The sequence below is a fragment of the Bacillus rossius genome, chromosome 10 (assembly GCF_032445375.1).
Source record: "Bacillus rossius redtenbacheri isolate Brsri chromosome 10, Brsri_v3, whole genome shotgun sequence".
In the NCBI taxonomy this organism is placed as follows: Eukaryota; Metazoa; Arthropoda; class Insecta; order Phasmatodea; family Bacillidae; genus Bacillus; species Bacillus rossius.
In genome coordinates, this window is record NC_086337.1 from 38,362,906 (window position 1) to 38,507,084 (window position 144,179).

The following is a 144,179-nucleotide window of genomic DNA, read 5'->3' on the forward strand; positions in this document are numbered from 1 at the left end:
GCGAACTATGGTGGACTGATGCAATCACACAGTTTCTGCACCCGCCACTAAACTTTGTTGCCGGAGCAGCTATGTAGACTATCGAATCATTGCACTTGCAGACCGAAAGTTTAAACTATAAAATGAAACGGCTCCAATAAAAGGAAAATACACTTAAAAAATTTGGACCTGATTTACATCAAGGAAAATGCTTCCTGTTCAGCCAAACAGACTGTCTGAAATGGTTCGCAAGTGTGCAACATGGTTATACAAAACTTTCTCATTACTGAAACAAAAAAATTTATTTAAAAGAATTAAAATAAAATATAATTTCATTTTAAGCTGCAATCATTATTATTTGTAGGTATGTCCAGGGAATGGGCTCTAATCCAGTACTCTATGGTGCGGCACATTCTCTTATCTGGCACCAATAGCGATGCTCGCACTCTTATTTTTTTTTTGGTGTATTCTGGATTTTGACTTTGGCAGCCAGATTGCATTACTGCATTGCCTGCATTTTTTAGTTTGCTAGATATTCATAGTTACTGTCGGTTTGAATTCCAGTACACCGTTTCCTATTTTCTGGTGGGTTACATTTTTCACATTTTCACACTTGGTATTCCCCACACTGAATTTCGATAATCCAGCATGGTAGCGGTCCTGAACATTGCCACTGTATTTATTCGACACAAAATAGCACGTAAAATTTACATGCAGTGCCACATTTTCCATATATGGGAATTACTGATGATGACTGAAATAGGACTCATCGCCTTGTCGCCATCGTGGCGATTAGAGACGATGAGGGGTGATGAGACAAGAATTGAGCATTGGTGGAACGAATGAGGGAGAAATGGGAGTATCACGAGAAAGCCAACCAGCTCACTGCAACGTTGACCGCTGGTAATTTGATTCTGGTGGCATGATATTGGGGGAAACTTGGGAGTGAGAAACAACCTTGACATATGCAATAATTGATGTTTTTTGACATTTGAAAACAAGTAAATATTGATGCAACATCATTACAATTGCTGCATTATCAATGTTACCGTAATTTTAATAATTTTTAGATTAATATATTTTTTATTTTTAATAACTTTTACGACACAATTTCTCTCGACTTCATGGCATATCGAGTTCCTCAGAATTCAGTAAGAATTTCAAAACCCTGTTATCTAGGTGAATACGGGTCTGTAGTGCTCAAAAACACAACTTTGGGATTTTTTTTTTATCTGAAAAATTTACCAAAGGATTATTCATTCAAAAATATTTCATTGTTTAAAACTCTGTTCCTTGTGTACAGTATCAATAGCTGTGTGTTGTGAATGCAACCATTGTCATTTTGCTGTAACATTAACATTTCGTTCCTGTGTACTAAAAATGATAAATTTATAATGTTGAGGCTTTCCTGTAAAAAAATAAAATCCCAAATTTAGTTTTTTGAACATTAGACATTCATCTATTCATCCTCAAACGGGCATTTCAAAATTCCTACCGGTTTCTGAGAAATTACCTTTTATTGGTTACAGTAGGTAGCCTAAGAAATGACATGGCTATCACCATTTTGTGCTTTAATTTCCAAGACTGTTTTTAAGGTGATATTGGCTCGATTGTTGTCGCCACCCTACTGTGTACCTGTGGTTCTACAGAGATCCTTACGAACACAGCATAGTCGAGAATTTTTTCCAAAACACAGGGATGTTTAATGTCAGTACATTATAACTGGGGACAAAATTTTTTCCACCATAATTACCTCGTTGTATTCTAAGTATTTCTGGAAAACAACAGGATCATGTTGCAGCTAGTATCAAGAGCACAGTAGAGCCACAACAGGATCAGGTATATCTCTAGTTGAAAACAGTCTTAGCTACACTATTAAGGCACAAAAAAAAAATGAACGTCACTGTAGAAAGCACACACAATCATGTTAATTTCCGTGGAAAACAGTAACCGTAACACTAATAACAAATGAACCACAACATAGAGACAGCAGCGTCACTGTACTGGCTCCTTACCTAATGCAACCTAAAAATGATACTTTCTCAGAAACCAGTAGGAATTTTGAAAAGGCTCTTCTCATGATAAATAGAGGAATGCCTTTAGTGTTATATAAAAAAAAATATCTGAAATTTCGAAACTATTTGTTTAAACTATTTTAACTGTGGAAGCTGCATTAGAAATTTACTACCTTAGAATTCAATTTTGAACACATGCAACATGCAAAGATAGCTGACTAGTTACACTCACTGCGGAGACAATGGCATGATATGTCCAATATATCTGTGAAACTTGTACACAAAATCATTATCAAATTAATGCTAAAATAAAAATGTACTAGTACATGCACATATGGGACATAACTTGCATCTAGCATGAAAAAAATCACAAAAGAAAGATGTGGTGAAGGTAAAAGTGACTTTCCTACAAATCCGAACAAATGAAGTGCATTTCTACCCTAATTTTTGAACGAATTAAATAGTACATAACCTACGCCTACGCATTGCCCAAGCTGCGCCTACAAAAAAAAATGATTTTCTAAGTAATTATGTTTTACGTTACACAAAAAGTAAAATGTAGGTTGAACGAGCAATCGCAATTCACTCTACTAATTTTAAACAAAATTTACATTCACATGTCAATTGCAAAGCACAATTAGTTCACCACTACGTAATTTCTTTTGTGATCACCTACACTTACGATGTCTAGCCCCAGCCGTTGCGTTGTAATTCATTTTAAAATACAGAAAAAAACTTCACCGTAAACTATAATTTAAATGTAGAGCCGAAATCAGGCATTAACTATCAACATTTTCGTTCATTGCCACATCTGCTGCCGACATTCCCATCATTATGACATGGCTGAAACAAAGCACGATCGTAATTCAAAGTTTTAAAACAGAATTTGTTGCACGGTTATCCATGTATTAGAGTTTTCGATAGACTTAAAAAAACTATCATCCTCAGATTTAAAAAAAAAATGTGATAATCAATGACTCCTTGCTTTTGTGGTTTTGAGATGAAGCTGGAACAAATTAACGCAAATGTTTTGGTTTCAAAATGTCCTAACTCCCAACATTCATCGTTCATACAAATTGTGGTTTTTAGTTACACAGAATGTTTAAAGAGTCAAAATAGGTCAGCAATATAGAAACCCGTAATTTTTCCATTAGGACATAATATAGTCGCAAACGCAAAGGGCAGCCGCTCTTTCCAAACGAGTTTGTTGGGTTTTTGCATTAAAAGGATCCTTCGAAAATTTGCCGATGGAACGTGTAAAGCTACAATCATTAGATGGCTGAGATGCATATCATTTTCTTAAATTTTAAGAACGCTAAAGGAATTGGCAGCGCAGCAGGGCGTTTTGACAACGCTGAACAAATCGGCCCAGCCGCACTATCAGACGATTACGTTTGTGTGTAAAAATATTTTAATATTTTATTATTTTTAGAGTTAATGAGCTGTCAGTACATTTTCCCCCCCAGCTCTCATTATACGGCTTTTGGTGCGAGTACTGAAGGATTACCTCACATTATTTGATCATTCTCTTTAAAATTATATAAAAAAACAATTTTTATAATGACTTTTCAAGACGTATAAAATGCGTTGAAATAGGCGTCCATTTAAAGTTATATTTTTTACATAAGAATTCTGACCCTCCATTTAATTGTTAACTCTTCGGTCATTCTCTCTTCTCGAAACTCAATCTGTGTGTGCGAAAACGAGCTTGTTATTCGAATATAATATTCCAGACTACATTTAATTTAATTATTTAGCATAGGATTCCTTCTTTGCTCTATGTAAAGAATGTAAGTTCCATACACATCAAACACTTAATTTAATGTTTGGACAGGCTGTAAAAAAATTCCTTGAAACATTTTAAAAATACTGTAACTTAATTACAACGATGTTGTTCAAATATGGCAATTGTTAACAATTTCTCGACCAAAAACTAATTATTAAGGCTAAGATCCCGAGTTTATCCCGAGCGCGCAAAGAAAGAACACAACACGCGTAGTTCCTTAAGTCCTCGATAGAGAGCACAAGCTGTACGAATGAGCGATGGAGACTTTTTTTTTGCTGGAATGTAGCGGTTTCTTTTGTAGTGGTGGTGGTGGTGGAGGAGGAGGAGGAGGAGGAGGAGGAGGAGGAAGAAAGAAAGTATGTTTATCAAAAATTACTTTTATCAGCGGGATGTCATGTTTACGACTGGCCTGAAATTGTCACGTGGAGGGGGGAAGGATGCCGATTGCCTGGTTCGGAGACCAGTTAGCTCTTTCCTGTCAATTCTCCCCATAGAAAACGGAGATTCTCCCCAAACGCCAGACTACGACCGTTTGATCCTCAGGGCGCGTAACAGAATAAATATTACTATTTCCGATTCATTTTAGTTCCAAACCCGTAAGTAACCGTGTGCAACCCAGCAGAATTATAATAAATATTAATTTTGTGCACATGTATATGTAAACAAATATTAAAAAACACTTCACATTTAAAATAAAAATATTGTACGTTTTACCGCGGTGGGTTGGTGGCGAAAACTCTCAGATTTTGTCTCCTTTGCTAGTTACGCAAAATCAAGTTTTTAGTTATTTATTATAACATATTCGACTAGTATGGCACGCTAATCCTGAATAAGCTCGTACATGAGCTGACACAATAACTCTCGTTCACAGCTGACAACTACAGTCAGTGACGTTGATAGGTATGCAGTTTTCCTGCCCGTAGAAAAAAGTGTTTTATTACTTACTGTACAATGAAGGTTTTGCGCTTCTACTAGTTTTCTCGCTTTACACATTTTGTCACCCCTATACAATTGAATGTCTAATTACCTGTCATTCGGTTATAAAGCGGTATTTTTTGATATACGATTATAATTTATAGTGTCCTGTACAACTAAATAGAAAGGTCGCCTCTTTATAAAATCAATATACTTTTCTACCTGAATATACGTTCGCAAAATATTACAGCTTCTTGCACTAATTTTAGTTGTTTGAATGTATTATGCATGTAAGTATGTATGTATACACGATGATAGAGCTGAATAATTTTTTGTTTTGCTATTTTAGCCGACCTGAAGCTTGTGGCTTTCGATGACACTTTTTTTAAAAATCAATATCGAAATCTTTGTTATTAGTTGCTTAAAGTCCCTGGCATTCGTCAAAATTGTTCTTGTAGAAATACGTAGTTAAAATTTACAAAATAAGCTAATGTGTAGTAATTTATTATTTCAACATTAATACTGGCATAAGTATAACTTATGGCGGTTGCGTCTGGCGAAATAGAGAGCGCCTTAATGCTATCCCTATTAGTGACGTCAAGCATAAAAGGTAGTTCTTCTTGCAGGTATTTTTGTACTGCAAGTCTGACAGGCACGAAATAACATGTGTTGAAATAAACTTGCCTATGAACTGCAAAACATATAAACAAGATCTTTTTAATTATTGTTCGTTTTATCAGACAGAGAGCTCAGATTGTAATTGTGTTCAGAGCTAGTTGAGTGCAAATAAGATTAAGAACGGATTTTTGGTCAGTCATTAGAAGATTTGTTTACCTTTTGGTTCATGGTTTCACAATACCACAACTTTATTTTTTTATTCTTAGGTAACAAAAGATAATTTATGTTATAAGCTTGCTCTAAGAAAAGAAAATCAGGTTCAACAGGCAATAAAAATTCTTAAACATTGCAAAGTAAAAACCACTAAATGAGTACCGTCAGTTGGGGTAACATTGACCCTTTGAGGGTAACTTTGGCCCAAGACAAAAAAAAATGTTAAACCATGTTACAACTCTTCCAAATATTTATTAGATGTGATGATACATATGTTTTACCCCAACTGACGGTACTTGCTGTAAATTTAAGAACTTTAACCTTAAAATTATTTTAGAAAATTTTTAAGTCATAAAGAAATCCTAAAATGTGATTTTCAAAGTGAAGACAACAGTTGTCGCAAACGAAATTAATCCATGCTAGGCATTTCGGTGCAACTCTCCAACTCTACCGGTACAGAACGGTAGGAATATTGACCGAAAGAATAATGGTGTTGTGGACAGATTTTCGTCTTCCGTGCATGATACTGACTTAGGATTCGCCAACGGAAATTTCAAAATCAGCTGATGTAAACAATGACATGTACAGGAAGTATATATATTTATTATGTACGACACTTAAGAACTTGAAAACACATTTTGCAATGAAACATTGATACGTTATAAGATTCGACATCTCATGACCTTAAATATGTGCCTACTGCGTGCGCAACGACACACGAGTTCGACAGTTCTTTTGGTAGGTAATATTATAAACCGTTGTTTCTCGAGCCGAATTATCTGTTATTACGCAGCTTTGAGTCTGACGCTACATAGAGTTATTAGACATATACGAGTTACTGACAGGTAGGCTACATTTCTGTCAGCCAATTGCTCGCGTATGCGGTACCATTTTGGGAAGCAACGAATAAATTTTCAGTGGGCTGGTTTGGCTAGGAGACTAACATATAAATTATTGTTTTCATAAACCATGATAATAATAAATGTTAATTTTTAGTTCTAATTTGACTGACCTTAAAAAATATTAATTGTTAATTTTTGCTGTTTATTGTTATTGTTTAAACATTTTCATATATATATAATTATATATAATTATACATATAGTCATTTGCTGCAAAAAAATGCACAATTTAAAAGTCATAAATGATTTATTTACACTTTTCATGAATCAAGTGACTATCGATTGCTTGAACAACTTCAACTCTCTGCGGTCGCTATTGGTCGACTTGTCGCCATGGCAACCCCGACTCGTTATAATGAGACGTCGTATGGCGGTAGACCACAATCTAGAGGGGTGGGAAATTTTTCACAGTGGCCGGGGTGAGCGATCTGGAAAACACCAGGGTGAACCAGTTCGTTTCATCTGCTGTTTGCATACCGCACCACGACCTTGTATGGATAGGCATGAACGCATAAACCTGCGTTTGTACCGAGTTTACTGTCAAAGATACGTTCTTTCTATCTGCGCCACGTGCATTTGAAATGTGACGCCGCGTTTGAACGATGTCGAAAGATCAACGCCGTATTCCTCATCGCCGCAGAATTTATGAAAGGGGCGTTAACTGAACTGTACAGCAACAGTAGTTCTCCGTCGACGAAAACACAGTAGGCGCGAAAGAGTTATAAATGAAAATGATCCCTAAGGCTGACATGACGGATGAAAGGTGATCAACTAGGCGTCGCTTTTGAGAAAAGAAAATGATCAGGTAAGTAAAAAAAAATTAATACATTTCATATACATCCAGCTGATCAATTTATATCCTATTGTAGTATACCAATAGGGCTGTTGTTTTTTAGTCTAATGTATGATGAAGGTAAGTGTACATTAATTTCGTCACGTATGCCAGAAAAATTGTATTTTAGTTTATTAAAACATTACTCGAGGATTCTGTTAACATAATTAAATAAAACACTGTTGACGTGTTTTTGTAGTGAAACGATATTTACAGCTGTTTACAAGTGACAGTATTCATCAAATAAAAGCATGCAATATTCAATATAGTTTTGCAAAATTGTACACAAAAGAGATAGTTGATGCAATAAAATAAACTAAGCTAGGTCATTATATTGGCTCTCTAATGTTACGTTTTGAATTTAAGCTGTGCGCAGAATTGGTTTTGAAGATGTAACGTGTTTAAAAAAAAGGTATTTTTTTTATAATAAGTTCCTAATGTTTCTTTGACATGACATGAGTGAACTGTCGAACAAGCAAAACATTTTCAAACAGTAACTTAAGTGAATTATAGTTTTATGGCACATTTTGGAGAAAGCCCTACCAGATTATGAAACAGCAAGGAACACATTTCAGGCTGCATGGAAAACACAGGCTGCAATGTAGTTTACTCTTACCTAAAATTTTATTTGTTATAGAAAGTTGAGTTGAATTTACTTCATATCAGAACAAATCGTAAAATAACCACATAGTATTTAATGTACTACATATTTTTTTTCGGAGAATGATTTTTTAGTACATTATGATAATTTAAATTAATAACAAATACTTTTTAGTAATCAGTTTTCTTAAAATTATATCATAGCTATGACTGCGATGATAACCAATTTACTAATGACTTCTTGAAGGGATCTTACGTATCTTTGATACACATTTTAATTGACTGTGTGACACTCTTCAAAGCAGAGGAAATAGTTAAAGCAAAATAAATTCAGAACGTCAATTTTATATATATATATATATATATATATACACACACACAAACACACATACACACTATTGAACTATTAGTTGCACCTCGTAACTGTTTAACACATTCCATGCAACCACTTCATTGATTATTTCTGAGAATTGATCACATGCAGATAAAAACTCAAAACATTCAAATCGAGCCAGACAAGGGAACGCTGAAAAACTTTCTAGGTCTCGCATCCAGCTAAAGTTAACAGGCATTTGGCAATTCCCCCCCCCCCCCCAATTGATAATCCTTGTCGTTGAACCTTATACACTATTAACCATGCTACCGGGAGTACTGCCCTTCCCTTCTCCTTCTCCTTCCCCCTTCATCCACTCGGTACACTTCCTTTTCTTTCTCTCCAGTTCATTGATCCCACTGTCGTCACGCACGCAGGGCATTAATTAAAGATAATCCCTTCTTTCAAGTCGCCTACTTATCTCGAATTCTGAAACCCTGTGTAATAAGTCTCCGCGTTCAAAAACCCAGGAAAGTAGAGGGAGGGGGGGGGGAATGTTTTACATAGCGTTAGTTCAGTTCTCCGCAAAACTAAGAAAACTTTCTTCAAGCTGCAAAAAAAAAAATACTGTTAACAGACGGCAGAATAATCTAGTGGGCACATTAGAATTCCCTCCACAATGACAGAACTGTAACTAAATGGGGCGACGGAAGATTACCATACTGGAAAACTACCATAATGACAGTATTCCGCCTGGCCTCTTCGAAAAAGGCGGAAAAGTACTATAACTTAAAACTGCCATAATTTCAAAGGGCGAGGCGGAATTCTGCCATATTTTCTTATACACTCCATGGAATGAGTACAGCTGCTTTTTTCTCGAAGTAGTGTAAAGAATACATAATGGAACAGAAGTATTCATATAAACTTAGATATTTGTTAATTTGTACATTTACATGAAAATAACTGTATCACTACAAAATAGAGTTACCATTTTTGTTTTGTGTTTAAATATTAAATATTTAAAACCCTTGTTTAAATAGCTTTCCAGTATTAACTGTGTATATTAAGCAAGGTAAAACAAAAGAAAGACAAATTGTTGAATATTTGATCGATTATCTTTTCCATGTTTAAAAAAAATTGCCGAATGTACACGTCAATTGAAGTATAAAATTATTAGCCAATTTTTGTAAGAAATATTCAGTTATACCTTGATAAACCGTATTTCAGATGTGCAAAAATAACCAAATCTATGTGGTGTATAAAGTTATAATATCTTTCTTTTAGAATTGCAAACTATTCCTTGTCAAATGGTTTCCAATAGAATCTTTTGTAAAAGTACTGAAAAATCAAATTTTCGTCTTAATTAAAGTATGCATTTGATATTTGAATTCCGTAAATTAAAAAAAGTATTAAGAAAATTATATATTATTTCGTAATAATCTCAAAATATCAAGTTTAGTATGTATGCAGAATTTAATTTCATAATATACTTAAATTTTTGAACTGAAGGAAAGGTTCGAACATAATAAATTAAAAGAACAAAATTATAAGAAAAGTGAAATCTTTTGTTGTAGGATATTTTTTTGCACAAAAAAAAATTTTTTTTGGACGAAATTAAACATACACAACTTTAAATAAACTGTTGATACTGTAACAGTTAAAACATAATACCCTTTTAATAGGTACTATTACACATAGAAATATTACACATCCAAAATAAAAACACGGAATTCCAATTTTTGTAACAATTAAAATGACAAATAATTAAATAGCGATGTCATTGCGATGTGCACCAATATTAAATTAAAACTTTCTGTAGTTGTATACTCAAAGAAGTTCATGTTTAATAATCCCGATAGTTTAATTAAGTTTCTGAGGGATTAGTTGTATGAAAAAAAAACATTTATGCTCCTGCTTAACCCTGATGTAAGCTATTACCAAGAATTCTGCACTCAGGAGTACTGTAAGTTCCAATGAAATATAGTTGTATTCAAATAATGTGAATATTTCTCAATAAGTAAGCAAATCTCACAAAACTAGTGTCATCTAAATTCTTAGCCATCAGAAATTGATAGATTTAAGGTCAATACTATCATTAACTAAAATTCCGGCGATGTCAGTATGAAATGTATCTTTTAATTTGACATCTCCAACACTATCATTGTTTATAGAACTTAATTTAAGATTTTGAAAATGCCTATTTGCAAACAGTTGTTTGAATAGCTTTCCAGTATTAGCTGCGCATATTAAGCATAGTAAAAAAAATTGAAATAACAGGGTTAACTTTTCTGTGGCTTTAAAACCAATTAAATAAAATGTTATAAAATAACTTCATGCTTGCATGCACACATATATTTTAACTAAACACACTCTTTTAATATCTAAAATTTATTTCAAAATAACTTTACCATCGACAGTGCAAGATCTTTACATATTTTTTGACGTGACAACGTCTAATAAATCGATGAACGCTGGCTGCGCGCACGAAAAAGTGTCCCGTAACGCACATTGTCCCACTACGATGTGTCCCGTTACGATCATTGTACGCTTGCGCCACATCTCTCTTCCACTCGATTGGAACAACCATCGATTTGACTTTTCAATCATGTTTTCGTCGTTTGAATTATTAATATTATGTAATTTAACGATCGTCCACCGATTTTCAGCACAATCAGTAGGAACGGTTATTTAAAAGTAATGTTGAATTTTCAAATACGTTTTTGTACGAACAATGGTGTTTTACAGTTACACATAATAATTCAAATTACACCCGGGATCTTTTGCACAATGTTTTGAAAAATATTGTAACACTTTATAAATGAGTTTGGTGTATTTGGGATGCGTATTTGTTATAAAATCGTATTATAAAAACTAAATAATATTATTCCCCTACGGTGCTGCCTTCTACGGTGACGGACGCGAACCGAACGAATCTCGTTATCTATACCCTTTTCGACGAATTTTAATCTCGGCCCCAGCGCACCAAGAGCGTCTGGGTTGGAGATTAAAACCGAAATTCTTTCTTAAACTTACTAATACTTATTTTATTAACTGCAAGGGCATTTTTATTAGATTCTACGTTTAATTTCACGACGAACAAACTTCGTCGTTAAATGTGTAATTGCGAGAAAGCGTAAAACATTCTCGACGATCTTGAAGTTAAATAGCAAACATGTATAAAAGTTATAGTTAAAATAATCTCTTCGTTAAAGTAATAAAAATAATTGAATTAATGAGTGCAAATCAAAAATAATTTATCAATTAAATTGTAGATTTCATTTCACTCCTTCTTTGTATCCATACAAAATAGTGATAATACAATAAAAATGATTCAATTTTATTCATAAAAGTATGCAATCATTTAATAAATGTTTTGATATGACGTTGTCACGTTAAACTATCGTCCGTAAACCGACTTTACAGACAATCAATTTTTTATTATTCTATAATTATTGTTCAGCAGGACTGTAAGTTTGTTTGCAGAAAATCAACTAATAAATTGCCAGACTAGTTATACAAATTACGCAATTCATGTTGAACGAAGAACATAAGAATGCATAAATTTGTTCTTTACCGAGGTTAGATCTTATTGACACACGAAACTACAGTAAACTCGTAGAATAACATCATGTCAGTGTTAAGACGACTGCAAGTATCCGCTCTACCACTCTGGTTCTGGGGTAGAGCGCCTGCCTTGTGACTTGTAGGACCCGGGTTCGCGCCCCGGCTCCTCCAAGGCGGATTGCCCAGACAAAATGTTGGCATTTTCTCTGGTAGGAATTCAATCCCTTGTAACAAGTCAGGCTACCAAAGAAACGGTGGGTGGAACAGAAAAAAACCTTCCAGGTGGCTTCCAAATGGGGAGCCCGTTTCTTTTCTTGGCTCCCCAAATGGTGGCCATTCCGGGGGTTTCTCCGGGGGAACGGAGTTTTGCAAAATTTTTTTTTTTAAAGTTATACTTCTTTAGGTGCGTTATGAAAAAAATAATGAGATTGAAATTTTAAGATGCGCGCGCATCACTGTAACATAAATTTAACAGGTTGAAGCTGCCCGCTAAACCGCCCATTAAGTTTTAAAAAAAGCTACCCACAAAATATAAATATAACCTCTATTAGTCGCGCATGTTGGCACGCTCGTCGCCTCTGATCACTGTTTTCATATTTATAATATTTATCCACATGTTTCTAGTTTTTACATTCACAACACGTGTTTTAGTTTCATACAAGTGCGAATTATATATGTGCTAATAAATTTTGATTAATATTATTTACTTTTAGTAAAAAAAATTGTGCCTTTATACTTTTTCAAGTGCTCTTTATAATTGAGGTTAACTATCCGTATGTATTATTTATTGATATAAATTAGAATTTTATTATTAATAATATTAATACTAAATATTATTAATGTTAAATATTTATTATTGGTTATTTTATATTTACGAAATAAATTTAATAAAAAAATTGTGATGAAAATTAAAATCGATCATAAAATTAAAATATTAATTTTATTATTTATTATTAAACTGAATTAATAATAAATATTTTTAAAAATAAATGAACTAATTTAATGAAAACTTTTTGATAAAAATTAAAAGTGAATATTAAATTAAGAAAACAATAAATATTAAAAAATGAATAAACTGAAATTAAATTTTTGAATTTATTATTAAATTTATTTATTTTCTTTTAAAATATTAAATAATCAATTTTTAATATTTAAAATTAAGAATCTTATAATATTTAGTACAAATTATTCATATATATTTATTATTCTCTAAATTTTATTTATTTAATTTTTCAAATTCAAACTGAATTTTATTGACTGTGTTGAATATCTTTTTCCGGCTCTTTTATTATTTTATTGTAATTAATTATTTGCATGCAATTAAAAGCTATTTTTTAATGATGCCAAAAAAGTATAACTTCTCACGCACTCTTTTTTTTAGTTTTGTAGCGTTTTAGTTTTTAGTAACTGTAGCATTATCATTCCAATATGTTATAAATAAAGCTCAAACAAACATTTAAAACATTTAAAAAAATTTGCTTTGGAACATAAAATATTTAAATTAAGCGAATGGTGGTATACCTGTGTGTTCAACCATTTATCGGTATATATTTTCTTGAAGTATTAATGACAGTTGAATTTTATGAATTATATTCCTAAAAATTTTATTTCTGAAAAAACCACGTAGTTTTCAATCATGATGATCGTCTTTGACACACACAGAATTATATATATATATATATATATATATATATATAAATGTTTTAATTATCTTACAAACAGACGCTTTGCAGTCAAATTTGCAAATGAAAATTCATGGTATTAGATGTTCCGCAAAGTAGTAGTTGATCTCAACTACTCTTTAATATTTAAGAAATGATATTCGAAATTTAATCGAGATTGATCAAGAAAAGATGCTGAAGGAAAAAAAAAAAGAAATATGTTTGTGAAACTATTCAGCAAGATATTTCAGTTCTCCAGGTCTAGTTTTCAAGTTTCTGGTTTTCTGAATTACGATAGCATTTATTGTATAAAATTTAGTAAAAAAAACTAATTCAATTAATTAGAAATTTCACATAGTAAGGAATGACATTAAACATGGTGTCCACTTTTAATACCTTCGAGTTATAGTGGATGGCAAGTTTTATTTTTCACCAACAAGTAGATCTTAGGTCTTATTAAATTTATAACTTTCTCTGCATCAATACCTGATTGTATCCGTTTTTCTTAAAATTGATTAGATATTAAGTAGAATATTGTGTCGTAATTTGGAATTAAATAACGAATTTGATTGTAATAGAATTAAAAGTATGCATAAAAATTCTTATATTAATATTTTAAAATTCAGGCTTTTAAATATGCTACATTCTTATATAAATTTAATTTGCATGTTATATTTACTAGACGTTCAATCAGTGATACACATTTTATTATATATACGTTTTATAACCATTTTTGATACTTCTTTTTTCGTCTTTTCTCACCTTAACTTAGAGATAAGGTTACCCTAAAAAGTAGCGAATAGACCCCCTGAGAGGCATCCGTCCTTACCCCGTTCTAACTACTAACAGTTTTTCGAGTGGCTTTCAGAACTTTTCAGGGGTACATGCTGGCGTCGTAGAATTTGGTTTTTCGTCAATAAATAAAGGCTTTAGGTAATTTATTTTATTTATTACATCCAATGGCAGGTTTTCACCAAATATCTGACTTTCATTCATTTACACCTAACATTTTCTATCGTAATAATTAATCTATTACGTAATATTAATAACAAAATTTAAAATAAATGTAATTACATTACTGTTTCATGGTAACTTAACGTTCTCTCCCAACAACCTGAAAGTATTTAGAGCACTTATTTTTAAGTAAGCTCGTGACGTCAACTTCATTTTACGTGTGGTAAGTGGTTTTTCCTAAATAAACGGATTTATATTTGCTGAAAAATAAAGATCTACTGTACATTTAAAAGGAAAGTCTCGAAGAATAATATATTTATAGTTAATATTAGAGCATAGTGTGAAAATCAGAATTCATAGAAATCTCAAAATCATATTAATTAGTTAATGCAATCAATCGTCATTTACTTTCTTTGTAAAAATGTTATTCGCGCGTTTTTAATAAATAAGAGGATATTTTATAATAAGTATGTATTTTGAACGTAAATATATATATATATATATATATATATATATATATATATATATTTGCAATTCTTTTAGTGAACTTTATTTTTTTTGATGATGTATTCTGTCCTTTAATGAAGGTTAATATACATTTACATTGTTCGCATGCTATTTTTGGTAATTGATATATTTTTCAACCTGTACATTGTATAGCTTTTAATGTTTTTTTTCTAATATAAATAAAATTGTATTAAAATTGTATGAAAATTAAGTTCTAAAACTGTTTGTTTAAAACTAAATAACTAAACTTTCATAATGACAAGTTTAAAATTAAAATCCATTTTTATTCTCGTAAATAATATTTTAAAATTTTATATTATATCCATTGGTGAAGGTTGTGATAAGTTTTAAGCTCTTAGACGGGCTAAATAAGTACAATGAATGCACAGTAAATGCAACACGCTAAGTAATGAGACAAATTATCAAGCGGCCAACACAAGGCAAATGGTTTTAATACGATATATATATATATTTTTTTAAATAATGTATTTTACTCGGCCAGAATGCTGGTTTGGTCGCAGACAAAGCTGGACGAAGAAAATCAACGAGGGTGTTAAGTTTCCGCTGAGATTAACTGAGTAAGGAACGGACCCTCGGTCTGTGATAAGGAACTGGTTGGTTATAGCCGTCGCACCACCGAGGATTCGAACCAACGTCTTTTTCTTTTCTCCCTCGCCCGCCCCCGTCGGGGATCGATGCGGGGGAAGTGTGCCGACCGGAAGTCACGTGGCGCCGACCTTGCTCCCCGGCTAGGGGCGGGGTGGGAGGGGGGGGGTTGATGGAGGGGGAGGGTGAACCGCCAACACAACCCCTTCCTTCTCCCCCTCCTCCTTGAGTGGACGCGGCTAGTGGGTCGTCCTGCAAAGCAGAACGATCTCGCGCCTCAGTCTCGCCGACCGAGTCCTTCGCGCCCGGAGGTCCTTACCTCTCCTCCTCCGGCTCCACGGATGTACGCGCGACTGCAGGCGGGACCCCCCCGGAGACACTTCCTGCAGCACAGCCTGCTGTCCGCCGGCCCCGACTGGACCAAGTTCAACTCCTGCCTGCGCCGCAAGAAGGAGGTACCTCGCCCGCTCTTGGCGGCCGGAGACTCGCCTCTGTCCGTTTCATTGGGGCTTTAAGGGTGCATGCGCACCGTTCCAGGTCGAGGTTTTGAATTTACCTTACCCACGGCTGGCTAACTTGCCGACTTTCTGAGTGGCTGAACTTCCACTATATATATATATCACATACTGAGGAGAATTAAATGGAATAAAAAAACTGGAAATTTTTAGGTATAAATTCTACTTTACTAATTGCTATGTGATATGGTTTAATTTGTACCAGAATAAAATTATTTAAATTTACCTGGCTATTAAAATCATCATATAAAAGGCAAAATAAAATAAAATATTTTTTTTTCTAGAAAGAATTTTAAACCATACCACGCAGTAGTTACCAACATTGCCTTGCTGCACCTGCACCTGATTGGCAAGACGATCCTCCAATCAGAGACAACCTCAGGGACCAATCACAGCCTGCTTAAAGCTTGCAGTGTTTAACCCCGCATGATTGAGCCCAGCAGGGTTTTCACCTGGGCCCATCTTAACTAGTTATAGTCTAGAGTTTAAAATAGGAGAGTTAAGTCATGGCATCAATGCTGCCATGGCTGGCCAATCCCCGAACAAAGCACACGTTGCATGCCACCCTTTCTGCATAGTTGAAACCCGGCATGACTAGGCGTAAAGGCTTCGACCTGGGTCGCACTTAGAGGCTTCCACGTAATTTTAGTTAGGTTAGGGAAAAATAGGTCTCAGTTGTTATACACCCTTGAAAATGATGTAACATCAATTCAGAAGCCAAGAATTTCTCCTAATTGGTTTCGATCAATGGTATAGATTATTGGAAAAACTGGCACGGTACAGACAAAAAAAAACACTAAAACGTATTTGTGGTGTGATGATGATGGTTAGGTGATTATCCCGGAGGCTGGGCTTGACCTCCAGTCATCGCCAAGTGGAGATTACCATAGCGTGACCCGGGCGAACTAGGCGAGAAATTATTCTGCAATGGTTGTCACTGCCTTCCGCATTACAGAGGCAAAATGACAACACAACACCCGAGTCCTGAATGCGGGAAAGTGAAATTTTTCACGTGTGAAAATTACCTGTTCTGATCGGGAATCGAACCCGAAAGTATCAGGATGGCGTCCATTTTTGGATGTAACAGTAAAAGTTAACGTTACGGTTTGGGCTCATACGCCATGTCGTTTATTTATATTTATTTTTTCGTACTTTTATTTAAAAGCTATTTTTATAATTTTAAAACGATGCCTCCTTTTGCAGTTGTTATTAGTCACAAATATTTTAAACAGATATAACGTAGTGTAATATAGTGGAAGTAAAAATTCGCTTAAGTCTTCGTAAATATTATCACTTTCGCTACGTTTTACGCCCATGATGTTACAAAATTTTCTGTACTTTTACAAAATATTCTTTTGGAAACCTGTTGCAAATAAATAGTGTATAATACTTCAATAAAGATATTGTAACTTTGTACATCATGGCTGTGAAATACGTTTGTCGAGATAATTCTGAGTAGGCCTTTTTAATATGAAAATTGGTGCATAATTTTATATTTTAATTTATGTTTCATTCAAGCATAATTTTTTTAAACCATAGAAATGATAATAGAATATTCAATCATTGGACCTTTTTTATTGTGTTTATAAATGTGTGAAGTTAATACTGGAAAGTTATTCCAGAAATGATTTACAAATAACTTCAACTATTGGAGGTACATGGGACAACACACAGCACAAACGTCCGGGAAAGAATCTAAACTCAGTTTGATTGCAAACTCAATTTTTTAGTACACCAGTTGTTTTTATGTAAATTAACAAATTTACAAATATCTGTAGTTTTACTTTAATATTTACGTTCCATTTAAAAAAAAAAAAGAACAATTACAGTGTTAGTGAATATCTGTTGACATTATTTGTGACAGAACAACACATTTGAAGAAGGTTTTGATTTGAAATCAAAGAAATATGCCTTAAAAATATATAAATGAAGAACAAATCAACTGGTGTGTCAGACCGAGCCTTAAGGGTCATATTGGCGCTGCCAGAAGCCACTGGCTTGCGATGTGGAAGACTAGCAGCGCAGTGAATCCCACGATCTAGTTTTAGGTGGATATCGTTTAAAAGTACGTCTACAAGAAAATAATAAATGACTTCAAGTAAGGGGTCTTGTTTAATTCAAGGCTCCTGGTTCTATGCAGTATTCAGCGGTCAAGATCACAAACAAAAAATAATAATCACAGGGAAACAAACGAGTCACTTCGAAATAATTGATTCAGGTTAAAAATAAGAACTTTCTTGGCTTAGATGCTTCATCATTCACGATGAAGTTAGCACAGAATACAGAGACGTAGCTAGTATACTTGATAACAATAATATTTAGGTAAAAATTAAATACTTAGAAATCTTAGGCTATATTCTCTTTATTTTGCTCATAATTAAGAAGAAGAAGAAGAAGAAGAAAGTGTGTGTGGAGTCCAAGCGCGACAGAAGTGAAACTTCTTGCTTATTATGTGTAGACAGAGATAAATTATTAGCATTTTTTTTACTGAACAAGAGAAAATAATTGAGGATAGTAAGGATGCGGGTGTGATCATAAATGAAAAAAAAAAGCCTTTTTTTCCAGCGGCCTGTACTTTCGAATCCCTTCGCTGGCACTTGTTGGCGCCTCTTTTGATGGTTTATTCCCACGTTGCCTTTGATAATACCGCTTATCTGCTTCCGCCTTTTTTTATATTTTTAGACACGATTTTAAAACACGATCTCCAGGTGAATAAAATGCTAGACAAAAAAGTTAGCATGGTAATATTTTTTTACAGTATGGATATTCAAAGTTATCCAATTACAATAGTTTGTCATGTATGTCTTGCAAAGAATTTGTTTTACAAAAAGTATAGTATGTATGATTTTATTTTGAATTGTTATAAATCGTAGGGTTATTCATGATTGCGTAACAAACATGTGTGGTCACACTATTGAATAAAATGGTGTAGAATGGGTTTTTAAAACTTTTGAAAAAAAAAATGCGTATTACTAAAAAATTACAACTTTTTTTTTAAATTTTGGTTGTTTCATTCAGGACTTTAATTAATAGGCTAATAAACTCTTCTAGGCTTGACGTTTGAGTTCTGGGATAACATGCATAAGCATTTGATTTTGTGTTTAGTAGAATTTTTGTCGCCAGCTACGAACTACATGTTCTACTTAAACTACCTGCCAAACTGATTTTTTTTATCGCTGGCTATAATTTAATTTTTGAGTTTCCGCACAGCTGGATAATCCTTGGGCACTAAGCATATTTTATTTTCTCATTTCTGAATTTCTTTTTTAATGAAATTTTAAAAAATTAGCTACAAAAAAAATGTGTATGAAGATGAGCCCTAATGAAGACAAATAATGGCACAATACAAAGTAAGCGAGGGAGATCGAGAAATTAGTTTTCGTTGATGTTATCTGTGAGAGTTGGTGCTCCTGATCTGAACGGGTCAGAGATGGGAAGCCTACGATTCACACATCCTTCTGGACATACCCGAATACTCACGTTGGCAAGCCTTCTTTTCTTAAAATTAGCAAGAAGTAATTATAAATACTTTAAAACATTGTGGATGGTTGGTTATATTAGGTAAGTATAGCTACATTAAAAAAACTGTAAAATCATTTTATGGTTGCTTAGCAAATAACTTTTTAATATGTAGCTATCCAGCGCTAGGAAACCGTTTTCATGATTTCACAGTATTTTTAATGTAGCTATCCTAACCAAATCAACCATACACAATGTTTTGAAGTATTTATAATGTAGCTAACATAACCTAATTGACCATTAGTTTTCATTAGTTGCATATTTATTTACAATAAACAAAAAAAAACGAAGATGCACGATCGGGCGTTTGCCTCTCGTCTGTTGAAAGAAGGCTTGCCAACGTGAGTATTCGGGTATGTCCAGAAGGATGAGTGAATCGTAGGCTTCCCGTCAGAGATCGGGCACCTGCGACACGTGTTCCCAGGCCCCGCCCACTTGGACGGAACGAGGGCAAGCCACACGGCAGCGAAGAAAACAAGCTAGGGGCGCGGTGGGTGTTATCACGAGGGCATAACGGGGTCACGCCGCTTCATCGCAGGGTGCAGAAAGAGAGGGAGCTCGAAAAGGAAAAGGCCGGTGGGGGAAGCAGACAAATTACGATACCAAATCCTTACCTTGCCCCCTTAAACACGGCGCGTTCATCGGGGAACGCCGAAGACGCTCGTGAATTATTCATCCGCCGTCCTTTATGGCCGCAACAAAGCTTCAATTCCTAGACAAATTTAGCGTTCTAACATCGGCGCGGGCTGGTCCGTATTCGAGCCTCGCTCCAAGGTCCTCGAAGCCGAACAGTAAAATTCAAACGTGTCCGTAGTTCCGAGAGAACAGGGTCGATCTCTTTTATGACTCGGAAATTCTTCTCAACAAAACACGCGGAACGTGGCATACGGTGATACTCGCATTCTATTCGGAAAAAATATATAATTATTTTAAATTTAATATATTAGCAAGTTACTTGAAAATAAGGCACTTTTCAGCAAACAACTTGCTAAGTGAGAATTATTTTTTTACAGTATGAATATTCAAAGCTACCCGATTAATTTTTTTTGCCATGTATGTCTTGCAAAGAATTGGTGCCTTCCCCCCCCCCCCCCAAAAAAAAAGTACGGTATGATTTAATTTTGAATTATTATCATTAGTATGGTTATTCATGATTGCGCTTACCAAAAATGTGTAGTCACACTATTGAAAGTGTAGGGTGGGTATTTTAAAACTTCTGAAAAAAAAAATGCCTATTACTCAAAACCTACGACTTTTTTTGGTTATTTCATTTAGGACCGTTTAATATGCAAATCCACTGTTCTAGGATTAACTTTGAATTGTGGGGTATCATGTATGAGCATTTCAATTTGAATTTTGTAGAATTTTATTTTCGCCAAATGTGAAATTTACTATTTAAAAAAAATATTGGCAAATGTTAATGTCTTAAATTACCTGACAAATTGAGTCATCATTATGGGTCATTAGATACGGTTTTCTCGAAGTGACACATTGCAGGGATGCTGGAAATAAATCGGCTATTGCATATAGTGAGGAGCCATCCCAGCAGTGGCCTGGATTTATTTTCGGAAATCCTGGTGAACCTAAGTAGGACTCAAACAGGGGTAGTCTACTCTGTAATGTGAATATTTTTTAAAAACTATAATTTTTTGTTATTAAATGTTAGTCTGGCTGGTGATTTTCATCACCAAGCAGCCACTTATTCTCCTTATTATTGTATTTGTTATTTGACAGTTTAGTTCGGCAGTTTTAATTTAGACGATTACAAATTTACGTCCATGTCTTACCCGAGACTCGAACCCAGAAACCTTCACATCGTAGCCCGACATGCAACCAGTTACGCTTCGGAGGACGGCTCCATTAAATTAAAGGAGAAACGGGAATTGTGTTTGTAATTCTCAAATTTCCTCTGTGTTTGTTTACAGATGGTGCGAGTACTGACGATCGAAAGCCAAAATTTAAATATCGCATGTTTTCTATGATCTACCTCTAGTTACTTTTAAAATCGCGCATCAAATCAATAACGGTATAATGAAGAAATAAAACATGGCAAAGAATTGCAGTGAGTACCGAAAAGTATTGTCGTCAAAGCAACATACACTTTGTCACCCAGTTTACCAACGGGTCAGCCAAAGATTTTTTAAGCCTATAAGTGTACAAATATTGCAGGTAGATAGACAGAAGATCAATGTGGGTTTATCAAACTAGGTTTTTTCTCCTAAGTTTTGACCTAACGGCCCATTAAATCATTTAGTTTTGTGATAATTATAAAACCAAGGAAAAAAAATTAAAAATTAATTATTTAAGTGTTATAAAGCATTTTACTAGCCCAGCTTCTAAATTGTTCCCCCTTAATTGCACTAGACTTCATAGTGTCTCAGCAGTCTTTATGCCGTGTCTTGCCACGTGGGAATTAAGGCTATTGTGCGAATGAGGCGTGTGCCCGTGTTTGGGTGACGAATGAGTCGGTGGCATGAGGAGTCATTTAAGAGGAGGGGGAGGGGAGGACGCATATGCAGAGGGAGGGGCTAGCATAATCCGCGCCATGCCGTGCGGAATAGAACCTTTGCGTCCTCCCCCCCTCCTTTTTAACCCTAATTCTCTCTCTCTCCCAACCCTTCCCCCATCAGTCCCGGGCTTATTTAGGGCAGGCGATAAACAGTCCGTGCCCCTTCGAGGGATCGATATGCGACCTGGCGAGAGACGGCACCTCTTCACACGACCCGCGACAACAGTTGGCAGCAATGGCAGCATGAGCCGGTTACTCGTGCACCTAGTATATCGCCTACGAGAGAGAGCTTTTTTTTCTCTGACAGGTAACATTATCAAAAAAAAAATTATTTTGACAGATGCATACATTTATGAGGAAATAAAGCGTTAAATGGTTAGCTAACGTCGTTGTTAGGAAAATGAAGTTATGTAATAGAATAGTTTGTGAGGAATGACAGCTTAGTGCCTCCCATGAATTGGTCTAAAAAGAGCATTCGTTCGTGGGATATAGATTCCACTATACCTTTAGACCTGATCATTCGCACCATGCCAAAATATACGTCACTGTTTAGGAGTACAATTATTTGTTTTTACCTGGTTGCGGAGAATTTTGAGCCCTTGTGTGGGAAGTTGAGGTTTGTGACTCTTACTTTTTTTTATGTGTGTAAACATATTTTATGATGATATAATCGTAACATACGATGAAATAACGAGTTTTTTTTTTAAAAAGGTTAATTGTACGGTTGAGTTGTGTCGTGCTGGCTATGTTTACATGAACAAAAAATACCATATTACCACCGTATACAGAGTGTTTTATCTACAGCATGTTTCAGAATTCGTGGTAATGACATAACGCAACTGGACAAGCGGATGGACTAATCACGCGCCGCATTGGCTCCCGCGTCAAGGCTTACGCAAGATTTCCGAACAGTGGGAAAGAATGCGCCGCACTATTAGTTCACCCGCCTCACAGCGGCGTCGTGAGGGAGAGGGAGACCCAGGCGCTGGCCCTGTATCTCTATTCACTGGCGGCTAACTTCTTCGAAGAAGGCATCGAGAAGCTTGTGTTACGATATGAAAAATGCCTCGATAGTTTTGGCGATTATGTAGAAAAATAAGTAGGACCCTGCTGAACTGTTGGTAGTAAAATTATTATGTTATGTAAATTTGTATTTTTATATAGCCCATCGGAGGTTAAAAAAAAAAAAAGCCCTCGTATAAGCAATATTTTTGTGGCCGTTGTTGAAACGGTGGCCATTCCGCAGCCCGCGGGGAAAGCGAAGGAATTAAGTCTTCTCGCCTTTCACTATCTGCTGTTACCATCAGGCGCCAGTTCCATTAACACTTCCCTCCCCCCTACTCCCCCACACCTTAGCCACGTCGGCAGCCCAGACCAACGCGAGCTAGTCGGGAAACAGCACTGCGTAATCTTCCGAGTTGCTCTGTTGCCAAACTTTCATTAAACGGCCTTTTATCGTGTCCAGAATACTTGGAGTAACTGCGAGCACGGAAGTATTTAATCAAATCAGCGCAATTATAAAAAAAAATAATTAAAGTTCGTATGCAATTACTTTGAAACACCTCAGGCGTCATTTTGTGATTCATTTTGATTTACTTTCACCCCAGGTGTCATTATTTGGTGAGAGGGACACGAATGATACTATACACTTGAAATGCGTTCTCTTTGGGCTATAAGGCTGTGTTAAAATTAAAAAAAAAAAAACACATACAAGTGAGCGCACAGAAGGCAATTCGCACGTCTGTGCACACGATCTGTGCGAAGTCGATTCACAATTGAATCGTACTGTTAATTTCAGCCAATGAGATTTCGCAATGTATCCTAAATCTGTTGGCAGTGTTAGTAATTGTTTATATTAAATACTATATTAACTACGAAATGATTATCCCGTGACATTTGACCAGCAATTTGTGAGCACATTTTTTTTAAAAATATAAATAAATAAAGGATTACATAACATTTTTAGTTAACCATTCTATCCACGACACATTTTTTATTTACAATTTTTGATAGTAATTTATAAGTAATATCATTAATAAATTTTTAATGCAGGAGTTACACCTCAGAATAGTACCTAATATCTCAAATATTTTCTCGATTTATCGACAATATGATTGATAAATAATAAACGGTTCTCTAATCCCGCCAAAATGGCTTCATACTCTACTCTCATTGGTTGTTGCGCCATGCGTCCGTAACGGAAATACAATACATTAATTTTCCTGCTATGCGTACGACCTGCCTCTCATGCACATGACCGTCCTATGCGCTATTGTAAAATCAGTAGGTTCAAAAACCTACTGTTACGGTTTTCTTAAATTTCCCGCCTAGCTTAAGAACATTTGATTATTCTCGAAGGACAAGAAAACAGTAATGACGTTAAAAAAAATTTAAGTTTCTCAATCACATGGAATCCGGCTGTAAGGTAAAATGTATCAGCAACCGGTGGACAACAGACACACCGACTTATTTGCGTGCAAGTTTGTGGAATTCATCCTGGTGTCAGATTATAATGCGAAATTAGCAGGTGTATAAAAAAATATGCAGAGTTATATTTACGGTTATTTCACGTATTCTGTTAACTCAAGGCTAGACTCAATAATTGTATTGCATATACAACCTCAAGCAACTTAAGAGTGCTTCTTGGAAGTTACCCTGGTTTGTGTCCTTTCATACTTTGAACTCGACATTATATCTGTATTTATGGTAAATAATCCCAGAATTGAAAAAAAAGGGAATCAATGTTGCCAACATTTTCTTTTGAAAAGTTAAAGGCTTCTAGGTTGTTAGGTTGGCGATGAATACAGCACAGTTCGCCGATCGCCAAAGGAAATAAGAGCGTCAGTTGAAGCACTGAGTTGCGACACTGTGTGTTTCTGAGCGGCGCGGTGCGGTGTGCCCCGCAGGACGGCGGCGGGCTCGGGGGCGGCGGAGGCGGCGGCGGCGGCGGCATGACGAGCGTCGCGACGGAGCGGCAGGAGCCGGCGGCCGACAGCATCGGCGAGGGCGCCACGGCGCTCATGTACGCCTGCCAGCAGAGCCGCGAACAGGAGGCGCGCGCCATCTTGCTCAAGAAGGTTGGTCTCGCACCTGCCCTCACCTTCATTATTTCCCTAAATTACTTACGTGGTTTTGGTTTCATTTTTTTTAAATTAATTCATAAATAAACATCGTTGATAATGGAAAATTGAAGTAAAATTGAATTAACAGTAGTAGTAGTATTTTTGCGTAGGTCCGGGCACAGGCTTAAGGCTGTGGAGATACACCTGTCATTTCAAATTGTGTTGACGTGGCGGCCATTTTGGATTACATTTACCGTTACCTTTGACCTTGACATTGACCGCGGATGCCATATTAGGAAATTTTGACCCAGATCGCCATCTTGGAATTGGCTATCTTGGAATATGACATCACCGACACCATACTGTTTCTAATAATTTTCCGCCATTTTATTTTCTAGAACCAGGAGGCGCGCGCCATCTTGCTCAAGAAGGTGGGTCTCGCACCTGATCTCGCCTTAATTATTTTTCTTACATTACTTAGGTGGTTTTGGTTTCATTATTTTTAATTAATTCATAAATAACCATCGTTAATAATGTAATTTTTTTTTGAAGTTATACTTGGTGAGGGTGAATTTTTATGATGCGCGCGCACAGTGCAACGAAATTTTCACAGGAAGATGGCGGACCCACGTATATGAACATAAACCAATATATGGTCACTTTCATAAAAATTAGGGGAGATACCAAACGTAAAGAGTATTTTCATGTTTTAAAAAACCTAAGGATTGGTATCACAACAATTATAATATATATTTTCCTAGCAATCATTTGTCAGTCTTGTAGTTCAGTTGGTTTTAGTGCACGAATAACTAGGTTTAGGATCGTGGTTCAAAACTCGGGAGACGAAATGTTTTTTTTTTTTTTTTTTTACTTAATATAAATGACATTATTGGATTATACAAGTTTTGCTTTAAGCAAATATATGTGAATACTTTCTAATTGTTTATAGTATTGTTGTAATATTATTTTTGCACAAGTTTATAATAATATTTAATACTGGTACCTAATTAATTTTTGCAGCAAAAAAATTTAAAATAGTTCAGTGTGTATAAATCATAAGCCTTCAAATGATATTCCATCTCAATGACTGTTACTATTTAGGTAAAAATTGCAATAGAAGTGATTTTATTGCCAATTTTTTATAACTTGAAATTTTTTTTGCAAAGTGCTAACTGTAGTTTTGATGCATTTAATATTTTTTTACATTAAATGATCAAATATCCCCAATATAATTAAAGAGTAATATTCATAAAATTCCTTTCCATCAATAATTTTCTCTAAAATATAGAGTAGGTGTTATCATCATAACTATAATAACAGCTTACCTAAAATTAATATAACATTTAATCCTAGACCAGAGGTCGGCATGATTTCGAGTGAAATGAGCCAAATATTAAGTGAAACGTTTCTCCAATCTTTTTTTAAAGCGCCGCAACATGTATTTTATTTGTATCTACATGGAATTTTAAGACTATAAAAAAGAGATAAAATCAAAATATTTTATTCACGAATTCAACATAGTCTTAAAAATAATGGCTACTTAAGGGGAAAAAACATGTAAATGTAAAAAAAAAAAATACGGTAGGTGTTAGTACAGCTCTACTGATAAAAAATAAACTCTAATTATTTTAATTAATTATTACAATAAAAAGCACCTGGGCGAGTGCTGGGCGGTGCGATGTAGGTGCGAGCGCAGGTTGAGGACGTGCGCTGTGATTGGGCCGTTTGATTTCGTAAGGCATATGTTTTTCTGTGCTGTGGCAGCGCAGTGAGTTGGAGAGCCGTAAAATTCTGCGGAAAGAGCCGCATTTATGCGACAAGTGACCGTGGTTATTTTTGCATGTATTAAATTCTTTTTTTTTTTAGAGATAATACTGAGCAGTTCTTACGAAATTGGCGCATGATTTTATATTTCAATTGATGCTTCATTCAAACATATATTTTTTAAACCATGGAAAAGATAATCGAATAGTCAATAATTTGACTTTATTTTGTTCGTTGTGCTTATTGAAGTGCGCAGATCATTTAAAGGCTCACAAATAATAAATGCAACTATAGGAGGTGTTGGGACAACACAAAGCATGATTGACCGGTTAAGAGCCCGAACCAATTATTACTGCGAAAATTATTTATTTTTAGTGATGTAGTTGTTTTCATGTAACTGTACAAATGTAGAAATATTTATAATCTTACAAAAATTTTTTTGTTCAATTTACAAAAAAAAAAAAAAAAGTACAGCCAGATGCTCCAACTCCTAAGTCAATATGATACTGATAATACATAATGATATGTTTTTAAACTGAGCAGATATTTTTTAACTCGGTATATTGTTAGGAAGATAATAAATAACCTGATTGGGCCATTTAGCTGAATGTACGAGTTCTAGGAGCACGGAACCGCTCGTGTGAAGGAAAATGATACTTAATTTTAAAAACTTACCTATTTTCTTTTGGGTTGGGTGAAGTGTGATCAATCTGAGGACATTCGAATGCCGACTTCTTTCATTTATCAGAGTATTCGTAACGTCACATATTTTATAGTGCGGTGACCTCCGTGGTGAAAGTAATTGTGCTATCAAATATTAATTATTAAAAATATTGGATACCGTACTTTGAATATTCGTGAAAAATTCACGTTAGATTAACGTTGATGAAAATATTTTAAAATTGGTATTGAATTATATATGTACCTATATAAAAAAACCTTTGCCAGAGAAATGGATGAATTCATCGATAAAGCTCAACCTTTCTTTACCGACATTTGTAATGCGAATGTCTTCTGTACACAACACTGGTTCACACTTGAATACACATCATTAATCTCCACCACAAAAGGCTATCAATAACTGGTGTTATAAAAACAGTTGTCTATATACGTCAGTGTGTCAGCATTTTGGCAGAAATAATTTAATCTTCTTTACGATCGTGTAGCCTTTTTTTGTTGCTAATTTGTGCTTCTAAATCGGTTCCATTCAAAGAGTTCACTCTATTTATACGACTTTTTATTTGTTTAAAAAAATACTAAGATACAACACTCTTCATTTCTGTGAGATTATCCTGATATTTTGTACTGATGAATCTCACCATATAATTCGTGTTAAAAAAATTCACGAAGAGAGATTTATTTACCCTTTGGGCGTAACGTCTCGTAGACAGATAGTCATTAGAGACGAAAGTGAGAAATTGCGTTCTTTATAACAGTAGCTACTGAACCAAGAAACTTTTGAAGTAACAACTCGGAGGAAGCAGTGATAGGGAGTAGGGAAGGGGAAATAGTAAAAAGAAACAATAAATAGACTGCAATGAAAAACAAAAAAGTAAGAATAAACTGACCTTTTATCCACAACAACAGGAGTATGAAGCACAGTTATAAGTGGCTAAAATATATCGTGAGAGGAAAAAAAAACGCGCCAAAGCTATTAAATAGCATTTTAAGGCTTAATTTTATGGCATTGAAGTAAAAACTTTGGTTATGAAATAGTTAAATATTTAAAATTTTTGAAAACGTTTCAAAGTTTCGAGTCGCATGAATGTTTATGTTCGTCCTAGCACGCATTCTGGCCATGCCAGGTTGGACATATTGCAGTAAACTTCGAGGAGTTCTTAGAGTATTTAAATACAAGTACCAGCCAATTAATGTCTCAGGAACCTAGATATAGTATCCAAAGTACTACAATAGTATTGAAGATTAAGAGAGAGTGAGAGAGAGTGAGAGAGAAAGAGAGAGTGAGAGAGAGAGTGAGAGAGAAAGAGAGAGTGAGAGAGAAAGAGAGAGTGAGAGAGAGAGAGATATGAGGGACAACACGATTATGCTGAAATCACAAGAGCGCAACAGACGCGACGGAAGTTCGCGGGCGCCACGTCACTGTGGCGTGTGTCAGAATTTTGTTTTATTTATTACGAAAATAGGCGCGTAGTTCTATATTTCACCTGATGTTTCATTCAAGCGTAAATCACTTAAACAATGGGAAAGTTAATCGAATATTCAATTTTCTGCACTTTAATTTTGTTTCAATGTGCTTATTAATGTGCGCAGTGTTTCTGACATTACTATAATAAGGCCCCCACACACAATCAGTCCCAGGGTGACGGAAGTGAGTAGGTAACGGAGTCAACGTGCACTGTAACTTTTTTTTTAGTAAACGGAACAGAAATATTCATGTAAAATTACACATATAGTTTTTTTTTTTTAATTTGTACATCTTCCAAATGTTACGATGAAACGATACACCCAACCGCCATCACATATCACGTTCAGTGATCGCTTTTCTTGGGTGAGCCGGCGCTGTTGGGCGCTAGCCTTACAGCCCCGGGATGGGGTCCTCTGTGGGCGCGGATATGCGCTATCGGGGAGAGGCGTCAGGACCCAGCTGCGACCAGAGGCTGAGGCTACCCGTCCCAGCCCAACAGACAGTCGGCTGAGTCCTCAGCCCTGTGGGCGCTGTCGAGCACAGAGGTGCTGCACCGCGGCCCGCGGGTGTGTGCTGCCTGGGGGGAGGGGGAGGGTTGCTGTCACAACTTAGAAACACACAACATGGAAACACACAAGACAGAATATTCTAAGTTATGACAGTAACTAAGTTGTGCGTTTCTAAGTTACGATAGTTCTAAGTTATGTGGTTCGGCGTTGTGAGTTTCTGAGTTACGTGTTTCTAAGTGATGACAGTTATAAGTTGTGCGTTTCTAAATTGTGATAGTTTTAAGTTACGAAGTTTCTAAGCTGTGTGATTCGGCGTTGTGTGTTTCTATGTTACGTGTTACTAAGTTATTATCGTCCTAGCTTATGCCAGTTCTAAGTTACGTGGTTTTTCTGTAGGTTTCTAAGATATGACTGTTCTAATTTATGTGTTTCTAAGTTATGACAGTTCTAATTGTGGGTTTATGAGTTATGACCGTCCTAACTAAAGCCAGTTCTAAGTTACGTGGACTCTCGCTCTCTCTCGAGGTTTCTGAGTTATGATTGTTTGTAATGCCGGACAGCCCGGCGCGGCGCGCGAGCGGGACCGCACGCTGAAGACGGCGCTGCACTACTGCGCCGAGGCGGCGGACACGGCCTGCGCCGAGCTGCTGCTGGCGCGCGCCCCGGACCTGGCGGCCGCCGCGGACGAGGACGGCTACACGCCGCTGCACCTGGCCGTCATCGCCGGCAACTCGGCGCTGCTGCGCCTGCTGCTGGCGCGCGGCGCAGACGTCAACTCGCTGGACGGCGAGCGGCACTCCGTCGTGCACTGGGCCACGGGTGAGTCCCTCCACGTAGCGATGCCTCGCCCGCGTAGTTCAGTTCTCTTTCATCTGTAACTATACTTCAGCTCGGCACATCCGACCACCGACACCGTGGCTAGTCTCCACCATAAAAGAACAGAAATGTTCACGTAAACTTACAGATATTTCTAGATTTACATACAAGAGAACAACTGCATCGCTAGAAAATATTGTTCGCATTGGTAGGTACTGGGTTCGGATTCTTATCCGGAGCATTTATGCTTTGTATTGTCCCAGCATCTCCAATAGTTGAAGTTATTTGCAAACCGTTCTCCGAATAGCTTTCCAGTATTAAGGGCTCCGCCTACCCCGGGCACACACACACGGTGCGCAGAGCTTCAGGAAAAAAACAACGCGATTATAAAAACTACTCGAGATATCCGAGTGGGAGTCTGCTTACGAAAAAAACATTTAAGAGTTCGCTGAGGACGGAAAAGTACTTTTGATTTCGGATTAAGTTTTTAAAATGTGTTTTTAGAAGAGTTAAAATGGCTAAAAACGCGTGTTTTCAGAGTAACTTTTAGGCGTAAAACCACCAGTACCGATTATTGAAAGCACTTAAAGGGACTTGCATTATACCTATATCTTCATTTCTCGGCTACATAATGTTACGGTCACCGCTAAAATTTCACAGTTATTCTGTGACGACGAGAAGACTGCGCGCCAGTTCAGAGTCTTGCGCTTAGAGGCGACACCGCGCCAGAAGCACCAGCGAGCGTCGCGCTTATCATCCCGCCTCACTAACACACATACACCCCTGACGAGGCGGGCCCCTTAAGTTGGCCCTAGATATCAAGCGGCTGGATCGAATGCTCGAGGCACCGATTGATGGGCGCTTCAAGCGTACTTCAATCGACACTTCAATCTTTTGATCAAAACTCTCAGTCGAAGCTGAGAAGTGTGGAGGAGTGTGGAGCGTATAATGGTGTCAAACGTAGATTTGGGCTTCCTGGCCTTAACATTGGTTGCTGTGAAGGGGAGAAACCACAACAAGAAAAAAAAGACGGTGGTCTAAGGACTGGTGTAAAATGAGGAACCGCTTCACTCATCAACATCTCCTTAACTTTCTGAGTGGTTCGGAACCAGAGGATTATAGGAACTTTCTACGCATGGACCAAGACAGTTTTCGCCTTCTGTGGCGGGCATCGACAACCACGCTTCACACGGCCGATATTACCAAGATGGCCAGTATTTCAGTCAAATATACATACACACATTTTCTCTTGGCTTATGGGTGTAGGCCGTGTCTAGCGACGTTTCGGCAGTTATCATCAGGTAGAATACACCCGGAAGCCAAGAAAATGCAGACGATGGCCGTGAATTGTCTACAATCTTTATTTAAAAAAATATACGTAGTTTAAATTTTCTGTCTGCATTTTGAATGAATTCGATGGTCGACGTAGCTGCTCCGGCAGCGAATTTCAGCGGCGCGGCGGGTTGCGGAAAAATTCGCGTGATTCGCGTCCAGGAACGTAGTTGAAAACACAATATTTGCGTAGCTATATTTAAAACGCCCGGCATTATTTTTTAAAATGGATTCTCCGTTAGATTTTAGAATCCCAGTTTCTTATTGCAAGTGTGTTTGCGACGTGAGAACACGTGACTTTGGCTCGCTACCGAGGCTAGATGTTACACATCTGGCGAGTGCTGAAAGACTCACTCTCAATGTTTTTTTTTTGCTTGCGTTGGTTGATTTTTTTTTGACGTGACAACGTTTAATAAATCGATTAACGCCGGCTGCACGCACAAAAAATGTCCCGTTACGTCCATTGTCCCGTTACGCTTTGTACCGTTACGCTCATTGTACGCTTGCGCCGCATCTATCTCTCTTCCACTCGATTGGAACAACCATCGATTTAACTTTTTCGAGGCACATTAAACTTGAAACACTCCCATTCGTTTCCTACTTTTCCTATCATCGTCCTACCCTTAACAGAATAATACAGGTCGGAAGAAGTTAAATAGCAAACATGTATAAAAGTTATGGATAAAATAACCTCTTCGTTAAAGTAATAAACATATTTGAATTAATGTGTGCAAATAAAAGTAAATTTATCAATTAAATTGTAGATTTCAGTTCACTCCTTCTTTGTATCCATACAAAATAGTGATAATTCAATAAAAATGATTCAATTTTATTCATAAAAGTATGCAATCATTTCATCAATGTTTTGTTATGACGTTGTCAAGTTAAACTATCGTCCGTAAACCGACTTTACAGACAACCAATTTTTTTTTTTTTGCGTCCTAGCGCTGCTGCGTTTCCTGCGCAGTCTGTGAAACTGGCGTGGAACCCGATGGCCGCGACTTGTACTCCAGGCTCGCTGGGTGGAGTGAGCGTCTCGCACGCGAGTCTGTCGGCTGGAGTGATATCGCGAGGGTCCCGGCCAGATTACACCTCCAAGAAGTAGGTAGTAAGACGAAGGGGGCAGAGAGAGACCGTGGCACATGCACGAGCTCCGGGGAGAGAGGAAAAGAGAGAAAGTGAGAGAAAGAGAGAGATATATGGAATGATAGGAAGCACGCAAGGAAATCAACTCGAGGGTAAGGAAAATGGGGGACCATTGGGCGCGAAAGCGTCTCAAGTCGCAAAATTATGTACCTACGTGGTTAAATGTTTGTTTTGACGTAATAAAAAATCAGACCGAAACAGCGTTCGTGCCAAGTATCGTATCGCCTTGATGATTTTTTTGGCGTAACTGTAAGTAATTCCATGTCGTTTAATTGCATAGACAGAATGTCCCAGAACTCAACAACAAACCAAGAACAGTTGAAAGGCCAATTAATAACGGTTATGAAAAAAAAAACAATAAAACAGAAATTAAAAATATCTAGTAGTTTTGAAGTTAAAGGCTATTTTTCTCAAAAGTCTAAAAATTCCTATCCTTCACTAAATTATTAGATACAGGACTTTGACTACAAACTTCTGAATAACCCTAATATTGATAATACTAGGGGAATAAAATCAAAACATTCTATACTTTGGGGGAAAAAGGAAAAAAAAAAGGGGGGGGGGGAATTTCTTGTACGACCTGTGTTGTTTATTTCTAGAATTTTGCCGTAACAATAATTGTATCGATGGTTGCGAAACTTCCGCTAGAATGCGTTGAAACCAGTTGCTAGCCTCGTGCAGGGCACCGTTCATTAAAACGGTTGCCGATCGGTTTCCTTACTGGGATTCGGTTTGGACACGTCTTGGAACACGGCCCGCGAGTTAGGTTACGGTTGTGTCCCAACAAGGCAGTGCCTATTCGCTACCTTCATCCAAACGTCTTGGAATTACCGCCCTGTGTCCATTACGTCACAACGTTCAGCTGTCGAAGAATCCGCAACCTCGTGGGGAAGCCTTCATTTCACAGACGAGAGATCCCACACCCGAAGTTCCCCGAAGTTCATGCTCGTCTGATTTCACAGTATCTTTAATGTAGCTATCCTAACTAAATCAACCGTCCACGATGTTTTAAAGTATTTATAATGTAGCTAACCTAACTTAATTGACCATTAGTTATCATGAGTTACAACATGGGCGTCGCAAGGATATATTTTTTTGGGGGGACTTCAATTGATTTAGTTGTTTGAGGAATATCCATCCCCTGAAAAAAAAAAAAAAAAAAAAGCGGGGGATCCGGGGGTCCTCCCCCGGGAAAATTTGGGGTTTGAAGGTGCAAAAAGGTAGTTTTTAGGCATTTTTCTTTCCTAAATTTTCTAATTATAGTTAATTGCAATATGTAATTTATTTTTTATAAAAAAATATTTTCAGAGAACAAATTTGTAAGAACACAGTTAACATATCTGCTGGTGCTATATCCACACAAAATCATTAATTTAAACATCAGGAGAAACTACGAAACTACGAAACTAAAAATATTATTGGAGGGGACGAAATTGAAGACATTTATTATTGGGGGGGACGTGTCCCCCCCGACCCTCCCGGTTGCGACGCCCATGGTTACAATGAACAAAAAAAAAAAAAAAAAACCCCGAAGCTGCACGATCGGGTGTTTGGCTCTCTCGTCTGTGAAAAGAAGGCTTCCGCACCTCGTGCTGGTAGGAGCGCATAACCTCAACTTCGTCAGCGATGTTCCGACCTCGCGGTCCGCGCACAGTACCGGCCTGACCACCGTCGACGCCTCTTTCGGCCATCCCCCGGCGCCGACCTTGGACTGACCACCCCGTGACGTCAGCCACATCGACCCGGCTAAACTCTCCTGACCTCTCGTTGCTTCGGAGAAATTACGGGGGAAGAGAAAAAAAGGGGGGGGGGGATTTTCGACGTCCGCTCTACCTACCGCCTGACGCGCGGTATTTATACCGTGTTAGCGCAAGCGGTGATCGACCTCCCTAAACAGCAGTTAGCCGCGTTTAAGACCTGGCCAGTACTGGCTGCGGGTCGCGTGCTAGGGCTGCTGTTCGATAGATCGGTACAACAAAGATATATATATAAAAAATGGGTTGCCTGTAAAGTCGGTTTACGGACGATATCCAATCTGTGTTATTCTGTTAAGGATATGACGATGATAGGAAAAGTAGGAAACGAATGGGAGTGTTTCCAAGTTTAATGTGCCTCGAAAAAGTCAAATCGATGGTTGTTCCAATCGAGTGGATGAGAGATAGATGCGGCGCAAGCGTACAATGAGCGTAACGGGACACAGCGTAATGGGACAATGTGCGTAACGGGATACTTTTTCGTGCGTGCAGCCGGCGTTCATCGATTTATTAGACGTTGTCACGTCAATAAAAGATTCATCAGTTATGCATGAGAAATATCAACGCAAATTACATCACAACATTGCGAAGTGTAAGTTTATTTTCGTTGAATTAAAATTTAAATTTCATACTTAATTTAAAACGTTTAGGGCCTATATGTAAATTTACACATAGTACTTAATTAGCGCAAAATGACAATGCGTATTTAAAGTGACTATTGATAAACGCCAACAGTGTAGGTTTATAACATACGTGATGTCAAAACTTGGCTAAAGTAGCCACAGAAGAAAAAAAAGGTATACGGAGAAAACTTAATTTTTTGTTAATTGTTCTCCGGTTAATACGATTTTTTTGAGAAGTGATGCAAATACAGGCCTGGCTTGCGGACCTCGGGTTGAGAAACATCCTTGACATCTGTATGTTGTGGGGCAGAACAGAGAAACCAAATACGACAGAGAAATAGAAACCATCATTGCATTGGGATATCTGTTTCTGAGCCGTTGTCATTACTTTATGGTGTGATTTTAAACATTTTAGTACAGATCCAGCTGACAAGATAAGGAACATATTGTCTTAGCTCACTGTCGTTACAAGAGGTTGTTTACTGGACCGATGAACGTGCTCATATAATCTGGGATTTGAAATCAAAGATTATTTTTTGAAATTTTGATTTAAAAGCTGTTCAGGTTACAGTAAATTCGCAATAGTGATATTTTCGCTTATCTGGTGTTAAAAATCACGTAAAACTGCAGCGAAATTTAGAATTCACGTTTTTTTAAAAAGCTAATATTTTAGCAGCTACAATTTAATGGTTATCAAATAAAATAACAGTTTGTAACGAATCTCAGACCAGTCGCCTGAAAAAAAAGAGGATGAGAAGTTGATTCTGCTATTAAATATTTCAAAATATAAAAAAAGGCAACAAAGTAGACTACTGACGGGAAATAACTGCGCGGAATCTCAAGAAATTGCCCACAAAACACTTCTCCAAAGAACTTCCGTAAAATAACAAAAAAAAAAAAACAGCTTTAGAAAGTTTCCGTTGGTTCCATAGAGTTTGAGAAAATTTGCCTTAAGTTTCTAAATCACCGCAGGAATCATCATCTGAAATCACAACACGGAGAGTTTTTTTTCACACAGCAAATATCTTGTTCGCGCAAAAAAAAAAAAAAAGTTTCTGGCCTTGAAGGGAAGCACCCTAAATCGTTTCCCTTTAGAGTCTTTAACGGCGGTCGGCTCCGATATAAAAGTGTAATGCACCTTTTGTGTGAACAGCGGGTCGATATATCCAGTCGCCTGACGTGTAACCGGTCGGCGAAGGAGTCAGTTCGAACGCTGGGGGCATGAAGCGACCAACACCAGTTTTTCGCCACCGAGATCTGAGCAGTGGCGTAGCCAGGATTTGTGTATGGTGGGTGTTAAGGAGCATGTCGTGTCCCCCCCCCCCCCCTGGTATTTTCCCCGGGAAAATTTGGATTTTAAGGTGTAAAATAGTGCTATTTTAGCAGTTTTCGGTACTTAAATTTAAATATTGTAATGGTAAATTTTTTTATTAATTTTAATATGAAATTTGTTTGAGTGATGAATAAGAAATTAATTAAAGATTTGGTTCTAAGGGGGGGGGGGGGGGGTTAACCCCTAAAACCTCCCCTGGCTACGCCCCTGGATCTGAGCTGGCGTTTCGGCCATTCCTAACGCGCCTTAGGGCGTGGGTACAAGCAACGCCGAACTACTTCAGGTGAACCGGTTTAAGTGAACATGTTTACTAATCTTGTAGCTAACGGTTACGCGGCAGTTGGTAGAGTGTGCGATCCACTCCAAAATCGATTGTCTGCTGTCATCGATGTCGACGATGTCAGTATGAAATGTATCTTTTAATTTGACATCTCCAACACTATCATTGATTTATACTTGATTTAAAATTTTGAAAATTCATATTTGCAAACAGTTATTTGAATAGCTTTCCAGTATTAGCTGCGCATATTAAACGGTAAAACAAAATAAAAAGCCAAAAGTGATATAACAAGGTTAACTTTTCTGTGGCTTTAAAACCAAATAAATAAAATGTTATACAATAACTTAATGCTTGTAAGCACACTAATATTTTAAATAAACACACATTTTAATATCTAACATTTATTTCAAAACAACTTTATCATCGACAGTGCAAGCTTTTTACATATTTTCTTTTACTAGTCTATAGTTCTATATAATTATTGTACAGCGAGACTGTAAGTTTGTTTGCAGAAAATCAACTAAAAAATTGCCTGACTAGTTATACAAATTATATTTCACTATTATAAAATTACACAATTCATGTTGAACGAAGAACATTAGAATACATAAATTTGAACGTTACCGATGTTAGATGTTATTGAACCACAAAACTACAGTAAACTCGTGGAATAACCACAGGTCAGCTCTACCACTCTGGTTCTGGGGTAGAGCGCCTGCCTTGTGACTTGAAGGACCCGGGTTCGCGCCCCGGCTACTCCAAGGCGGATTGCCCAGATTAAATGGTGGCATTTTCTCTGGTAGGAATACAATCCCTTGTAACAAGTCAGGCTACCAAAGAAACGGTGGGTGGAACAGAATAAAACCTTCCAGGTGGTTTCCAAAGGGGGAGCCCGTTTCTTTTCTTGGGCTCCCCATGCGGTGGCCATTCCGGGGGTTTCTCCGGGGGAACGGAGTTTTACAAAAATATTTTTTTTTTTTTTTTTTAGTTTTGTAGCGTTTTAGTTTTTAGCAACTGTAGCATTATCATTCCAACATGTTATACATAAAGCTCAAACAAACATTTAAAACATTTTAAAATTTTTTGCTTTTGAACATAAAATATTTGAATTAAGTGTGTATCAGTCAGTGAGTGGTTTTATACCGATGTTGTGTGCTCAACCATTTATCTTATCTTGAAGTATTATTGACGGTTAAATTTTTTTCAGAAACCTTTCTCTTGTAGTATTTTATAAGTTTTTGACGAAAAAATATTTATAGGCACATTAATTTTATTCCTAAAAATATTATTTCTGTAAAACCACGTAGTTTTCAATCAGGAAAATCGTCTTTAACACACGCTTTATATATATATGTATATGTATATATGTATATGTATATATGTATATGTATGTGTGTGTGTGTGTACCAGTAAATAAAATATTCTATTTATTTCAATATGAGCAAAGCCTTTGATACTTTCCAACATAATCTTATGATTCAAAAATTATCAATTTTAGGCCTCGTCAAGCAATGCGTGGTTTATATGTGTTAATCATCTTACAAATAGACGCTTTTCAGTCAAATTTGCAAATGCAATTTCATGGTATTATGTGTTCCGCAAAGTAGTAGTTTATCTTAACTACTCTTTAATATTTAAGAAATTATATTCCAACTGTAATCAGAATTGATCAAGAAAAGATGCTGAAAGAAAAATAAAAGGAAATATGTTTGTGAAACTATTCAGCAAGATATTTCAGCTGTCCAGATCTGGTTTTCAGTTAACAAACGTCTCTGAATTACGATAGCATTTATTGTATAACACAGAGTAAAAAAAAACATAGTAAGAAATAACATTAAACGTGGTGTCCACCTTTAATACCTTCGAGTTATAGTGAATGCCAAGTTTTTAATTTTTCATCATATAGATTATACTATTAGTTGCACTTGAAGGTCTTATTAAATTTATAACTTATTCTGCATCAATACCTGATTATATACTTTCTTCTTCAATTTGATTAGCTATGAAGTAGAATATTGTGTCGTAATTTGGAATTTGATTAATTCTGATTGAAATAAAATATAAGTATGCAGAAAAAAATTCTTAAATTAATGTTTTAAAATTTCAGGCTTTTAAATTCCTTTTAAAAATGCTACATTCCTATATAATTTTAATTTGCATGTTCTATTTACTAGACGTTCAATCAGTGATAAACATTTATTATATACGTTATATTACCATTTTTGATGCTTCAGACATAATATCTCGGTTTGAATTAAGAATTTCAACTTGCAATTATGGAATAAGTGATACTTTTAAAACCATTAGTTAATTAAAACTTTTATAATCTACATATTTATTTTGTATACTCCATTTTAGTTTCTGTTATAACCCTTTAGTTAATATGAACTTTATCAATCTTTAATTATCTGTGTGCTGTGTTGTTTCGTGTAATGTCGTAAAGTTATTGATATGTATCAGTGTATGTCTTGTGTTAATGTGTTTTTGGTTGTTATTCTATGTGCTCATATGGTACCTTCTTTAAATGTATGAGTCATAATTCGTTTATAAGTGTTGTAAGGCACGTAAATTTCAGTTTAATCTGACAGTTTTAGAGAAGCAGAATAATATGCTACGCATAGTAACATTTTTTATTTCCTAATAGAAAAAATACTAAAATTTCAGCACAGTTTATTTTTGAAAGACTGCATGCTGTGCAAAGCCCACCAACATTCAATGTACGAGCCTATGTCTCCCCTAGAGCGCCTGTACTGCTTGCCCTGTACCAACAAACTACACTACACATCTTAAAAACACATTTTGTAGACTTGAAATAATTTAATATGGTCATTAAAAATCTTAATATCTGAGTTTTTTGTGTTCTGTCACCCTAAAAATGAAAACATTACATAAAAAGACCCAAGAATATTTGCGTTGAATTTGTACTAATTAAAAAATGATCTACAATTACTTCAAGTATTCCAGTGTGCAAAAATGTAAATTCTATGAAGCTAGTTACATAACGATTTTACGAGTAAGGCCGTTTTCCTCATTCCGTAGAATGTATAAGAAATTTTGGCATAATTCTCCTTCGTGCATGAAAAATTACCATATGTAGTTTTTTTCATTTCTTCCACTGCCATGTCACATAGGTCCTTTTCTGTTTAAATGCGCAGAAACACCATAAAAACAGTCACCTACTGTCAGTGTTGGTCCTGTCCATTGTTTTGTGGTGACAACCAAATAATTTTTGTAGGGACATAAAACCTGTTTTCTCAATGGACTACAAAATTGTTTTTTAAATTGAAATGAAATGAAAAATACGTAACCCTAAGGGTGAACAAAAATTATTTCTTGAAAGGCCCAAAACATTTATTTTTGTGACCAGGCATGAATACTAAACCCTAAGTTGTCCCAGTCCGCATTTTTTATCAGTTTGTAATGTACAAAAAAAATTATGAATGTTTACTGCAAAGCCAACTAAAATACTGATTGATGATATGCGCCATAGTGTCAGACTCATTAGAGTAAGTAAAAACCTCATATGCCAAATTTCTAATTCACACCACCAATAGCATATATTGATGCTGAAACAATTAATTGTAATTAATTGTATTATTGAAGCTTTGACATTGTTAAAAATTCTACAAATAAAATAAAACTAATGTGTATCCAACAAATTATCAGAGAACCTGTTGTGTAGAAAATTTTGTAGGCCCACAATAAATGAGATTTCAGATCTTTGCTTAACGCCAAAATTCAAATGAAGCCAAACCCTGAATTTTGTCACGTGAGTCTTCCCGATGTTTTCCCGTTTCCCTCGCCTTGTCATAGTTTCACTCCTTATCCGCCTCAAATGACGTGGCTGTAGATGGGACGCTTGATTTGGCTCAACGTTATACTTACTGCAACCTGCTGGCCAGCACGGCCATTTTGGTGGCGATGAGATCGATTTTGCATGCTTCAATGTTGGCTGCAGTGTGGCGTGATGCGTGATTTGACGTGTGTTGCCTGCAGCATGAACTGACTGAGGTGTCGTGTTGGCGGTAATGTGGCGTGAGGCCTGGTTTATAGGTAAAACTACGGTCCACAAATCCCTTCGTACACGACCCGGTACTTGCCTTCGTGTGAATTTGGGGATTTTGTTTTTGAACTTCCAGTGCAGTAACGCGGGGTACTTACAGCTTCCCTCAATAGTGACCAGGGCCTTAATATTTGGAACCATTCGAGTAGCGACAGGTATCAAGTGAGACGACAAAGATACCTGTTGCAATTTTGAAATCAATATATTTCTCGAACTTGATGCATTTATGTGTGCCAAAAGCAAAACTTTATAGTATTAACGGTTTGATGGATTTTTAAAAGTTGGGCAGTATTTTAATAAAATTCCTTGTCGAAAATCAGGTTTAAAGCCGGAGTAAAGTATTTTTTTTTCAAATCTTTTTTTCTCTTTTATCGGAGCCTTTTCACTATACAGTTTAATATATCGCTCTGCAAATCGAATGATCCCATAGTCTACTTGGCTGCTCCGGCAGCGATTGCGGAAACTACGTGTACTTTACATCCAGACATGTAGTTGAACACAATTTGCGTTTATTTATCACGCTCGGCATTGTTTTAAAGAGGCCCGAGTTTCTTATTGTAAGTGTAATTGCTCGTTGCCGAGGATAGGTAGGTGGCGAGTACCGGCGCTATGTGAGCTGTGACGAGGCGCAGGTGTTGGCGGCAAGGTTACCTGCAAGGAGCTGTGACAAGGCGCAGGTGTTGGCGGCAGTGTGGCCTGCGGGGAGCTGTGACGAGGCGCAGGTGTTGGCGGCAGTGTGGCCTGTAGTGGGCTGTGACGAGGCGCAGGTGTTGGCGGCAGTGTTGCCTGCAAGGAGCTGTGACGAGGCGCAGGTGTTGGCGGCAGTGTGGCCTGCGGGGAGCTGTGACGAGGCGCAGGTGCTGGCGGCTGTGTGGCCTGCAGGGAGCTGTGACGAGGCGCAGGTGCTGGCGGCAGTGCGGCCTGCAGGGAGCTGTGACGAGGCGCAGGTGTTGGCGGCAGTGTGGCCTGTAGTGGGCTGTGACGAGACGCAGGTGTTGGCGGCAGTGTTGCCTGCAAGGAGCTGTGACGAGGCGCAGGTGCTGGCGGCAGTGCGGCCTGCAGGGAGCTGTGACGAGGCGCAGGTGTTGGCGGCAGTGTGGCCTGTAGTGGGCTGTGACGAGGCGCAGGTGTTGGCGGCAGTGTTGCCTGCAAGGAGCTGTGACGAGGCGCAGGTGCTGGCGGCAGTGTGGCCTGCAGGGAGCTGTGACGAGGCGCAGGTGTTGGAGCAGTGCGGCCTGCAGGGAGCTGTGACGAGGCGCAGGTGTTGGCGGCAGTGTGGCCTGCAGGGAGCTGTGACGAGGCGCAGGTGCTGGCGGCAGTGCGGCCTGCAGGAAGCTGTGACGAGGCGCAGGTGTTGGCGGCAGTGTGGCCTGTAGTGGGGTGGGACGAGGCGCAGGTGTTGGCGGCAGTGTTGCCTGCAAGGAGCTGTGACGAGGCGCAGGTGTTGGCGGCAGTGTGGCCTGTAGTGGGCTGTGACGAGGCGCAGGTGTTGGTGGCAGTGTTGCCTGCAAGGAGCTGTGACGAGGCGCAGGTGTTGGCGGCAGTGTAGCCTGCAGGGAGCTGTGACGAGGCGCAGGTGCTGGCGGCAGTGCGGCCTGCAGGGAGCTGTGACGAGGCGCAGGTGTTGGAGGCAGTGCGGCCTGCAGGGAGCTGTGACGAGGCGCAGGTGCTGGCGGCAGTGCGGCATGCAGGGAGCTGTGACGAGGCGCAGGTGTTGGCGGCAGTGTGGCCTGTAGTGGGCTGTGACGAGGCGCAGGTATTGGCGGCAGTGTGGCCTGCAGGGAGCTGTGACGAGGCGCAGGTGTTGGCGGCAGTGTGGCCTGCAGGGAGCTGTGACGAGGCGCAGGTGCTGGTGGCAGTGCGGCCTGCAGGGAGCTGTGACGAGGCGCAGGTGTTGGCGGCAGTGTGACCTGTAGTGGGCTGTGACGAGGCGCAGGTGCTGGCGGCAGTGTGGCCTGTAGTGGGCTGTAACGAGGCGCAGGTGTTGGCGGCAGTGTTGCCTGCAAGGAGCTGTGACGAGGCGCAGGTGTTGGCGGCAGTGCGGCCTGCAGGGAGCTGTGACGAGGCGCAGGTGTTGGCGGCAGTGCGGCCTGCAAGGAGCTGTTACGAGGCGCAGGTGTTGGCGGCAGTGCGGCCTGCAGGGAGCTGTGACGAGGCGCAGGTGTTGGCGGCAGTGCGGCCTGCGGGGAGCTGTGACGAGACGCAGGTGTTGGCGGCAGTGTGGCCTGCAGGGAACTGTGACGAGGCGCAGGTGTTGGCGGCAGTGTGGCCTGCAGGGAACTGTGACGAGGCGCAGGTGTTGGCGGCAGTGTGGCCTGCAGTGAGCTGTACCGAGGCGCAGGTGTTGGCGGCAGTGTGGCCTGCAGGGAGCTGTGACGAGGCGCAGGTGTTGGCGGCAGTGTGGCCTGCAGGGAACTGTGAAGAGGCGCAGGTGTTGGCGGCAGTGTGGCTTGCAGGGAACTGTGACGAGGCGCAGGTGTTGGCGGCAGTGTGGCCTGTAGTGAGCTGTACCGAGGCGCAGGTGTTGGCGGCAGTGTGGCCTGCAGGGAGCTGTGACGAGGCGCAGGTGTTAGCGGCAGTGTGGCCTGCGGGGAGCTGTGACGAGGCGCAGGTGCTGGTGGCAGTGCGGCCTGCAGGGAGCTGTGACTAGGCGCTGGTTGTGGCGGCAGTGCGGCCTGCAGGGAGCTGTGACGAGGCGCAGGTGTTGGCGGCAGTGTGACCTGCGGGGAGCTGTGACGAGGCGCAGGTGTTGGCGGCAGTGCGGCCTGCAGGGAGCTGTGACGAGGCGCAGGTGTTGGCGGCAGTGTTGCCTGCAGGGAGCTGTGACGAGGCGCAGGTGTTGGCGGCAGTGTGGCCTGCGGGGAGCTGTGACGAGGCGCAGGTGTTGGCGGCAGTGCGGCCTGCAGGGAGCTGTGACGAGGCGCAGGTGTTAGCGGCAGTGCGGCCTGCAGGGAGCTGTGACGAGGCGCAGGTGTTGGCGGCAGTGTGGCCTGCAGGGAGCTGTGACGAGGCGCAGGTGCTGGCGGCAGTGTGGCCTGTAGTGGGCTGTGACGAGGCGCAGGTGTTGGCGGCAGTGTTGCCTGCAAGGAGCTGTGACGAGGCGCAGGTGTTGGCGGCAGTGCGGCCTGCAGGGAGCTGTGACGAGGCGCAGGTGTTGGCGGCAGTGCGGCCTGCAGGGAGCTGTGACGAGGCGCAGGTGTTGGCGGCAGTGCGGCCTGCAAGGAGCTGTGACGAGGCGCAGGTGTTGGAGGCAGTGCGGCCTGCAAGGAGCTGTGACGAGGCGCAGGTGTTGGCGGCAGTGCGGCCTGCAGGGAGCTGTGACGAGGCGCAGGTGTTGGCGGCAGTGTGGCCTGCAGGGAGCTGTGACGAGGCGCAGGTGTTGGCGGCAGTGTTGCCTGCAGGGAGCTGTGACGAGGCGCAGGTGTTGGCGGCAGTGTGGCCTGCAGGGAGCTGTGACGAGGCGCAGGTGCTGGCGGCAGTGCGGCCTGCAGGGAGCTGTGACGAGGCGCAGGTGCTGGCGGCAGTGCGGCCTGCAGGGAGCTGTGACGAGGCGCAGGTGCTGGCGGCAGTGTGGCCTGCAGGAAGCTGTGACGAGGCGCAGGTGCTGGCGGCAGTGTGGCCTGCAGGGAGCTGTGACGAGGCGCAGGTGTTGGCGGCAGTGTTGCCTGCAGGGAGCTGTGACGAGGCGCAGGTGTTGGCGGCAGTGTGGCCTGCAGGGAGCTGTGACGAGGCGCAGGTGCTGGCGGCAGTGTGGCCTGCAGGGAGCTGTGACGAGGCGCAGGTGCTGGCGGCAGTGTGGCCTGCAGGGAGCTGTGACGAGGCGCAGGTGCTGGCGGCAGTGTGGCCTGCAGGGAGCTGTGACGAGGCGCAGGTGTTGGCGGCAGTGCGGCCTGCAGGAAGCTGTGACGAGGCGCAGGTGTTGGCGGCAGTGTAGCTTGCAGTGCGCTGTGACGAGGCGCATGTGTTGGCGGCAGTGCGGCCTGCAGGGAGCTGTGACGAGGCGCAGGTGTTGGCGGCAGTGTGGCCTGCAGGGAGCTGTGACGAGGCGCAGGTGTTGGCGGCAGTGTGGCCTGCAGGGAGCTGTGACGAGGCGCAGGTGTTGGCGGCAGTGTTGCCTGCAGGGAGCTGTGACGAGGCGCAGGTGTTGGCGGCAGTGTGGCCTGCAGGGAGCTGTGACGAGGCGCAGGTGCTGGCGGCAGTGTGGCCTGCAGGGAACTGTGACGAGGCGCAGGTGTTGGCGGCAGTGTGGCCTGCAGGGAGCTGTGACGAGGCGCAGGTGTTGGCGGCAGTGTGGCCTGCAGGGAGCTGTGACGAGGCGCAGGTGTTGGCGGCAGTGTGGCCTGCAGGGAGCTGTGACGAGGCGCAGGTGTTGGCGGCAGTGTGGCCTGCAGGGAGCTGTGACGAGGCGCAGGTGTTGGCGGCAGTGTTGCCTGCAGGGAGCTGTGACGAGGCGCAGGTGTTGGCGGCAGTGTGGCCTGCAGGGAGCTGTGACGAGGCGCAGGTACTGGCGGCAGTGTGGCCTGCAGGGAGCTGTGACGAGGCGCAGGTGTTGGCGGCAGTGTGGCCTGCAGGGAGCTGTGACGAGGCGCAGGTGTTGGCGGCAGTGTGCGGTGAGGTGGAGGCGCTGGAGCTGGTGCTGGAGGCGGGGGCGGCGCCCTCCACGCCGGACATCCACGGCGGCTACCCGGTGCATTACGCGGCGCAGATGTGCGGGCCTAACTCGGAGATGGGCAACGACGCGCGCTTCGGCCTGCTGGTGCTTCGCGCGCTCCTGGCCCGCGGCGTCGACGTGTCGGTGAGGGACCGCGACGGGCGGCAGCCCATCCTGTGGGCGGCGAGCGCAGGTCAGTGCCCCGCTTCGCCCCGTCTGTGATGTCGAGCAACTGGAAGCCTACCTTTCACAGACGAGAGAGCCAAACTCCCGATCGTGCATCTTCGGTTTTTTTTTGGTTCATCGTAACTCATGATAACGAATGGTCAATTAGGTTAGGTTACCTACATTGTAAATACTTTAAAATATTGTGGACGGTTGATTTGGTTAGGATAGCTACATTAAAGGTACTGTGAAATCATGTAAACGGTTTCCTAGCCCTGGATAGCTACATATTAAAAAAGTTATTTGCTAAGCAACCATAAAATGATTTTACAGTATTTTTAATGTAGCTATACTTGCCTAATATAACCAACCATCCACAAGGTTTTAAAGTATTTATAATGTAGCTAACGTATCCTTATCGACCGCAAAATTTAATGCCACACCGGTTTATACAATGAGGCAGAACGGAAATAAAAAATGCGAGCATGAACTTCGGGTGTGGCTCTTTCGTCTGTGAAAAGAAGGCTTCGCGTCGAGTAAATGGGTGACCGAGGGGTCCTAGGGATGTGATAGTTATGGGTCCGTGTCGGTACATACCAGGCCCACAGTGGGGGGCAAGCACTGGTGGTAACCTGGGGCATTCGGCGGCTGGTGGCTGTTGGGATGGTTCTCTTCAACCTCTCTGCGTAGCTGGATAATCCCCAGAACCATGCCGCGCCCGAATGGCGTAACCATTCCAGGCTCTAGGAGCCCATGCCTGTGATGGGGGTAACCCTGCCCCTGACATGTAAAAGATCCCCATTCCCTCTATGGATTATACCTTTGAGGTTCATGCACCGTATGGAATGGGCCGCTCGGCATATAGATCCGTGAAAAGATGTCTGTGATGTGGGAGATCAGGGTAGGCGCCAGCAGTGCTACGGACACAGCCAACTGTCTGGTTAGCTGAGTGAGGCTAAGGTGACGACTATGCTGGGTTGTCCTAGTCTGGTCTAGCTGAGGCTCTAACACCTTCCCGATCAAAACGGGGGGAGTTATCCCACGACAGTTTGGTCTAAACTTTACTTGCTCTGGAAGGTTTTAAACGGTTCTGTAAGCCGTCTCCCAACCTACCCTTAAGGTTGGCTGTACGTCACCACGTGGAGTTACGAACTGTCAGGTTGTGACCAAAGGCGTAATTTCAGTTTTTTAACTGGGGTAGCTAGACGTGTCGGTAAGTCTGGGCAAAATAAGTACAGTATATTCATAAAAGAATATTAATAGTATCAACTGTAAGTGTTGTAGTGTGTTGGCCCAAGGTCACAGTTAAAGAGTAACGCAAATATTTTTAGGCAAGCGCATGCGCAAACACTGCTCTTTTTTTTTTTTTTTTTAAGCTTGCAGCAATGTTTTGTGTTCTGCAATTTGGTAAGATTGAATCTGTAATCTCTTCGTACGAGAGTGTTGAACGTCGAAGTCCCTGATCGTTGGATTGGTCGTAATGGTCGAGACGACAGAGCTCGTTTTCGCTGGCCTCCACGTTTAAGAGGGGTCAGGGAGTCCTTCCCTGGGAAACTTTTAAAAACTAGCATTATATTTTTTTTAAGCTGTTTCAGACTATATTAACTAATTAAAATTATAATATACATGTTCCAATAAACATGTTATTTTTCTGTGATACAAAAGTCTTGATTAATAATGAATCAAGAAAGTGCCCTGCTTGTAATATTTTATTTTACTATTGTTTATAAATTATTGGTGTTTTCAGTTCAAAATGGTGTGAATAAATACTGGGCTGGATAATTCTGGGGGGGGGGGGGGGCAACTGCCACCCCCGAATTATGCCTGTGGCTGTTACGTAAAAACAATATTTTTTTAAAAACAATATTGTTCCGACCAAAAACATTGTGGAAATGGTGCTTTTCCACGCCTGATAATGGTAAGTATGAAATATAGTCTCCGTCGTAAAACAAAGTAAATTCCATAAATTGCAGTTATTCAAAACTGTTTCTTAAATGCACACACTACACTTAAGCGAATGTTTTGGGCGTCTAACCAACATCGTGCAGACAAATTTTCCGGATTCAACCGGTTACCATGTGAGACATACAGACGTGGCTACCCCCTGTATCACCATCACTTACTTCACATCGGTATTAGAATGGCGTGACTTGTAACTTGGTTAACCTTGAGGGCTATTTACCAGGTGTGTCATGTCTAGAAAAATAATTATTAAAAAAAAAAAGCATTTCAGCCATTTGCTTCTTTGTAAAAATAAATTTAAGAAAATGAAATACGGAAACACAACTACTTAGCCAGTCCTTGACATAAGAAACTTGGTTCTCTTCAGAAAGATGAACCATGGCGAATATTATTCATGTTGACTTCCAGAAGGTTTTCTCGGTAAACATGTAGGCGCGAACAAATTTGTTTCATGTACGTAAGAAATCGATTCGTTTTTTGAATAATGTAATTTCTTTTTTTTTTCTTCTTTTTTTTTCCCCTCTCTCCCTCACTTCTGGAAGTTCGTGCTGCCACTCCTCCGTCACTCGGCGGGGCGGCAAAAGGGCAAGGACGGAGGTCGCAAGGCACTGACTGGGCGGTCCAGTCGGCCCGTCGCGTCGGTCACGCCACGCGGGGAGGCCCTCCGTGGTCGAAATACCACCGCCGTCGTCGGGCTCTGCTGACATTTGAAAGCGGGCGGCGCCTCGCACCTCCTCTTTCCCTCCCCCCCCCCCCCAACAAACACCCCACTGTGCTGCGATGCCTGCATGATTCACGGCTGGCCCAAGGTCAGCGACTTCCCGTCGGTACGTGGTCACCGCCCGAACAATCGATCACGGGCGGGCAGACTAGCGCCCTGTTCGCTGACCGCCCGTCGGATCGACACGCGGCGAGCGCTCCACAAGGCCGGCCGCATATAGCATACAATCAGTTCATCTCGGAAAAACTTAACAGTTAATCAAAAATAAGTCAAAAAATGTTTCCCCCCCCCCCCCTGGAAGCTACGCGTCTCACACAAAAATGTATTCCTCCAAAAACGTTAAAGCATTGAATCACTAAAGACGTGAACTTCGCAACGAAATTTTTCAAAAGAGAGAATATAAATGTCGAAAATGACAGTGGTGCTACTTCATGACATGTCCATGCACTGTGCTAAAAACGATGGCATAAAGCTGGACTCCAAATCTAGCGGACACCGACTCGGCTGCTCATAAATCATGAACCCGTACGAAGTTTGGGTACGAACCATCACCGGCATGGGCTCCACACCACGTTAGAATGTGCGTTCGTCGATGGGCCCTATGCAAATTTGGTTTCATTTTCTAAACGCCGGTCACGCAATCAACCGAAAGATGTAAAGATGGGGTCTCGTAGAACGCTAATAAAATTAATTTGCCATCGATTTTTCGACTAACTAAAAATTAGTTTCATGTTGGTTAGCGCCATTTACTAGCCAATCAGGATACTGAAAATATGTAAACTCGTTATACCTGAAATGACTTACACCATTAATTAAGGCAATATGCTTTTCAATAGAATAAAAAAAAATTAAAGGGAATATAATATATTTTTATATTACTGTACTATCATTTCTTAATTTTTCCTAAAACTTGAAAAGTGAAATATACTTGCCAGTTGGTTGTTTTTTTTTTTAAAAAAATTCTTAAAATATAATATAAACTATGTTATTTGTTTATTCTTTCATCAAGTAGCTTGTGTTGTGTTCAATTTTTAATCGCTATTCGTTGTTTCCCAAGTATTGCACGATATGGACACTCAATGTGGTAGAATGTATCTATGTATTGTATTATAGATGGAAGAAAGTTAAGTGTTCAAGCACCCGAAAGCATGCAGCTTATTAGCGTGTGAATAGACATACCACTGGAATGTTTGGAGCACATAAGTGTCTAAGTGTGCATCACCACCTGCGCTTCATAAACAGCTAGGCAGGGCCGTTTTTAACAAATGTAAGGCTTGAAAAAAAAACTCCTCTATTTCTGAATTATTTTATATCAAACACACCCCAGAAAATGTTACAATTTCGGTTAATATATTTACAACTCTAAATATTTTCTTCTTAACTATTTAATAAAAAAAGTGACCCGTATCTTAAATTGAGAGGGTGCCAATGTTCTGTGCAAACTGATTTGTTAAAGTTTAGTCTTTACTTGCCCAAATAAAGTATGGAGGTTATTATACTTAATTTTAACGGAAATAAGGGTGAAATATCAGCATTGTTCCCACTCACTTTGCCGGGAGATGGGGGACAGTGCCCACTTGTATCCACTTGTCTCCAACACTCATGGCTGCCCTTCCACTAAAAACCCTACCTTAATGCTGGGAGCACATTGGGACGAAGGACTTATACGCAGTGCAGAGTAGTGCAGACTGCAGACCCATCACGAACATAAGCGCGCATCGAAGAGCAGTATTCTCGGAAATGTATTTGCGGTCGGCATGATGAACGCATGCCCGTTGCTCTTAGATCTCCGTCTTGAATGTTATTCTGATTCGAAAATGTAAGTGTAAGGCCGCAACCGTACGCAATCGGCCAAAGAAGTAACGGTCCCAAGTTTCATCCTTTAAACCCCATGAGGCCGCTCAGCTTTGGTCAGTGTTTCAGTCGTATTGGGCGCTCTCAAACATAGAGTAGGTACCGTGATCTTTTTCAATTTTTACGACTCTTTACCAGCATTTTTAATTCTCCTTCGCTGATGATGCGCTGCGTCGAATTACGCAACTACGTCCACCGCCGACCAGAAACTGAGATTCCTGTAACTCTTTCAAATGATCATTTGGTCCGAATGGCGGTGCACAATGAAGCGTATGGTTCTTCTGGTGCTTGTAGGGTTTGCATCACACGGTTTTGCACGTGGGCCTTGGGAGGCGAGACATTGAAGACTGTCATGGTGTCCTAATGACCTCGGGCTTTGCCGGGGTGCTGGAGTGCAATCTGCGACACTCGCCAGATGCCTCACCGAAGAGGACCACCGAGGACCTAGTGTGTGTGATGGGTCCAACCTAATACATTAGAAACCAATACAAGACACCTTCACGAATTTTATGTGACAAATCTGCAGTTGTTGTCCCGCCAGTCCGATATATGGCAGGAGATAATTGCAAAAGAGTTAACTTATTTAAAATTTAGAATGTCAAAAATATTATAGTAAATTAAAAAAATATTTTCGCTTATAAAATTCGCGTATTGCCAAGTGAAACCTCTGGGTGCTTTAAATTTTCTAATAGAAGTGAAAAATGTTTGTCGCCAGATAATAAAATTAATTATTTAACTCTACCTGGGAGGTATAAGACACTATGTAAACTTTTGGGCTAAATGCCGTTTTAACCATAAAATTGACCACCGTTTGACGTTCTTTCCGGTGGCATACAACACTAAGATCTACGATATGTAAAAAAAAAATCACATTTTTTTTGGGCAGAAAATAGTTGAGTAAATAAACGAGGCACTATTTAAAATTATTTAAAACTACTCTCATGAAAAAATATGGTTTTTGTGACATATGTAGTGTGTTATGCTTCCGAGGTACAGAACTGTAAACTGATAAAAACTAATTACAGTAGTGTCACCCCATGCCACTGTGTAGGTTATTCGTCGCACGGTCGCCTGTGCTGATGGTACAGAGCTGTCCGGTCTCTGTCCGGTCTTCTGGTTCCTAGTGTGTTTTGGCAGGAAGACCGCCGTCCCAGTGTGCGCCTGGCTTTGAAAAAAAAAAAAAAACGGCCTTGCGCGTAGAGACGTAAAAGGGGGGGGGAAGCATAGACGGGGCTGTAGCACGTGAGTGTCGGGGGGGAGCATAGACGGGGCTGTAGCACGTGAGTGTCGGGGGGGATGCCGCCGCGCGCAGCTGAGGTGCTGTACCCGGGTGTTGTGCGTGCACGCAGAATCACCCTCCAGTGCTTCCTGTCCTTCAGGGAGCGCCGACGCCATCCTGGCCCTCGTCAACGCCGGCGCCGACGTCGAGGCGGACGACAAGGACGGACTGACAGGTGAGCGACGACTGCTTCCTCAGCACACACACACACACACACACACACACACACACACACACACTCCCAACCCACGAGCAGGGAGACAGAGTGAGGTCCATAAACAATTCTGTAATAGTTGCACGATGCAGCAGAAAAGACACACTTCAGTGCCAGCAACAGAATTACATGTCGAGGGCATCATACCAAAAGGGCGTATCAACGAAAATGCAAGTTTACAAGGGAGTCATTTAAAGTTTGGCTGTTTTTCCCTTTCTTTGTCTACATAACATGGTAATATCATTCGATTCATGGTTATGTCTTTCAGAAGCTCTGAATAAGTGTATATGAACCTAATTGGGTTATATTACATTTATCTCGATATTGCAAAAAAGTGTTGATACGCCCTTCTGGTATGATGCCCTCGTGTGTAAAATAACGCGCACTCCAGCTGATTTGAACTTTCGAATTCCTGCCAAAGTGTTTTATTTTTTTGGATACGAAAACATTAAAACGTGAAAATACTTGGCATAGTGCGTTGCCAATCTGGATTTCATGCAATAGTTGATAAGAATTGATGGACAAGTTCATTTCCAAGATGTTCAAATTACCTGGAATGCGCTATGATGTTCTACACAAAAGTCGGTTAACAAATGGAAGGTAGGTTTTTTTCCCACACAGTCTGTATTTCTGTACTTCTTAGGCTCAACTACGTTCGAGCCGAAAATATGATGCCTTTGTGGAGTCAAATTCTCACATTGGCGCAAAACATGCATCCCTTCTAAAGCGAGGTTGAGTTCTGCAACGAAACCATAATGTTTAGTTGCCTTCTGAAAGTGTTGTGACAGCGACAAGATCCGTTAACCGCACTTGAATTGTTTTGTACTCAACTAGATGAATCTTCGTTGATTAAAAAGATCTAGTCCCTCAAAAGTCATTTGGCTGACGTTTGGGGAACCAATGATACTCTTACAGCATATAAAATGCTGGTTCCTCAGGTGGTTGGTGACCACTAGACCTGTACTCTGAATGTCCAGAAACTTACTTGGGCATTTAAACCTAAATAGGCAACTGGCCCCTTCCAGAGCCAGAATTTCCGCCATTTCATTTCTCTTAACGCCTTCATGTCCCGGTACCCACGCCAATGAGATTTTTCGGCACGCAAACAATTTATAATTTATTTATTGTTTTCAGGCCCTAGCAAATAATTCGCGAGTCAACCTTGACCACCACTAGCGTCTTCAAAGCTACCTGGTTTTCGGTACAGATTATCTTGTAGCTTTATAGAAAAATAATCATATTATAGATTATGTATGTTTACTTAAAGACTACTCTGGATATAATCCTTTTTATAAGGTTTGCAAGAGTAGTTTATTTATATTTATTGCACACATGATTATATTTTTAACACACATATATATATATTATATAATATAATACAGTTTATATTATATAATAATTCATATCCTTTTAGCTTGCTTATACAGGTTTCCAGGGCGTTATTCTGTCATAATTCTTATTCTTATTTTCAAAGAGAGATCTGGTGTATATTTTTAATTCTCTTATTCTTAATTAATTCTTTTCAGTTCATTTATCTAATTTGATATAATATTCCGGCTGTTCGATTACACTATACACAAGAAGAACAGCCAAAGAAACTTGTGTAGGAGATTCAAAGAGTTATTTTATTTTTCTGTAGTAAGTTATTCCGTATCGGAAAGCAGATCTTCCATCAGAGATTGTTCGTGCATCCAACTATCGAAACGCTCCAGTCTCTTGGATACTTCAAAGGTGTAATTTCTCCATATGTCATAAGTCTTCTTATCTCTCACAATTTGATTAATATCCTTAATATCAACATCCTCCATAGCCATCTTCCTTGTGTACTTGTTTCGTATGTCTTCTATTTTAACGCAATCATTTAGAACATGCTCTACTGTGTCTTCTTCCATGCACACAGGGCACATAGGGCTTTCCACTAAGTTAAAAGAGTTTAATTTGTGTTTAAAATTCCCGTGACCTGTTAGGAATTGTGAAGTGTAGTGGTCAGTACTTATCCATGAAAATTTCATCCGTTCTTCTATTGAAGGGAATATATTGTGTGTATGCCTTCCCTTGTCAGAGTTTCGCCACCTTTCTTGCCAGATTTCAATATTTTCTATGTGAATTCTGCGATATTTTGAAGCAGTGTATTCCTTGTTCATCTTTAATATCACAACTTTTGCTCTTTCTTGTATTAGTAGGTCTATAGGTAAGGCTCCAGCGATAACCTGCAGTGCTTCTAAAGACGTAGTTCTGTAGCTTTTTGTTACAGCAATTAGAGCTGTTCGTTGGGATGAGTTTAACCTTCTTCTTACATGTGAATTGCGTAGTAGTTCATACCAGACTGAGCAAGCATAGGTAAGTATGCCCAGGTATACTCCATTGTACAGTGTTGTCATAGTATTAGTGCTCAATCCTACATTTGTAGGTTTATGACTCCTTATTTTTTGCATTAACAGTAGGGCCTTTTGTGATGCTTCTTGTATGTGTTCTTGGTATCCTGTTCCCGTTGTGATTTGTACCCCTAGATACTTAACTTTTTGTTTTATCTTCACTATTCGTTCTTGAAATCTTATTAAAGGTGGTCTGTCTTTATGTAATTTTCCCTTTAGTAATACGCCTTCAGTTTTTTCAGATGATATAAGAAGTCGGACACTGCTTGCCCAGGTGTTGATAGAGCGTAGAATAATTTCTGCTGTCTGCTCTAATTCGTAGCGTGAAGTAGCGGGTATAATGAGCAAGCCATCATCTGCATAGCCATATATAATGTTATTTACTGGTAACTCAATTTTCAGAAGCTCATCAAATATTATATTCCATAGTAGCGGACCAAGGACTGAACCCTGAGGACAGCCCATGGAGAGCTTCTTTTCCACAACTATGTGGCCCAATCGACATTCACACTTTCTATCTTGCAGAAAGCCCCTTATGGCGGCATACAGGTTCTTAGGTGTGTTAAGATTCTTTAAGCGCCATAATACTTGAGGCCACCAAGCGTGGTCGAATGCTCCTGCTATATCTATCGTCACTCCAAGCACATATTTTTCTTGTAGGTTTTTAATATATTGATTTACATCGTATAGCGCTTTTTCTGTACTATACCCTCTTCTGAAGCCATACTGCTGTTTATCTATTCCCTGTATTACTTCCAAATAAGCTGTTAGTCTTGCATTAATGAGCCGCTCATAAATTTTTCCCATGTTAGGCAGCATAGTTAAAGGCCGGTATGACTTAGTTAATTTCGGGTCCTTAGCATTTCCCTTGTATATGATTTTGAGAACTCCTTCCTTCCATATTTTTGGAAATGTTCCTGAAGATAAGCATAAATTATACAGATGTAACAGTACTTCCTTGATTCGAGGGTAAGCTCGCCAAATTAACTCAGTTGTTATATTATCTTTACCTGGTGCTTTTCGTGGTTTTAACTCTTTAATGATCTTGTCAAGCTCTTGGATGGTGAAAGAAACTGTGTCTTCTGTATCAGGCAGTTCTTTCATCGCTTCTCTCTTCATCTTTTGAATATTCGTATCTTCATCTGGGTTGTCATTAGGTAGTAAATCATGTAGAATAGTTTCCAAATTTTCTGTAATGTCAGTAATTTGTCTATTTGCCATCATCATCCCAGGGATTTCAAAAGAACTTCGTACTTTGCCAGCCATCACCTTGTACACATATCCCCAAGGGTCCATATTCCCCTTGTTAAGGACAAGTTTTTCCCAGTATACCTTCTTCTTTAATAAAATATCTTTCTTATATTTCTTTCTCCTTATTCTGTACTGTTGTAAAATTAAAAGTTTATAAAATCCATTTGCCGCTCTCTTCATGATTCTTCTTAGTCTTTCCAGATCTCTTCTAGTTTCTTCTAATTCAACATCCCACCAGGGATTTCCAGGAATAATTTTCGTTTGTTTCCTAAAGCATTTCTCACAGATATTCTGTAATATAATTGTTAATCTCATGGCGAGTGCTTCTGCGGAGTTATATACATCTTCTTCATGTGATAATTCATTTATTTTGCTTGTTATTAATTCATCAAACTTCTTCCAATCCGCGTTCTTATGTATGTACCGTGGACTTATTATTATGGGAGGCATCTCAGTTCTTTGCAATTGGATTTCATAAGTCATCAATCTGTGGTCACTTGAACTGTCCAGATGAATCTTCCATTCATTGACTCTTTCTTTCATGTTGTTATCAGTCAATGTCACATCAATGAAAGTCTCAGTATTAGTTGCTGGTGATAGATATGTTCCTGTTAATGGATCATCATTAATAACATATAGATCTCTTTCCATGATAAAATCGTTCATGATCTCACCTTTTTCGTCATTCACTGGTGAATTCCAAAAAGAAGATTTTGCATTTGTGTCTGCACCAATTATTATATTTTCATGTCCAATTGTATCCAATATTGAATTAAGCTTATCAATATGTACTTCAATAGGATCTGAGAATTGAAAATAGGATGAGATAACGTATATTTTCATCATCCTCATCTGCATGATCATGCAAACATGATGTTCATTAGAAATGCCGGAGAGTAACATCGTAGTTAGAGTTTCATTTCTAATCCAAATTGCCGATTTCGGATTATCTCCTATTGCATATATTAAACCATGGATTCCTGCAACTTGCCCACGTAATACATAGGGTTCTTGTAATAAGATCACATCAAGCTTCATTTTTTCTGCAATCTTATTTAATTCAGCACTGACAACAGCTGAACGTTGTGCGTTTAGTTGCCCTATTTTTATGTTATTTTCATATTTCACCATAATTAGTTCTTTCTATTTCTCTTTCGTAAGCTCTCTTATAGGCAGGGCAATCAGTGCTATCTACCCTATGCTCGTGTGGTTTATTCTCTCGTCTGCAATTTGCACACTTATTTCCTTCATTTTTCTTACTACATTCTGTATACTTATGCCCATCAAGTCCACATATAGAGCAGATAGTTTTGCTTTTACATTTATGTGCGGGGTGTCCGTAATTCTGACAGTTGAAACATCTAGTTATTGACACAAAATCCCTAATTTTACATGCAGAAAAACCAATATACATATGTGTTCTGCTTAGCAAGATATTCCTTATTTTAGGTGTGCATTCAATGACAAGGTGCACTGTTTCTTTATTATCCTTTCTGCCGCGTCTTGTTCGCACCATGAAACCAGCTCTGAACTCCTCCAGTGAGACTTCATCTGCGCTCAGATTCTGAGCAAATATTGTGCCAGCTATATCAGGGTTATCGAACTCCCTAGGCACGTCGTACATAATAACTTTCGGGCCCTGCTTTGTAGGGCGCTCAGTACGTAGTCCTAGTTTAGATATTTTCTCATCTTTTTGCAGTTTTTCAATCGTGCTGGAGTCTTGTGCTTCGATTATAATTCCTCCTTTCGAAATTTTCCTTATTCCTTTGAATTTCAGCCCATTCTTTATTGGATCAATGTTCTTTAAGATCTCTCTTTTGGTGGTGTCACTTGTTTGAGTTTCGTCACTTGGCAGGACAATCAGCAACTCCTTCTTCTGTTTAGGTATGATCTGTTGACGAGTAGTCCCTCCAATTTCAGCTGCACTTGTTACTTCCGCATACGTCTTCCTTATCACAGGGCCTTTACTTAATTCTATCCCCTTTATCACTCCGTTAAGCCGGGAATTGTCTATCAGAACCTTATCTAATAGGCCTTTTAGCTGTGTTACTCTGGGCAGAATATAGTTTGTAGATGCTTTGTTAACCTTAGATATCTCTGTGGTACAGATACAAACACCTATATTGACCGAGTGACCGTCAGTTTCTCTTCAGCCTGGAGTACAGTTGTTTTAAATCCTAGCGACAGTGCTAGCCGAATCTCTAATTAAAATACACCAGTTCCTGCACCTTGAACCAATCGATGTACGGGGTTTTCGTGATAAAAATATGAATTATCAAAAAAATCCCGGGACAAAAAAAAGGTTTCGTACTGTTTTACATTTTTAAGTAATAGTGTAGGTGACTTCTTGCGATTTGCGTGCTTTGTAAACGACTATGACTGTCTTGCTATGGTTGCGTGTAGCACTGTTTCGTGGCTTACAAACCTAGTCTGTGTATTTTTTATATTATTTTTACAAATAAGCACTTTAACGTTCATCCCTTTCGTTTATTTTAATTCATGTTATGTGTAATAACACATTATAATGAAAGCTTAAATGTACACACACACATACAGAATTTTCGTAAATGATCTTATGACGGAAGACAAAAAAAAAATTCTGCTAAGTTGCAGGTGCAAACAGTAGCACGTAAAAATTCCACCTTGGAAGGCTTCAGGTTCCACTCCACTGGCTGGGAGGACGAGCGATCGCTCACACTTGTTATCCGTCCGCGCACGTGTTCAGACATTCACTGTCTTAGTTCCCGTGGTTAGCTGAGCGAGGTACGGGACTGAGGCGGTGACTATGCTGGGTTTGTGGCCCTGGTCACTGGTCATTGCCGATGCTCTAATACCTTCCCGATCAAACATCAGGGAGTGATACCTAGCAGTTCTGTTTAAATTTATTGCTCTGGGATGTACAAACGAACTGGAAATGTCTCCCACCCTACCCTGATGGGGCGCATATGAGGGAGGGGATCGTGAGAATGCCGGCCGTAGGTCGGAACAATCTGTACAGTTCCCCGTGTGATGTGGGAGATCGGGGTAGGCGCCGGCAGTGCTGACAAAGGTCTACAGGGCTAATGACACAGCCAACTGTCTGGTCGGCCGAGCGAGGCAGGGGGCAGAGGTCTCTGGTCATAGCCGAAGCTGATGAAAATGGGGGAGTGATACCCCACACGCGGGAGGGGACTGGCACGAAGCTCGCCCCCTGCAGCCCTGCACTGCGCGGCGTCGCGCGGCCACACGGACTGCGTGGAGACGCTGGTGTCGCTGTGCGGTGCAGAGACGGACGTCATCGACAGCAACGGCTGCACGGCGCTCTTCTACGCCGCCACGCTCGGCCACGCCGACTGCACCCAGCTGCTGCTGGCGTACGGCGCCGAGCCCAACCGCCAGGACCGCAAAGGGCGCACGTGAGTCGCGGACAATCTTACAACTTACGACCGATCCAAGTTACGACATGTCTATGTTTTGACATCTCTAAATTATGACGATTCCAAGTTATGCTATTTCTTAGTTATGTCATTTATAAGTTACGGCATTTATAAGTTATGCCCTCTATAAGTTATGGCATTTCTACGTTACGGAATTTCTAAGTTATGGCAGTTATAAATTATAACTTTATGAATTATAAAAGTTCTAAGTTGTGATAGTTCTAAGTTACGACTTTATAGTTTATGTGGTTCAGCGTTGTTCTTCTAAAGGCGGAATTACAATAGCCCGTCGCCTCCGTCCGTCAGTCCGTCACCGCCACTCATCTGGCCAAGCGATTTACAACTTGTCTCCATCCGTTCGTCAGAATATTTCCCCAAATAAGTGCTGCCATTAATCCATGTTTCTCTCTCGGAGATTTATAAAGATGTTGTTTGCTATTTATGTCATGTTTATGTAGGCGTTGTATTGGAATTAACTCGGAAAAATTCAAAATCGTGATTAAATTGTTTGTATATTAGTTTTAAGAACCACAATTTTAACACCCAAAACATCTGAACGACCAACAAAAACACTAACAGGCTGAATTATGATAACAATTAACTGCCGCGGTCAAAACCACAGATAGCTATAATCCATCCATCCGCCCGTCCGTCAAAATATAAGAACTTTCCAAGCTTTTGACGGACGGACGGATAGAATTTTTCGGGCCATCCGATTGGCTGCAGGTCATGTGAACTATAGACGAACGGAGGCGACGGGCTATTGCAATTCCGCCTTGAGTTAATGTGTTACTAAGTTATGATCGATCTAACAAATGAAAGTTATAATTTATGTGGATTTTTACCAAGAATTATAAGTCACGAATGTTTAAATCCGAGTTGGTCAGTTCTGTTTCTAATTCCAAGCCGATGTTAGCTCATGCGCAGAGGAGAAGAATCGGTCTCTGTCGTACGTTGTCTTTCGTCGGACTCAACCTTAAATAGCTGGACTGTTCTTATGCTGCACGGTTGGCAGGACCGTCTAAGATTCGCCAGACGCTCGCAACTCACTCGTGCAACTTCGCAGTGAGAATGAAAAAAAAAAAAAACACTATTTTGCAAGAATTAAAAAAAAAAATTAGTGATACACTAAAATTTCTCGAACCACTGTGTTGTGTGCGAATGTAGCTTCAAATTCTGCGCTGAGTATGTGCGAACGTGCTATTTTCATGCTGTTCGAATGCTATCGCGAATGTAGCCTAGGCTTTACGGCCTCCTTGGCACTTACATATTGTGAAAGTAAATGTCCACAGGATTTTCAAAAAATAAAAATATAAAAAAAGTTATTTACTTTATTGTGGGTGACATTTTAAATTCAGAATTTATTCTTTGCTTTTATATGTGTGGAAACATTTAAAAGCAAATGATCAAACATTTTGAAATGTAGCATCAGCGAAGACTCCAAAGGTTCCTTCCAGTACGCAAGTTTTTATCGCTAGCAGTTCTCTTGCGCACAGACGGAGATGTGTATGGCCGGTGCTGGGGAATGTCGTGTGTTCGCTCGGTCGGGTCGGCAGGCCCGCGCACTGCGGCGCCGCCAAGGGCCAGCTGGAGACGCTGCGCATCCTGGGCGCGCACGGCGCCGACCTGTGGCTGCGCAACGCGCGCGGCGACTACCCGCTGCACGAGGCCGTGGCGTCGGGACGCAAGGAGCTGGTGCGCTGGCTCCTGGCGCAACGACCCGACGCCGTCAACGCGCCCAACAACGACGGCCGCTGCCCGCTGCACGTCGCCGCCGTCAACAACAACGTCGAGATGTGCAAGGTGCGCCGTCCGCCTCTCCCGACTCCATCGTCTCTTTCTGCATCTACGGCACCGTCTCTCTCTCTCTCTCTCTCTCTCTTCCTCCAACTCCATCGTCTCTTTCTGCATCTACGGCACCGTCTCTCTCTCTCTTTTCCTCCAACTCCATCGTCTCTTTCTGCAGCTACGGCACCGTCTCTCTCTCTCTCTCTCTCTCTTCCTCCAACTCCATCGTCTCTTTCTGCATCTACGGCACCGTCTCTCTCTTTTCCTCCAACTCCATCGTCTCTTTCTGCAGCTACGGCACCGTCTCTCTCTCTCTTTTCCTCCAACTCCATCGTCTCTTTCTGCATCTACGGCACCGTCTCTCTCTCTCTTTTCCTCCAACTCCATCGTCTCTTTCTGCAGCTACGGCACCGTCTCTCTCTCTCTTTTCCTCCAACTCCATCGTCTCTTTCTGCAGCTACGGCACCGTCTCTCTCTCTCTTTTCCTCCAACTCCATCGTCTCTTTCTGCAGCTACGGCACCGTCTCTCTCTCTCTTTTCCTCCAACTCCATCGTCTCTTTCTGCATCTACGGCACCGTCTCTCTCTCTTTTCCTCCAACTCCATCGTCTTATTCTGCAGCTACGGCACCGTCTCTCTCTCTCTTTTCCTCCAACTCCATCGTCTCTTTCTGCATCTACGGCACCGTCTCTCTCTTTCTTTTCCTCCAACTCCATCGTCTCTTTCTGCAGCTACGGCACCGTCTCTCTCTCTTCCTCCAACTCCATCGTCTCTTTCTGCATCTACGGCACCGTCTCTCTCTCTCTCTCTCTCTCTCTTCCTCCAACTCCATCGTCTCTTTCTGCATCTACGGCACCGTCTCTCTCTCTCTTTTCCTCCAACTCGATCGTCTCTTTCTGCAGCTACGGCACCGTCTCTCTCTCTCTTCCTCCAACTCCATCGTCTCTTTCTGCATCTACGGCACCGTCTCTCTCTCTCTTTTCCTCCAACTCCATCGTCTCTTTCTGCAGCTACGGCACCGTCTCTCTCTCTCTTCCTCCAACTCCATCGTCTCTTTCTGCAGCTACGGCACCGTCTCTCTCTCTTTTCCTCCAACTCCATCGTCTCTTTCTGCAGCTACGGCACCGTCTCTCTCTCTTTTCCTCCAACTCTATCGTCTCTTTCTGCAGCTACGGCACCGTCTCTCTCTCTCTTTTCCTCCAATTCCATCGTCTCTTTCTGCATCTACGGCACCGTCTCTCTCTCTTCCTCCAACTCCATCGTCTCTTTCTGCATCTACGGCACCGTCTCTCTCTCTCTCTCTCTCTCTCTCTTCCTCCAACTCCATCGTCTCTTTCTGCATCTACGGCACCGTCTCTCTCTCTCTTTTCCTCCAACTCCATCGTCTCTTTCTGCAGCTACGGCACCGTCTCTCTCTCTCTTCCTCCAACTCCATCGTCTCTTTCTGCATCTACGGCACCGTCTCTCTCTCTCTTTTCCTCCAACTCCATCGTCTCTTTCTGCAGCTACGGCACCGTCTCTCTCTCTCTTCCTCCAACTCCATCGTCTCTTTCTGCAGCTACGGCACCGTCTCTCTCTTTTCCTCCAACTCCATCGTCTCTTTCTGCAGCTACGGCACCGTCTCTCTCTCTCTTTTCCTCCAACTCCATCGTCTCTTTCTGCAGCTACGGCACCGTCTCTCTCTCTTTTCCTCCAACTCCATCGTCTCTTTCTGCAGCTACGGCACCGTCTCTCTCTCTCTTTTCCTCCAACTCCATCGTCTCTTTCTGCAGCTACGGCACCGTCTCTCTCTCTCTTTTCCTCCAACTCCATCGTCTCTTTCTGCATCTACGGCACCGTCTCTCTCTCTCTCTTTTCCTCCAACTCCATCGTCTCTTTCTGCATCTACGGCACCGTCTCTCTCTCTTTTCCTCCAACTCCATCGTCTCATTCTGCAGCTACGGCACCATCTCTCTCTCTCTTTTCCTCCAACTCCATCGTCTCTTTCTGCATCTACGGCACCGTCTCTCTCTTTCTTTTCCTCCAACTCCATCGTCTCTTTCTGCAGCTACGGCACCGTCTCTCTCTCTCTTCCTCCAACTCCATCGTCTCTTTCTGCATCTACGGCACCGTCTCTCTCTCTTTTCCTCCAACTCCATCGTCTCTTTCTGCAGCTACGGCACCGTCTCTCTCTCTTCCTCCAACTCCATCGTCTCTTTCTGCATCTACGGCACCGTCTCTCTCTCTCTCTCTTTTCCTCCAACTCCATCGTCTCTTTCTGCAGCTACGGCACCGTCTCTCTCTCTCTTTTCCTCCAACTCCATCGTCTCTTTCTGCATCTACGGCACCGTCTCTCTCTCTCTTTTCCTCCAACTCCATCGTCTCTTTCTGCAGCTACGGCACCGTCTCTCTCTCTCTTCCTCCAACTCCATCGTCTCTTTCTGCATCTACGGCACCGTCTCTCTCTCTCTCTCTCTTCCTCCAACTCCATCGTCTCTTTCTGCATCTGCGGCACCGTCTCTCTCTCTCTCTCTCTTTCTAGCAATATCATCTTCTCCTCTTTCTCTCCAGTAAAACTTTCTCCTTCTTACTCTGGGTCCAGCACAATAATCTCCTTCTTTATCTCTCCCTCCATCACCATCATCTCTTCTCCTCTCTCCAGCAACATGATCTTCTCCTCTCTCTCCAGCACCATAATCTCAGCTATCTCTTTCCAGCATCATTCCCCCCCCTTCTTCCTCTAACTCTCTCCAGCACCTCCAACACCCTAGTCCTCAACCACCACTCCGGGGGTTGAACGGCCAGATCGCTTCTTGCTTGCCAAAGCAATAAATGTTCTATTTTCTGGGCTGTAAATATTTTCCTGCTTCTGGAAAAAAAAATGGCTCCGGGAAGACAAAGACGGAGGTGGTCTAAGGATAATAACCAACTTTACATATCAGCAAATGTTAATAAATGGTTCTCTTATTTTGGACAAGATTTCGAAAGAAACACCTTTCTGACACTTGGGAATAACAAGTTTTAACTTGTCAATCGGAAATAGTTTCAAAATAACTGTCACAAATTTTAGTCCTACGGAAAATAATCCTATTTCCAGAAAAAAATATAATTCATTTATAAAAATAAATAAAAAATATCCAGTTATTCAAAGAAAATTAACTAACTCCGTATCAGGTAAAAGTTTATGCCCCATGGTATCCTGGAAATTCTGTTGCCATCTTGTAGGTTGAAGACGCAGCTTGCGGTGATCCAGAAGCTTGTTAAAGAAGGTTTGTTTTCTATGCACCGTTGAAGTCTCCAAGTCGATGTCACAGAGTCTGGCATCGATCAGTGGTCCCAAAAACAATGTGTTATAAATTTTTATGGACATTAGTTTTCAGGGGTTTACGAATCAGTATTATTAAAAAAAATTGAGGCCATAAAATGATGCGAAAATTATTTAAACGTGACGAATATAGCATATATATATTTATATATATATAATATCCTGCATATAGATTTACGAGGTCGCTATTGCGAGACAGAATTTTTTTTAAAAAAAGCTGACTCAATATGAACGTCTTTCTTGAGAAAAGTTCATTTTATTTGCACAGAATTCAGTATTTAGGAGTTTTCAAGGTTGATAGTGATGGGAAAAAATTAATTAATAATTTTTAGTAAAATGAGTTAAAAATAATGATTATAAAGAAATTAAAAAAAAAATGATCATGTTTTACTTATAAAGGTTGCTTGACAAGAGAATTGGAGGGACTTCTGGGCATCGGGAGTCTCTTGTTCTATCTATTACACACGAAAAAAAAATAAACCTCCAGTTTTGTGGCTGCCACAGAATTTTTTTTTGTCAAATTGGAGCCCATTAAATGTTTTGCGTTGAAACTATAACGATTTAGTACCGTCTCCCGAAGTGGATTAGTATTTTGAGAATAAATTTGCTGTCACTAATAAATTGGTTTGTTGAGGTCACCATATAATTTAATTCATTACTAAAAAAAAAAAAATTGGTTTGATGATGGGTAAGTGGGACGGGGGTAACAGTGTTTGAGTATAATAATTTGCACATCCTTTGTTGATTCAGTTCTCCTACGCTTCGCCTACTATAGAGCATAGAGAATACCAAGTTATGGACTCTGTTGTCCGAAATCCTCCCTTCTAGGATTAAAAAACAAAAAAAAAAAACAAAGACAGAATAAGAAAATCGTATCAACCTAGATACACAAGAAAGGATTACCGTAATCCTTAGAGGACTACAGTAATTTAGTTTCTCCCCATTATAGCCCGACTTGTCTCATACACAAAAGCGTCAGGAATTATTGTAATGCCGGTTTGCACGCGTGTTTTTGTAAGCATGTATTTAACACAACCTTTTTATTCATGTATTAATAACATTTTGTATTTATGAGATGTTTTAAGGAAATCATCGAACAATTCACTTAAGAACATAGTATTAAAAAAATTGGTTTGTCTGTAAAGTCGGTTTACGGACGATAGTTTATAGTGACAGCGTCATAACAAAACATTGATGAAATGATTGCATACTTTTATGAATAAAATTGAATAATTTTATTCAATTATCACTATTTTGTATGGATACAAAGAAGGAGTGAAATGAAATCTACAATTTAATTGAAAAATTTACTTTTATTTGCACTCATTAATTCAAATATGTTTATTACTTTAACGAAGAGATTATTTTAACTATAACTTTTATACATGTTTGCAATTTAACTTCTTCCAATCTGTGTTATTCTGTTAAAGGATAGGACGATGATAGGAAAAGTAGGACACGAATGGGAGTGTTTCAAAGTTTAATGTGCCTCGAAAAAGTCAAATCGATGGTTGTTCCAATCGAGTGGAAGAGAGAGATAGATGCGGCGCAAGCGTACAATGAGCGTAACGGGACAATGAGTCATCCTTTTTCGTGCGTGCAGCCGGCGTTCATCGATTTATTAGACGTTGTCACGTCAAAAAATAAAAATCAAGTTAACTTTTCTCAAAGCCAAAATCATAACGTGCGGCGTTCTTTAAAGTCCACCACTCCACGAGATTTTAATGTGGCCATTAATTATATATATATATATTTTTTTAATTCGGTTACACCGGATAAGGTTCTCCTGAAATGTGAGATGATGGTCGAGACCAGTAGCGGATCCAGAGGGTGGGTGGCGGGGGGGGGGGGGGGTGGCTAAGGGGCTCAGCATCTTGGTCCACTATTGTTTTAGTGTTTGCCTTGATGAAGCCTAGCCTCAGCTGGGTCAAGCCCCTCCCAAACCAAAATCCTGGATTCGCCACTGGCCGGGACGGACGGATGGCTCGGCCGCAGATCATCCTGGACGGGCAGGCGCTGCTGAACCCGGTGATGCGCACGGCCAAGGGCCACCTGATGACGCCGCTGGACGCGGCCCTGTACCGGGGAAACCGCGGCTGCGCCAAGTACCTGCAGCTGCACGGCGGGGTGCCCGCCAACAAGCTCACCGACAGGACTGCCTCGGTCCGCGGCGGCGCGCACAGGTGAGCCCCTCCTCCTTCCCCCTCCTCCCCCCTGTGAGCGGTTCAGTAACGCCGGGAGTTGCCTGTCAAGTCTGTGATGTGTGGGAGATCGGGGTATGGCGCCACCAGTGCTGAGGACACAGCCGACTGTCTGGTCAGCTGAGTGAGGCGGCGACTATGCTGGGTTGGTGGCCCCAGCCTCTGGTCGGCGCCGAAGCTCCAACACCCTCCCGATCAACAACAGGGAGCGATCCCTAACAGTTCTGTATATTAAAAAGCTCTGGAATGTTTTAAAAAAAGGGAACTGGAAGATACTCCCACACTACCCTTCAAGGGCGCATATTGGGAGGGGAACGTTGAGAAATGCCGGCCGCAAGGTCGTAATATATTAACTGTCTGTAAAGTATGTTTACGGACGATAATTTTAAGTGATAACGTCATAACAAAACATTGACGAAAAATTGCATACTTTTTTTTAATTTTAAAATATTATTTACAGTTTTTTTCAAAATTTAATTCAAATAATTTGTTTAAATATATAATCACGAACGATTAGTTAAAAAGCCCGCCTTAACCTGTTTGATATTATAGAAAATTTTCTCGCACGGTGGTTGGCCGGTTCTTGCACGCTCGGCTCAGGCGAAACGTGACAATTTTTTCGTGCATGCAGCCAGCGTTCATCGATTTATAAGACGTTAAAAGGTCAAAAAAAAAAAGTGGAAACTACAGTTTGTGCCAATGTTGTCGGGCGCATGTGTCCGCAGGGAGAGGGCTGCGGCGTCGGAATCGCGCTCCGAGCAGTTCACGACGCCCGAGTGCGGCGCCCCTGGAAGGATCTCCGCCGTCAGCTCGCCGCTTGCGGACCGCCGGCTGCTGGCGGAGGCGCTGGACCGCTCGCACGCCCTGCAGGTCTGCCCTCCGCGCACCCCGCCCGTGACAGAGTGTGCTGGTTCAAGGTCACAGTTAAAGAGTAACTCAGGATGGTGATGAACCTGTAAACCTATGTTTGGCCACAGGATGTCTCTTCTCCCCCGCCGGAATATCTCTTTGCAAACGTTGCAGAGTGCTGGTTCTAGGTCACAAAGAGTAACTCGGGAGGACGATTAACCTGTAAACCTATGTTTGGCCACAGTATGTTGCTCCTCCCCCGCCGGAATATCTCTTTGCAAGCGTTGCAGAGTGCTGGTTCAAGGTCGCAGTTAAAGAGTAGCTTAGGAGGATGATTAACCGGTAAACTTACATTTGGCCACAGGATGTCGCTTCTCCCCCGCCGGAATATCTCTTTGCAAACGTTGCAGAGTGCTGGTTCATGGTCACAAAGAGTAACTCGGGAGGACGATTAACCTGTAAACCTATGTTTGGCCACAGTATGTTGCTCCTCCCCCGCCGGAATATCTCTTTGCAAGCGTTGCAGAGTGCTGGTTCAAGGTCGCAGTTAAAGAGTAGCTTAGGAGGATGATTAACCGGTAAACTTACATTTGGCCACAGGATGTCGCTTCTCCCCCGCCAAAATATCTCTTTGCAAGCGTTGCAGAGTGCTGGTTCAAGGTCGCAGTTAAAGAGTAGCTTAGGAGGATGATTAACCGGTAAACTTACATTTGGCCACAGGATGTCGCTTCTCCCCCGCCAAAATATCTCTTTGCAAGCGTTGCAGAGTGCTGGTTCAAGGTCGCAGTTAAAGAGTAGCTTAGGAGGATGATTAACCGGTAAACTTACATTTGGCCACAGGATGTCGCTTCTCCCCCGCCGGAATATCTCTTTGCAAGCGTTGCAGAGTGCTGGTTCAAGGTCGCAGTTAAAGAGTAGCTTAGGAGGATGATTAACCGGTAAACTTACATTTGGCCACAGGATGTCGCTTCTCCCCCGCCAAAATATCTCTTTGCAAGCGTTGCAGAGTGCTGGTTCAAGGTCGCAGTTAAAGAGTAGCTTAGGAGGATGATTAACCGGTAAACTTACATTTGGCCACAGGATGTCGCTTCTCCCCCGCCGGAATATCTCTTTGCAAGCGTCGCAGAGAGCTGGTTCAAGGTCACAGTTAAAGAATAACTCAGGAGCATGATGAACCTGTAAACCTATATTTGGCCACAGGATGTAGCCCCTCACCCGCCGGAATATTTCTTTGCAAGCGTTGCAGAGTGCTGGTTCTAGGTCACAAAGAGTAACTCTATAGCGTGACGAACCTGTAAACTTATATTTGGCCACAGATTGTAGCCCCTCACCCGCCGGAATATCTCTTTGCAAACGTTGCAGAGTGCTGGTTCAAGGTCACAAAGAGTAACTCAATAGCGTGACGAACCTGTAAACTTACATTTGGCCACAGTATGTTGCTCCTCCCCCGCCGGAATATCTCTTTGCAAGCGTTGCAGAGTGCTGGTTCAAGGTCGCAGTTAAAGAATAACTCAGGAGCGTGATGAACCTGTAAACCTATATTTGGCCACAGGATGTAGCCTCTCACCCGCCGGAATATCTCTTTGCAAGCGTTTCAGAGTGCTGGTTCAAGGTCACAAAGAGTAACTCAATAGGGTGACGAACCTGTAAACTTATATTTGGCCACAGATTGTAGCCCCTCACCCGCCGGAATATCTCTTTGCAAACGTTGCAGAGTGCTGGTTCAAGGTCACAAAGAGTAACTCAATAGCGTGACGAACCTGTAAACTTACATTTGGCCACAGTATGTTGCTCCTCCCCCGCCGGAATATCTCTTTGCAAGCGTTGCAGAGTGCTGGTTCAAGGTCGCAGTTAAAGAATAACTCAGGAGCGTGATGAACCTGTAAACCTATATTTGGCCACAGGATGTAGTCTCTCACCCGCTGGAATATCTCTTTGCAAACGTTTCAGAGTGCTGGTTCAAGGTCACAAAGAGTAACTCAATAGCGTGACGAACCTGTAAACTTACATTTGGCCACAGTATGTTGCTCCTCCCCCGCCGGAATATCTCTTTGCAAGCGTTGCAGAGTGCTGGTTCAAGGTCGCAGTTAAAGAATAACTCAGGAGCGTGATGAACCTGTAAACCTATATTTGGCCACAGGATGTAGCCTCTCACCCGCCGGAATATCTCTTTGCAAGCGTTTCAGAGTGCTGGTTCAAGGTCACAAAGAGTAACTCTATAGCGTGACGAACCTGTAAACTTATATTTGGCCACAGATTGTAGCCCCTCACCCGCCGGAATATCTCTTTGCAAACGTTGCAGAGTGCTGGTTCAAGGTCACAAAGAGTAACTCAATAGCGTGACGAACCTGTAAACTTACATTTGGCCACAGTATGTTGCTCCTCCCCCGCCGGAATATCTCTTTGCAAGCGTTGCAGAGTGCTGGTTCAAGGTCGCAGTTAAAGAATAACTCAGGAGCGTGATGAACCTGTAAACCTATATTTGGCCACAGGATGTAGCCTCTCACCCGCCGGAATATCTCTTTGCAAGCGTTTCAGAGTGCTGGTTCAAGGTCACAAAGAGTAACTCTATAGCGTGACGAACCTGTAAACTTATATTTGGCCACAGATTGTAGCCCCTCACCCGCCGGAATATCTCTTTGCAAACGTTGCAGAGTGCTGGTTCAAGGTCACAAAGAGTAACTCAATAGCGTGACGAACCTGTAAACTTACATTTGGCCACAGGATGTCGCTCCTCCCCCGCCGGAATATCTCTTTGCAAGCGTTGCAGAGTGATGGTTCAAGGTCGCAGTTAAAGAATAACTCAGGAGCGTGATGAACCTGTAAACCTATATTTGGCCACAGGATGTAGCCTCTCACCCGCCGGAATATCTCTTTGCAAGCGTTTCAGAGTGCTGGTTCAAGGTCACAAAGAGTAACTCAATAGGGTGACGAACCTGTAAACTTATATTTGGCCACAGGATGTAGCTCCTCACCCGCCGGAATATCTCTTTGCAAGTGTTGCAGAGTGCTGGTTCAAGGTCACAAAGAGTAACTCAGGAGCGTGACGAACCTGTAAACTTATATTTGGCCATAGGATATAGCCCCACACCCGCTTGTAATATCTCTTTGTACGAGAGTGACCATTGAATTAGTCGTTAATGGTCGAGACGTCAGAGCTCAATTTTCGCTGGCCTCCACGTTCACCTGACATAACACCATGCGAATTCCCACCCCCCACCCTTTTTGGGGCTCTATAAGAGATCGTGTCTACGTTTGCCTTGACTGTGTTATTCCGTATAGCTAAAGGTTCCCTTATTGAACACATGTAAAAGAAACTATGTAATTTTACCTTCAATTTGATGTAAATAGTCTAAATATACCGTTGAATCTGGGACATTCTTCTGTACGTACATCCTGTACGGCGGAAGTAGAATCAACCTTACAAAATCCCTCAGAAAAATCATTTTAACATTCGTTTCTTTTACAAATAAATCAGTACGTTATTTTGGGCGATGCAAGGTGAGCTGTTACACCACCTGAAATTTATACTTAGTGAGAAACTGCGTCATCTACGGCTACTACTTTAGGGCCATACGTCACTGCGTTTTTGTTAATAATCATTAAAAAAATTTAAATAAAATTTTTCAAATTTTATTTATTTTCCTATCCTTTAAAATACTCATCCACCCACCGGAAAAATATTCATGAATCCACCACTGTCAAGGGCATATCCAGTTCAAAAGATAAATAAAGGGAGGGGGAGGGATTTTTTAAAATCAACATCTTTCGTGAAGAAGAGTATCCTGCTGCCATACAATTGTAAGTAATAAAATAACGAATATAACTTATAAAACAATCTTGTCAAAATTTGTTTAAATATTTTTGCAACTACAGCTCATTGCTCATTGGTTTATTTTCTTTCCACTTCGGAAGGGGTAGGGGCACGCTACCTCCAATTGTCCTCCCCACCTTCCCATCATGGAAACGCTCTTGGTAGTCACCAAGTAAGTTAATAGTGTAAGTTATGTTACTGAACCTGAATGAAAGTGGTTTAAGTTATCTTACTATTCGGGATTCGTGTAAACGTATCGCCTCACGAACTGTGGCGCAGATCTGGCTCGTGGCTGACGCAGGTCCGTCTGAACGAGGACGTGGCCATCCGCCACATCGAGCGGCTGGACGGCCCCATAGTGTGCCACCACTACTGCGGCGACTCCAGCGAGGAGGACCGGCGGCGCTGGAGGCGGCGGCGCCGGCGGCGGAGGCGGCGCGGCGACGCCGTCGAGGACGAGGAGGCGCCGAGGAGGCGGCGCCGCGACGAGACGGGCGACGGCCGCAGACGGCGACGGCGGCGCCTCAAGAGCGGCAGCTCGTCCAGCGACCGCAAGACGCGCGACAGCGAGTGCTCGTCCGGCGAGGAGGAAGAGCGCGCCGCGGCGGACAGCGACTCGGCCGGGGACAGCGGCGGGACCGGGAGACGCCGCGGGAGGGCTCAGCGGGAGGAGCAGGGCAGCGACGTCGAGTACGTGACGGTGAAGAAGACCACGATCAAGACTAAGAAAACGACATTGAAGAGCAAAACCGACGAGGAGGAGGCGAAAGAAGCTCTCGAAGCCGGATCAAGAGCTGACGTGGAGAACGAAAAGCTCGGGCTGGAAGTAGAGGATTCGCTGGTAGAGAGAAGCGAAAGCCGTGAAAGGGAAGTAATAAAGAAGACAGTAAAATCCAGCACTGTGAAAGAGAAGAAAGATAAAGGAAAGCCGAAGGAAACTGTGACGAAGGGGAAGGAGAAGCGCGAGATGGCAGTAAAGGAAGAGCAAAAAGGCACTGTTAGGGGGAAAAGAGAAACAGCAATAGGAAGTGCAAGTAAGAAAGTTAAGGATAAAGGAAGCACAAAGCAGACACCTAAAGGAGACTCTGTTAAACAAATTGCGGATGAGAAAGTAGTAAAAAAGAATGCCGAAGTTGCATCAGCCGAACTACCAACACTGGCCCATAGTTCGGCCGAAGAACTCACATCCAGGACCCACACGCCGTATTTAAACGACCAGGAGGGTGGTCAGATCACACACACGGTTGTCACAGCTATTGTTCATCAACACGATGTGATGGAAGTGGCAGTACAGCAGCAAGTAGGTGAAAACCACCCATCAGAGGAGAAAGATGAAGACGATTACCAAGGAGAAGAAGAGCAGCCATCGGAGGTGAAAGAAGATGATGATTGTCAAGGAGAAGAAGAGCAGGCATCGGAGGTGAAAGAAGATGACGATTGTCAAGGAGAAGAAGAGCAGCCATCGGAAGTGAAAGAAGATGACAAACACCAAGGAGACGAAAAAAAATTATCGAATGAGAAAGAATACATTGACGAAAACGCTGTAGAATATGTGAAAAGTGCAAAAGAAGAGTCAGATTTTGAGAAAGATGTCGACGCACCAGATCATGCTGTAAGACGAGGCGAAGATGCCACACCAGAAGCTTCTGAAATGGAAATCCTCGAAAAAGACGCAAAGCCCGCGAAAATCGAAGTTGAAGAGCCAGCATCTTCTCAGGCTGCCGTGGAAGAGGGAGAACCTTCCCGTGCACCGGCAGATGTTTCCGTAGAAACTGGAGAACCCTCGGGCGATGCGACGTCAGGAGGAGACGCTAAGCCTGCATGCGAACAAGTAAGTGGAAAGAACGAGACGGAGGTAAGCGACGATCACGGAGGGCAAGAAAACGAAGAGGTGTTGGAAGAAAGGGGCAAATTCACGCCAGAAAGAGAGGCGGGCACCCCAGACGTGTCGGGACCGGCGGAGGCTGCCGCGTGTGAGCCGGAGGACAGATCAGTGGCCGAGGAAGTGAGCATCCAGGAGGAGGACAGGACGCAGGTGTCGGTGAAGGCCGGGGAAGTGCACACAGACGACGAGGCCCAGGAGCTGGAGAGGGACGAGGAGGAGGAGGCGACCGCCAGCCTCGCGGACCGGGAGAAGGCGGCGAGCGTCGAGACGACCACTAGGACCACCGTCACCTCGTCGCCGACGAGCCGTGGCGAGGACTCGTCCATGCTGATGGACTCGGGCTTCGAGCCGTCGCCGCGGCGCGAGAAGGACCAGAGGAGAGGTCGCGTGCCGCGGCTCTGCAGGACCGGCAAGGACGAGCAAGGACCCCCCATCACCGCCACGTCCGTCACCAGGGCTGTCCAGAACAGCATGCGCAAGTGAGTCTTCTTCGGCCGGTGCTCGAACATTTTCTGACCACGAGTCGCAAGGTAGTACTGAACCGGGGATTGCTCGCTTCACAATTATTAGGGTTGACATTTAAAAACACACCGACAAGTGATGCCAAACGTGAAAATGAATTTTGAAGTTGTACATTAAAAATAAAGCTAATTATATGTGTAATTTTATGAACATTAAAATTAATTTTGATTAAATTTTAATCCCTTGAAAACAGTAGAGTAACATAGTGCAGGTTGAAAAAGAGTAGAAAGTAGAATTAACTAACTGCTTCTCTGTAAAATAAAGCAGATACGTTTTATATGTAACCTGTCACAAGGTGCAACAGCATAACTTAATCTTCCCTCACTACTTGCTGCTGTAAAGTTATCCCGCGGGATCATCACTATCTCTACACAGTGGGCTTGCTACCATGAGACAATCTGCTTGTGCCTGATCACGGGAACAGATGCAATTTCTCGAAACTTGCAACTGTTTTTTTTTGTCATAGGAAACCTACTTGTGTTCGTCGGTGTTGTCGTCGTGTTGTCTAAAATATCCGTGTATCTTCATCGTTGTGTTCGTATATTTGCTGCATGTCCAGACGTTGCTGTCTGTCTGCATTTATTGTTGAAACTGTCTCATCGTTGTTAGTCGACTGTGTTCGTCTGTGCTGTTTTTTTTTCTTGACTAAATCCCTTTCACGGAAGTCTTGTGCTGTTTGATATATAAGTTTGAATGTGTTCGTCTGTGCTATTACCGTTGTGTTGTCCATAATACCTTTTTAGGTTCTTCCTTCGGTTTATCTGTTTGACATCAGCTGATTTAGACTTGTTTTCTGTGGGGTTTATGTTTTAGTTTTTTATTTCTTATTTTGAATTTTTCCCCATGACAAACAGTGCAAAGAAATGGTATTAAATGAAAATTCCCAATAGCATGAACCATTTTAAGAACGTGGGTTATTTGTATCATCAGTCACCTTTTTTTTAAAGTTACTGTTGGATACCGGGTGGAGTGTTAGGCGGCAGGAGGGGCAAGCAATGCTCGCCCTTGTTGCCTCTTCCATAGGACTGTCACTGGATGAAGATGCACGGAGCAGGAAGCAAGTGGTAACTGTTGTCTTTGAAAGATTTGTGCAATAGGAGTGCTTGACTTGATGTAAGCTTTTGGACGTACGCCATTGCTAAGCACATGTATGTCTGTAGAAGAAAACTACAAAAACCCAAAAGACAAAAACACAAATTAAGCAAAAAAAATTGCTGTTGTCAACAGGATATAAACACCACATAATTAATATTCCATAACAGGAATATGGTCAAAAAACAAAGAAAAATGGACCAAGAAAACGAAAAAAACCCCACAAATGATGACAGCACAAAAATATTGAACCCAAAAAAAATTCAGCACAACAGTTGAAACGAGACAAAAACACGACAAAACCAAAAGACGAAACAAACACAATAGTTTTCCAAAACAGAAGAGAACGAAAAAAAACCCTCACAAATGATGACAGCACAAAAATATTGAACCAAAAAAAAAATTCAGCACAACAGTTGAAACGAGACAAAAACACGACAAAACGAAAAGACGAAACAAACAAAATGGTTTTGGTTTTTTTTTGTAGTTTTCTTGTACAGACATACATGTGCTTAGCAATGGCGTATGTCCAAAAGCTTACATCAAGTCAGGTGGTAACTAGGTCTTGCTCATTCGTCAGGAAAATGTGAGTTGCCCACGCCAGCGGATGAGGAGGGATCTCTTCCTTCCCGCAGGTACCACCTGGAGCGGCAGATCTTCCAGGAGCTGCTGGAGCTGAAGAGGCTCCAGATCAGAGCCGGCCGAGCCAACGAGCAGGTGCTGGTGAAGAGGCTGGCCGACGAGTTCGCGAAGACGGGAGTCGACTTCGGCCCCAAGCCGTACGAGGGACCGTACAACTTCAGAACCTTCGAGAAGTACTTGTACGGTAACTACCATATCCACTGCTCCACTCTTTTCCATTTAATCCCGAGCAGGTCTTATTTGGGTTGGATGAAAGCTGATTTCTATTTCCACACAATAAAAAATACTTTTATAAAATGACACCATAGAATATTAAAACTTTTGGAGCTTTTCTCCTGTTAATGATGAAAAATTAAATTTATTTTTAATTTTACACCCCTTCCAAACCATCAGTTTTGTTTGTATGTCTTTAGAATAATAAATTCACATATGCGAGGTTTTCTCGATAGTTATCTTTGGAACTTACAAGTACAATTTTTTCATATTGTGGCAAGAAATGGTCTGGATATTACAATGCTCATGCATAATTCCTGCTTTAAAAATTAATTAATACTGTTTCTTATAAGTCACTAGCAAAAAAAAAAATTAAATAAAAATGTGTTGTGTTTAGAATGGTTAGCTAAAATTTTTTATGTAACCCTTATTTATTTATATGTTGAAAAGTGGTGCTCACAAATCACTGGTGAGATGTCACGGGATGATCATTTTTGGTAGTCAATACAGTTGCTCACTAACGCTGCCAACATATGTCGGAAGTAGTATGTTTCGGTTCCTTCTGGCACTGGGTTCTGGGTGTGGTGCCTGTGGTGACGACCGTCATCTTGGATTGTGACGTCACGGCGGCCATCTTGGATGGTCGTGACCTTGACCCCCGATGGCCATTTTGGATCCGCCGGGGTCAAGGTCAAAGATGGCAGTCGGCACCACACCCAGAACCCAGTGCCAGGAGGAACCAAAACATACTACCGTACTACCGTCGGATGCATCGCGAAATCTCACTGGCTCTGTAGGAGGTCTGGGGGTTTTACGGTGGAGCTTGGGGGCGGGTCGGTGGGGCGCGAAGTTGGGACGGGTCTCCTCAACAACCTCTCGGACCTGGCCGGGCGCTCTCCGGTAACATGCCGCGATTGGAATTGGGCGAATCTATTTCCCCGGTTCTCGGAACCCATGTTAAGGCACTGTTTAACAGTTGTCTGGCATGATAAAAAAAAAAAAGACCCATCTTTCTCCTAACCGGGACCACGCCCTGACGGGATCACATGCCTGGGTGAGTTTCCGATGTTTAATTTGAGGCGTGAACCTAATGTACATGGCTGAGATTAACGGTTGAGATTTGAACTGTGAACCGATTGTCTAACACAGGGGCGCAACAACTAAATTTCCAAAGGGGGTCAATATACCTTTTTATAAAGAATCATTGATCCCCCCCTATTTAAGCGGGGGGTAGGGGGTCCTCCCCCGGGAAAATTTGTATTTCAAGGTGGAAAATGGTGCTATTTAAGCAGTTTTATTATCTAAAAATTGATTACACAGCACTTTCTTTGCCCCCGTTTGCCCCCACTTCAAGGTTTCAGAGGGGGGAAAAATACCCTTGGCCTCCCCCCCCCCCCCCGTTGTTGCGTCCATGGTCTAACGTGTCCGTTGTGTGGCGGCCGGCCCCGCAGACCAGCTCCGGCTGCTGCAGACCGCGGACCGCGGCCTCGTGCCGCGCCTGCGCTCCTCCGACGACCTGGAGAAGCTGAGCTCGGTGCTGCGCAAGGCGCGCTTCACCAACCGCCTGCGAGGGGACCCGCCGGACGACCCGGCGCTCTGCACGCACGGCACGCACCGCTGCCACCACGCGGCTCACGCCTACACGGGCGTGCCCTGCGCCGCCTACAGTGAGTGCGCGGGGACACCTGGAGATGCACGTCGAGTTCTGCCGTTCCCGATTACAACCCGAACTCACCTTCGGCCAACTTCGGGATCTGTTTTTTTTTTTTGCAGGAAAAAATGAATTCAAATATTAAAAGTGTTCGGTTAGGTTAGCTACATTCAGGGGGGAAAAAACTAAATTTCAAAAAAAAGGGGGGGGGGCAATATACCTTTTTATAAAGAATCATCGATACCCCCTATTGAAGCGGGTGGTCCGGGGGCCCTCCCCCGGGAAAATTTGTATTTCAAGGTGGAAAATGGTGCTATTTAAGCAGTTTTACTATCTAAAAATTGATTACACAGCACATTCTTTGCCCCCATTTGCCCCCACTTCAAGGTTTCAGAGGGGGGGGGGGGGGGCAAAATACCCTTCCCCCCCCTGTTGTTGCGCCCCTGGCTACATTAAAACACTTTAAAACACTTTAAAACACTATGGGTGGTTAGTTAGGTTAGTATAGCTACATTAAAATAAACAGAGAAATATAAATATATAAATATAAATAAATAAATATATATATATATATATATATATATATATATATATATATATATATATATATATATATATAAATAAACCCGAGGTTGGCCGAAGGTGAATTGTTCGGGGGTCATCGGGCAGGGACAGAACTTGATGGACATCTTAATAGGCTTCCCCAATGAGTGCAGCCCTTCCCCACCTCCCCCCCTCCATCACACCCTCCCCCGGACCCTCAGTCCAAAGTTACGTACTTTACCAAACTAAACTTTTAGGTTAGGTCAATAATGCTAAATTTTTGTTCCAGGAGGATACGTTAGGTTAGGTAATTGTTACTAATAACTAAACCTTGGTTAGGTTAACATTATTAAAAATAATGAACGACTTTAAAAAATATACAAATCCTTGCAATATACATATAGGCCCCTATATATTTTTCCCACGAGCTATCAGAAAACTTTGGATGACTTCGGAACTGTTCGGGTTTGACTTTATTTCCTACTTCCCTAATGACCTTGTTAGACTGTCAAATATTTGTTTCAAATATGTTAGAGTTGCAGCGGAAGTATTGGAAGTTAAATGGCTTCCGATTTTTTTCCATCAAATATACTTGGATAGACTGGCAAAGTTATAGGTAATGGCTAGAGCCGATTATTTCTTGACTTAACTTGAAGCGCGGTTACATATGTCTCACATTGAAGATTGGACTACGGTTTTTCTGACACCCATTGGCAGCCCTGAGACAGTTATTAATAATAAGTGGTTACCGTATCACGCAAAAAACCCGCCAAAGGATCATATGCACTATAATTTTTTTTTAAAAATATAAAGCAAGTTGAGTCTTATGTGGAGTGAAAATAATCCCTGAAATAATAACTAATGTAATAATGGCACACAGTTGCATTCCACCCGAAAGTTCAGCGAGAGAAACAAAGGACTCGGGGGCAGATAATTTTGACGGTATCCCTCATTTTTGACTGTACAACTTTTCAAACACCACAATTAAAAAAAAATAATAATTTGCGAGAGTCTTTCAGAACTCGCCAGAGATGTGTAACATCTAACCTCGGAAACGTGCAATTTTACGTATTCTCATATTGCAAACACACTTAAAATACGAAACTCAAGACACAAAATTTAAGGTAAATTTTCTTTTAAAACAATACCGAGCATCATAATTATACGGGAAATTGCTTACTACTACATTTCTAGGCGTGACTCGCATGTAGTTACAGCACCCGCTGCTAGAATTCGCTGTCGGAGCAGCTACGTCGACTATATATCATTCGATTTGCAGAGCGGGATTTTAAAACCATAATATACTGAAACGGCTCCAATACAAGAGGAAAATAACAAAATAAAACCCCTTGAAAAATTACTAAACGCCAACTTTTGGACAAGAACAAGGAATTATTATTATTTTTAACTACCTCCCATCTTGTTAAAATTCGTTAAGTGAACTTTGGCTCGCGCCGTACGCCACACAGATGGCAGCATCGTGGTTGATACACATTTCCATATTGACTTCCGTCGCATTCACGAAATTACTCCTAACCAATGGCGTATCCAGGGGGGGGTGGGGGGGGGGGTGTCTGCTACATTAATATTTCCGACAAAAATGATTGTTTCTGAAACCAATAAAATATTTTAATATAATTAATGAATTTTTTGTAGAATCATAAAATCTGGTGTTTGGATGTTATGTGTAGTGTGAGTAGATTAAATACAAAGTTAGTAATTTTAAGACTTTTTTTCTCTGGCTATTCTGAAATCCTAGGTGAACCTCTGGATCCGCCACTGCTCCTAACAGATGCCGAATACCGAGAGCTAACGAACACCTGAGAGCGTGTGCAGAGCTGGCGGGACGGGCTCGCGCCGATGCAGTTGACGCGGGCGGTCGCCGTGTGTTGCAGTCACTAAACTGAACCACCATCATGTTGCCAAGGGCCCGGCGGCGGCGCGGGGCGGCTTCCTGCCGCGCATCGACCCGGGCCTGCCGCGGGGGCTGCGCTACGTGGACCCGTCGCGGCCCGTCACGCTGGAGCTGAGCCGCGGCGCCGACAGGCAGGTGGTGTCGCTGCCCACGGAGCGCCTGGACCGCAACAAGCGCTACTACGTCACCTTCACCATCAAGGGCGGCGGCAAGGAGGAGGCGGCGGCGCGCGACGGGGACGGCGGCCGCCACCGGCACGCCGAGAGCCTCTGATGGCCGACCCCCCAGCTCGCACTCCTCGCCCCGCGCAGACGTGACGCGCGGTTCGGGAAAAAAAAAACACTGCCCAAGATATGCCCAAGAGGTGTCTGTTGACCAAGACCATTTAAGAATATGTTAAAACATGTATTTTCAGGCATGAAACATCCGGTGGAGATTCTTTAAACACTCGAGGGACTTCTGCATTACGCGTTTATATTCATTTCCCCGCCATATACGTATTATGGTTACCACTCAGAGAGGGCATGAATCAACCCAACTCTAATTTGTTCTCAAGAAAGGTCGATCGGAAAACGAGGCACAACTATCTATTTCTCTCTCTCTCTCTCTCTCTCTATATATATATATATATATATATATATATATATATATATATATAGAGAGAGAGAGAGAGAGAGAGAGAGAGAGAGAGAGAGAGAGAGCGAGAGAGAGAGAGCAAAGGCGTGGCATCTGGGGTCCCTGAGACAGCGTGACCCAGCTGTTGGAGTGTTTAACTCCCAAGCTGGCGAGGTTCAAACCCACTTCATTGTTGTTGTTTTTTTACTACAAGTGTGAAGGTTAAATGAGAACAGGCAAAACACTGTTATGAAATGCACAACATAATTTATTTTTCAAAAAACATCTCAAAAGTGTGAAAATGTTTACGCATTGATGCTGTCACAGTCATTTCCTACACATTTGGTGCACACTTGCAGGTGATACTTACCATAAAAAAAACACATAAAACGTATGTTCTGTTCGCACCACGTGCATTGTATGAATGTGACAAGTGTTACATGACTTTTTTTCCCCATTTAACAAAGACAGAGGGAAGCAGAGTTCGTTAACATTTTTCGATGTGACTTGTGGTTCTGTCAGTTTTGCAGCATACCAAGCATATTTCAACATTTTAGTAAACTTTGGAGCATTCAGTTGGTGAAGATCTAAAGAAGTACTATTTTGATGGCATCTTCGTGGGATGCTATTTCCCGTTGTCCTTGTTATAAAATAGGGGCATTTTGCAATATTTTTATGAAACGTTTAACCTGGTGGTAAAAATACACATTGCATGGTTAACAAAGAGGCGTATGCTTTGGTGGAGGGTGCAAGTCACTTCGTCATTATCACTGTAGAAAATCTCATTGTGAAAAATGCAATCAGTTTGCCTGCCCCATGAATCAACAATGACCAATGAGCATAGGGGACGAGAATCGTTCCAAATAGTCTTTCATGTTATCAATAAAAAAACTGTAAAATTTTTTTTTTAAAAGTGGGATTGAACAGAGTCACCAGCATGTTTGTCAAAACACACTAACCACTGGGCTAGGTTGAATTAACAATTTTGGTTGCAGACTTAGGGGTGTCTAGATTTTGCTTAGTTTTTTAACCGGCTATTCGTCGAGAAACAATCAAGAGTTGGAATTTGTCCTTGACAGGGTGGGTTACAGAGGGAAGTACTTTACTCTCACAAAGGAATGTCAAAATCAGTCACCTGAAGTTCGTGCCTTCCCCTTGTTAGAGGAGATATCGTGCGAGAAACACCAGCGAGCATCCCACTTTTCACCAAACACCAACAGGTGGCACTTCAAAAACGTGGCTTCACCAAAATAAAACACCAGGGCAAAGTTACTAAAAATGCCCCCCCCCCCCCCCTCCCAATATATATATTTATTTATATAAACCCTTGCGCATAAGACAACTAAGTGTTTAGGGGACAATCTCATGAAAATCTTTGTACATTAAAAATAAACACTTACACGTGCAACATCACAAGTTTATAATCTCGTCTGGCCACACATGCAAAGCTACATTTGATGGAAAATTATAAATACTACAATTATGTTTAAAGCGAGCTCAAGTAATTTTTTTTACGTATTTAATATCTATAGATTTCAACTGTAAGCAACCAGTTATCCTGTGGACAGTGGGATGGATCGACTTTGAAGAAAATAGTAACACTGAAAAACCCAACAAAAATCAAAAATTACATTTTGTTTAAAAATATCACGAAAACATTAATCACGATCGAAATTTTTATAATTATTTACGTAGTTAAAATACTGAACCTTTTTTAAGCCCGAGTGATAAAACAGATGCTGTAACAGGTTTTTCCATGAACTATTTGCAAGATACCAAACTAGGAGACACTATTGAAGGATAACATGTTACAAAAAAAATTAGCAATATAATTTACCCCTCCAAATTATACCAAGAACAAGTTATAAAAGAAGTGTTGGATATATTGTCTTCCGCTGGATTGTTCTTCCTTATTGTAACACAGCAGATGATGCTGCATAAAGTATATTTTTTGCAGCTGTTACAGGATATCAAATAATTGTTGTGATTATCAAGCATGATTCTAAACTTACAATGTGGTATTCACAAATTTATCCTCACCGTTTGGAAACTTCGCATATTTTAAAAATTTGACTGGATTAGTTTTCAGGCCAAAAAGTGTGCATAAACACTCGACTCATAATGGACAATTGACAGAAACTGTGAACAAGTTCTAAAACTCTTTACTCACAAAAAAATAGCTTTTTTTTAATTATTATTCCTCTTGACATGTCAAAATATGTGTGCAATTGTGCCTTGCGAAAATACACTATGCCCATTGAAATAAATAGGTAACTGTTGGGACTGTTGTGATGTTAGCGGTAACCTGATGTTGTCAACAATTGTATTAAGTGTCCTTATGTTTGAAGGAAAACCCTTCGTCATTGCTGTAAAGTGTTTTTAAAATAAAATTTTACTGAAATTTAGACTATGCTATTAAGTTCTGAGTACATACTTACATCCATCATTGCTAGGGGCAAGATTATATGGTGAAGTGAGATAAAACTGAAATAACACCAAAAAATATATCAATACACAATAAAGTAATAAAATGCAGTAAAGAAAAGAGATTAATTAGTGTATTTAATCAAAACTCAACTCAAATTAAAAAATGTCATTTTTAGTACATTAAATTCAATGAATGTAAACTATTTAGCATGGAGTTAGTACCAAAAATATGTAAGTACTAAATAGATTGTAAAAAATTTTTTTTATTGCAACCATTATTAGTAAAAAAAATTTTCAACTAAATTATTACATTTTTCAAACACACATATACTTGCTAATTAATTTGTATTGTTCCCAGTAGTTAAACATGCTTAACAAAAATTATTTGTACAAGTGTGTCATGTATCTGTCAACATGACACTGTTTTGGTAAAGTAAGTTAAAACATTAACATTAAAATCTTCTGTTTTAAAAACTACCGTAATTTGATCTAAAAATAAAACCATAAAATCTTGTCTCTAATCATTCATTTCAAAGGGTCACAACAAAGATTCATGTTAATTCGGTTTACATAGGATGCAATCAATATTTTAAGACACTATGTTAAAAGCTCAGACAAAAAAAATATAATAATAGTGTTAGTGTCAAATTGTATCCTGGGATACAGTTTCACACAGTCCGCTTAAAGAATCTTTCAACAATAGAATATTATTAGGAATGGTGTCATGTGTTTATTGAACCCTCAAAAAGTACGAAGTTAACCATCACTTATGTATAGGGCCACGATTATATGGTGAATCGCGAAATCGCGAAATTTTCCGCGAATTTATATGGAAAATGCGAAAAAAAGCGATTTTTAAGAAAAACCGCTAAATAACACCGAAATTATACAATACAAGTCTCATATTTTAATGTGAAAAGCTTGATAGTCAAGACTTGCCCGGGTCCTGGTTGATAAGCTGGAAGAATTTCCTGCCTTGCATTTCTACGTGCTTCCTCTAATCAGCTTTAGGGCGCCGTCTGGTCAGCGTGTGTGTTAGTGAAGCGGGATGATAAGAGCGACGCTTAATGGTAGTTCTAGCGCGGTAAAACCTGCAAGTGCAAGGCTCTGAACTGGCGCGCAGTCATCTCGTTCCCGTCAGATAACTGTGAAATTTGATCGGTGACCGTAACATTATATGGCGGAAAAATAAAGATAAAGGTGTAATGCATTTCCCTCTGATACTTTCCAGAAATTTGTAACGGGTTTTTTACACCTAAAACTTCGAAAACATGCCGTTTAGCCATTTTATCTCCTCTAAATCCTCTTGATCCGATATCAAAAGAACCAGTTGGGCATTAACAAATTCTTAAATGCTTTTCGTAAACAGACTCCAGTCGGATATCTAGTGTAGTTTGGAAATCGCGTAGGTTTTTCGTGGCTGTGCGCGGCACACGACTGTAGTTGCCATGCGTCACGCGCCGAGAATGTTGTCCGGCAGGAAGGGCGAGTATAGTTCATTTGCGGTAAAAATGAATACTTTTACGGCCCTGCTAATTTTTTCCATTAAAGAAATTTTGAAGTTTCAGTGATTTTCCAGCGGAAATAATGTTGTGTAACTAACAAACAAATTGTATCAAAACAATTAACGGTAAATGGCTGTCACGGGGGCCCTTAAAAATTTTTCATTTTACCAGAAATGGACTATACAAACCTGGCTTTCGTCGCAGCACGCAGTATTGTGAAGGGGAGGAAGGATGTTGACAGTTTCACATGCCAAAGGACGTTGTGGGCGGAGGGGTAGAGAGACACGATGGTTTGTATGCCTGGGAGGGATGAACCTTGAAGTATGTCCAGGGGAAGGAGAGGTAAGCCGTATGACGTCATGCGCCCGCCGCCTGTGCTGCCGCCAGCCTGTCTAGAGATTCCCGCGCTCCCACAAGCTACTGCTGCCGTATTTTTAAGCAGAATGTCCGATTTTTTTCTCTCTTCTTATACGAACATTAGTACGATTATTATAAACCCACACAAAATATATGCTGCGTGTTAATTAATAGCTTTTTATAAGCTTTTATTGTGAGTTTTACCATTTTTTACCCTATTATTTTATTTTTGTTTTGGTGCCAAAATATCAGATTTTTTTTTTTGACGGTTCCTGAGAATGTATGGTACTTTTTAAAAGAAAATGTTTAACCAGAACATTAAAATGTTGATTACATGTGATTCTAAACAACACCACAGGCCCAACTGCTATTTTTTATGTCACAATCGTGAAATATATTGTGTAAGTACCATGAATAGCTTAAAAAACCCATATTTTTTTAAAAGACGAAATAACGACGAAATGTGTGGTTTTAAATGACAAAATCAGGTTCAAAATAAAACCATATAATCTTGGCTCTACTTATGTACAATAAGACTAGAGTAGATTTGGAAGTTTTAGCCCTTGGTGTTGATTGAAGGGAAATAAAGAATATAACATTTTTTTAGTTAGTGATAGGATTATCTTTTAAACTCATTCACTCTGCGTGTTTAAATGTCCAAAGAAAAGTAACTGATAATTGCATGTAAAACTAGAACTGAAGATTTATGAAAAATATTGAGAGACTGCAAATGTTTTCAGCTAAAAGACTTTTAGAATAGTTATGGAATGTGCAAATGCAAGATTTAGTTCCTAGCCGACCTGAAGATGACAGAGATGAATTCGACATGCAGCAGGCATCTATCTTGAAATGTTGGAAGTATCAAGAGTACCCCAATACAAAACCCACACAAGAAAGCATCTTGCACACTTCCAACATGAAAATACCACCCCCCCCCCCCCCCCACCCTACCAACCCCACCCAATCAGGTTTCATCCTCCACAGTGTGACACTAGCGAATGTGTATTTCATTAGCATAGCGAGTTGCTAAATAATGGAATGTTAACAGCAAACTACTTATACTAAATTACAGTGGATGGAAAAATGATTCTCAATATTTTTTTTTTGCACAAACCATTTATTCACATATTATTTTAAAATGACATTCAAAAATATGTAACAGTATAAAAAACTTAATGTAGAAACAGAACACAACCCAGGTATATAAATGCAAACAATGTGGAATGTTCAAGTTCTATGCATTATCAAAAATAAATGCAACCAATTCATACAAAAACTAAAACTACACTCAAAAACTCAAATATATATGACTAAATTAAGCTAAAGTAGTGTTTCATTAGTTTTAAAACAATGTGGATCCTCTTAAAAACAAAGGAACCATTGGAATGTTATAGTTTAAATTAGAGTCTGTTGAAAAAATTACATACTGTGATCATTTTGATTCTGTAAGTGAACTATTCTTCCAAACAAGTACCATATACTAACAATACTATTAAAATATAGTTATAAAAAAATATTTTTTTGAGCACCAGTATGACTGGGTTTTGTTAACCTAATCATCATAATTCCATTCTATTTTGTAGGATCACTCTCATTAAGATGTGTAATTAGTCAAAAAAAAAAAAAAATGAATTCCAGTACAAGTTTTTTTTTCTGTTTTTGAAAGGTCCTTAGGTATTATGATGGAAATTAAAGAATTTTTTGGAAGAGTCCAGACAGATCATGTGCTAGATAAAAGTAAAGCCAAATAATCAGATCACTAAACAATGACCAGAATATTTTAGTTTATCTAATTGTAAGAGATTTTATACAGGCCCTTTAAAACTTTATAAGACATTAGAGCCTTTCAATAAACAATTATTTACCTAACTTTGAGAACAGAACAACAATTCAAGAAAATGAACATGACTATTTTCCAAGTCAAAAATCCCTGTTCACTTTAAAAAGGACACCACTAATAAATTTACACAATAAAAATAGAATGTTCATCATAATATCAACATCACAACACTTATTAAGATAATTTTCTTTGCATTCCCTAAAAAATTCATTTTTCAGACTTATAACTGATAAATGAAAAACTAGGCAGTACATATGATTCTAAACTAATGATTCTAAACAGTGTAAAAGTCTGAAATTATAAGTGCCAGTAAATAAAAATAAATGTAATACAATGTAACGCTGAAACTTATGAAGCGTTGTGATTATTAGGAAGTAGGAACTGCATGTAGTTACTTAGTTCTGAACCATTGTAATCAAGTTAATTATTGAATTAACATTTTATATACTTAAAAAACACAATTACTTACATGGAAAAGAAGAAAAATAAAAATAAAGTGGGGACAAAAAATATGGCTGCACATACAAGCTGCCACTTCCAGTGAAAATTACCGAGTGATTATACAATACTGCACTGTCCTATTTGAAGCTTGATAGGTGCAGCATACAACTTTATCAAAATGTCACTAAAGACCACATTTTTATAATAAAGGTCATGGTGCACGAATAGAAAAAAAATCTCGGTTGGTACATTTGCAAAGAAAACACATTTTGTTCCAAGAAACAATTAAGTTTTAAGAGTTGATAGACAGAATTATGTCAGTAACAAAAAAATAAACTTAAACAGATTTACTCAAAAAGTTATTATAATTTGAGGTTTACGCCAGTTAAAAAGAACGGTGTCTTCATTTAACGGACAGGTTACGTTACCAAAAACTGTCCAGCAAGCATCAGTTAATTAAATAACATTTCTCCACAAGAAACAATGTTAATGTCCCAAGTTACATTCCTAGAACTTCCAAAAATGGCAGCTTTTATTATTTGACTATCTATCAATATATAATAAAATTGTATCTATAAATTGGACGTTTATGTAATGAATGGTAGAAAATCTTATTAACATGCAATGTAAAAACTTTACTGTCGGCTTGTGACTTGCCCGGGCGGCATGGTGGGATAATGTGTCGCAGCACAACCAACAAATCGAAACATTGTCATCTTGGATAAAGCAAGCGTAAAGGTTGTGAACAGATTATTCTGGTGATCTTGTCAAGAGCGAGTGTCAGAGAAAGAACAGTGAGCGTAACACGTGGCTGTTTCCCCTCAAATGCCTTTGATGGGGGCCATTATCGCACAACATATAACTGACGCCTAAATCTGACAAACAATAAGCTACGTTGAATTAAACGCATAAATGATAAGATTTCACTGAATGCAACACGCTTAGTCTTAGGCTGTTGCTTTCTTTATCACGCGTATCGTAAATATTAGTGCTGCGTTTTGCCCACACTTATTAGAGGGGCGGGAAAAAAAGATAAGCAAACGCTCTTCAAAATCCATTGTTATCAAAATCCATTGTTATCTTTTGATAACCATTATGCATGTGTGCAAGAATTATTCACGTGTGTACACAGTGAAGCACTTGGATATGAGTGCACAGACAGGCTATTCAAGAAGTACCAACCCCGCCCATACATAATCTACGACACGGAAATGTTTGCAGTCACGAGTTTGAAAGCTATATTAACAAAATTGAAGGTATGGAAATATAGTGTCTGTCTTAACAATTGTCCATTAAATGAGAAACTGATGCATATGATTAAGAATTCTTGTTTGCCAAAAATAAACAGTAAAACCCTCTTTAGGAAAATCTCAGCTAAGAAAATTTCTTGCAGCATAGGTAAGTTTGAAAAATTAAGCACTTGACCTAACAATACATACAATTTTAAACTTTTAATAAGTTTACCCTGTTAATAGGTCAGTCTAAATATTCTATATACTCGAGAAACCTTTTAAAATAGGATTTACTGCAAGTTTATTTTCAGCACATTCTACGGTCTCAGACTTTGAAAACTTGTTCCCGACTAGAGCTGGCAGCAGCAGCAGCTGTTCAAACTGACTTGGCAGTCCCTCCGGAATGGTTTGACGATGTGTGCGAAGCCTCTTTCTCGGCGATAAGGCTGAGAAGGTCGACTGGTGTCACAATGCAATCCACCACCTCGTGAGATTCCATCACTCCACCTGAATCAGCTGGCAACAAACAACAATTAACTGAAGAGGCTTGCTCGCTGTTTACAGGCCTACAAAACCATGCAACAGGTACAGGACTTTAATAAAAAAAAAAGGTACCTCGCTTTAATACTTTTTCAATTCCCTAAAAGATCATGCCGTAATTTATAGGTGTTGTTACATGAACATCAGGATTCAAAACCCGGGTCCTCTGAAGTACGATCACACGCTGCTAGCAGCCGAGTAAATAAATGAGACTGCACAACGGACATAACACAAACAGCATACGTGGATGCTTGGCGGTACTCACACATGCGTTCTGCGTGGACGCAGACAACAAAGTCCTCCTTGCAGAGCATGTGGGACACTCGGCCAACGGACGTGTCAGGTGTTACCCGGAGGAACTGTCGGAACAACGCCTTCTCCACCGGGTCGGAGGGCTTCACTCTGTCTCCAACCAGCTGAGACAACAGGTACTTCAGCATGACCATGCCTTTGAAGTGCCTGCACCGTAGACACACAACTATGTACACCAGATATCTAGGCGCTAATACATGGTCGTATAAAAATTTGCTTTGGACTAAGGTTTCAGATACTATTAAGATGGTTTTGAATTATTCAAAATTTGATGGTAAGTAAGTTTTGAATTAGTTTTTATTTTAACCCATTTTTACAGCAATAATTCGTCTCATCAAAAATTGATCCAGCCAAAGGTTTTAGACATTTATATGTATCAGTAAAAACCTGTGAGCCAGTTTTCAGTACTCGCCAGATATGTGGAACATGTAACCTCGTTAACAAGCAAATTTATGTGCTCTCATGTTACAAATGCCATGTTTTATCGCAGTCACACATTTGATACTAAAACGAAGTTTGAAAATTAAGGTGTGAATTTTATGCAAAAAAAGCATTTTTGTTGAGGTAAATAAAGTTGTTCATAAAAACCAAACCTATTAATGGAAAATATGTTTATTTAAAAAGTAGAGTACATATTGTTATTACTGTATTTTCCTATATAACTACTATACTACCTGATGGCAAATTAAAAACCGATTGCTGTTGCACAGTGCTTTATCATGTCATGCTTACTATCTACACAAAGCGCTTGGACTTACAGTCGGACCAAAAACAAATGCAAGATTTTTTTCTTCAAATTTTGACACCCTAAAATAACAGTGTGATGATTATGCGAGGGCGACGATTATGCGATAAAACCCAGTACACTTACAATATGAAACTTGGACACAAACTAGACTTCTTAAAAATAATGCCAAACGTGATAAGCATAAACGAGAATCTTTTATTCACCCACATGTCTTAACACAAACAACATGTAATTTCTGCACCCGCCACGAGAATTCATTGCCGGGGCAGCTATGTTGACTATTGAATCATTTGATTTGGCAGAGCGAAATTAAAAAAAAAAAAAGCAGCTTCTATAAAAGTGAAAAGGACTTGGGAACAAATAATACTAAACCCCATCTTTGGACCTGTTAAAGCTAAGTTTAACACTATGAAAATTTTTCCTTTGGCTTTGTGAAATTTGGTTCACGCCATCCCCATCGATGGCAGCACATTCTCATTCCATTCACAAAATTACCCCCCACCAAATGCCGTGCTCTTTCTGTTCGCCAAGGGCTTAAAGCGAGGCAGCTCAACCATGATTGGAAAGCAGCGCACAAAGCGAATAACGAGCCGGAGGTGTGCACTCACCCTGTCTCGCTGACGGCCGGAAGCTGGGCGCACCCTTCCTTCTTCATGACCCGGACGGCCTCTTGGCACGCGATGCCGGGCAGCAGGCTCCGCGGTGCCTTGAGCCCCAGGCGGGAAACTTTCAGGTCCCGCCACCTGCACACGGCACGGCTCTCACAGTCCTCCGCACACTAGTGACGCCACAAATATTCCCATTCCCAAACATTCACACCTTTCTTGACATTCGCATTCAAAAAAATTCACGCGAATACGAATACCAGAAGAAAATAAATAAAGACAAAAAAAATGATTTCTTAGCATTTTTATTAGATGATTTTTTCTTACTACTGTTTTAAAATATTACTTAAGTTTTTTCATGAAGGTAACCTTGCAATTTTATATTTTACTAGCTGCCCGACCCGGCTTCGCACGGTTGTATTAATGGGGGGGAAAAAAAAATTTAGATTAAATCTCTTATTTACAGTTATAATAAATGAAATAAAATGAAAATTAATTAATTTTGACAAAAACTTAATACAATGCTTTGTAATGTACCGAAGAAAAAACGAATATCAGCGATGGTTTACCGACTCTCGAGCACGCAACGTTGTCATGGAGACGAAGTACCCACTGTTTCCCGGGCTTAAACACCAATCAACATTGGTAATCAGTTTATTATTAATTATAAATTATTAAGACCATTAATCGAAATAAAAACTATCCTACATCTCAAGTTGGAAAAAATTACACATAAATGCCAATTTTCATCGAAATCGGTTGACTTGGTGAAGAGTTCACTGGAAACAAACATCAGGACACTGGATTTATATATATTAAGATTAACCCCTGAATTTAATATTAAGTAATAGGTAATAAAGCTTAGAAAAAATGCATAAAGAAATTTAAACAAACAAAAACATATTCTTCTCTTAAACTTTTATCTGTCTTTACTCACACATCATTTCTCTCGACGGCCCAGCCAATGCTTATGTTAACAAGAATAAAAAATATCCATTTCCTGGCAGTTTCCTCTTTTAGTGTCTACACTTAACGCTGGTCGGACATGTGAATGCACCGCCACACAGCCCCGCCACGCTGGGCCACCTCGCTCGGCAGCTCACCAGTTGCGCTGGCACGGGTCGTCTGGAAGCAAGCACCGAGCGTGCATCCACTGGTCGCTCACGAGCTTGCTCATGTAGTTGCGGATCGAGTCCGGCAGGACCACCACGCATCGCTGGCCTTCCTTCAGGTCCGCCGCGGCTCGCAACGCCACGGACAGGGCGGACCCACTGCTGCCACCTGTATGCAAACAACAAGGCTGGAGCACAAGCTCGTCTGCTGCCCAGAGGCCAAACATCACGATACAAGTGTCTTTCCCGACACCTACAGCACCTACAGGATAACCCTCTAAGAAAACTTTCTACATAATAAGTAGGGAAAAGATATGATGATTCACGAAAAAACCAGAAACCATGTCAATACGCTGTAAAACATATACATAGCACCAAAATGCAAGTTAAATCATGAAATCAAGCAGCATGTTACCAGAACTTCATTCCAATCACAAAAAAAAAAAAAGTTACATTTCAATGCCTGAATTTAAGGAATGTCATTATTTCCATAATAAGTTTGTACCAAAGCACATAGATCAGAAAAATATATTTAATTCGTTTGATCAATAATCTCTTATAGAATCACTTTTGATCTATAAATGCTCACTGATTTATTTTTACTGTTCTAAATGTAATTTGCCAATAATTTTGTCATGAAATTGCAGCATGACAATATTACACTATTTTGGTGGAATAAGTACTACAAAACAGAATTTATGAAAATAAAAACAACAACAGTGAATCTTCTGTTATAAAAATCAAAATTAGACTAAAATAACAAACCATAAATTAATTTAGAAAATTTATTAATACTAATCATCTTACTCCTTTTAATAAATTTTCCCTGTTAATAAATCTAAAATTCTAAGTACCTTGAGAAAATTCTTACTATAGATCCACTATATTTATTTGCCCAATATACTCTTTAAACACATTTTTCTGGGTGATTAATAATGCTACTGAAGCTTAACGTCTCAACAGTTTAGTAATGAATTATGTATATACAGTACTCAAAATTTAAGTTCAAGTGGAAAAGGAATACGCCCAGGCGTTTAGTAAGGAAACATTCTGGCATTTGCCTCGAAAATCATAGAAAACTGAAATTGGAATGGCCAGATCAGGATTCAAACCAAGGTTGCCTTATTCAGAACGTTGGACAAACTCACCACAAAGAAGTCCTTCTTCTCGAATTAACCTCCTTGCCAAAGGCAAAGATTCCTTGTCGTTAGACTTGTACCATTTGTCGACCACAGAACGATCTGAAATTGTCCACATAGAGCTCACTGTAGTCTCACGTTAATGTTTTACATAAATAATGCCACAATACTTCTTAGATTTTAAATTTTCACAGCAAAATCTTATTATGAAGTTTGTCAACTATGATTATAAACATGTACTTATTCATCTCTTTCTGAAATACTTCTTAAACTTCTAACAAAAGATTTACATTTATATAAACAATTGTATCTAGCATTCTATAAAGAAGTATATGCATAGGTACAAAAACTGAAGACTCGTTAAATATAGTATCCAAGATCATTACAAGGATAGTTAGTTAAAAATGTAGTCCATTTTATAAAACAAAAACTAATCCATATGAGATAACAAATGATAAGTAAAAGAGAACAATGAAAGTCATCACATTAAACATGTACAAAAAAATCTCATTTTGTGATGAAATAATAATAATAATGATAATAATTTATAAGTATAATTAACTAAAAAATAATGTGAAGTTTCTGCAGAACATTCTAAACATTTAAAACTTTTAACATAAGTTGCAGACAAGAATATCACCATGTCTCAGCCTTCATGGATGTAATGTTTGTCTGTAAAGTTAAAGCAATCATTACATGAAAAAAAGTGTGATACCGGAAATAATACACAAAAAGGCCATATATGATTGGGCAGAAATAGCAAGAAAAAAATGATTTAATACCAATTTGAAGGGGAACAAAACCAAGGTGTCTATGGGTCTATATAAGAAAATAAAAGTGACCTTGTTCTACACTTTTAAATGTATTTTTGTAATCTTATGTATAAACTGACATATGCCTTGTAAATATCTGTCATTGATTTCATATTCTCTCGGTGGCCAAATTTATTTTCTCCCCTTCTAGAGTTAATTTTTAAATGGGGAGTGTAGCAAAAACTGCACTCTCGTTGAAACATCACTATTTTTCCATCCTAAGGAGATCAAGATTTTGAAATCTAGAGCTGGACATTTTCAGGCCTACCACTCTCTTACTGAAGTTTGTTTTCCTAGAGTTTTCCCTGTACAGCCAAATATTGTTCCCATTTCTCATCAATCAATCTCGCAAGATAACAAATATATGAACAAATATTTACCAAAACCATACATAAAATGTTAAATTGACCACAAAACCTTTTTTCTGCACAATGCAGTTTGTAATTTTATCTACTTCAATGCAATGCAACCAATGCTACCAAGTCTGCAATGTAAAACCACAATGTCTTAACAAAAATTTAAGCCATTAATCAATAAAGAGTTAACTCATCAAATTTTTCTCTCTCATTTCATTAATGATGAAAACAGATTTTTACTTCATATGAATTTGCGATTAAAATACATACCAGTTTTAGGAGATTAAAAATTACTGATCCAGCTGGGTAACTAATATTTTGTAATTTTTTTTTTTTAAATGATTTTCCTTGTCTGCGAGATCCCTGATTTCAGATACTTTTATCACCCTCTCCACAGTTGAAGACTTTGCAGGGACTTTCTTCATAGCAGACACGCTGTAAGCACGACCAGACAATACTTGAGCCCATCGGTGAGAAACCACGCACCCAGAACAGTCGGTATGAAGTCGTAGCCGATCCCCTCCACCTCGTAGAACGTGACGTCCGTGTCGTTGAGCTCGGCCGGCTCCGACAGGACAGAGCCCTCGGGGTCCGCCCCCACGACGATGCACGAGGGGCAGACCTCCTTCAGCTTGCGGGCGACGCCCGTGATGGTCCCGCCGGTGCCGGCGCCCATCACCACCATGTCCACCCGGCCCCCGCACTGCTGCCAGATCTCCTCCCCCGTCCGGTCGTAGTGCGCCAGGGGGTTGCCCGCGTTGCGGTACTGCACACACCCCGGCGGGCACTCGTTACAGCAACATGCCCGGTCAGGGGTGTACTCGTGTTGGTGAGGCGGGATGATAAGTGCGACCTTCGCTGGTGCTTCTAGCGAGGTATCGCCTCTAAGCGCAAGGTTGTGGCGCCCAGTCTTCTCGTCATGCATAGGACAACCATGAGATCTGAGTGGTGACCATTACATTATCCGGTTGAGAAACGAGGATAAATGTTTAATACAAGTCTATACTAGAGTGCTTTCAGGAATCTCTACCAGGTGTTTCATGCCTGAACACCATCCTGCAAACATTCGTATTTAGCCATTTCCGCTCTTCTAAAAATACATTTTTCAAAAACGAAATACGGACACGTAACTCTACTCATCCGCCCTCAGCGTATTCTTGAATGTTTTTCGTCACTCTGACATCTTAGGCAAGACTTTTCAAATATTATCTTTTCAAATCGCACAGTTTTTTTTCTGAAGCTCTGCACACCGCATGTACGCCCGGGTAGGTGGGGGGCCTAAGTATGCTGACAGAGATTCACAGTATAAATTCATACAAATGTTAGCACAGAATGCAAACTTAGGTCAAAATTTGCAAAAAAACTTGAAAACCATTTATTACTACAGTAGCAGCACAACTGGACAACAGAAGGTGAGTGTATTAACACAAGATGTAGGCAAGAGAGAGTGAGTGCACCAAATATCTTAAATCTGTTAGGAGTTTGTTATGCTGATTTTGCTGATTTACTAAAAAAAAAATATTCTATTGGGGGCTACACAGATTCAGTAACCAAGATTGGATAAAATTTTTGAGATGGAAAATTTGAAGTTCAAATCTACACAAACATGCAAACCCAGACCTGCCAACATTCAAATTTAAAAAATCATGAGGTCCTCGATAAAAATTGTCAGGCCCATAAATACAGGTTAGATATAAAAAACAACAAATGAGAATCTTTAAATTTAAGTGACATACCTGTACATATGTTACATGGTCTCTGCTTCAAAATTTATTTCAACAAATTATAGGTTGCAGATTTAATTTAGTTGAACATAATTTAGCGCTGTCGTGTAGTGATCATGCAGGGCCGCAACTAAAAAAGATGTAAAATAACATTCTGCTCGTGTAACACTATTATCACTGTTCACAGCAAAATTAATTTTTTTATTGGAAGCAATACACTTCACGTGTTAGTTGTGTTTTTTTGTAGCAACATGTTTCACAATGTCTCCTCTTCCACTATGCGAGATAGAAAAATCAGCACGGCACACGCTACAAAACACAAAATTGCTTCCTTTACGTGACTCGAGTATTGATGGAAACTCGTTACTGTAAGCTTTCGTAAAACTTGTTTTGTAACTTTTACAAACAAAATCTTGGGGCCCCAAAAAATCGTGAGGAAACACTATTTTGGCGTGAGGGCGTGAGATGGACCTTAAAATCGTGAGCCTCACACCAAAATCGTGAGAGTTGGCAGGTCTGCAAACCGTTTACAACCCTACCATAAAAAAAATATTAATAACTGTAATTAACTTTATGAATACTTAAGCAACTAAGGTTACATAAGAAGCGGTTACAGTCTTCACTACAGGCCTAAATTCTTTGTGAGTTTCTATTAGGGCATACTACTAGCGATTAAAATTTTTCCTCACGACACTGGTATTTCACATGAATCTAGTTCGCTCGTTCACACACACTTATCTACAGCTGCACCACACAAGGCTCACTTAAGGCCTTTCAAGGACCTGAGATAATGTGAAAATGACCATGCAATTGCTAGGGGACTTGTGCAAGAGTTGACTCCACCAGCAATTGGTACACAGCTGATTCATTTCTGTAGATAGCCATGGCCCAATTAGGAGAGACCAAAGGTCTGATCCAGTATTCAACCTTGGCCAGTACGATCCACCACATTCTATGGAAATAATTTGTTATTGCTCTGCTTAGCTGGTATTGAAATTCTAAGTTTCATGCATTACATTGTGAGTGATTTTCCCACAATATTATTCTTAATATAGTCTTGCAGATTATGAACTATGGAAATTAGAAAGAAAAAAAAAAAAGGAAAAAAAAAACATTAGTTACAAAAAATTAGGTTCATAAATATATATAATAGTGAATAGAAATAAACACTATTGTTACTGTAAGAAACACCAACAAATTATTTTGGAGAATTATTAGTGAAAGTTAAATATTAAGTGAAGTACTTTTACTTTTGTTTCATTTGCCTTACAAAATTTTCCCTTTCCCCAAACAGTAAAAAAATAGTATGGTTACAAAAAAAAAAGGTATCTGCAATTAACATGTTAACAACATGCAAAAAAAACTAGTACATGTAAAACATGAGCTACAACAAAGAGTTTATGCAACTTCAAAGTAAAGACAACAAAAAAAAAGTGTCACAATCATGCAAGATTCCATTTATATAAGTCAAAACAAAAATGAAAACTCTAGTAAACACCCAAATATACAAACATACACCTAACATAAAAACTTGGCCTCAAAAACTAAAATGTAAAAACGTTAAATTTTCTTTACCTGGTCCAGAATAATCGAATTGGGAATTTCCTTGTTAAGTCTCTGGGAGACAGCTATGAGCCCCTCCGGGGAGTCAAATGAAGCGGACGTGGGGGTCCGCACTATCTCTGCCCCAAGAGCTCGAAGCACGTCCACTTTCTCGTTCGACATCTTCTCCGGCATGACTATGACGCAGCGATACCCTTTCACGGCAGACGCCATCGCCAGGCCGATACCTAACCACACCAGGCCATTCACGTTAACAGATAAGTGACACTGTTTCCTGTACAATTATTTAAAACTTCACAAGCATCAAGGAAACTGTTACCTGTATTCCCCGACGTTGGCTCGATGATGACAGATCCTGGTTTCAGAAGACCTTTCTCCTCCGCGTCCTCAATCATGCGGAAACCAATACGGTCCTTAACGCTGCCGCCAGGGTTCAAGTATTCACACTTTGCCACTAGGAAATACATACCACATTAACAACATATTAGGTACATCAAGCTATCCAGGCAATCAAAAAATTGATGAGCTACTTAGGTACAGAAAGGTCTATCCCAGAATATGCACATAAGTAATTACTCAAGTCCCATTTTTATAAGAAGTTAATATTTCACAACTATCTGTTATTTGCAAGAATATGGTTCCTCTATTTGGTTTATTTTTCACTCTGAGATTAAATGTTTGTTTCATGAAAAATAATGCTAGCACACAAGCGTATTTCTTTAACCCCCAACCCCAGAGGATTATTATTAATTTCAGTGATACAAGCTGTACTGTATTTATACAGTAGTTGGGTAGGCAAACTTTGATTTTAGCATCATTCTTCTGGAGACTAACGTGCAAGACATAAGCTTAGTCCAAAACACTTATAAACATTACAACATAATTATTATTTTAAAATATATTTTTCACAAACTAGCAAGTTTATAACTGCCCATCATGCATGAGATACACAGCGTCAATGATTTAGCATACAGTTATACACGAGAATTAGGCCAGGTTCTCCTTATGGAGAGAACTAAGCCAGCTGCCTGGTGCAAGGTGTTAAATGGTAAGTCAATGGATTCACATTCTAGAGGATCCATGTTTGAATCCCGGCCTGGCCACCCTGATTCAGTTTTTCATCAGGGTGTCTATACATACCTGGGGCGGTATTCCAAGACGTTCAGGTAAGGTAAAAAATAAGCACTGCCTTGTTGCGATACAACCATAACCTAACTAGCGGGTCATATTTCAAACGGAATCCCAATAAGGAAACAAATAGACAACCATTTTAAAAAAACAGTGCCCTGCGCATGGCTAAACACTGGTTACAATACATTCTAGTGGACATCTCACAATCATCAATATGTACAATTGTTACGGAAAAAATTTCAGCACCATCACACAAAAATAGAACAGCATTTCTAATATTCTCACATACTTTTAAATTTGTGATTATTTCTTGTTTGGCCATTAATCTGTATAAAATGTTTTCCCAGATAGTTTTGCTAACATAGAGTTTCATTTGGAAATTTCATGAAAGAGGCATCAAACTGCTTCTACTAACCTAATCTAAGCCAAATCGATGAGTTCCGGCTTGGACCTTCCCCTTGTAAGTTATTTATACCTATCTAGATATTAAGTCAGTTCCTTCGGTTTAGTTGGTTAATTGGGAAGCGGATATTCCAGACCACCCCCCGCAAAACCTTAACATAAAAAGCTACTGGGTTCAATAAGTTAAACTAAAGTTCTCACACAATGGCATAAAAGACTTTCTACGGTCCAGTACCTACACATTTCACACTTGATTCCAAAAGACTTCGGAATGTTGTTCAAACGAACCAATGGCGTATGGCCAATGGCATGGAGTATGTTCGGTAAAATGTTCTTCCGTGGTTCCCTGAAAAAGGAGATGAGGTTCAGCAAACTGTCTCAGTTTAACATTAGTTACAACATTTTAACATATTATACATGTATAGCATAGAACATAAATAAACAGATGAATAAGGATCAAAAAAAGGCTAATCATATCCACAACTTGGAAAGAAGAGAAAAGATTAAATCTCAAACTTTTGCAAACATCTCACAATACCACTTGTGAAATCCAACACAGTAGCAAAAAGCTGCTGTTAAAAAAGATAAATAAATAAATAAAAGAACCCACTTTAGCCAATTCAAATCCTTTAAAATGTAATATTTCAATATTATAACAATGGGGAAAAATTCTCGAATACTGAGTCACACAGCTACATACACAACACAAACAGAGAGAGACAGAGAGAAAGAAACTGAAAGATATCGAAAAGAAGATAGACAAGATAAAAAATATCTATGTTAAAAACATTTTGACAAGCTTTATTTAATATACTATTATTACCATTAGACCTTTCTTGCAAGGTCAAGATTACATAATAATGAAAATCATTTTTGAATAAAAAGTACAATGAAGTCCCCGAAATTCCAAAATTACTGGGACCGGACTCTTTTCGGATTAACAAATTTTTCAGGTGAGTGAATAATTCTTAGAATAAATTTAAATTTCATAAAAACCTGTGATTACATAAATATACATACATAGTTTATTTTATAAAGTCTGTTTAAACATAACTAAGTCTTGGGATGAAATGGGTGTTAAGAGAGCAGAATGCATCATATTACAGTACCTAGTGTAAGTTATTCTAACCACAAATGATACACACTAACGATACATACGATACATAGAAAACTATATATGTATTATTTAGTATCACTGTGGTTTAACTGTAACCTTAGTCCTTTTTGACTTTTGGTTTCGGATCGAGCAGACTTTCAGATTATCGGGACTCCACTGTACTTAACAAATTAATTCAATAACCTGAGTACAGCAGCAGTTACTGGCCTATCGCAAGAAATGACTGCTCTGGCTACTGCAGCAGTGAATGAAGTCTGATCACAGGATTTAACCACTAGGTTAAATATATATATACAAGCTACAGCACTGGTCAAGGAAGAATTGAATGGTGTTAAAAGTACACAAGACCTAGATGGTTAGTTTACAAGGTCAGTACTAAAAGAAGTTTATTGCCGAAAGGGGTGGGAAATACAGGCGGCAGAGAATTACAAGTACCTACCTAGGGATAACCCTACTTAATGACCTAGAATGGGGGAAGCAGGTACAGAGGGTGGTAAAGAAGGTGATGAGGGGAGTGAGATTGATTAACAGGACGAGAAGGGAACAGGAAGAGAGGTAAAGGTAAAAGCATACGCCATGTTGGCGAGACCGGTGAGGGAGGATGCGGCAGCGGTTTGGGATGTTTATCTTGACATGGAAATAAAAGAGCTGGAGAAGGTACAGCACAGGTCAGCATAATGTGTAATGCATATGTGAAGGAGAAAGGAGACAATCAGTGATGAACAAGGAGCTAGGGCAGGAAACAGTAATGGGGAGGTCATGGGTAGAAAGGCTGGTGAGACTGTTAAAAATGATCAAGGGGTTGAAGACTGCTGGGATACAAATTGTACAGAGGTGAATACAGATGGAGGAGACCCCATGAAGTGGAAAAAAATTCCTGTTGAGGATATGGTGGGAGTGGAATGGGCTTGTGGAAGTGAGAGGTGCACCTACAGAGCAAGACAAAGAAATGGTAGTGTGTAGTATGTACGAGAAATAATCCTTGCCCAAATGCAGGTTTACCCCCCCCCCCCCCCCCCAAAAAAAAAAAAACAAAAAACCAAATCTATTCAATTTTAAGTGGTTTGCAGTTTTAAACAGTTCATAAGGTTTGGTTAGGCACGTCACTCAAAGGCATGTACATATAAAAAGTGGGACCTTAAAAACTATACAAAATGCAGAAAAGTGTAATATTTGAGAATGTATAAAAATTCATTCTTCTGTACTTCATTACTGGTGTAAACTTTACTTAACAAATATACAGTGTAAAAACTGAACTATACTTAATTTTACCCCTCACACATTAAAACTATCTATCTTTCAATAACTTGCCCTTTAAATAGGATCCCACAATGTTATTTGTCACTACAAGTGTTTATGAGATAAATTACTGTTAGGCTAGTAAGTACTGAAAAACACCATATTCGGAATTTGTATTTTATTGAAGAGCACTTACTCCAGGAAATTACCCAGTAAAAAAAAAAAAAAAGTAACTACTCACAGTTTATGTTTAGTGTGCGGCGAGTCGCTGGGGCTCATTCCCGGTCGCCACGTACATTTGCTCGGAAGATCTGGACGAACGAAATCCATTTCGGATATCGGCCTAACTGGTCAATGTATACATACACCGCTCCGACTTCGTATTTATTGACCTGAAAAAATGTGGAAATAACAAATTTCACAACTAAAACCAACACATTGCAAAAGAATTAACGAAGTTTACGTAGCAGGCAATCGACCCGCCACCACCTGTTTGCCTACCTCTCGCAGAAAGCAGTAGGTACGTAAAACAGTAAAGCCTTCTTTATTTAACTTAAAAATAACTGCAGACAAATGGCTTATACTGCATCAAGATTCTAATTTATAGCGGACAGACTTTGACCTTTGATCCGCCAAAGCTCAGAACTTTTCACATCCCATTCTTCGGAATCGCAAACAAAGACCAAAAAATAACAAATACCGCCATCTACGCATGCGCTTGATACAGCTGGTCCACAGTCATGTATACATATATATTGGTGGAGTGGCCCAAGTGGCCCACAACCATCACAAGATGCACACAAGGTCGGCGACGCTTTATTTACTCTATGAGGCAGGTGTAAGGAGAGGAAGTGCGTCAAAGGCAAAGCTCGGTGGAAAGCAAGTGGGCGAGACAAAAAAACCTGGAAAAGGGGGGGGGGGGGGGGTAGTTGGACATAGGCAGGACAAAGATAGGAGTAGAGTCGGAGGCAACGAGTCGGAGGGTAGTAATGTTTATGTGGAGGGAGGAGGAGGGGGGAAATGTTAGTAATGAGATGGATTTGTGGGAGAGTGTAGGATATGGGGTAGTGAAGGTGAACAGGGCAGAAGAGGTGCTGATGAAGGAAGGATTAATTGGGAAAGGAACATGTAATGGTTGGAAATGAATAGTGTCACAAAGGGGAAAATACAACTATGTGAAGGTACCAACAATAAATTGTAGGAGTTTGTATAGAAATGTTGACATGTTCTGGAGCAAGGTAGAGCTTTGGGCTGATATTCTTGAAGCAGTTGAGTCGTGGTTGGACGAAGAAATCAGGAAAGGGTAACTGTGTAGGGCTAATTATGAGATATTTAAAAGGGACAGAAACAAAAATGCGGGAGGGACTGATTGCAAGGGTTGAATGGGTGGGGGAGAAAGTGGAAGTATTGAAATTAAGAATCCGAGGCTGGGAGAGAAATATAAGGTTGCTAACAGTGTACAGACCCCCGGGGCAAGGGGATGAAGCCATCGAGATGGTAAAAGACAGGTTGAACTTGCTAGGGGAGGATAGGTGGGTAATAGTGGCAGGCGATCTTAACATGCCAGGGGTGGTGTGGGAACAAGGACCGAAGAAGATGGGGGAAGAAAGAGTAAAGATGGGCATCCCAGCCGGTAAATAGTGGATTGGGGTAGGTGGTGAGGGAGCACACCCGAAAGGGTAATGATAGAGGTGAGGAGGAGAGTTAAAACCTGCTGCATGTGGTGCTTGTGATACCAGTGGCAGCAGTGGTAGGCAGAATGGTGATGGTGGGAATCAGCGAGGTAGCTGTCTTAGTTTAGGTGTACGAATTTGATGCATGTGTGGCATGTGCTCCATACAGTGTCCAAGGCGTATGCTGCTTCTGTTTCCAACACTGTCTTGCAGATCCTGGTGGGTGCGATCCCACTAGAAATGGTGGCAGCCAACAAGGTACACTGAAACTCCCGAACTCGTTGCAGCCCGATGTACATGAAGAGGATCTTGCGCAAATGGCTATTGCAGTGGGATGCCACAGACTAAGGTTACCATTCTCATTCGGTGTTTTCGTCTGTCAAGGCCCGACTGATGTGTGACCATTTTGAAATAAATCACTCCCTTTCCCAGATCCTCTCTGGCCACTGCAATTTTAAGGCTCATTGTATTGCCTGGGCCTCTCAGACAGTTAACTCTTCACGTATTACAGTCTGGACGATGACATGTCATAAACTGATAGACTTTTGAAACTGTTACGACTACAATCCTTGCTTCTAGTTATTGCCGAACAATTGCACATATTGGCATAGAAGACAGAGCCTAATGATCTTCACCATTATTGTTATGCCCTCGGCTAGAGATTATGGGAATGCTCTTCGACCTATGACCGCCGGATTGATGACCTGGTCGTAGCAAGATGGCAATGAGGGATGGCATGGATTTTTACTCCCCGAGAGAACCTAAGATGGTTGTGTGGCAGGTGAGCTTATCTCATCATGTCAGATTTCCTTCGGATGTCCTCAAACGTTGAATGGATGAGACCCTGTTTGACACTGTGGTGGCTGAACTAAGAGGTATAGGTATTTGACATCTTACATCCCTCCTGCAGCAGATAGGGGACCTGGTGTGTTACTGACGGTCTCTTTTCAGGAATATCGGGCTAGACTTGTACTCACTTATGCTTAGGTAGCTTGATTCAGCAACCGGGAATTGCCTGGCAGCATAATGTGACCAGGCTTGGGAGCTTGGTCTTGAAATGGAAACTCGGGCCATTGGGAGTATGTCCTGCGGGCATGTCAACCGTATGGTTGTGGAGATTTTGTACACCCTTCCCCTCCATACTCATGTAACGTAAGATGTTGAAATGACTGGATTCGTTTGGACCTTCGACATTCCTATATTCATCAACTTCTTTGCTTGAGATAGGGACATATTTTTTAAGCTTTGACCCTTGATGTGTGGAAATCGTCCATGTATAGACATTTTTAGGCTCATAAAACATGTGTAAAGTGTTGGTCCCAGATTCTAACTTTGAGGTCCATTACACAGAGGGAGGTGGTGAGGAGAGCCTGTGTATGTATGTCACTAATATTCTCGTTGTCAATGACACAGAAAATATCACTGAATGCGACATCCACAAGCTATAACGCCTCTGTAGAATATGTGCTATCGTTTGGGTTATACTCACCATATGCTGCCGGAAAACCGCATTTAGCAGTCAAAGATAACTGCGTCTTGGTGCACGCACGCATATGCAATTTCACAAAACGCAGTCGAGCAGTCGGCCATCGTAGATGGTTTAACTTTATCTTTCGGCTGCTGACTTCCAACCGCGGGATGATATCAGCCAATCAAATTCTGTGCTGGACATCACATGTAGTATAAACAAATCTTTATTGTACTATCCAGTGGGCTCAATTAGGTACTGCTGACGAGCTCGTACATTATTTATAAGTTTGTCAGTCTCAGTGAATAAAACTGCAATGGCGACAGTAAACAGCAGGTGTTACTGCTTCATCAGTAAATTGTCTGTTTATTTATTTTATTTTGCTATATATTCCAATTTACTTTGATGTATGCACTCAAAATTTTTTAAAGAACTGAATTATTAACCTTTTATAAATTTAAATCTGAAATCATCTTCACCGCTTTTTCTGCTGTAATTTAATGTGAGAGACAATATGTAGTTAACACTCAACATACCCAACAACTTTATTGAATTGTGGGGAAAAAAAAAAAAAAAAAAGCTTTTCAAGCAGAAACTACAAAACCCCAACATCTTCAGTTAGTTTAGTGTTCTCGAGGATCGTTATAGCCTCGCACAGGGTGCTACTTGGCATAAACAGACTGCCAGTGTTCGTAGTCGCTCGTCAGCAGACGTCACTGTAATCACTTGATAATGAAACACAATACCTGCATGTAGGACCTTTGAAAGCTTGACGAAAATTTAATTTATTCTTAAACAAGGACACAACGGTTTATTTTCTAACATCTAAGCCTATTAAGAATAATTTACAAAGTAAAATGCATGTGAGCATATTGAACTAACTATAAGATTACAAGTAAACCAAAGGCATACTTGTTGATACATTTAAATCTAGTGTTATTAAAAATCAAAGAAAGCATTAATATAAATTATAGAGAATATTTATATATATTTTTAACATAAGTGTGGCCACCTCGCACATTAGATGAAACTTCACACTTCAATAATCCAATTAAATAATCCATTGTTTGGCCGAAAACAATGTCCGAATAAGAGCCCGTCTACAATAGTCCGAACCTGTGCGTGGTCCGTGTCCTTATCCGAATGTGAGTGACGTCACATTGTCTCACCGAAAACTGCCCTGTCCACAATTGCGATTAATAATATAATATAATAATTTTTACACCTGCAATTGGGCATCCGCCCGGTGGCAAGGAATTCCCACCCCCCCAACTTCCCTCACTTCTCCCCCCTCTGGAGCCTCCTTCATAAGTCCTTCCCTCCTCCCAGATCCAGTGTCCTCCCCTCAAGCTCGTTCCAATCTCACCCCGTCCTCACAAGGAATACCTGTCTTCCTCTCTCTGTCCGTCTCCATTCCCTCTGAATCTTCGACTCATGATCCCTCCTTCCTCGATACAGCCCTCTGTTCAACCTAGCTCCTAGGTTTCCCCAGCCCCCCTCCCCCCCACGAAATACCTTATTCATTCTCACCCGCCTTTCCATCTTCCTCCTTTCTTGCAGCGTGTCCCACCCCAGCTCCTTCATCATCACCGATGGTCTGTGCGTTTCCCCCGTCCTGCCTTCGCCTTCCCTTCTCCGCCACATATTCGTCACCCATCTCGCTGCCTTGCGCTGCACCCTCTCCAGCTCCTCAATTTCCTTCTCCACTTAAGGGTCCCACACCGCCGCGGCATACTCCAACACTGGCCGTACCAATGTCGCGTACGCCTTTTCCTTTACATTCCTACCTGTCCCTTTCAGTGTTCTGCTAAGCAGCCCCAACCCCCTCCTGCCCTTCTTCACCACCTTCTTGACCTGCTTTCCCCACCCCAAGTCGCTCTGCAGGATCACTTCCAGGTACTTATACTCTTCAGCTTCCTGGATCACCTGTCCCTTCCAGCAGTACACTTTTCCCTCCACCCTTCTCTTCCTCGTGAACCTCACCACCTTTGTCTTCCCTACGTTTATACCCATTTCATTTTCTCTTGACCAGCACTCCAGTTTCTCCAAGTCCTCTGCCAGGTGCGCCCCTTCCCCCACAGTTTCATATAGCACACAATCGTCCGCAAACAACTGCAGCCTACTCTTCAACCCCTCTCCTATATCATTCATCATGATCAGGAAGAGCAGGGGTCCCATGACACTGCCTTATGGTACCCCTGACGTCACATTTCCCTCTTCTGACCATTCCTTACCCACTCTCACTCGCTGGATCCTGTCCCTCAAGAAGTCCCCTGTCCAATTTACCACCCTCCTGTCCTCTATCAACCCCTCCACCTTTTCCATCACCCTCCTGTGCGGCACCCTGTCAAACGCCTTCTCAAAGTCTATAAAAATAGCATCTACCTGCTTTCCCTCATCCACTGCCTCCACAAAGTCCTCCAGCAGCCCTGCCATCTGCGATTCACAGGAGTAACCCCTCCGGAAGCCATGCTGCCTCTCATCCATCCAGTCCCTTTCCTCCATCCTTTCTACTATATACCTCACTACCAGCCTCTCCATCACCTTGCCTACGTTCGACGTCAAGCTGACCGGCCTATAGTTTGCCGGGTGTGCCTTGTTCCCACTCCCTTTATAGATGGGCACCACCACCGCTTCTTTCCACTGCCTTGGCAGCTGTCCCTCCTCCAGTGACTGTGCATACAGTACTTGCAGGTACTACCCGATCACCTTTCCTCCCAGCTTGAGGTGCCTGTTTCCTATCCCATCTGGCCCAACCGCCTTCCTCACATTCAGTCTCCTCAACTTCCTTAATACATCTTCCCTCCGTATTTCCAACCCTCTCTCTACCCCTGACTTCTCCCCTTGTGCTCCGCACCATACTCCCCCGTTTACAAAAACCGATAAGTATTGCTCTTGCAACAAACGAGCCTTTTCCAGGTCACTCACACACTCTTGCTCTTCTCTCCCCTTTAATACCGGTAGTCCCTTCTCCCCCTTCACTCTCCTAACATATCGGTACAGATCCACCCAGTTTCCCCGCCCCCCTTTCTCCATCAACCTTTCCATGTATGTATCCCTTGCTTCCCTAGCTTTCTTTCCCAGTTCCTTCGCCAGCTCCTTCATTTCCGCGTTTAGCCCCTCCCCACCTCGCTTCTTGGCTCTTGCGTGGAGCCTCCTGCACTTTCGTTTTAATACCTTTACCTCCCATCCATGGTAGGGCGGGTCACCACCCTTTCCTACCCTCCTTTGGGGTACGAAGCACTCCACCATTCTCTCTAATATGCCCCTCAAAGCCTCCCACTTCCCTTCTAGTTCTGCAATCCTTTCCCACCTACAGAACGCCATTTTAAGAAATGCCTCCGCCCCCGCTCTATCCGCCCTGCTCCACTGTTTTACCACTTCCTCCCTACTTTCCTTCACCTCCCTCCATCCCATATCTATCTCCACCACCGGGATTTTGTGGTTGCTGATGCCCTCCATCACCGTAGCGCCTACTACTATCTCCACAGGCCTCACCAGCACCACATCTAGCAGGTTCCCAGATTCCCCTTGTCCTCCACCATTCCTCATCCTGGTGTTTTGTTCGAATGTATTGATTTCTAAAGTTGTCACTAGAGCGCAGTAAATGTGCCAAACCAAATGTTTTTGTTTATTGTTTTGATGCTTTGTAGTTTGAGATTGAACTTATGAAAGTTATGTAAGTTATAAGTGACTTACAACACCTTCAATTTCCTTCAATAACAAAAACAAACACCACGTTTTCAAACGGGAACCGGAAAAACAAATATCGTGAGTGTTCTGTTCTTTTTCTGTGTCCGAAGTACACAGGTTGGGACAAAAAGTTCAAATTGACGAATGCCTTCGGACCAGGTAGGTTCGGACCTTCACCCACGTGACGCATGACGTCAGAGAGTCACGTGGACCAATCAGCGACGAGTGTCCTTCGGACACAGTTTAGGACATTGCTATTGTAGACGGGCCTTAAAGGTGTATAAATATGTTGATGCCAAAAATAAAGTTCTGCCTAAAGCCAACTAATAATTGTGGATTACAAGGCACGAAAGTTAAAATATACAGAGTCATGAAATGCTTCTCAACTAAAGTTCACATAATAATTTACGTCTAAATATTGCTATGGTGAAATATCATTTTAATTAACGGATAGGTAATCTTTCTTGTCTTCCTGCGAAAAAGACTTAACACTACCCACTACATAATAAATATTATACCATTTTTCCCAACGTGTTCCTTTCAAAATATAATAATAAAATAAAACCTCAGCCTCAGCTTTTATGGAGTCACGGCTTGCTTTGTTAACAAATTGCTTATCACAGACACATCTCCATAGGTGTTCGATTGGATCTTTATTTTGGCACACATTTAATAAATAGATTTATACTCTTCAGAACGTTGTAAGTATGCTCGTTGTATGTAACTATTAGTATACGGGTTTTGCTTACGTCCTGAAGTTGAACTCAATTGGTTAGCAAACGGATAGCTAAACAAATCGTTGCTTTATAAAGGTTAATATGCCAGAAGTTTGTTTAATCTTGATATTAATGTGAACCATTACGAATAATCGTAAGAATGCCATCACACAGTTAAGTGTTTTTTAACAATGACAATGAACGAAAAAATTAATATTTAAATACATACTTTGATAAGGAATTTTCAACATATATGTGTGTACATATACATATTTATATACATATATGTGTGTACATATATATATTTTAAGTAACTACCAATATATATATATATATATATATATATATATATATACTGGTAGTTACTTAAAAAAACCAAAGTATAATTGAAACCAGGTTGTCACAAATTCGATTTATAATAATTGTAACTAAAATTTTTCGTTGGAATGAAATTCTTTTACTGGACAAAAATAAATGTTAGCAACCTGTTTCCTGTTTGGCTGGCTAATACCATTTTTAGAGGCCAACAATTCTTATTCGTCCAAATTGTGCTAGTGCACTAAAAGGCCTGGTAAAGTACACAATGGGTTAGTTACTACATGACTGTGTATTCTAATTCGGACACGCCCAAGTGCGGAATAACATTTTTCTTCGACTAATTAAAGAAACCACGCAAAGCTATAACGCAATTGTGTTGAAGGCTAACAACAATTTTTTTCCCGGGTAGTACACTTGACTCTAGCGATAAATCTATCGCTCATATTTGCGTTTTTTTTTTGTGTGTGTAACATCTTAGCTCTCGGTATGCGGCATTTGGTAGAAATAATTTCGTGAAAACGTTGGAAGCCAAGGAACGGAAATGTGTAACAACCACGGTACTGCCATCTGCAGTGGGTGGAACTAATCAAAGTTCACAAAGCCAAAGGTAAACCTTAAAGAATTAACTATTTGGTAAATTTTAACAAGATGGCCAGTATTTTAATAACATTCCTTGTCGAAAATCAGGTCCAAAGTCGGGGTTTAGGATTTTGTCAATCTTTTTTCGTTTTTATCGGAGCCGCTTCATTATATAGTTTAAAATTTCCATCTGCAAATCTAATTATTCGAATGTCGGCGAAGCTGCTCCGGCAACGAATTCTAACGTTAATCACATCAATAAAGGTAACTGAAAACACAGTTTGCGTATATATTTATCACGTTCGGCATTACTTAAAATAATTATGGGTTAAATTTCGTATTAATAATTGTGTTTGCAACCTGAGAACACATGAATTTGGTCGTTACCGAGGTTAGATGTTACACTGTTGTACTGTCGAGTACACACACACATACAAACACACACACACATATATATATTTAAACTTCTTGGGTGTAGTGTCTATTGCATTTTTGCAAGCCATGAGCCGTTCACGCAATAAAGCATAATTAGTCTACATTTATCGTTCGCAGCTACAGGCAAGGAGCATATAAATAAACAGATATTTCACTCTCAGGTTAAAAAAAATTCCTTATTTTTTTTCTCTGATATTAACTACAAACGATTCCGACACTACCAATCACACAGCATAAAACCAAAGGAATTCATTTTTGTCCCGAATTATTTTGGGATCTGTAGGTTAGTTTAAAGAGTTATTCGGACTTAGGATCTAGTTATAATTTTAAATTTATACGTTTTAATAAATTATTGTGTGGTTTTTACTTCCGTGCTTTGATTTTCATTAAAATTTTAATGATTTTCATAAGGTTTTTTTAGATACTAGAGATTGTTTTTGTGTATGTTAAACTAATAATATCAGTTTAACCTATCTGCTTCATAATGAAAAAAAAAACCCATTGTACTTAAAATTATATTTATTTATATAAATTCTTATATTATACAACACACAAATTAAGGCAGTAGCTATAAATACCACAAATACGTGTATACAAATATTTATTAAAGTTTTATATTCTTTACTGTTACATTCAAATTCATATTGGCACACAAAAATCCATTAAATACTTTTACTAAGTTCAACCCAATACTTTCACATTTGAGGCACTACAGTTGATGTATTCGCTATGAAACATATTTATAATTTTAAACACACAAGACAGACATGTGCAAACACCATCGATCGTTGACGAACGCAATTAATAAATAAAAACTAGTAGCCTACTCCAACCTTGAGATGCAAAATTTTCTGAATCACCACTTTATTTAAAAATAAATAATAAATTTGTTTCCTCGACACTGAAACGTTGTACGAGTCAAATTAAATTGGATTTGTAGTGTAAAACGTTACAATTTGCTTACAAGCCACATCAGCCGAGAAAGTGAATGACACTGTGTAGTTGGTATAAATGAAATTGTTCATTAACACAAGAGCAGAGTAGACCCCCTGGCAGGACTATCATGAGGGAGGGGGAGGGGAAAATACCGGGGGTGGGGCCCAGTTGAGTTAGGATTCCATTTTAATGTTTGGGTTTACCTGATACGAAGAAAATCGCAAGTTTATACTTAATATAAGTTACAGGAAACCTTAAAATTTATACTATATGCGTACATCACGTTTACAGTTCTAGGGGTATGTCCCGTTCCAGGTGATTATTACATGTTTACGTTCCACACGGTTAGACTTGCCGACATTTTGAGTGGCTAGACTTTCTGAAAATGAAAAAAAAAAGTTTTCTTTCGCATGATTAACATGCAAAGTTGCATTTTTAAAAGTGCTGTGCAGTATGGATAAGGAGAATGAAATGGAATATGAAACTGGAACTTTTTATGTTTAATGTCAATTTTACTGGCTACTTTGTGATATGTTTTTTCCCCCAGAAAAATAGTTAATTTTTCCTAGCCTTTTGAGATTCTCAGAAACTATATGATTTTAAAAGGCATAATAATTTTTTTTGAAAGAATATCCACAAGAATTGCCTTAAAACCCAGATTTTTTTTTTCATTTTTTAAAATTACATTTGGTTCTACTTATTCAGTATACACCACAATGTAAAAAGTTCAAATTTGCCAGCTAATAATGCATTTTGTTGAAGCTCAGTCACTCAAAAATTCTACATGTTTTAACCAATTTAAACGTGTTTGTAATACAACTAACAAAACCTGCCTTGGTTTACTTATTTACCTATATAAATCTCAAATGGATGGTTGGTATGTAATCTAGAATTATAAAGCGTTTGAAATGGTATCCCATTTTAAACTAGCTCATCAAATACTAATCACCATGCTAATTTCAGTAACGATCACTATTTGTTGTTATTGAGGATTAAGGACAGTAACAATCACAATATTCCAATTTTCATAGTTGCAGTACCCGGCGTAGCCCGGCCTGAACGCAGGGTGATATATTTTCCGCGAGTTAAAGCAAAATGGATAGCGTGGGGATAGAGAAAAGACACAATATCTGTTTGTATGTCTATGACTTATGATTTTATGTTTACCAATGACAATCGGTTGAACGGCTTAGAAGTTGCTGCGCTGCAGCGCCACATAGCCTCGAGGTACAAAAAAATGGGTAGCTTAAAAAACCTTCTCCGTAGAAAAAAAACACTTCGATGTGCCAACTTTCATGGCCATTGATCAAACGGGGTCGGAGTTTATCAACGTCATACATAACAACATCCTATTTTATGTATACATATAGATGACATGAAACGGGACATACCCCTTTTCAGGCGACTGTCGAAGGCCGGTATTCCACTGTAAAGTATTTTATAAAACGTCTTTGACCAAGATTCTTTGATAGTGTAATGGGCCATATTTCGTAAATTATTACATTTATAAAATTTCTTTTATAAAAAGTAATGGGTTGGCATTACATTTTATAAAAGCAGTTATCCATTTAACTGTTAAGATCGTGTCATGGTTGTGAATTTTCTAAATGGTCACACAGCCCACAAATAAGTAGACTTGGAGTGTGGACACAACGACAAAGTTTATTTCTTAGTGCAAACGTTTCATGAAATGCTACACAATGCAAAGTACGAAGACTACAAAAATAGAAATAAAAAGCAAGATGTTAAGAACACAGTTAAACCTGGTTGTACTATCCTAGATGTAAAAAAAAATTCAATTAAATGTGGTTAAAAAGTGTAACTGTTTAATGAACACTTAACACTCTTTACACTTCGTTGAAATGTTAAGAAATTCTGATAAACGGGATACTTCTTTGACATATATATATTACATTGTGTACTTAAAGCCTAACACTTTTATAAAATAATCACTCTTCAAATATTTTATTAAAATATGAAAATTATATATTTTTTAAATATGTGTTATAAAATATTTTACAGTGTAATACCGGCCTTAAGAGGCCACTCCAGTGTTTCAGGGGCACTACGCAACCAGCGTTAACCTCATAAGATTCAATGCTATTTTCATTTTGCTTATAACTTATTAACTAATATAGATTTCGAAATGATGCTTGCTTGATATGTAAGACAAAGATGCTCTTATCAAAGCCCCTTTCTTCAAAAACGTGCATAAATTATGGTTCAAACCTAGACAATACACTTATGCATATTAGTAAAGAATAGTAGAAAACCATAATTAATGCACATTTTTGAAGAAAGGGGCTTTGATAAGAGCATCATTGTCTTACATATCAAGCAAGCATCAATTAGAAATCTATATTAGTTAATTATTTATAAGCAAAATGAAAATAACATTGAATCTTATGAGGTTAACGCGGGTTGCGTAGTGCCCCTGAAACAGTCCTATGCAGCGCATTGTGAACGGTGGGTGTTTGAAGAGATGCGCGTGGAGAAGAGGGCGGGCGGCTACAGGAAGCCGACTGCCGCCTGCACGGCCATGTACAGCGTGACGCAGAAGCCGGCGCCGAAGCACAGGGAGCGCGCAGGCTGCGGCCGGGGCCACACGGCGTACACGAGCGTGTGAGCGCAGCGCGCCGCCGCGAACGCCCGGAACAGGTTCACGGCCACCGCCGCGCTCGGCGCCGTCAGCTGGTACAGCGGCGCCGCCACGAAGAACGGCACCAGGTTCTCCAGGTCGTTCTGGTGCGCCCTGGAGCACCGCAGGGAACACTCGGTCTGTCGTCTCCCTCGACGTGGTCCCCCTATCCCTCCCCCTTCCCCCGCAGCGATCGAGGGGGGGGGGATTTTGTGGCTGTTGCTCACATTGGAAACACCAGAGATTCTGTCCAAAAGAAAGCGTCCAGTGGGACTGCATGTCCGCCATATTGGGAAGAAGAATGTTTACCCAGACATCTGGCACGTGTCCGGTTTGTTTGGTTTTACTGTCCGTCTGGACTCTTCCAGTATTTGGATTCTCTACATTTGTTTAAATATATACATACAGTATGTCCCGAAACTCAGCGTCAAGTTGAGAACAGTTGATAGGCCAATTAATCACCGTTACAAATTAAAAAAAAAAAAATCCAAAGACTGTGTAGTTTTGAAGTCATAAGCTTTTTTCTTTTCTCTTTTAAATTATCACATTTCCACGCTGCACCAAATTATTGGATACCGTGACTAAAACGTTTTGCTACGCTATCATAAATAATCAAAAATTCAGATAAAATTTAAAAATTAAATAAAAAAATAACTATTCAGAAGTTTTAATCGACAAAAAAAAATTTAATAAGATATATTTGCCTAGTTATAATGTTATAATACACAATATCAAAATAATGAATTAAAGCTGCAGTAATTAGTATGCACAGAAGTAACATTCAGTTAAGCTATAAAGCTCATGGACGTCAGAAGTAAGGGAGTTGGTGTGTGCAATTGGTTTCCACGTTAATAATTGAAGTTAATATGAGAACAAACCCCCACCCCCTTTCCAATCTGGGTAGAAAAATATAGTTCGGTTGTAATTAAGTTTTATGGTAATTCCTTGCAAGCGTGTTATCATGTTTTGTTCAAAATTACTTGCTTCATTATGTCTTTTTTTTTTTCGTTTTTTTCTAGCAAGTTTATGCAAAGTTTCAAACAAACTTTAAACAGTTATTATATTTTTGCTATGTAATTGCTTACAAGATGGCTTCTGAACAGACGACTGCTCCATAGACATGATATAGCTCTAATTTATGCTACTTGGCTTAACAGAATATAAATTTTAGTATTACTTAACTTCACAGAACAACTTCATAGGCATATTCCAATGTTTTCTTCCAAAAATTCCTAGCTATTCTTCCTAAAATAATTTTAAAATTAAAACAACTATTATCATTGCTAAATTATTGAACTGATTACGATATTTCTCTAATTCGTAAGTAGCAAGATAGTTTTTGTAATTGTTGTATTTACTTCCTATAAAAAAATTTGATTTGTAAAAAAATGACGAAAAGAAAGATCGTAATATATGAGTTACCTTCGTACTCTCTCAACGTCCGGGTCGTCGAAGCGTATTTTACTGTCCTTTCTGCCCATGATATCTTCGGGATTGGAAAACACCTGCGGAAAAGAGGACAAGCAATAAGAAATGGTTGAAAGAAAACAAAATAAATACAGGGGGAGAAACAAGCAGAATAAGGCACGTGTCAATTATTTGAGCACGAGACTACTAAATTATCACGCTCATGTAATAAAAAAAAACTGTTCTACATATATTTGGTTTTTATTGAACCTCCTCCATCCAAATTCGTGTAGATAAAATGCTGGTATAGTTTCTCTCCAATTCCTTCAATTTCTTCAATTGTGTTGTATACAGTGGTGGATTAAGAAGGGTAATTGTTGCACTGGACAAAATGACGTTTGAAGAAATATTGTGGGCTTTATTTATTTTTGAATACTTATATAAGACGAATGCATAACTACTAAAATATTGGTCCGGAACTAATATCTATACTAATTGTTAGGTATATAGATGTTAAGTCCCGTTCCCTTGGTTTTATTAAGCAGGGGGATGGGGTAGTTTAGACTACTGGTGCCTCCAATCCCAATTCAGTATTAAATCCTGTGTCCATTGTGTGTATGTGTGTGTTTTTGGTGTGTGTGTGTGTGTCTAATGAACTCACATGCGCGAAGTTTGCACGCAAATTGTACAGCAACGTGCTGCGCTTTATCACAACGCTGTGACATCATTAATCGTGACGTCTGCCATTTGTAAATCATCGTGATAGTAGGCATGCCTGGGAGGCGTGGCTGTGGTCGCCATACTTGACGTTCAGTCGAACGCACTGGGTTCCAGACCCACCCAGGGATGGATAGCCTACAGTCACATGGATGAGAGCCACAACCACGACCCGAACAGTTCCGAAGTCTACCGAAGTAAAAAAAAAAAATGCTAGGTTATGTTCGGTCAGTTTAACAAAAGAGTTCTTTATGTTATTTGTTTCCTCGGTATGTTAGGTTAGGTTTGAGTTATCGTAACTAAAAGGAAAGGTTGGTTATGTTAGATTGGCGTTATTTAAAATACTCTATGACCATAAAATATATAAATTCTTGTGTATGGTGTTTTTCGTGAGCGATCGGCCAACTTCGGAGATCTTCGGAGCTGTTCGGGTATGACTCTCACCCCTGTGAACTGTAGGCTTCCCCGCTTTATTTCCCCCCTAACCTAAGTAATAAATCTAAGTGTATTTAGGAGGGGATCTGGGTAGGGAAGCTTAGGACCCCAGGATGCATTTAAGCTTTAAGTCGCACAAAACCACCAGTGGATCAATGAAGTATCTTTAGCCCAATGCGTCATAACTATGACGCATTATTATTTTTTTGACGGGGAGAGAAAAAAAAAGCGATTACTTTTCTCCTCGTCGTAAGTGTCGCGCCTTGCACAGGGCGTTTTTAACTATGACGCTACTACCTTGTATGGTTTGCAGAAGTTGGTGTTTCTGACGCTTCGATTTTGTTCTTTCTTGGGAGCCTTGTGGTCCAGTAGTTACCATGGCAACGCACCAGTCCGCCAATCAACGACTCCAAAATACTGATGTTTTGAATTTTAATGATTTGTAAACATAATCATACTAGCATATCCAGTATGCAAATGCGTAAACGAAAACATTGCATAAACAATCAAAGTTATGTTTCGGTATTTACTTCATGTGATCGATTTTATTTCATTTGTCTACGTAATGTTGATACTATTGGTTGTCGCAATTTATGATTGCAAGGTGCTTAGTACACATGTTAAGTGTAGGCCTTCAAGAAATTTATTGTTGGTGTATTTTTCTCCTTAATAATAGCGTTACTTTCTAATTAATAACTAGTAATTTTAACATATTCGCTAGTGTAATTTTGTCCTATTTTTAACTGTAAAAGTTTTATTAACAAAAAATAACATTAGGTACTTTCTCTAGAAACACACATACTTCATTTTAATAAAACTGGTTTAGAGACTTGTCAATAAAAAAAGTTTAATTTCCTAACTACCTTTTAATATCAGACGGATTCTTAAACCGAAGTAGAGTATCTGTGCGTTCTCGTATGTATTTATAATGAATAAGAAATTCAGTTCAGTACGCATTTAAAATTAATCCTTTTCCCTGTATGTATTCCATATGCCACATCATCATAATATTTAAAACACGCTTTCTTATGGGAGATACCAGTTTCTTTGGGAACTGCATTCTCAACACTCCAACTTTTAACTGACAATTTCGGCAAAGTTACAAGTTATTGCTATGCATTGGGCAACGGTCCCAAACAAATTTTTAAATTCTAAACTGTAATCGACGTTTGAAACGGAACAGAGTTTTAAATATATGCCCCTCTTTTATACCAAACTCTCATTAACCGTATCTAATGTTTAAACTGGGCTAAGTACTACTAATGCCGTTAATTCGCAGGCCGCTTAGAGCTTCACTAGGCGGATGGAGAATGAAGGTAAGTTACCATACTTATCCATGCGACCGTGGTCTTGACCTTAAAGCCAAGGCAAAAATGTTATCAGTAATTTACCACGGGGACCGCTAGAAACCGTATGTCACGCCGTATCTTTGAGAAAGGTGGTAGGAAATAGTAACATCATGGTTTCGACAGTTTTTAAGCCATTACCATGTTCTTTCTTATATTTTCCAAATTTGACTTCGTTAAAGAGCAATATTTAATAAAACCAATAATGACTTGCTTCTACAGATAGTTTATCCCGTGAAGTAATTTAATTCATTTTTTTTGGGAATGACTACACGGTAACAATACTGTCAGTAGAAGCTAAGTTATGTTCGTTGGAAAACCTCTAAATAGGCATGTGATCTCTGTCTGAAATAAGACAAATTTATTTTACAATAATAAACTACATGCCGTCTTTAAGTATCCAACCCTCCATCTTAAGTCTCGGTCTCACTCACCGATTTAGTTATTTCATTTTTCCCTCAGTACTAATATTTCAGGTCCTTCTGTGTAAATTTATTCCTGAAACTCTCTTGTATTTTATGTTCCATCTTAAACTTTATCAAAAAGTTTGTAAATATTATTTAATTGTGGTAAAACGTTAAGTAAGTGTTCATAATTATGAACACTTACTTAACATTTAAATGTTCGAAGATAACGTTTAGTAAATATCTTGTGAGAACATTTGTGATCCAACAACAACAACACGAAGGAGGTGTAGGAATTTTAATTTACAGGTAAAACCCTCAAGTAATAGAAAAGACAAAATATTTCAGGCAAAAACCACGCGAATTGAAAACTACTCAAGTCATCAAAAGTGGTGTCTTTTTGCAAAAAAAAAAAAAAAAAAAAAAAAAAAAACTACGCTGAGTGAGGATAGTAGTTCTGTTTCCGTATTACGTTTTTAAACTCTTTATTTTTTAGAAGAGTGAAAATGACTAAAACGCGTGTTTTACGAATAATTTTTAAGCAGGGAATTCCCGGTACAGATTCTTGAAAGCTCTCATTTCTCCGCCGTGTAACGTTGTTGTTACCGTTCAAACATCACAGTCGCCCTATGCACGACGAGAAGACTGCGCGCCAGTCCAGAGGCGACACCGCGCTAGAACCACCAGCGAGTGCCCAGCGCAGTTACGCCCCTGGACTAAGGCGGGGTCCCCACTCGAGACGGTCAAGCTCACCATCTTCTTCATCCTCGTGCGCGCCGTGTAGATGGACATGAACATCAACTTGAGGACGAGGATCGCGCAGTAGAAGACGTAGGCCCGGAACACCGGGTTGTCCGGGGAGAAGACATCCGCGAAGCTGCCGGCCATGGCGCGCGTGTGTGCGTGTGTGTGTCTGCGAGACGTCTCTGATCGCCGCTGCAGGCTGGTCTCGCCTCGGAACGCGACTCCGCGAGATAAAGAGACCCGCCCTCTGCGATAACGTCTTATGTGTACGCGGCACGCAAGCGCTCCTCGTGGCTCGCTCCCCGACTCGGGAACCGCTGTGTCACCGTCCGGCGGCGAGAGACGCCTCGTCACGCCCCGTCACGCCGCAAGTCGCGACTCTGATCCAGCGACAGTCGTGTCGCGTGGAGGTGGTGCGACTGTAACTGCAAGTAACCCGCGACGGCCAAAATGCCACGTCACGTCGCGCTCTCCCAGAGCAGCGCCAGGCGTGTCGCGGGTCGCGTGTCTGCTAAAAGTAGCGGCGACACGCTATACCCGCCCGTCCAGAAACACACGAGAGACACAAGAGTGGTCGGTTACTCTCTTAAGAAATAACATGTGCTACCTTCTACCGTGGAAAACTAATCAAGAAGCCACTATTTTACTGCGCCGAAGTAGGACACTGCCCCAGTTACTGTGGGTCAAACATTTTTATATTAATAATGTGCAGAAAAAATTAAAAAAAAATTATGTCGTAGATACATTTTTCTTATTTAGAGAAATGTATATTGAATCATGTCAATGAAGTACGAGTTAATTTGTTTTCTCGGAGCACATAATTTCAATTTTTTATTTTTATTTTTAATGATCAATGCCATACAGTAGTAGGCAGATTTAGGGGGGGCGGGGGAGCACAGGGGAACGTGCAACCCCCCCCTCCCATACGCTTAAAAATTGACAAGGTGTTTAATACGGTCCCACTAAAATTACGTTCCTTACGACTTTTGTGCTCTACCCCCAAACAAAACCCTTGTGCGCCCTCCCCTTCCCCCTCAGAAATAAATCCTGGATCTGACCTTGCATACGGTAAACATCAATACTACTTGAATAGTGAAATAAAAATAACGTAATAAACAAATTTTTTATTTTAAAAAAATAGAGAAATTGTTTAGTTCTTATAGTCCTAGGAACGAAACAACACAATTAAATTATTTATTTCTAAAATATCTCACACTCACATACAATACAAACAAGGCTCTGTTTTGTTGTTCCCCCCCCCCCCCCCTCAATAATATGTTGTTTGTACAGCTATAAGCGACAGAGTCGCGGTGACTTGACCCTGGTGAGTTACATGTCGCTGGTCGCTGCTTGTCACAGAGACAAAATTGGTCGTTGCTCCTACCACTACGTAAATACACGATCCTGATAGCTACTACAGAGTGAGATTGAATTTGACGGACAAACTTAGGCTGTACGTTTATTACAGCGAAATTAGTTTAAAACATATACACGATTTTTGGTTTAAAGGCTGGTACTCGAAGAATAGTAGAGAAAATATTTAAGATTGAACATTGAGCGTCTGGATTATGTTTAACTGAATGAAGTTATACAACCACCACAAATTTTATCGCTGTCGCGAAATTATTAAATTGATATAAAGTCAGAAAAGTGACATAATTAATTCAATAAAATCAATTTGGTGACAGCGAAGAAATTCGCGGTGGTGGAAAATAAACTTTATCAATAAAATGTATATGATTTGTCATTGTAGCATTTCAAAACTTAAAGTACATTCTATAAAACAATCAATGATGTCATCTAGACTGGCGTGTAAAGCTTGTATCGTCTAACATTGCTGAATTCCCTTGAAACCGTTTAAACCATCCTTTAGGAGTTCAACGAATCAGTTTCAAAAAGTTACAGTTTAAATCAGCCTTTCAGAAGATGTTACTGTCTCACATTCATTTTTGTATCGGTTTGGGCACCTGGTGCTATTTCGAAAATTTTAAGGAACATTTCAGCTCTTCCAGATGCGGCCCGGTACATTAAAAACAGTTTTTTTTTAATCCCCAGAAAGGTGACCCTTGTTTCTGTGCCTAGGTATATTATTCCAACTGAAAGAGCTGGCGTGGGGTTGTGCCGAAGAGAATTAATTACTTTGGTAAACATTTACGGTGCCTAAAAAACCGGTGACAGCTTCCCGGATATGTTGGCCTCCCGACAGAAATGACGGAAATTATTTTTCATTTAAACGTACCAATAGTGACACAACTTAACGAGTCCTTTAAAACTACATTAAAACTAATTATTTACTTTTATATTGGAATTTCAAGAAATACAAAAACGGTTCTTAGGGAGAACATAACTAAACGCGGAAAATACCAAAATTTTTTGAAACTGTAGCTCTATTTTACAATGGCAAAGGAGTGGCAAAGGCATGGAGTGGAGAATACTAAATAAGCTCTTTATCTACATTGACTCTATGGTTTCATCCATGGCATGGCAGTCGTCAACAATGAGAACAGCGGGAACAATGCCGTGGCGGTGAAAGCTGGCGAAGACGGCGGTCGCCAGGCCGCGAACGTACGCAAGTGTCGGCGGCGGCCAGGCGAGAGGACCGCGTGGTCACGAATGAATTTAGCTTGAGGGACTTCGAAAGGCGTTGAAACATCGGCGGCGGCGGCGGCGTGAAAGCGAGGACATGTGCTGCGCGCTGTATAGTTGGAGAAAAATTTTCGGTGATCGCCCCCGGTGATGAGGATATGAATCGTCAGCGGTAGCGAGGACACGAAGAACTAGCGTTGGCCGCACCATGACGGTAGGAGGAGTAAGGTTCTAAGTGCTAGCGGTGGCCGGGCAGTGAGAGTGAGAGCCTGACGGGGAGGAAGTGTCAGCGAAGGGGGAGGGAGGGGGGAGACCCCGACCGCCGCGATGGCCTCCGCGCGCGACAAGGAAGCCGCCGACGGGCCGAGGCGGCAGCTGCACATGCTCAGGATGTTCGAGCGCGAGAACGCGGCGCGACTGCGCTGGTACCGCGGCCGCATGGAGCGCGGCGAGCACGAGCCCGCCAGGCCGCGCGGCACGCCGGGCCTGCAGGGGGCGGCGCGCGAGGCGGCGCGGCGGCGGGCCGAGAGGTACCGCGCCGCCGCCGCCGCCCGGCGTCGCGGGGCCGAGCCACGGGGGGGCGGCGCGCCCGAGCCGCCGCTCCCGGTCCCTGCCTCTTGTGTCTGCGGGGTGCCTCCGCCCCAGGACCCCGGCGAGGCCTCTGAGAGATCACCGCCGCCCCCGGACACAGCACCCGCCTCAGAGAGATCACCGCCACCGCCCCATGCCCCGGAGGTGTTTCCACCGCCGCCCCAGGACCCCAGCAAGGCCTCTGAGAGGCTGCCGCCGCTGCCGGACACAGCACCCGCCTCGGAGAGACCGCCGTCGCCCCAGGACCCCAACAAGACCTCTGAGAGACCGCCGCCGCCCCAGGCCTCGGAGGTGTTGCTGCCGCCGCCCCCGGACGCCAGCCCCGCCTCGGAGATGTTCCCGCCGCCGCCCGGGGCCCGCGAGCTGCTGCTGGCGGAGGGCCGCCCCAGCTACCTGGCCGCCGCCGTCCAGAGGCCGCCGCACCTGCGCTACCGCTACCCGGCCACGGAGAACATGCGCTACGGCTGGGACGTGCTGCGGCTGAGCGCGCTGCACCGCGTCAAGCGCCAACTGCCCGAGAAGCAGCAGACGCACCGGCGCTCCGGCATTCAGAGCGACCCCGACCACCACCGCAGCCCCTTCGCCATGATGGAGCCGTGGTTCCAGATCGTCATCTGAGCTGTACGCGTGTGCCCTCATTAAGGGGCCTCCCTAGTAGCTTCAGAAGTTAGCGGAACACTATGTTTTTTAAATAATGATGGGACTTTATTGATCGACACTACGAATCTGAAAATTTTTCACCCAAGAGAAGATACTACACGAATTGTCTGTATACTTTTACATTTATGTTTTTTTCTATCAAAATATGAAATAAAAAATCACCAATATGTCCAACTTTGGGGCCATTTTATACTGCTTAGGAGAATGACAGAAAAAAAGTACAAGTCTAGAAAAAAAGATAATTTTTTTCTGAAGAAATTCATGTATTTAAAACATATAGTCATCGCTCTGAATTCCGAGATATCTTTTCCGCAATTTCTGCAAATCCTGAAAGTTTTCCACCGTCTCGTGCTGCCGCTCGGCGAAGCCAGCTCGCAGCCCACAGCACAGGTAGCGTGGTGGTGGACCCTGGCCCGGGGGGGAGGCAGGCTACCTGTGTGTGTGTGCGTGCGTGAGAGGGAGACAACCCACAACCGGCACCGGTAAAAGATAATCCCATGACCGAAAGAAATTCTCAGAATTGCTTTTAGTGTGCCTCGCCACAGTACCATGTGCTCGACTTACTCTGTGTGTATATTCGTGTATCTCTAAAACATCGCTTTTTTTCAATCAACACGTTGAAATTTGTCGTACAAACTATTTATTGGTGACTTTACAGTCTCGCTAGCTAATTCGACAAAATTTTTATTTAACTTTTAACATGAACATACACTTCAGTGTTTTCCTTCTATTTTTAATAAATATTCAAAAAACAATTATTATACTGCCCAATATTTTTTTAAATTATTTTAGTTTTCCAAAATTATTTTACACATCTTACAACGCTGAAGAAAAATTTATACTGGTATTAACCAAATGGTTAACTATTTACAAAAGTTTTCATACTTAAAAATGTAGGTTTATATAAAATGTATCTTAAACTAAAAGAAAAATCATATTTTGAAAACTAAATGTTATTTTTCTATGCTTTTTGGTTAGATAGATATCTGATGGTCTTCTCTGTTTTAAAAATGTTCATGGAATGATAAATAAAAAATAAAAACAAGGGAAGATCTATATTAAATAAGCTAGTCAGAAGTATATATATGTTCCTCCTGGCGCAGGAGTCACGAGGAGTATTGAAGATGAGGTCAGTGACCGATCGCTCACATATGTAATTATGGATGGTACGTTATTAATTACAAAATTCAAAAACCATTTGGAAGTTAAAAAGTATAAATAGTGGCAATGTTTAATGAAGATGACGTAAATTTTCAGATAAACTTATTTCTACAGCTCGATTAATTAATAAGGACAGGAAATAATTTTTTTACAGCAATTATACAAAATTATTAAAATTTTACAAACCACAATTAATTTATCCAAAAACCAAAATTAAGTAAATATTGCCCATACATTACAACATCCACGAAGAACCTTGCAAATTATTTTTTTTAGATGCATTATTTTGCATTCAAGTTCTTTTTGTTTAATACTTCACCTACTTATAATTGTTACATATTTGGCACATGGTCCGTCACGCCCAATTAAAGGCCCTGAATAAATATAACGCGTTTCTAATCAAATTTCACGCCTGTTACTTTACCTGCAACCCGGAGCAGTGTGACATAAATTATTGTACACTCGTGACGTTGGCAATCAACTTAAATATTTATGAGTTAAAACAAAACATAACTATAACGGATAATAAAAAAAAAATGTAAAATTTTGAAAGCTTGTTATGTTTTTATATAGTACACAAAGCAGTTAAACCATTAATCATTTGTTGTTGAAAAAAAAATCCGTAATCTTTCATGCTTTTTTCCTTGATTTTTATTTCCAGATATTTTCGTTCTAGAAAAAAAATTAAGGTAGCCTTATTCCAAATTTGTTATGATAGACGTTAGTTAACTAAGAATATAAATTCGCTTTACAACCACAGCTTGTACACAAGTCGTAAAAAAACATGGGTTCTACTTACAGGCCGTATTGAACTTAGTAGGTTTATGACAAATACAACAGCAATAAACATATGGCTGAGTCTGCTTCCATGTGCACTTTTTTTTTAAGTTATCACTTTTAAAGCGGGTAAAGTGTAGGCTACCTATCAAGTAGCTTAGCATTACCCAAAGTGAATGTCGTGCTCCAGAAAATGTTCGAACTATGTAATATTTGCATCACTGTTGCGTTACAGACCTGCAACTTTTTTCAGTGCGCGATGTCACTCTTATGTAAAAATATGTCGTGTTTAGCGCTAACGTGTTCGAATGAATCCACATCGAGCTGCCAAAGAATACCTATCGATGTCGGCAACATACATAAGTATACAAACCATCGTTTACAAGTGTATTCATACGTAAGTATATAACTGGCGGCGGGCCATGATGCAGTTGGTTCTTCGCGTACAGTCCACTGACGGGATAAGAAGCGTCAAAGATATTATATGGCTATTCTGTAAACTTGTATGTAATTTCACTGCCTGCTTTAGACAAACAACATCCATTACTTTCAGCTTTGGCTTGAAAAGAATTACTCCGGCCGGCTTTCTTATAAGACTTATTTCAGCTCCTCGTGCGACCAGTGTGTATAATTTGTCCGCGGCCTTATCTTTGGGTGAAAGTTATTTGGAAGGGAAGTTGTGTTGGTAATGTTATTGTTCATCATGTATTACATAACAATTCGACTTAGATACGCACATGTGTTTTTAAAATATAGGTATGTTTAATAACTTGCAATACAAAGTACCTATGTGTTGAATTTCATGTATTGAATTTTTTTATTACATGATGTACGAACATAATAATTACAATATTTCATGAGAAATTTTTAACACTTTTTACAAAGCAATCTCTAATTTCTTCCACACCTCATGGTTAACCTTACTATTTTATTTCATGTTTCAGTTGATTTAAACTGTTTGGAATCATAATATGACGGACAATGAAGAATATTAGTTTCAGTAAATTTTATGTGAGGATTTACTTATTACATTAAATATACCTCAATTTTTACCTCAAAGGAAAAAGTTGCATATCATTAAATGATAAATATTTGTTTCCCTTTAATATAGTTTATGAACATAACTTATTGTGATAATACCTATTAGTTAAATTGTGTTTTTGCAATGCTCTCCTATTGCAGTAAAATTCTTGGGCAAATTGAATAGCATATAGTCGATCTTTAACATAAGCTTTTAGAATACATAAACGTAATAAATTATGTTCTCGTGATTTTAACAATTAAATATTTCTTCGCATGAAAAAATTAATTAACTAAAAAAATATTTCAGTAAATTTATACTCAAGGACTAAAAATGTTTATTTTAGTTTTAAAAAATATTGTATGTATGTATACTTTTCTGAAAAAAGTATATTCAAGAAAACAAATTTTCTTCTTTTTTGTTTTGATCTTGAACTTACTTGACAAGCAATATTGAACTTCAACTTTATACTTTCGGTATAGCACTTTTCGATTTATTCTTCTTCAAACGGGAATTAAAAGTAATGAATAAATAGTATTTTCCTCTATAATTATTGCAGCCGTATACTGAAAAGTTAAACTTTCCTTTATATGCATGACGCGGAACTCCTAACTAGACAAAACGTTTGTTATTTATTTTGAACGTTTTATTTATGTTTCCTTTCGAACTTAAATGAAACTCTTAACATTTAATTTCATCAAAAGTTATACAATATAAGTATCAAGTTAAAATATTTTTTAAGTGAAGTTGTGGCTATTTTGTTGTTGAAAATGACACTCTGAAGTTTGAATAAAAGTGAGAAATGATAAAAATATATTTGTAGTTAAAAACAGTTAATTCATTTCAAATTCAATCTTTTGTACATGCATATTGCCAAATAAATTCCACAATATATTAAATTCTATGCATTTGAATCTATTCGTATATTCTGCAGCATTAATTCCTATAAGCAAATACTTATTACGTACAATGTACTTTTAGTCCTGTCGTATATAGTTATACAAATTTTTTTATCAAAATTATTGTTTCGTCTATGCGGTTATGGTTGAAAAAGAAAAAAAAGTAATTTATATTATTTTTAAATTCGGTTGTTAGTAAGAACATGTATTTAGTGTAATATGACATACATTATTCTGTTTATTAAAACATTACTATCGATAACTCTATTTTAGATTTATCTGTATGTTATAAGGATTTCAACTTGATTTTTTTTCTTCGGCTTATGACAGCAGCAAATTTTGTTTTATCGCATATGTAATGTTTTTATGTTTTGCATATTATAATTAATGAGTTAGTATTTGTTAGCGGGTGAGGCTTTTTCACAAATGGACGCGTTCTTGGCGGCTAGCAGGTAGGACGCGTGTATTACGCAGGCTGGATAGGGAAGTACGACTGCGGGCGAGCTCCATGATAGAAGCAACGGGAGAAGTAGCACTCGGCTATTTGTATAGGTTGGGATAGCTGTGCGAATGGTAGAACAGACCACGGGTCTATGGTGAGGAAAAAGGTCCCAAGCTCGACATCCCGACGATGAGACCGTTTACGAACTGTCGATGGATCATCAGGAAAGTCAACAACTTGTTCAGAAACTTGAGTCCCTCTTTCAAAATTCAGTTTAATACCTGGAGATGACTATATTCGATGTTCTACCAAGCGAAGCAAACTCTTAATTCATTACTAGTTGATGTTTCATATTGTGACGCAAAATAAAATTGTGAATTAGCTTACTTTGCTCATGCCAGGTTTTACAAGTTTGGTCAAAGTTAATTAAATGAATAAAAATTGTGTCCCTTTGCTGCTGGCTACCCGCAAGAAATTACCATGGTGAATAATAGATAATAATTTAAATCGACATGGAATATTATATGATTTTTATGGGATTGTGTTTTGGTAATGGTGTGTGTATTTTTAAGAAACTGTCTTGTGTATTTTATTACATTCACTTCACGTAACGAATTGTCTGAACGTAATGTTATTGTTTGTTTGTTTTAATATTTCGTTTAATTGAACAATAATACATAGTTTGCCGCTTCGAGCGACTACAGAAATGACAATACAATTAGTTTACAGTGTTCCAAACATTTTAGTTTCCTCTACTGTACATGGGGCGAATATTTTTTATGTTATGTTTACTGAAACCATTTTACGCGCTAAGTGAGATGTTGCGATTGCGTAGAAGCGAAAATATGTCTTAAAACCCTGGTAATGCTATGAATTCCATTCATTAGTTTACTCGGTGATCCGCAGGGTCTGTTGTTATGACTGAATACATGTGCACTTCCTCTATGTAGCGTGGCTTCATTGAGATGAAAGCATAGCTCACGTTGATGAAATACTTATTAATTAAAAAATAAAAATGTTATTTTATGCTTCAATTTCTGTTAGTGTCGTACACAGATTTAAAATGTAATGCAGAGTTCCTTAGTTTTATGTATATTGAAATTTGCTCATGTGTAGAGTAGTTATTAAAAGCATAAAAAACATATATGACGAATTGTTGTGTATTATTTCCATTAGGCGTAACCATGAAAATAGATAAGATTTTATCATTATGTGAAACCTACATTTGAAATGTTGGCGTTTAAATATTTATAAAAGCGTGTGAACACTTAAAGCGCTATTTATCTATTTAGGAAGTAGGTAGTTTCTTTGATTTTAGAAGGTTTTTTTTTAACAAACAACTAAATTAATTCAAAAATTTGAACTACTGCAAGCAAAAAATACTTTATTCAATTTTTATTTTAAAATAAGCCTTATATTCTACCTTGCTTACACTTTATTATCGAAATGGATTTTTTTTTGACAGAGATGAATACCGTAAATTAATACACAAAACAAACATGTTTTTGTATGATACAATAACAGCTAGTGACAGTGACGAAACCAAAATTATTTTGATAGTTTGTATAGAAAATCCCCAACAGTAGTGGTGATATATTTAGGGATTTCGTTATAGATGGGTACTATTTCACAATAAAAAGGAGTTATCGTCAATTATCAAAGCAGCCATATTTCGTATCTTCTTTGACAGCCTAAATACAGCACCAAATTACGTACTTGGCTAAAAATTAATTCCAGCTGCATGTGTACATTCCGGGAGGAGGGGAAAATCTCAGGGTGGCCCGAACCTCCCTGAAATAAAAAAAGCCCATCGGAGGGGGCCCGCTTGGATTTGCAAAATCTTCACGTTATCGCGCGGGCCTCATGGGAATCCTACAGATTTTCGCCCGTGATTCCAGCTATACATTTCACTGACACCTTGAGCACAACAGTCAGTGCACACTGAGTTCTTACATACCACCCGCACTTGTCTTCGATAAAATCTGAACTCAGGTGGATTCAGCATGACTGACTAAGCCTGTAGTCTGAATCCACCTGTAGGCCGCTGTTGCAACAGCTAAGAAATTTACACTGCTCGTAAACAGTCTGTATGTAACTCGGAACGGGATTCCAGTTCATTCGTGTATATTTATTCATCATATTATGCAACGTTAAAGTCATTAAAAAATATTTAAAAAAATAAAATGCTAAACATGTAATAAGTGCCAGAAAATAATAATATGCTGTAATATTTAGTGTACCTAAATACGACGTGAACCCTAGAATACAAAGTTGACGATGTGTCGTTGGTGGGATCACTTGTTTGTTCCTGACATTTTTTTCTCTACAGAATTTTAAAGTGAGTTTGACATGCACTTTTTCTTTAGGAAGTAAGTTAAAAATTTGTTTGTCGTTATTGCGATTTCAAAAGTTGATTTGTGTCTAAGAGTAAAAATATGTAATATTATTTTCATCATTTTATTCCCAGTTTTATTACTCAATCTATTAGTAGGACGTGATTTCTCGTCGCGGTGCGGAAGACTTTTATGAATGAAAGCATAATGTTCGTGCAAAACCATTCATCACACAAATGTCAGTTCTAAAGTATAATGTTGTAAATTTATTTTTAATTATAATAATTTTTACAATTTTTTTTCTGAAAACACAAGCTAACGCATCAATTTTTGGTGACAATTTTTTGTAATGTATGTAAATCTATTAATTATGTAGAACATAATTAAAAAAATAAAAATTCATGTTTAAACAGAATTGACGATTGTTTGTATTTAATGGATATGGACTGGATCGCAACACTAATTTAATGTTTCAAGTTAATAAACACTGTCAGGAAGCAAGCAAGGCAATATGAGAACATTATCTTTTGGTTGAATGTAGCGAAAGGGAAAAACAGTCACCTTTCTTGCCACGATCTTGTTCGCAGATAACGCAGGTATAAGTAGTAAATGGACTCCACACAATGACAACCCTCCCATTATTCCGCCCCCCTCGCTGAAACGCCCTCTCCCCCCTCCACCGCGGCTCAGGCGACAGGCTGGCCACGCCCAACCACTGGCAGTAGCACGTGGCCAGTGGCCCACCGCGCTAAACATTTTTACTAGGGAGGCCCCTTAAACCAGTCTGACACGCGCACACAGCTCTTTACATACCTCCATGGGCGTCGCAGCCGACAAACTCCTCCGAGCTGTACACATGTGCCCTCATTAAACCAGTCTGACACGCGCACCGAGCTGTTTACATACCTCATGGGCGTCGACACCGGGGGGGGGGGGGACGTGGGGGACACGTCCCCCCCCCCAATAATAAGTCTTCAATTTCGTCCCCTCCAATAATATATTTAGTTTCGTAGTTAATATTAAAAATATGATTTCTGTGATACAACCCATATGTTGCGCATGGTGCATTTAGTCCAATCGTGGTAATGTAAGCACTGTTTTTTACAAATATGTTCTCTGAAAATATTTTTTATAAAAAATAAATTATATATTGCAACCAACTATAATTAGAATATCTAGGAAAGAAAAATGCCTAAAAAACCACCCTTTTGCACCTTCAAACCCCATATTTTCCCGGGGGAGGACCCCCGGACCCCCCGCTTTTTTTTTCTCAGGGGATGGATATTCCTCAACAACTAAATCAATTGCAGCCCCCCCCCCCCCCAAAAAAAAATACATCCTTGCAACGCCCATGCATACCTTACAACATGTCCTTAGCATTCCATTTTGGGGCATGTATTTTACGCGAAAAGATCTGAACACTCATTAGACAGCAGTTTCTTCCTTGTGATTGGAGGCCCGTCTGCGAGAGAAGCCATTGTCCATTTTTTTTGGCAAGGCCATTCAGGACGCATTTGCTTTCGCACTGAGTGACACTTATGGGTGTGTTTTTTTTTAGACATGTACCTGAGAGAAACTCGACCAATCACGAAAAATTTTCACAGCTGGGCAATACATACAAAATTTGCTTTCATAAGCTTGTTTTCAAAATATTTCTTTAGTAAAATCTGAAATTCGCGAAAAAAAGGAAATAAATTTAACGCGTAGCTGAGCCTTAATTGTGTATCCGATTATACTTTCCTCACACACAAACTGTCATTTATATACCCTGGTTGGAAGAATTAGGTTGATATCTGGAACTCAGATGTAAAGGAGCCTAATTCACGAATGGTCAACTTTACAGGAGGGTAGTGCCCTTTCAATCATCTCCATCATCCTCCGCATGTGTGTGACCGACAAGAAGAAACTTATCAATTTCTTCCGAATGGGAGACTCTTCACAAAAGGCACAGGTACATGACATTGTAACTAGACCATCCGTCTTGCTCAACTACATATTTTGGCTTAGATTCTTATAACTTTACTTAATGCTTTATGAAAATATTAAGTGAGTTACTCTATTACTTTTTGATAAAAAAAAATTTCATAGACATAACCTGCAATAAAGAAAATTTAACAAATTTGGGGCATAGTATAGTTTATCTTTGAGGTACAGAAATAAGAATAAAATTACATTTGTAATGAGTACCCATGTAAGTGTTGCATTGAGCTTAGGGTGCTGACTCTAATCCATCGAAAGGACAACTAAACTCTGCTCCACCCCTTCGTAACCTGAATCAAGAGTTCTGGGCGAGTGTTAGGACTCCCAACCGGCTCTGCTCAACATTCCAGTTAAGTTACTGCGTTCTCAAGTCATTACTTTAGTTTTATTATGATTTACTACGGAATTTATTTTTGTCCCACACAAGCATTGCATATAACCTTGTCGATAATTTTCCTGCCACATATAGTCTCTGTGAGTTATCTGCCATTTTCAAACAGAGGCAAATAGTCGTAGCTAATGTTTTTTTTTTACTTATTGCATCATGGTCACATACACATATCCCACCATTTAAATTCTTCCTAGCATAAAATTAAATAAATACATAAATTTCCAGACTACCTGTGACGGAATTTAACAATCGTTTTGTTCCGCTAGGAACCACGGTGGTTCAGTTGTCAGTTCCTTCTCTCTTGGAGCACTTGGAGAAACCAACGAAATATTGACAGGAATAATCAGGAGCACACGGAGGAAACCAGCTCAGTTAATCCACGAAGTTGGCAGTAATTAAAGAAAAACCAACCCGGTAAACTCGTTATCATCAATTTATTAACGGTTTTATTTGTCACTCGAGAACATAATCGATATTTAACTGTATGCGACTTAAAGATAACGGTGTAAGTTGATAATTTTACAGATTCATGCTCAGTTACAGTTTAAAGGCTTGCCAATGCATTTTTTTTCCCAGTTTTCAAGTATGAAAAAGGTTTAACTATTTAACTGTACTGGTGCCGTAAACCTACACATATGCCACAAATGTTATACACCTTATTCCATCATGACACGTACACTAAAATTGATTAATTGTAGCGTATCCAAAGGGAACTTACTTAGTCATTGAATGAGCTTTCATCAATTTGAAAGATTGGACGTAATAAGGGGATATTTACTCACAGGAAACATACAGAAACACTAAATCGAACAATTTTTCGACATTGAAAATTATTTTTCATACATGAAATTTTACAAATAATTTAAAATAAATTTTATTTTTTTGGGTGTTTTTTAACGTACAAGTATTATTTTTGATTTGTGATTAGTAATGGTATTTTTGAAATGATAACGCTGCCACAAATAAGCTTCAAGCAAAAACTCTTTTACAAAAAAAGTAAGTCCACAAAATGTGATAAGATAAAATTACGACAACTTGTGTTATGCAATATAATGATGTTTTAAATCTTTAATCCAGCTAGTCAGCAGATTTTTTTACTGCGTAATAAGGAAAAATTGTCACTTCATTAACCAAAGTCAAAACTTCAAACATTTTAACTTTTTAAAAAAATCCAGTTTTAGCTTATCTTTGAAAACGTGGTTCACAAGGAGGTTAAATATGTTCGGCCTAGCTTGTAGGTAAATTAAAAGTATTTTGCAGGCCCATACATCTATCGAAACATTTTTTTACACAGATAGCATGTTCTTGTAAGTTGTCATTCAAGTTGCCGTCAGTTTTTTAAACTATTGTAAGAATAATGGCCAGACACATCTTCTGCTAGAAACTGGAATCACGAAGTATAAGAAATAACTGAACAGTCTGATTGGTTGAAAAACCTTTGCGTATTTCCCACCCGCGCCAGCCAATAAAGTTTTCTGTAACATAATCAAGTAGTTCCAGAGTTGTTAACTGGCAGAACAATAGAGTACGGTATGTTAAAGTCAATGTCAATTTTTTCATGAAAATGAGATAGGTTATGTGATCTGCTACAATAGTTCCCAACTTTTATATGCTAGAACAACCGAAGTCAAACTTTAAAGGAAACGACAGAAATATGTCTTCCAGAATAGAGTACTTTCGCTATCATTGCTACTGAATTTCTTCATTAAATTTAAAATGCTAGATTCCTAACATCATGAAAAATTGACATTGGTTGTTCTTTAACTTTATTATCTTTGGTCTCTTACTTAATGAAATTCCTTCGCAAATAGCACAGTATGAGTTATCAACTGAGCTCACAAAAGTCAGCATGTTGTTTCTGGACAGATTAAAACTTACCTCTAAGTTTTAAAGATCTAGTTCCCATTCAAGTTTATTCCGTGAAAACTGTTTTGGAAAGTCATTAAATTTTGATTCCCTGCTGCTGCCCTGCTGCTTCCCAATATATACAGATGTTGAATAGATACAACACGAAAATTGCGAACAACGAATCACCCTCTTTACGATTTTACTTTTATTAAATGAGTTTGGTTGTGAAATGGGAACGTGACATAACACTTGATATTAAACAAATCAGCAATCAAGATTTGCTTTCAAAGCACAAAATTTATTTCAAGAAGATTACACGTCAAATTTAAATAAATGTTGTCGACCAGCGAAACATATTTTTCGAATTAGACACAGCTACAATACCTATACACAAAAGTTTACAACATACAATAAATGCAGATTCAGTTTAGCTGTACGTTACAAAATAATATACATACTTAAAAATAACAATAAACAATCAATTATCACCCACCACATTTATATTCAGGTACTAAGTGACGATAAGTTAAAACGTACGTGGCTTTATAATTTCAGCAATTAAATTGTTAACGAAATTTTTAACAAATATGTAATTTTACGTGTCCTATACACGGTTGTATTTCGGCTAGTTTCACTCATAACAACTTTGATTCCAATTAAATTGGCTTTTCATTCAGTTCCAACGTAAACAAGCTAAAAACATAGATTAAAATTTCCCCAGGTTCATTATGAGTATTAACTATATAACTTACGACACACAATAAATATCTACTTTATCACGAGGAGTTGAAAAATTTCAGAATTTTGACGTCCCGTTTAACAAAACTGTACTGGATTAAAAAGCGCACATTTCTTCAAAATAAGTAGGTACTTATGTTTTTTGAACTAGTCTCTGTAAATTAAAATCACATTATAAATATTATCATTCAGTGTGTTGGTCATTTAACCTCTGTATCGAATAAGTTTTCATAATAGAATTAATCAATTTATATTACTCAATAATAATAAAAAAACAATCCTCCTGAGTCAATAAAAAGTCTAATCCGTAGTCTAAACTTGCAGCTACAAATAACTGAGAAAAATTATCTAAGTCTCACAAACAAAGCAACGGTACAAAATGGTTGATATCGGTACAAAATACATCAATAGAGTTATGCCATAGTCCATATTACACTAAAGTCTTTATACCCTCAACTATAGATACAGTTAATTGTATCAGAGATTCCAGTATTTCTTAAATATAAATACTAAGTTACCTAATAAATATTATACAGTAATAACTCATTAAAAAAGTAAAGGATTATATTTTTAAACATAAATACATACATTCTAGTAAAACTTAAGGTATTGCCTAAGACTAAAAATTAGGTAACCTGATTTTTGTCTTGTTTATATCACAAACATTTGCCCACTGTTTATCGATATAATAGTCTAGATCCTGTGTTGCAACCACTAAGCTAACGTCCATTTCCGTTCCGTATCTCAAAATAACCGTAACTTCATTACAAAAAAAAACCTCCCGTATTTTGACATATATTGGAAAGTTCGTATTTTAAAAATATAAGATCCCTTTAGTGTGATGAATTGCACAAGAAATATTTTTAATTACTATTTAAAAAACTGTGTTTATTACTTAAAACGATGAGACATATTTGTAATTGGTATCACATTACACGTGACAGTTCTTTTCACACATAATGTATTTAAAAATGTAACCAAAAATTAATTTCTTTACAGCTAGCATCTGCTGCTTAGTATGAATGACATCTATCCTGGTTTCATAATTTCAGTACAACCACTGGGAAGTGAAACGACTAGAAACTATTTTTAGTGCACAAACCAATCATATTTATATTAAAATAATATATAAGAAATCATATACTTTCATTTCACATATGTAAATTAAACTTGAAAAGTGGAAACATTATCCACCTGTCAGCCTAATTGTAAAATTGCATATAAAAAAACTAGATTGCTACAAGAGTTACGTTATTTAAGCTTTCAAAATTTACTTAGTAAAACAAAGCAATAAATATATAAAAAGAAGTAGTTTGAATTCAATCACAGTTGCTTTCCGAAAACACGATTATTCCCAATAATAATTATTATCTGTTCAACACTACATTTAATGTCAGCTACTTATGCTGCAGTCACGACATAAACATTAAATATAATATTGTGCATAGTGAAGTTGCGATATGTTCATGAGTTAACCAAAGAGGCTTAATAACAAAAAAAAAAGACTGTAAAATAAGAAATTAGCAAAACTATAATAACAATAACCTATATCGTTTTACATCATTGGCATTCAGACACTAGTTCGGCCCTTTACTTCAGTCTTATTTAATGCCAAAATGGCACTTTACATGTTAGGAATTATTATACACATCCATTACTTCACAGCGTATCACATTTATTTTAAGCGTGTAAAAATCATAACTAATACCACTAAATTAGACTTCTTGTACTATTAATAGAACAGCATTATTCTGTACTGTCTTCGTTGCACTCTTCATTTTTTTTGCATAAACTTATTTTAGACTTCGCTACTGTTCATCTGGGATAGTCTACATTTCACAGAGATGAAAACCACAACCAAAACCCGAACAGTTCCGAAGTTTACCGAAGTAATAAGGTTAAGTTCAGTAAGTGTACTAAATAATAGCTCTTTATTTTTTTCCCGGGAGAGTAGGTTAGGTTAAGTTATCGTAACTAAAATGACAGGTTGGGTATGTTAAGTAAGCGTTATTTAAAATACTCTATGATCATAAAATATATAAATCCTTGCAATATAGTGTTTTTCCACGAACGATCGGCAAACTTCAAAGAACTTCGTAATTGTTCGGGTGTGGCTATCATCCCTGTGAACTATAGGCTTTCCGTTGCTCTGACGTGAGCCGCCTTTTCCAAATATAAACATGCGTGTGTTCATTAATAGTTCTAAGTATACGCTGTTAAAAGTGTTTTCCAATATTTTTAAACCTCGAGTTTTTATATTATTATTTTTATCGATTGGCAGCACCATCGTGCATAGAAAAAAAAACAGGAATTGTCAAAAACCACACATTGCATTAAGTCTTTGTATTATTACTTAGCTGAAATTGGTTGAAGTGATAAACACACTTTTGGTATGCTCACTGTAAGGCCGGGTTTATAGAAAACGCAAGAACGCAGAAACGCAAGAACGTAGGACGCGACAACCGCAAGAAATTCACAGTCGTTTATAAAAAACGCAAGGACGCCGGCCATCGCCAACGTCAAAAAATAAAATTTCAGGAATAAGTCATGATCATTTTTAAAATCTTTGTTGTACTTATCGTACAGGCAGGGAAAATTTTGGATAAGCTGAACAAGAAATTCATCAGCTTCCTCCATTACGCTGTATTCACTAGAAGAATGCCAGCCCAAAACATAAATAAAGAAACACAAGCGTAACGATTAATTACAATCGCAGAGCCTTCTATATGCATTACATGACAGTTTAAGTTTCTACATACTAAAGCAACCAGTATAGAAGGCCGAAACGCAAGAAGTAGAAAGTTAAACAAATTCTGCGTTGCGTTCTTGCGTTATTGCGTGTCTTGCGTTTTTTATAAACGTGCTGGTAGAAGAGTTAAGGTTGGACTTTTACCGTAGTTGCGTTTCTTACGTTTCTGCGTTCTTGCGTTTTCTATAAACCCGGCCTAACGCCTGGTGGATGAAATAAGTTATTTTACAGGAACGGTATAAATTACTAAGAAAACCACACATTTATTTTTTAATTCTCAGTAGTACATTTATATGTTTGTTTGTGAGAATGCTTCCCTAACATTAACATTTTATTTGAAATGAGCTTTAAAAAAATCCTTGCTCGCAAACTTTAAATGGATGAATCTGTTCAGTTTCTCGTTTACCCCCATTTATATAACTAGCAAGGTAAGTTGAAAACCATATTAAATTTGCGATGTTTGATTCAATGATACTTGAATCCATTATATTTATTTATGTGCCAGTCCTATTAAGAATGAGCCTAGTGTTCATTTATATTGCTAATGATATCATTTAATGTTATCAACACATTGGTTGCTATGCCCACGTCAATGTTGACTTCAGAAAGCAACAGGTCGATCAATTACGAGGAAAAAGCAATCTCTAGCAGAGTTTCCAAAAAATTTTTCTTTAAAGCGCTTACTATTTATACAATAACTCGAATACTGGTACACTTATTAAATATTTCTTCTCTCGGTATCTACGGAGTAATTTTAATCGAGAAATGTATATCACTTTCATTAACGATGATAAATTGTCTATATGAAAATAAAAATAGAATGGTTTAAAATACGGTGTACACTCGTATGAATAAAGTAGTTTTGCAAATTCCTACATTAAATAAATTCCACAGAAAGCTTATTACAAATAATATATCATTTAAATTATTTACTTTCATGTAAATACCAGAGTTAACATTGACCATTAAAGTACTGTATGGTTTACATAAAGTAGATCACACTCATTGTACGCTACACAGCAAATTTAGGAATACAATGCGTAATTAATACTTTTTACTGCCAATACAATGATAGCCTCATTTAGTGGTTTGTTTGCAAACATCGAGTATATTTTAATGGGGTAATATTATATTTTTCGTTTGAATGAAGATCCAGTTTCTCACACTTCTGAAGATAAATTAATTAATGGTTCTTTCATTGTAATAAAATGAGACCATGTAATGGTAATTCACCCTGCGTTCATTAACTTTTTATAACACGAGTTCATATGAAAAACGTTTGACTCGAAGCCCCCGCGAAAAATAAATAGCGGCTATTGTGCTCACGAACAAAGCGAAAATCATTTAATAGTCCACCGACGGTCGACGATCCCTTTCTTAATATCGATTGGCCCATACAGGCGTGTGTGTGCGGATCTGTTCGAAGTGGCCTGCAGCTATAAGACCACATTTCACAAGTCATACAACCAGACCTTCTGCAGTTGGTAGTTCTGCGAGTTGGAGGTTGCTCCTGTTGGCTGATAGTGGTTCCTCGAGTTTCACTCTCTTACACGTGTTGTCTGCGTTGGCTGTTGGTGCCGACGATATGCGCGTGCTGAAATGACGCGCATTGTTGGGACTTCCAACCGAAAAGATCTCAGGCAGACGCAGAATGCAGGCATACTGTCCAGTCTTTTTCTAGGAGATGGACAAGCAAAAGGCTCCGTCAAATGACCATCCTCCAATCAGAAGAGAGGTTTGTACGAAATGGTGGGGACTATGGTGATGATGCCTCGCTCGAAGGTATCTCCGGCAGGTGCACGATGTAGACAGTCTTATTCTACACGGGACTGGGATAGTAGTGTGAGAATAATCCCCTAATCCCTCCCTTGATAAGGTGGTAAATATGGCAACGCCGTCTCACTGAAAAGTTCTCCGATGGACTGAGGGATACCTTCCAGGCATACCATTTAAAATTGCTGCCCTCCAACACGAAATACACCCCTCACTACCCAACCCTGCGGGATGAGAGCCGCGACTGAGATGGTAGTCACGGCGACACCCCACTGAAGAGATCTCCGATGATTGCAGCCACACTTCCCAGCGTCCTGCCGTGAACTGGACCAGTGATACTTCCCCTCCGATGAGAGAGCTGGGTGTGGGGGTAGTCTCCACCAAGCAGCTGGACCAACAAAGACTGCCTGCACCACCGACGAGGTGGTGACCACGACAACGATGCCACGGACCGCCCTCACACGAAGACCTCGTGGCTGGTGGCGGCGGGACCGTTGCAGCCGGTCAGCAGCTGGGTGCGCGCGCAGCCGTTCAGCGGCGCCGTCGACGTGATGGTCAGCTGCACCTCCTCCGCGTGGTTCGCGCCGGCGGCCTGCGAGTCGGAGGGCCGGGGCGCGAAGGGCCCGTTGTTGGAGTTGTTGGTGGTCGGCAGCGAGTATGCCATTTTGTACTGCTGAGCGATCTTGGTGCACATGCCGTACCTGTGAGGAGTCAACACGTGCGTCAAGGCCAATGAATTCGGATGGACATTTACGTGCAGATGGGACCCTAAATTTGATAGGTCCCAAATTTTTTAAGATTCTGGCTATGTACTACCTAATTATGGGAGTTATTGTACATTATTCCAGTTCATCTGAACATATTAAATTTTATTTCTGACAGTCATTAAAGTCCACAAATACACAAAGCTCAACTAAAACTGTCGTTTTTTTTTAAAATCAAAACAACCTTAACCAAAGGATCCTTTTATACCAGGGCTGCTTTCAGTGAGAAACTAGCCATGGAAGTATACCCGAATTCTTTCGGCTATAACACATAAATTAGTGTATCGTCAAATAAATACTTTTTGACAGTCATTTTTGATGCATTTATAAAATTCTGCACACTATTTTGAGCCATGTTCAACTTTTTACACCATAAAAGGGCGTAGACAGCAGTTGGCTGACTAAACACACTATCGTTACATTTCTACACAAATATCACAAGGATTGAGATAAGTGATTCTGTAAATATTCTTATCAAGAAGGCCAAAAATATTGGCTGACATCCTTAATGGTGTATTTTTAAAGAATCCTTGTGGCTAAAGTCTACTTAAAGGAGATATTTTAAAACAACAATAGTTTGCATTACATTTTTTTTTCCGACTGAAAACATGTAAGGACAGGTGATTTTATATTTTAATGCATGCTTTACATACATAACATGGTTCATAAGAGTTCAAAAGTTTTCAGACTAGCTGGAATGTGACACAGGACCTTTTTATTATCTTAGCTCTATTAATTTTGTTGCTACAATAACAATCCCCAACAATTTTAACCGTCGCTGAAGGATTGGCAAGACACTCGACCTGGATTAGACTGCCGTTATAGTCATACTGATTTTAATTTGCCATAGTTTCCCGAAATCATTCCAGGCAAATGCTGGGATTGTTCCTTACTTTAGGCAATGACCTTTTTCTTCCCCATTATCCCTGGTCTATGGCATAGTAGGTTTCCATTTTCAATATCGTAGATATAGACGAAATGTTGATCCCTAATTCATTCACTACCCATTAATATCTTCCAGCACACTGATGTGATACACCACAGATGTGCGGAAAGTGGCAAGGTACCGCGTTATACGAAGGAGCGTGAACTGGAGCAGTACTGAAGTGGTAATTGACCATGCGCACTACCTCCCATTACGACCACGTGGTTTGGAGAAGCCTCCTGTTATGCCAATCTAGTCTGCCACCTTGGTGTGTACGCATGTGTGGCACGGTGCAGTATACCGCTATCGTTGTAGCTTCAGCCCTGCCGCGCCAGTGCTGTAGGAACTCACACGGTAGCAGAGGAGGATCACCCACCTGGCGAGCATGAGGAACAGGTCTTTCCGGTACTGCGCCGTGAGGATGGCGTACAGGTAGGGGTTGGCACACGCGTTCAGTGGGTAGAAGAACACGAGCAGGATCTTGGAGCGGGTGACGTCGACCAGAGGGTAGCCGGCGAGCGCCGTGAGGCTGAAGAAGGCGATGGGCGCCCAGCACGCGAAGTCGGTGAACACCAGCAGCGCCATCTTCTTGGCGACGCTGGCCTCGCCGCGGGTGCGGTGGTGCGACGTCGAGCGGGGGTCGCGCCCCAGCGACAAGTAGATCTGCACGTAGCACACGACGAGCACGAGGAAGGCGACGAAGTTGATGAGCAGCAGGCAGGCGAGGTAGGCCACGTCGGCCGAGCCGCGCACGCGCATCGGCAGGCAGATGCTGCGAGACACAGACACCGCCAGTCTCTGTACCCACACATCAATGAACCAGCGATGACTTACATTGGCTACATAACTGACACACGCTTTGATAGAAGAATCTTACACCAAATTTGACTGTAGGAATTCGTGGTGGCCTTTTTGTATAGGGAGAAAATACGTTCTGATAGTACCTATACTACTGGTTAATCTGAGAGTCACTACTGAGAGACACATCCTGATTGGCCATACCCTACATGAATCATGGTTGTCTACAAGGATGAATCACAGCTAGGCAAATATTGTGTCAGAATACTACGACTGCAACAAAGCGTGCTGAAATGCTGGGCACGTAATCATGTATCCTGAACCCAAAAGCCAAGACGTATTTTAAGACAAATTATCACATAGACTTATTTTATCTCCTGCATATGGCTCAATCACTGATATATAATTTTTCAATAAAACCGAACCTATTTTAGTTTTTTTTAAATATAGACACATATTTGATTTGCGATGATAAAGCTATAAAAATCAGCTGTGGTGCATGTTGTGGTTTTCATTAGGTAATCTACATGGACGATTGAGGATGACAATGGTAGTGATAGTGATGATCATGATTATGATAACGACAAAGACTTTGCCCTTTTCTCAATGACGGAAACTTCCATGCGCATCAGATTTGCATGGAATGGAAAGGAAAAAAAAGAACAATGCAACAGCGAGTCATATATTCTAGTAACGACAATTTTCTGCTTGAAAAAATATTGAAGAATCTTGCAGTAGGTAACTATTAATCTAAATATGGTTTTTGCATCGTGAAGCAACGTGCATGTTACGACTTCAAGGCTGCTGAAACCCACAAACCAAAACAATTTCGTGATGGAAACTAGAATCACGCATATATGAAAAGGTTTGTTTTGCCGTAACAAATTATTTTCTTTTATGTGGCAAAACATGTGAACAGAGTTATTCAAACAATAATTCTTTAAAAAGAAAATACCCGTTGAATTATCAAAATGGTTTCACTAACTCAATTACTTGTTTTGTTAGGTGTACAAAAACAGTTTTGTTACAGGTGAAATTAAGCTGTGACCAAGCGAGTTGGTGGGGCAAAACATTCGACTTATACCTGTCCTGATTTCGGTTTTCTGTGATATTTTCCCGAAATCACTCTGGGGAAATATGGTGCTGTGGCCTAAAACTACCCAGATTTTGCTTGAGTTTTATCATGTACGCCAGTCTCTCGTAAACTGACCTCGTTATCGAGATGTATAATAATAATTTTAAAAAATACTTGGAGAGAATATGCTGCATGCGCATACCTGGTGGCGGAGTAGCCATTGACGCCCGCGAGCGGTAGCACAGCCATGACGATGGAGTACACCCAGCCTAGCGCCATGGCATAGGCAGCGTCGCGCAGCTTCAACCGCTTGTTCAGGTAGATGGCGTACGTGATGGCGAACCACCGCTCCAATGTCAGGATGGACAGTGTGTATATGGACAGCTGGCTAGCGAACACCGTCAGGAAGCCGGCCACCTGGCAGCCGTACCCTGCGAATAATACGCTGATGCACGATGGAGGTGGTGGATGATAATTATTAATATGGACGATGGATGACTATGGTGTTGGATGATGGATGAAAATGGTGGATTATGGTGGAAATGACTTTTGATGAACGATTGTGGTTAGGGACAAATTATGGCAGATGATAAGGGATGATGCGGTGGTGGGCAAAGGATCATGGTTTTGATGAAAGATGATGAGGAATAGTGATGTATGATGAAAAACATAGTTTCAAGATGATGGATGATGAGGTAAATGATGACCAATTTTGAGGGACGATGATGTGATGGTTTATGGTGGTGAATGTTGCATGATAATTGTGATATAATGGACGAGGATGAACATTGAAAGCAGATGATAATGTATTGTTATGAATAATGGTGGAAGATAATAATGTTTATGGAAGATAGATGATGATTAATGATAGATGATGGTGGATGATGATAGCTGATGATGATTAATGATAGATGATGGTGGATGATGATAGCTGATGGTTAGAGACTTTAAAAAGTTTGTGCATTTAATTCGTGATATGTTAACATCTAAACACTTTTACATTTGTGCTTGTTCTGCGATTGGCTCATAGTTGCTATGGAAGCACCTGAGCCAACGCGCAGTACTCAGTCAAAGAAGTATCGAATCATGGGCAACCACATCGAGAAATCTCACAAGTTAGCAGCCAATGAACAGGTGCGCGAGTGTGCAGAAGACTGTGCAATCTACGCTGGAGGTCAATGAATCCGCGAACTGTTCAAGGCTCTACTTATGGTACATGATGGACTTGCCAGCATGGAGTTAGGAATTGCCAGGAGAATGCATACTGTGGCGTAGTTGAAGTCTCAATTTTTACTTTGCCATCGCCTTTTTTTCCCGCCCCAAAACATTTCGTAAATGGTGCTTGATCACGTCTGATGATGGTTGGAAAGAATAAATTAGAATCTTCGTCATTAAGCATAGTTATGTTCATTAGTTTTTCAAAATGCAGACATTACACTTGAGTCATTGTTTTGGGGATCTAACATATATAGTGTAGAACTTTATCTGGGGGGGGGGGGGATGGCTTCACCCGGTTAATATGTAAACATGCAGACATGGCCACCCCCTGTTCGCCAACGTGTTGGATGTCGGGCACCCACCGATCTGCCAGTCGTAGGCGAAGTTGAAGTAGAACTGGCTGGAGCGCAGGTCCATGGAGGCGAGCGTGAGCAGGTAGACGCCCATGCAGAGGTCGGCGAACGCCAGGTGGCACATGAGGAAGCGCGGCACGGTGAGGTCGCGCAGGTAGCTCAGCAGCACGGCGAGCACGGCCAGGTTGCCCAGCACGGCCGTCACCACCACGAACCACACGCACACGCGCAGCCACGTGTAGCCCATGATGTCCTCGCAGGGGTTGAGCGCGTCGGGCCGCGGCCGGCACACCACCGCCGGCTGCCTGCGACCAAGACACCCCGGTCACTGGCGCCGCTTCGCCTCCGCCATGGACAGGGGCGCAACAACAGGGGGGGGGGGGTGGCAAGGGTATTTTGCCCCCCCCCTTTCTGAAACCTTGAAGTGGGGGCAAACGGGGGCAAAGAAATTGCTGTGTAATCAATTTTTAGATAATAAAACTGCTTAAATAGCACCGTTTTCCACCTTGATATACAAATTTTCCCGGGCGAGGACCCCCGGACCCTTTGCTTCAATAGGGGGGGATCGATGCTTCTTTATAAGAAGGTATATTGCCCCCCTTTTGGGAATGTAGTTGTTGCGTCCCTGACCATGGAGGTTTGTAATCCTCAGGACCATCGCCATATTGAGACGCCCAAAACATTGAGGAAACGGTTCTTGACCACGTCTGAGGATGGTTAGTAAGTATGAATTAGAATTAATGTTGTTTAAACACAGTCTAAACACAAAACTGTTTTCACAATGTAAACAATACATTTCAGCCAATTGTTTTGGGCGTCCAACCAACATGGCACAGACTATCAGCTGGACAAAAAAAATATTTTTATTAATGTTACAAGTCAGATCTTTCACAGCATCACTATATACGATATAGTTCCGCGGAATTCCTTGGCTGTATTCCAAAAATCAGCCAAATAGGCTACATTATAGTTTAAGATGATATTTTTATAAGTTTCTTTAAATCGTTTTATCATACTTCTCCGAAATTCTTTATTTTGCTGCTATTCACCACCAACCGCTTCTCATCTGCCTTCCCCCCCCCCCCCCCCAAACCCAGAATTAACCGAACGGCATAATTACATTTGTGAACTCCTGAAAACAGCAATAGTTATAATTAAATTTCTACATCAATAATTTTAAGGAAAAATAAAATGTTTTAGGTCTGTGCGGAGTAAGTTCTTTGGAACAGAG

At 40.0% G+C, this 144,179-nt stretch overlaps 5 protein-coding genes across 7 annotated transcripts in view; 2 read left to right on the forward strand and 3 right to left on the reverse strand.

Annotated features, from left to right (window-relative positions):
• LOC134535997 (protein YIF1B-A) overlaps positions 1-2,862 on the reverse strand; it is a 27,327-nt gene extending 24,465 nt beyond the window's left edge. Inside the window, exon 1 of one of the 3 annotated variants that reach the window (XM_063375483.1) lies at positions 2,677-2,862. In XM_063375483.1, the coding sequence (XP_063231553.1) occupies positions 2,677-2,710 (34 nt within the window). In that variant the 5' untranslated portion in view covers positions 2,711-2,862. The other 2 variants (XM_063375484.1, XM_063375482.1) reach the window with 2 other exon arrangements.
• Positions 2,863-15,804: 12,942 nt separating this feature from the next.
• Positions 15,805-82,160, forward strand: LOC134536319 (uncharacterized). Its single transcript, XM_063376071.1, has 14 exons — positions 15,805-15,918; positions 24,913-25,083; positions 29,470-29,544; positions 30,048-30,306; positions 45,439-45,678; positions 51,567-51,641; positions 58,503-58,701; positions 60,279-60,525; positions 65,809-65,996; positions 66,740-66,884; positions 70,979-73,041; positions 74,812-75,002; positions 76,483-76,698; positions 79,121-82,160. Exons 1-14 carry the CDS (start codon positions 15,805-15,807, stop codon positions 79,411-79,413), a joined length of 4,476 nt encoding a protein of 1,491 aa, XP_063232141.1. The 3' UTR covers positions 79,414-82,160.
• A 2,980-nt stretch (positions 82,161-85,140) lies between these two features.
• LOC134535998 (cystathionine beta-synthase) lies at positions 85,141-101,190 on the reverse strand. Its single transcript, XM_063375485.1, has 11 exons — positions 100,859-101,190; positions 100,599-100,749; positions 98,241-98,347; positions 96,788-96,922; positions 96,481-96,695; positions 93,668-93,947; positions 92,023-92,115; positions 90,866-91,043; positions 89,766-89,900; positions 88,363-88,556; positions 85,141-88,073 (listed from the first exon to the last, which is right to left on the reverse strand). Exons 2-11 carry the CDS (start codon positions 100,685-100,687, stop codon positions 87,934-87,936), a joined length of 1,566 nt encoding a protein of 521 aa, XP_063231555.1. The 5' UTR covers positions 100,688-100,749; positions 100,859-101,190; the 3' UTR covers positions 85,141-87,933.
• Positions 101,191-109,795: 8,605 nt separating this feature from the next.
• Positions 109,796-118,167, reverse strand: LOC134536000 (microsomal glutathione S-transferase 1-like). The gene is made up of 3 exons (XM_063375486.1): positions 117,876-118,167; positions 114,236-114,318; positions 109,796-112,927 (listed from the first exon to the last, which is right to left on the reverse strand). The coding sequence occupies exons 1-3, from the start codon at positions 118,008-118,010 to the stop codon at positions 112,684-112,686; spliced, it is 462 nt and encodes a 153-aa protein (XP_063231556.1). The 5' UTR covers positions 118,011-118,167; the 3' UTR covers positions 109,796-112,683.
• Positions 118,168-120,779: 2,612 nt separating this feature from the next.
• LOC134536320 (uncharacterized) lies at positions 120,780-121,661 on the forward strand. The gene has a single exon (XM_063376072.1). It carries the CDS (start codon positions 120,780-120,782, stop codon positions 121,659-121,661), a length of 882 nt encoding a protein of 293 aa, XP_063232142.1.
• Positions 121,662-144,179: the final 22,518 nt, after the last annotated feature.

Bases quoted from the DNA above. Each gene is read 5' to 3' on its own strand.
- LOC134536319 (XM_063376071.1), top strand. From the start codon at position 15,805: ATGTACGCGCGACTGCAGGCGGGACCCCCCCGGAGACACTTCCTGCAG. The intron at 58,702-60,278 runs GTGAGTCGCGGA...TCGGGTCGGCAG, and splicing joins CAGGACCGCAAAGGGCGCAC to GCCCGCGCACTGCGGCGCCG. The intron at 76,699-79,120 runs GTGAGTGCGCGG...CGTGTGTTGCAG, and splicing joins CGTGCCCTGCGCCGCCTACA to TCACTAAACTGAACCACCAT.
- LOC134535998 (XM_063375485.1), bottom strand. From the start codon at position 100,687: ATGGATTTCGTTCGTCCAGATCTTCCGAGCAAATGTACGTGGCGACCG. The intron at 96,923-98,240 runs GTAGGTACTGGA...TGTATTTCCTAG, and splicing joins TGGAATCAAGTGTGAAATGT to TGGCAAAGTGTGAATACTTG. The intron at 89,901-90,865 runs GTGAGCTGCCGA...TGCCGTGTGCAG, and splicing joins GACCCGTGCCAGCGCAACTG to GTGGCGGGACCTGAAAGTTT.
- LOC134536320 (XM_063376072.1), top strand. From the start codon at position 120,780: ATGGCCTCCGCGCGCGACAAGGAAGCCGCCGACGGGCCGAGGCGGCAG.
- LOC134536000 (XM_063375486.1), bottom strand. From the start codon at position 118,010: ATGGCCGGCAGCTTCGCGGATGTCTTCTCCCCGGACAACCCGGTGTTC. The intron at 114,319-117,875 runs GTGAGCTTGACC...TCTTTTCCGCAG, and splicing joins GCACGAGGATGAAGAAGATG to GTGTTTTCCAATCCCGAAGA. The intron at 112,928-114,235 runs GTAACTCATATA...GCGGTGCTCCAG, and splicing joins GACGTTGAGAGAGTACGAAG to GGCGCACCAGAACGACCTGG.